Source organism: Pelobates fuscus, chromosome 6 (genome assembly GCF_036172605.1).
Source record: "Pelobates fuscus isolate aPelFus1 chromosome 6, aPelFus1.pri, whole genome shotgun sequence".
NCBI lineage: Eukaryota > Metazoa > Chordata > Amphibia > Anura > Pelobatidae > Pelobates > Pelobates fuscus.
The window spans coordinates 253105395-253249573 of record NC_086322.1 but is presented as its reverse complement, the minus strand read 5'-3'; the positions used below and the strand labels follow the sequence as shown (position 1 = coordinate 253249573).

General features: G+C 41.7%; 1 protein-coding gene across 3 annotated transcripts; it reads right to left on the bottom strand.

Annotated features, from left to right (window-relative positions):
- Positions 1–63793: 63793 nt before the first annotated feature.
- On the bottom strand, positions 63794–128632 carry STAT3 (signal transducer and activator of transcription 3). 3 transcript variants are annotated; one of them, XM_063458944.1, is made up of 24 exons: positions 128543–128632; positions 95212–95355; positions 94925–95069; positions 93042–93140; positions 92025–92120; positions 91844–91925; positions 91264–91358; positions 87788–87939; positions 86622–86780; positions 85699–85791; positions 84444–84503; positions 83851–83880; positions 82507–82600; positions 79256–79303; positions 78498–78581; positions 77368–77466; positions 76635–76770; positions 74834–74886; positions 69725–69819; positions 68720–68859; positions 68249–68464; positions 67382–67424; positions 66022–66128; positions 63794–65616 (listed from the first exon to the last, which is right to left on the bottom strand). In XM_063458944.1, exons 2-24 carry the CDS (start codon positions 95337–95339, stop codon positions 65561–65563), a joined length of 2310 nt encoding a protein of 769 aa, XP_063315014.1. In that variant the 5' UTR covers positions 95340–95355; positions 128543–128632; the 3' UTR covers positions 63794–65560. The 3 variants fall into 3 exon arrangements, with proteins under 3 accessions (XP_063315014.1, XP_063315016.1, XP_063315015.1); XM_063458946.1 differs by having other exon boundaries at positions 68252–68464; XM_063458945.1 differs by lacking the exon at positions 128543–128632 and adding an exon at positions 98690–98862.
- Between the last annotated feature and the right edge of the window lie 15547 nt (positions 128633–144179).

Below are 144179 nucleotides of genomic sequence, written 5' to 3'. Positions count from 1 at the left end.
TGGATGTTCATTACTTAATTCTTTATACTAGGTTTACTATAGTCAGCATGCTCTGGCATTTGTTGTGATTAGCAAAACGATCTAAATAAGTATTACTACATATTATCTTTTCTCTTCGGAGATTTTCATGATACATTTTTTTTAAATAAATCTATAATAAAAGTTACCTTTTATTTCTGGTTGTATGTTCTTGTGCTTAGTAATCTTTGAGTTATATCTAGTTTTGCAACCAGTAATTTTTGTTACCTAACTCCACTTCTCTAGAATCTTTTTTTTTGTGTGTGTGGCACCACAGACGGAACTCTGAATCATAAAACAAACAAAACTGTTTGTCCATTGTCCGTTTTGTGATTTGTTTATATAGCATTTAGAAGAACCACTGATCACCCAAGATTCAGACAAATTGCAATTCGATTGAAACCAAATACACAAGTCTAGTAAACCTTTGGCAGCATATTAAGTGTTAGAAAGAGAGATGGTAACAAGTCAGTCTCCTTAAAAAATGTCCGTGCCTGGGGCGGGGCCTGGCCGCCGGTCGGATCAGACACGCTGTGTCTGAGCTCCTGCCTCAGAGCTGGGAAAATCAGAGATAACCGCGGGCCATGAGCAAACACCAGCCTGAAAATGCGACCACAAAATCTCTCAGGCGATGGCGATTCAGGGGATACCCAATAGGACCCCCAAAGGCACCAAAGTCACCCGATTGAGGCCTGAGGCCTACAGCTTGAGCTGGGGTGGGGCGGCCGCTCACCCAGTTCTCTGACCGGCGGTCTGCCATCCCCCCCCCCTCTGGGCCGGGGGGGTCATCCCAGTCCCCACGGGCGACCACCACCGCACACCGCAACATCTCCACTCCGACCGAGTATTGCGGAACGGACGGAGTGCACCAAGATGGCTGACCAACGGCTACACGACATACCCACCGAGCAGCACACAAGTGAGTCTGGCTGTCACCTCGTGGTGGAGAACTGATGCGGCTCCCTCACTAAGCCCGGCGCCCACCTGGTGACATCCGTGCTAAAGGCGGGGGAGAGTGCGGAGATAGAGGAAGAGCGGGGGAAGGACGGGACCTCCCTGGGCAATCTTTATCAGGCAACGATGCTAGCACACATAACGGGCCCACCTGGGCTGAATACCGACGAGGGTGGAATCCCAGAGCACCGACCGCCTATGCTGGAAATCACCCACAGCAGCCCCCCACAGGGGAAGAACTCGGCCTCCCACGTGAGTTACCTGGTTCGCGGACATGAGGTGCAGGCCTTCACGCAAGCAGGGCCGGCCTTAGGCATTTAGACGCCCTGTGCGAAAAATCTTCACAGCGCCCCCCCCCCCCGTCATCCATGTATGCTGTAATGTTTGTGTTGTCTGTGTATGTGATAGTAGGTGTGATGACTGTGTGTGATATGTATGCTATGTGGGATATTTGTAATGGGTGTATTAACAGTGTGTGATATGCGTGTATTGGTTGTATGTGACACACACACACAGAGTCAGACGGCCATACACACACACACACAGACAGTCATACACACACACACACACACACAGACACACAAAGGCAGACAGTCTCACACACATACACACACAGACACACACAGGCAGACAGTCAGTCATACACACAGACAGTAATACACACAGACACACACAGAGGCAGTCAGTCATACAGACAGTAATACACACAGACACACACAGAGGCAGACAGTAATACACACACACACACACACACAGTCATACACACAGACACACACAGAGGCAGACAGTCATACACACACACACACGCAGACAGTCATACACACAGAGGCAGACATAGGCGTGCGCAGCCTATTGCATTAGGGTGTGCACCCTAAAGCACAAACACACGCCGCGTGTATATGTATGTGTGTATATATATATATATATATATATATATATATATTTACACACACACACTGCTGTGTGTGTGTGTGTGTGTAAGGGCGCTGTGTGTGTGTGTGCTGTATGTGTGTGGGTGCTGTATGTGTGTGGGTGCTGTATGTGTGTAGGTGCTGTATGTGTGTGTGTGCGCTGTGTGAGGGTGCTGTATGTGTGTAGGTGCTGTGTGTGTGGGTGCTGTATGTGTGTGTTTGCACTGTGTGAGGGTGCTGTATGTGTGTGGGTGCTGTATGTGTGTTGGTGCTGTATGTGTGTGTGGGTGCTGTATGTGTGTGTGGGTGCTGTATGTGTGTGTGGGTGCTGTATGTGTGTGTGGGTGCTGTATGTGTATAGGTGCTGTGTGTGTGGGTGCTGTGTGTGTGTGCTGTATGTGTGTGTGCTGTGTGTGTGGGTGCTGTATGTGTGAAGGTGCTGTATGTGTGAAGGTGCTGTATGTGTGTGTGTGCTGTGTGAGGGTGCTGTATGTTTGAAGGTGCTGTATGTGTGTGTGTGCTGTGTGAGGGTGCTGTATGTGTGAAGGTGCTGTATGTGTGTAGGTGCTGTGTGCTGTATGTGTGTGGGTGATTGTGGGGGGTGGAGGTGGGGGTACATGACTCAATATCCCCCCTCCCTTCTTACCTTATGTAGGGAGGGGGGATTCTTGTTCCTGCCGCCATCCCTGGTGGTCCAGTGGAGAGTGAACTCTACCCTGCGGGGCTAGAGTTCACTCTCGCGAGATTTGAGCGTTGCTGCGGCAACGCTTAAATCTCGCGAGAGGAACCCGGCGGAGCTGCTGGCAAGAGCTCCGCCGGTCCTCTCCTGCCTCCCTCCCTGCCTGTGGGTCGGTGGGGAGGGAGGCTGAGAGCAGAGCCGGCACTCGGATAGCGCCGGCTCTGCATGAGCCGACAGCGGAGATCCTGAGATCTCCCCTGCTGGTCTCAATACATAGGCATGCTGCGGGGTTAGGTTGTGCCCAGGCACACCCGGCACACCCCGTGCGCACGCCTATGCAGGCAGACAGTCATACACACAGACACACAGAGGCAGACAGTCATACACACACACACACACAGACAGTAATACACACACAGAGGCAGACAGTCATACACACACACACAGACAGTAATACACACACAGAGGCAGACAGTCATACACACACACACACAGACAGTAATACACACACAGAGGCAGACAGTCATACACACAGACACACACACACAGGCAGACAGTCATACACACAGACACACACAGGCAGACAGTCATACACACAGACACACAGAGGCAGACAGTCATACACACACACACAGACAGTAATACACACACAGAGGCAGACAGTCATACACACACACAGACAGTAATACACACAGGAAGAGAGTCACACTCACCTGACAATCACAGTTACCTGTGGAGTTCATTGTGGAGGCAGTGCAGCTCCTGGTGACTGTTGGGTGGGGAAGCAGGGACTCCTTCCTGCTTCCCCTGCATTAGTTTTCCGGCGCTTTTAGCTCCGCCCCCGCCGCACGGTAAGCCCCGCCCCCGCTGCAAATGTTAAAAAAAAAAAAAATTTTTTTTTTAAATCCCGGCCGGCTGTGCGGCCGCACGGCGCCCCCTGCTCCATGGCGCCCTGTGCGGTCGCACAGCTCGCACACCCCTAAGGCCGGCCCTGCACGCAAGCCCGGGGCTATAGGGGAGACTTGACAAGACCCTGCCCCGCATCCCCGTACATTCACACACACCTGAACCCGAGATGAGGCACAGGCTGGGCCGGGACTTTATACCCCCAAAAAAGCACAGCAAGATGGCGGGTCAGCCCACACGCTGGACTCATTTGCACTGTACGGCCAAGCTGTCTTCCCGCTCCGGTGTGGGTAGCCACATGGAGAGCCCCGCTCATTTAAGTGCTATGTTAAGCGCCCGGCGAGTTTTAGCAGCTGATTCACTCGCATCACAGCTAGCCTGCAGTCTAACTTTGCCACACACACTCCACACAAAGCCAGTTAGACAAGCCGAAAGCTTTGCATGTTATTTTCTCTAAGTGTGCCGCAGCTATTGATCCTGTAGTCAAATGTCTATGCATGTTGCCCACCCATCTAAGCGTGAAACCTAAGCCTGAATCACTCACCCTTACTCTAACGCATGTGGTAACCTACTCATAGCTTCACTGGCTCTTGCCACTGCAAAATAATCACATGCCTAGAAAGTTAAGCGATATCACTCTATGTTATGTTACCAAATACCTAAACAAAGTAAAGCTATACCGTTTCTATCGTTATATATAAAAAATGTGCTTGATCTTCCTTGTACCCCTATGTTCAACTGTTCGTATTGTGCTAGAGGACTGCCTTTGGGGTACCTCACAAGCAACTGTCATTTCCCTACGCACTACAAAAATAAAGAATTAAAAATAATAAAAAATAAAAAAATGTCCATGCCTTAATACTTTTTTTTTTAATTCTTTTTTTTTTGCAGTGCATATGAGGGTAACATACAGGCACATGGTACCCCAAAGGCAATCCACATGCATATTTCAAAACAAAGAGTACATAGCATAGAGAGCATTAGGGTATGGTAGTACGGTGCACTATTTTTATATATATATATATATGAACACGTTTAGATCACGCTATTTAGGCATTGTATAGATTGAGATTCTATTAACATCAAGATAAAATACAGGAATATAGCTTTGCAATAGAGTTATCAGTTGCTGCCAACGTTAGGTTAAACAACACAATTTGTGTTTTCTTTTAAAAAAGACATGAAAACAACAGCGTGTGTATCATTAGCATTTTACGTTAGGCATGCTAGTCTAGTAGTGAGTATGTCAGATTTAGTTACGCTTAGGTGTGTGGTAAGCTGATGGTCTCAAGATTGCGTATATGTGCCATTTTCAAGTAAACTAGATATGTCAGACGCTTGTGAGTCATAATATGCAAGATGTACAGTTGTAATCAGCCTGATCTAGCAGCCATACACAATTCCTGCCGACCCTAGATAGTGACGAAAATTAAACTTAGTCTAGCTAAAAACAGATTGTACATATATGCATTGGGACTTAGCCTTGCAGGAGATTATAGTTACAGGATAAATGAGGGTATTACCACCCAGAGGAAGTCCGCTGGCTGCAGGTTATGTGCGCCTATTAGCGGGCTTAGCGTTGTGCCCAGAGTCCTGTGGTCATCCAATGCTTGTCGCCAGCAGGTCACACTGTGGCCAGTTGTCAGAGTCTTGCGGTGGGGGTTCGGTGCGGTGGATCTCTGGGCGTGATGGGAGTTGTTGAGGTGGGTCTTTAAGCCGGGGTATGGCTGCTCTCCAGCTCTTTGTTTCGGCTGCATTTTTAGTTTCACCGTTCTGTGCCGGTAAAAGGGCAGTTCGATTCTCGGCCGTCTTCCCGGGCTGTCGCAGGGTTGTTGGTCTTTGCTGTGGGTCGGACGGTGGGCGGCGGTGTGTGTAGCTTGAGGCAGGCTTCCGTTTAGGCCTCCGCTGCTGCTCGCCTGTCTCGTGGCTTGTGCAGGTTTGAGATTGCCTGTTGGGCTGCGATGAGGTAGAGCCACCAGCTCCTCTGATCCCATGAGCCCGTGCTTGTCAGTCTCGCTGAGTATTTTGAGCTCCGCTGAAAGGTAGGCCCCTCTGAGGACTCCGGCGCACGCGGCAGCCGCCATCTTAGGTGAAGCAGTCGGGCCCTCGAGTGTGGTTGCGGCACCTTTGAGCTCCAGTGGTCAGGTCTCCGGGTGGGGACCGAGATCACCCCCCCCCCGGTCCATGGGGGGGGGGGGGGGGAAACAGGGCCAGGTCCGCCCAGGTGCATGCTCCAGGCTAGGTGCTGTATTGCAGGATAGTGGGGCGGCGGCTGTCCGCCCCACTCACCGCCGGAGAAGGCCCCAGATGGGACCACAAAGTTTTCTCCTCCAGGGGACTGCAGCTTGATAAGCCAGCCTCTGCCTGGTTTCAGCCGGCCTTCTGCTTTGGGCAGTGTTGCTATCGGTCAGTTTTTCTGGCGAAAGATATAGCTTTTTAATCGTTTTTTTGAGTTGTGTAGCAGGAGCTTCTTTTGCCTGCGACCGTCCAGCCAGGCGGTCCGGCCCCGCCCCGCCTTAATACTTTTTAATGCTTGATAACTATTTTACTATATTTACTAAACAGAGTCAGGATGTCTACTTTTGAAAATGATAGGTGTCTGCAAGGTAACCTGAACTGTCATCCTGCTGTAACGCCCCAAAATGACATGTAGTCCAAGCAACCGAATGGGTAATAACTCCAAGTTTGAAAAACTGAAATGGGCAAGTCTCTAATCTGGAAGAGTAACCTCCCAAAAAACTGACAATCTCATAAATGGCAGTATTACTGTACTCAGGAAATTTAGCCAAGCACAGTTTTTTTTTATTGCTGGTGCACACATTGGGTTTAAAAAATACAATGTAAAAATACAATGCTAAATGTACGTATTTGTTTAAAAAAAAAAAAAAAAAAAAGATAGAAAGTGCTAAATGAAAAGTATCAAAATACCCCTATATACAAACGCCGTAGCATGTCTACTTTATAAATATATATATTTTTGTGTGGTAATTGTGTTTTTTGTGACCACTATTGGCAAGCATGTGAAGGGGAATGGTGTTGTATGACTTGTGAGATTTATTATTTTGTTTCTTCAAGGTGTTATTGCTATGTAAAATTCTGGAAGCTATTGTTTATTGCCAGTGACAAATGGAATGTTATTTGAACTGACTTCATAGGTCTTCTTGAATTAGCTCAATAAAATGGTTTATAGTAAAATGAAAAAAAAACAGTATTACATTCCTTGTAATTTGTGACCTGTAACTACCAAAAATCAATACAATAAAAGTTCTTCTTGTTAATATTATATAAAATTAGTCTGCAAAGAGGGAAAATATGGTTGACCAAGCATGATAAAATGGCTTAGGTCTTTAAAGGGGCACTGTCACTGTCTAGAGACTTTGCAAAGACCCCTGACGATAGATTTGCAAAGACCAATGACAGTGACAATGCCACTAGTGGTCTGGTGGGGCGCTGAAAGGTGAGATTTACCTCATGAACACCACCATCTTATTCTCGCCGGTCCTCTTCTACTCCTGGTGCTTTAGTACCTGCAAAAGTAATGCATTGAGGTCCATGGAGGATCCTGCAAGACTGCTCCATAGGCACAGCTAATATCTCTGTAGCCATCACTGGTGGTAGCTTTGCCCAGTATCTAGAAAAGTTAGGCCGTCAGACATATTTAGCCAGGCGTATTAAGCCAGATGCTGAATGGATTGGAAACAGTTTGGTTTGCAATCGTTTGTGGAAATAGTTGGTTATTAGTGAAATTGTCTAAACAAATAATTGATACTTGAAAAATGAAAAAGTTGTGCAAAAGCATCAAATGTGGATTATTTTCTGATTTAAAATACTGGGTATACATGTGGTATACATGTGGTTTATGCTTCTTTATTACATGCAATATTGCAACATGGTACCCTCTCATATTATGGTGAAGAATATTGATATGTTGAGTTATGGCATTTGTTGGTGATAAATTCTTTGAGCCAGTAAGTAAATTGCTCATTATCCAGATTTCATTGTCTACTATGGAAATTATATTCTGACATATTTGAAGCAATTTTCTTTGTCACATGTTGTATGATCATCGATTATAAAATATATTTCAAGTAATATAGTTATTGTATGTTATATTTTAACAAGAACTTATATATAATAGTGTATATCTCTTTAAATACAAATTGTGGTCATGGTCCTTTAATAATTAATATTGCCATAATAATATTTGAATATAAATAAAAAAGTATAAATTTTTCATAAATTGCACAAAATAATATTTGTAATATTTTGTCCCACAATTATTCCTACAAGGCATAGGAAATATACTGAGACTAAGTACTCCCTACTTTATCTCAGTATATCTTTTGACTTTCAGCAAAATTCCAACACGGTCAGCGTGAATACGTGATAAAGATTTTCTCTTTATGAAATACTCATTTTGCAGGGGGCTTTAAGTGCCAAACAAGATAGAAATAATTCTTAAGGTTTGACACTCACCTGGCTCTGTTCATTCTGGTCTGCACAGATATGCCAAGACAGAAATCTGTCTATCGGGAACACAGTTTAGTGGACGGAGCCCAAGATGCAGATAGATGCTGAAGGCAAAAAAACAAGTTTGCAGTACCAAAGGATTAGACGAAGAGAATAGTCAGGGAAGCCAAAGGTCAGGATAGGCGGCACAGGTACGGAAGCGATGATACAGGCAAGGGTCAAGATCAGGAACAGGCTCAGGATCACTATGCAACAGGAGAGTCTCTGAGGTCTTTACACAATCGGGAAATTGAAATAATGTTCAGACTGAATACTATGACCCCTTATGGCTTTTACCCCAATGATTTAGAAATTTGCCATGTTATACTCTATTTATTTAGTTATCTAATAATCTATTTTTTTTAGTGTATTTTTGTTATATAGGTACAATTAACTAAATAATATTGGATTTAAATATATATTTCTTGAACCTGCCATTGTTTATAAACTAGTTAATGAACTATTTATTATTTACTGTATGTACAGATAACATGAAATAAACAATAGCATTAAATGAACAATATTAGATAGAATTTTCCCGTTACAGGTAGACGAGCTGTGCTGGAAGACATATAGATGCTGTTGGTTTGATTTGCTAGTAGGCAGTTCTTGCATATGCAACACTTACATGAAATGGGCCATCGGCTGATCAATTTCCTCTATGTGAATCTTACAGCTCAAGATCTGATGCCTAATCCTAAGGGGACCATGGCCCTGTCATAAGCCGTACAGAAAATAAGTCTGAACAAAATAAAAAAATGCCGGATAGATAATGTGATGGAGCTCCTGTACTCCGACTGAGTACCACCGCCAGCTCAGCTTCCTTGCCACTACCAGGGGACTCTGGAGCGCTTCAGACCCAGTCGCCAAACACTGAGATCTCTTCAACCAGACCAGGCTACCATGGTTATAGCTCTGGAGACCTCTTTTCGTGTGAAGCAGTGTTTATAGTTCCACCACCCACACATTAGGTGAGATTGAATGTATGGGGTACAATGATCTTTATTGCACACAACACAGCTATTTACCCCATAGGCAGTATTATTGAATCACCACTAATTTCCTTACTATTAAGAATATTTATAACTAATCAAGCCAGACAATATCAGAATAATTAAATCATTAATTAATCTCTCTGCTGCAGGCTCTGCGAAATTAAATATGACTTTCCAGAGCATTCCTCGTACCCACATTACCAGCCATGGGAATCTTGATGGTGTGTGTACATATGTATTTTTTTCGGACTATTATTTCAATCAGCAAATTGTGCTTTGGAACTCCACAGTGCACGGATGGTGGTGTTATCTACACAATTATCCTCCACCATGAATGACGAATAATGCACAGTTAACCTTATTGCAGTTTTGGAGGTGTAATCTTCCACAGAACTGGGACATACATATCCAGGTCTGTCCAAGAAAAGTGTGAATTATACTTCTAGAGGGGGATGTGCCATATTAAATTCTGGTCGTTCCCGAGTTGAATTAATAGTAACAACTGAAATAGCTCTACCCAGAACTGTAACTCCTCTTCTCTTCCTTCTGACCCCTCTTCCTCATGTCCCTCAGTTTGAGTCTCTTTCTCCTGAATCCCCCATTATTATGTCTCTATCCTTCACACCCTTAATTGTGTCTCCTTCCCTGACTCATCCCTAGTTGGGTCTCTTCTCCCTCACCCCGCTACTTGTATCTCTTCCATCTAACTGCATACGCATGACCTTTTTCTCCTGTCTCCCCCTATTTCTTTTCCTCGTGATGTACCGTACTTGAGTCTTGTTCCATCAATATTAGTTTATGTTAGAGCCACCTAACTAATATTAATCTTCATTGCTTTTCTTTTACCATTTCTTTTGTAGTACGGTTGAGTAGATCATGCTGGATAGGGATTTGCATGGGCAAAAAATTTGGTTTGGTTCAGTTCAGGAAATTCGGGTAAGTAAAAAAATGTGTCTGCTTCGGCAATTCGGACCAATGGCATTCGGTTCGGCACTTCGGAACTCCGAATGGCATGAAATTTGTATAATGTACATTCGGAACGAAACTAATTGCACATGTCTACTTTATATATCCTATATAATAATTGGCTAAGGATGTTTGTCTGATGCAGTCATGCGCAGTAGAGACTGGGCGAGACTGCATGGGACAAACATCCTTTAGGGTCCGCTGGCAGCCGCGATGTGACGCATACAGGATATGATGTCATTGCACAAAAGGAATTAGCTTATTTATCAAGATTCCTGTCATCATTCACGTCATTTTCCCTCCCTCTCTCTTGTTTTGCCACTTTTCAGAAATCCGAATCACTTTAGCACTTCCAAACTACCGAACTTCGGGCACTTCGGACATTCGTAAGCATCCGAATGGCATGAAATTTGTACGAATGTACATTCTGAACGAAACAAATTGCACATGTCTAATGCTGGACACCTGGTAGAGCACTCTCTCTCTTCCAGTATCTTTATCTTTGGTTCCAGATTGTGGTAGAATGTCAGAATTGTGCATATTGCACATTTACTCCATTTGAATTGAACTTTATGGGTGGTTTTAATTAGATTTTTTTTTTAATATTAAAGCTTAGATTAAATACTTTAAATTAACGTTAAGCTAAATGATTATTCTCTATGCTCATTGTATGTCCCAGTTAGAATATTCATAATCTTTGTCCCAGCCCTTAATAGAACATTCTACTCAAGGCATTGCCCTTTAATGTTGCAGATTGTATGTAACAAGGTCATAGGTCTCTATCTGCAGGACAGTTGTGATTCTCAAGACAAGTATAGTCACTGCAACCTAGCTAAAACCAGGTTTCAAAATCCTCCATTCCAAAACCAGTTGGGAAAAACAAACATAGCAAAAAATGTTACGGCCGCTGATCTTTAGTGGTTATGGTGCTTACACTAGTCTATACCCATTTAATGGCATTTATTAATAACATTTCGAAATATAGAAGTCTTCGACTGTTTCACATCAAAAGTTCAGAATCTGAATCCTGTGATGAAACAGTTCCTCAAAATTTTTACATAATATAAAGTGTTTCATAACTAAATCGATTTTATACCATATAGCCCAGTAAATAAGACTGAGTTTGTAAAGAAAATTTGCTTCTGAAATGTATTTCTATTTTTTTTGCTGTTCTTTCAACATTGTCACGAAACTTACATACAGCAGCAAAAAAATGCAAGTGTTCGCTTCCCCTGGTAAATATAACAGATATCCTGTGGAAAGAGATAACAGATGAGTTTAACCCCTGAACTGCCATAATGATAAAATAACCTAGCCTTGTATACCGATGGCTTTCATACGTCTCTTATACTCAGAAAGTTAAAATAGAAAAGATTTCTAAATACGATATATAACATCAAACAGGCAAAAACGGGCAGATTATCTAACAGATAGAGAGAAACGCACACACGTTCACAAAATTAAAGGCTTTTCTCAAGCACTGTAGTCACTTTGTCACTTTGCTTCCCAGGTTGAGATGCAAGGAGCACTATATTTCTGTTTTCCTTATTTATATAAAAGGAAGTCTCCAAGCACCATAACCACTAAAGCATGCCAGAAGTAACCAGGGGTCTACAATGTAAGCAGTCAATTGGTTTGCAAACCATTTGACAATATATCTGGGGACACAGGGCTCTGGTTACCTCATCCATTAAGAGCCTGATGGCCCCAGGATAATTGATGCCTGATGGCCACAGGTAAGTTGGGGGTAGGGCGCCTTGACACTCCTGGCACCATAACCTCTAAAGCATGCTGTAGTAGTCATGGTGCTTGGAGTGTTCCCTTAATTAGCACTGCAACACATATTTTTAAAGGGTAAATGTAAGCACCATAATCATCATTATGCTGCCCCACCCCCTTCCCCCATCCCTATCTTCCACTGTTATATTTATTAGAGCTGGAGCAAGTTGCCAAAATGCTTTCTCACTCTGTGATGTCATTGGGAACATATGGCCAGGGCCAGACTGATAAAACCAGCCCTGGAAATAACTCCATACAACCTTCCTTTCCTCCTCAGCATGTCTGGCATACTTAACTTGGTAGGAGGAAGGAGGGTATTACTAGGTGGTCAGTTGGCTGTTTTTAGTTTAAAAAAAACAAAACAATAGTTGTGATCAGAAATTTTTTATTTTTTTATTTTTATTTTTTTGGAGCCAGAGAGGCTGGTGAGCATGGCTGCAGGTCGTATGAGTCCGATTTAGGGCAGCTAGTTTATAACATCAGAATGGATGGAGAAAATTATTTCATCAGAGAGTCTGTCTATTCCGATTTAAGAAGTTAGATGGCTTCTATCCATAGGGAAATTTCTTCCTTGGAAATTTGTGTTTCTCAACTGGAAAGAATTGATATGGAACAAGGGGAAGAAACTCAGGAGTTGAGACTCTCAGAGATAAAAATACTGAATTAGAAGAATGTTCGTATAAGATGGATCTTGGAGAAGACTTTGCCAAATGCTCTTTCTTCACATGTTGCTAATCTTGTCCATGCGATTTTGCCGACTGCCTCTCAGATTGATTTATCTTTTGAACAGTGTCACAGAGTCCTTAAACCAGCGTATGTGTCTTTGACTGCTCCCAGGGATGTTTTGGTGAAGTTCAATTATTCACACATTAAACATCAGTTCCTGGCTCAAGTCAGAGGAGACCTGATCTACCAATAGAATTTAAGGATTTACAATTTTTCCAAGATTTGTCATCTACTACTTTGCTTTAAAGATATAAATTAGCTTCGGTTACGGTGGAATTACGTTCTAAAAATGTGAGATATCGTTGGAGGTTTTCCTGCTAAGTATCTTCTTCGACATGAGGGGAAATACATTGTGCTAAATAATCTGGTGGAAGGACAAGACTTTATCAAGACGTGGACTGTTACAGAATACACATATTTAATGTATGTGGAAAAGCGGAGGAAGACTACTTGATTTTGTTATGTTTCTGTGTTTTGGGTGAACTCGCCTATTCTTATGTTGACTGCTCGTTAACCAGCTTTTATGGACTTCTCCTGGTTTGCCGTTTTTGGTTTTCTAGCTAGTTTTATTTGATAGCAGCAGGTTTTCTAGTATTATGATTGTTTTGGTAAAGCTTTTTTTCTAATCACAGATTTTTTTCCTTTTTTTATATAAGCATTTTATGCCTAGCTGTGACTGTAATGTAACATTTGTATTCATATCATTATTATAAAATGCAAAAAAATATTTTCTTTTTCTTTCATTTTATTACTATCACTGTGTGACAGATTACTCTGTCTTGAATTACTTGTATTTTATGCTCATTCATCTGTTTGTTCGTGCATTTCCCTGTCCGTACAGTCCCCATGTTATTTTCCCGTTTTACCAAACTATTTGCCAAATGGCCAGCCACCCAGCGGGGAAGTCTTGGATATGTGAACGCCCAGGGGTGTTCGTTGACGATTTCGTGGAACTAAAAACGGCTACTATTTTCATACGAACACTGCTGAAAGCCGCCGACCTCCCTTCATCTGTTCTCTCTTCATACGAATGTCGTCCGTTTGGTACATTTTCCTACGAACGGAGCCACCCCAGATGGTTATCCCATGGAGCCCATTCGTATAACGAAAAGACTATGTGAAAGACTTTGGCTCCATGGCGATTGAACTGTATGTATGTGATCTGAGCACCATTCGGTAATAATGTACGCTCAGATCTAGGCTATCTGGGGATACGTGACTATTTGGGGATAAATGTGCCTATTTCATTAAGTAGTTTTTTTTTGTAAATATCTTTTTATTTGTATATTGGGATTGCATGTAGTTTCATGAAACATAAATAGCAGTGTGGACACGCAGGTCCCGGTTTCAGGGTATCATTTGCATGTATATATATTCCGGGGTATTATGGGCCCCTTCCGAGATGTCAAGATTCAACATTGTTGGACTCGCAGGTCCAGTCAATAAAAACAAAAAAGAGAAAGAAAAAAAAAAATGCAACATATATATACTGGGGGTACACATTACCCCTGTCAACTATACTTATCTCTGCATTAGTGGACTCGCAGGTCCCTTTAGCTTGCATGGGTACAGGGTTGAGCGTGTCTCCGGCTTCCCCTTGCGTGTGCCGTGAATATGGTATTGGCCGACTCGGGGATTTCAGGGGTGTGCAGCCGGGGTCTCCCGGTTCATGGGTGGGAGCCCCTCTCTTCGTGATATGAGGGAGAGGGGGTCGAGGGGGGTTCTGTTTGTCGGGATCGGCTGATGACTAAAGGTATCTCGGGATGTCGTCCCTGTCTCACATCTTCAGTCAGTTCCCCTTCCCCATTATCTCTCTGCTATGTGGGATCAGTGTATCTCTTTGGTGTATCCGTCTCCCCCTAAACCGATTTGGTACGTAACACTTTTCCCCCTTTGGTAGTCGACCACTGCCTGGAGAGCCTGGTTTCTTATGCTTGTCCCTGTCTGATCCTGCAATCTAGCATATTTCTTTAATTTAGTTAGTGCACGCGTCTTCGTCTCCCGGTTCCCGGGAGGGGGAGGGGGGGGAGAGGAGGGGAGCTGGGGGTCAGGTGTGTTGGAGGAGGGGGGGGGGGGTCGTGTCTCCGGGTGTGTGTCAAAAGTGTCATCCGTGTCTATGACTGTTAGCATATCAAGTCTTGGAAGTCTGGTTTACCGGTCGTTAGGATCCAATGGGTCCAGATCGTCTGGTATGTCTGTGATTTCCCCTCTGCCTGTAGGGTGAGCTCCTCAAGCGTTCTGAGTTCCTCCATACGTTGGAACCAGGTTGCCATCGGGGGAGCGTGTTGTTTTTTCCAGAATACTGGAATCAGGCTTTTAGCCACATTGAGGATCCTGATCGTGAGGGATTTCTTGTATACGGATGCTTTGGTTTTGGTGTGGTGTAGGAGAAGTGCTGCAGGGTCCTTCGGTGGCGGGGTGTCTGTAAATCTCTGAATGATTTTATGTATGTGTTCCCAATAGGGTTGGATAATTGGACATTCCCACCAGATGTGGATGTAGGTTCCTGTGTGACTTGTGCACCTCCAGCATGTATCGTCTGTTGTGGGGTCGTATGTGTGTGTTTGGAGCGGGGTGCGGTACCAGAGGCTCAATGTTTTGTAGGCTGTCTCCTGTGTCCCACTCGACGGAGAGCAGTGGAGTGTGAGTGTGCACATCTTGTCCCATTGGGCTGTTGTGAATGTGGTGTTAAGTGCTGCTTCCCATTTTCCCATGAAACTTGGGGGTGGCCTTCTCCTCAGTTGCATAAGCATACCATAGAGAACGGAGATGCCTTTCGCTAGGGGATCGGGGTCCATGCAGATACTTTCGAAGTCCGTCAATGGTCTGGCGGCGTTATGTGTATGGAATAGTGTGTGCGTGAACATGTGTAGTTGGCGATACCTAAACTGTAACATAAATGAGTTGTGTGCGTTCCCTGTCATTGCTTCAAGGGTTTTAAGTTGTCCATTGGTGGTCGCGTGGTGGAGTCTCGGTGTCTCCTGTGTCAAGAGTCTAGTTAGCGTCTTCGGTTCCATCCCCGGGGGGAAGTTCTCATTGTGGGTCAATGGAAGTAGTGGGGATGGTGTGGTGGTGAGTGTTAGTGGTATGGCTATTCTGTGCCACACTTGCATTGTGGCTTTGATTAGGGGGTGTGGAGCCGCCAGTCGTCTGCCCTGTGGGTGGTCTAGCCAGGGTAGGATCGAGATGGGTTTGCCTATCTGTGCCGATTCTATGTCTTTCCAGGGTTTGGGCACACCTGTTTTGGTCCATTCCACTACTCGTTGAATGTGCGAGGCATAAAAGTATCTTTTAAAGTCAGGGAAGGCTAGCCCCCCCTTCTCTTTCGGTAGCGTAAGTGTGTCATGTTTTATCCTTGCCTTTAGTTTGTGCCAGGCGAATCTAAGGGCCATGGACCTGAGGGAATTAAAAAAGGCCTCCGGGATGGCGCATGGGACTGCCTGGAACAGGTACAGCACCCGTGGCAGGACGTTCATCTTGAGTACCCCTATTCTCCCGAACCACGAGAGCCGCACCCGCTCCCAATCCCGAAAGTCCTTTCGGAAGATGTCTAGTAGCGGTTGAAAATTGGCTGTGTAGAGCTGGGCGAGGTCTCTTGTGATGTTCGTCCCTAAGTATCGCAGGGAGGTGCCTGACCACTGGAACGGGAGTTCCCGCTTCAGGGTTGAGGCTGTGCGTGATGGTATTGAAATATTGAGTATGGTAGATTTAGAGTAATTTATCTTGAAATTCGACAGTACCCCGTACGTGTCGAATTCCTGTAGTATTGCTGGCATTGTGGTTTCTGGTTCGGTGACAAAGAATAGTAAGTCATCAGCGTATGCTGCTACTGAGTGTCGCTTCCTCCCTATTACTAGACCTGGTATTAGAGGGTTGTTGCGGATTGAGGTCAAGAATGGTTCCAGGGCTAGTATAAACAGGAGGGGTGATAGGGGGCAGCCCTGTCTAGTCCCGTTCATTATCGGGAAGGGGTCGGTGAAGGCTCCGTTGACGCATACTCGCGCCGTTGGTGTGGAGTAGATGGCTCTAATCCAGGACATCATGGATGGGCCCATCCCCAGCCGCTCTAGCACTTGGAACATAAAGTCCCATGATATTCTGTCAAAGGCCTTCTCTGCATCTGTTGAGAGCAGAAGAAGGCCCGTGTCACTGATTGTAGCGGCGTGGATCAGGGCAAGTGTCCTGGTCGTATTGTCCCTCGCTTCCCTATGTGGGGTGAAACCCACTTGATCATCGTGGATCAGGTCCGGGAGGTAGGCCTGTAGTCTCTGCGATAGCACCTTGGTGAAAAGTTTAATATCGCAGTTGAGCAGAGATATAGGCCGGTAGCTGGCACATGATTCAGGGTCTTTCCCCTCCTTAGGGATTAAGCTAATGTTCGCCGTCAGGGACTGCGGCGGGATGTGGATCCCGTCGCGAATCGCGTTGAGGGCTACCAGAAGGCGTGGAAGAAGGAGTTCAGGGAATGATTTATAGTACCTAATCGGGAGTCCGTCCGGACCTGGGCTCTTGCCTTGTTTGGTTTGTTTAAGGGCCCCTGTTAGTTCTTGGAGTGTGATAGGTTCGTCTAGTTCCGTGCTCGCCTCTTGTGTCAGACTGGTGCCTATACGTGATTGTAGGTAGTGTGTTATGCGGGCTTTCTTCTCTGTTAGTTCCCTCTCTGTCAGGTGTGATTCTAGTGAGTATAAGTCTGCGTAATAGGTCCGTATGGTGTCGGCCATGTCTCGTGGCATGTTCTGGAGGTGACCCTGTTTGTCCCTGATTTTGGGGATGTATGCTGTCGATCTCTTCTTGGCAATCATGCGGGCAAGGAGGGCTCCGCATTTGTTGGCGTTAGTATGGAAGAACGCCTTGGAGTGAGTGTATGCTCTATGGTAATTGGTGTTGAGGAGGGAGGAAAGTTCCCTGCGTAGGGCTGTCAGTTGCGCCCCGTCTGATGGAAGGTGGGATTGCTTGTGGGTGTCCTCTAACTTGCGAATGTCATTCAGTAGGGTGGTGAGTCTGGCGGTTTTTGCTCGTTTGAGGGCAGCACCTTTAGCTATAAAATGTCCCCTCATCACGCATTTGTGGGCTTCCCACAGGCAGAAGGGAGTGGTGTCAGGGGTGTCGTTCTCTGTGAAGTATTGTGTCAGTCGTGTTTTAGCTTCTGTCTGGGCCACTGGGTCGTTTAGGAGGTAGTCGTTTAGTCTCCAATTATTGCATGTGGGTCTGAATAGCGGGGATGTCAGTGTCAGTTGGATTGGGGCATGGTCCGACCAGGTGGCCGTGCCTATTGCGGATCGTCGGATTTCTGTCAGATAGTAGTGTGGTATTAAAAAGTAATCTATTCTCGAGTACGTACCATTAGGGGTCGAGTAGAAACTGTAGTCACGGTCGCCTGGATGGGTCGCTCTCCAGCAGTCTACTAGTCGGTGGACGTGTAGGGTTTTGTCAATGTCCTTCAGTATGTGGCGGGGTATTGAGGAGGTGCCTGTTGATGTGTCGAGGTGTGGATTCAGGGCTACGTTTAAGTCCCCCCCTATAACCAGACAACCCGTGGCGAAGTTCGTTATAGTTCTGGTCACGGAGCCTAGAAAACGGTGTTGGCGTCTGTTGGGGGCGTAGAGGCATGCGAACGTGTAGGGTCGGTCTGCTACCATTCCCTTGACACAGACGTAGCGCCCCTGTGTGTCACTGAGGACGTCGGTGGGGTCGAAGTGTAGGGATTTGTGTATCAGAATCGCCGTGCCTTTAGTTTTCCCTTCCGGGTTGTTACTGAGGAAACATTGTGTGTATCTATGGTCTGTGAGTTTGGGGGCTTGACCCTCCTTAAAATGTGTCTCCTGGATTAGGACAACCTGTGCCCTTTGGCTGTGGAAGTGTCGGAGCGCTGTGGAGCGCTTTTCGGGCACATTTAGGCCCTTTGCGTTTATGGAAAGGAGGTTAATCTCTGCTCTCTTGTGGGTGGTATATGAGTGCGAGGTCATGTTGCCTCCGGATTGTCTGTACGTGGGAGGGGGTGGGTCGGTGTGGTTGGGGATGAGGGGGGGGTGGGTGCCGGGAAGGGTACGCTACCAGTTGCCCCTCTCCCTCTCGGGTCCCCGGGACGAGAGCTGCGCGCTCACAAAGACAACAAAATAAAAACCGTGAACAATTAACTGTTTAACTAACTATACAACCTACGAAGGTAAAGGTGTGGGCTAGGTGGGAGCCGACTCGGCCGAACCAGTCGGTCCAGTCGGGTCCCCCTGCCGTGAACTGTACACCCCTGTCCGATGGGAGCGTGGCCTATCTCTTCCCTTTCCCCACTGGTCGGTCTCTGTCTGGGGGACGGAGGTCTAGGTGGTATCTAAGTGTGTCCTTCCAGGGGACTATGTGTGGGAAACCTCTGTCCGTCCTATGTCCTCCTTCCTCGCCCCTCTAGGAGATTGTCTTGCCAGCCTCAGCGGTCATTATCATGTGGGAGACCCCTCCCTCGGGAATCCCGTTACTACTAGGGTGGCCGGCCTAGGCTGCGTGGCCATGGCGGTCTCGGATAGTCTGTGTACTTCGGATGTCCCCCACCGCATGTCCCCACCCCGGCCCAGGGGTCTGGAAACTGTGTCGTTTTGGTCTAGGGGTTCGGGTGGGGGACCCCCAGGTATACCGTGGCACGGGCCCGGGCAGCGGGGGCCCTGGGGAGGGGGGGGGGGGGGGGTAAAAGCAGGGACAGGGGAATGGGGCCCAATAGCTCAGGTAAAGGAGGTGGCCTCTCTGGTTTGCGAATTCAGGGGGGGGGGGGGGGGGGGGGCAACCATCACTCCCTTCCATGTCCACCCCCCAAATCCCCCTCCCCAAACAACCAAGGTGTCCCATTGATCAGTCCAGGCCCCGGTAGTCCCGTTTCAAGAAGAGTCCCTGGTGCATAGCAAGTCCCCCGCCCCCCCACCCCCCCCCCACCCCAGTAATGCAGCAAAAAACTCAAAAAACAGTGACCCTATGTATTGTCTGTGTGTTTGTGTGGCCAAGGGCCTAGTTGGATGCGGTTATAGTTACGTGTTCCGCCGGCCCCTCTTCGTCTTCGTGGTCTCTTGACGCGGCTAGTGGATTGCTCCGGCCGGTCTCGCAGTTTCCGTCCGGGTCCTCTGTCGGCGCTGTGATTGTGGCTGTCCCCGTGGTGGTGGCGGAGGGCCGTTATAGTAGTCGAGTGGGTCCGGCCAGTTCATTTGAAGCGGGGGCAGATGGAGTTCGTCTGTGAGATCTTTCAGATCTTGTGCAGTACGGATCTGTCGAGGGCCGCCGGTAGTGCTGGCAATAAGGCCTGTCGGGAATGTCCATCTGTACCTGACGTTCTGGTTGGCCAGAGCTCTGGTCAGCGGTTTCAGAGCTCTGCGATATCCCAAGGTGGCGGGGCAGAGGTCTGGAAACAATTGAAGCAGTTGTCCGTTGTGTGTGACTTCCTTTCGGTTGCGGGCCTCGTGTAGGATCTCTTCTTTCAGGGCGTAGACCTCCAGGCAGCAGATCACATCTCTTGGCGGGGCCTCTGGTGGGCCTCTGGGTCTAAGCGCCCTATGTGCCCTAACAAATGTTATGGGGGTCCCTTCAGGGCGGTCCAGGAGGCCATTAAATATAGTCGTGAGTAGGCCCGTTAGCTGCGCGGGGGTCTCTTCCCCTTCCTGTAGACCCCTTATCCGTATATTATTTCTGCGGCCCCTATTGTCTAGGTCCTCTATATGTCGTGCCATGGCCTGCATTTGGGTCAATTGTATAGCTTGGGTCTTTGTCTGGGAGGTTTGTGCTTCTGCCAGTTTATCATGGTCTGCCTCTATTTGGGCCATGCGGTCCGCCATACCTTGTATGTCTTCTCTCATTAGTTGAAGGTCTGCCCTGATGGATGCCTGAAGGGCCGTGTTGGCGGTCGCCAGGTCCGCCCGGGTGGGTAATTCTTTCAGGAGGCTTAGCCAGTCCGGTGGCGGGGCTGCCATGCGGTCTCCTCTCTCAGGGGACTGCGAGGTGGGAGTAGAGGCTTCAGACTGTGAGTAGGCCTCCGGATCCGCCCGGGAGGTCGGGTCCGGTGTCGCGGTCAGGAACTGCCGCATGGAGGCATGCATCTGAGCTTGGCGGGTCCCCGAGGGTCTGGGGGTACTCCCTGGTTTAGAGTGTTTTCCCATAACTGGGTGAGGCGGCAGATAGTAAGCAGTTTTCGGGCTTGGTCGGAGGAGCTCGAGGTTTATGCGGCCATTCCGTTCCGCTGCCAGGCCACGCCCCAGTAGTTTTTATATGATATATTTTTATGTGTTTTTATTACCATGTACAAAATGGAGTTTTGCCTCTATCCTCGGAGATAATTGAGTTACTTCCCAATTATCTCCAGGATAGAGAGGAGGGTCCTATACAGCTAAAGGGGAGTGATTATGCCTGTAACACTGTGATTGGCTACTGTATCATCTTTGTCACAGTTTTCCACCAGGTCCCCTAGGGGAGTGTACACCTGTTGGAAGACCTGCATAAATACCAGGCAGGTAGCCCACGTTAAACCAGATTCCTGCTTGACCCTCAATACAGAGCCTCGTCTCGTACTTGGGGGGATTATTCATATGGTTTTCCTGTTCGACTGTTTGGAGTATGGATTTCGTATGATAGCTTGTTCGGCTGATTAGAGTGTTCGGTAGCTGCCTTTGCATTCGGGAAGGGAATATCTCAAACGGCTTTTACCCCTGCTATACCAGGGTGCCGTTACACACTGTGCTTGCAATTTTTTGAATTTGTGTTGAATTCCCAACAATCCCCACTTTAGTTAATTACTCAGGCTCATGCAATGCCAGACTAAAAAAATAGTGGATATACTCACAGCTAGAATATAAGACACACCGAACACTCACAACCAGTCAGTAAATTATATAGAATTGATTCTTTATCAGATTAAATCGGAGGATAAAAAAATTATTAGTAATTTATCGAAACTTAAGGCAACTTTGAGACCTGAGAAAGGATAAAAAATACACAGAGAAATCTCACAATTGAGTGAGCTTGACCTATGGATTATCAGGGGAGAAGGGGTAAAGAAAAGTAAGGAATTAAAGCATTTAAGTCTGACCACATAATGTCTCTCAAAGAGGGATTACAAATTCAGGAGAACATCATCCAAAAGACCACAGTAAGAAGGTGAGGAAAGAGGGCTGGAGTCCAACCGAAAAAACAAATAATATTATGGAATTAAACACCATAAAACTTTCTTGATACTGTCATGGCTCATTATGGTGCTGACGCATACATATTGGCTCAGTCCGTCATTTGTGATGTGAACCGCTCTATTTGATGCCTAATATATGTGCAATGATCCCTGTGTCATTTTTTTTTACACTGGGGAAGTCCATGGCATCACAGCAACATTAACCACACACGTTTTTGTATAATGTTTGAGGCAGACATATCAGAATGGTCTTGGAGTTATTTTAAGGCACACTAACCATACCTCTTTCCTCTGTGTGTTTTGACTTGTGGTGGATATTATCTGGTTCTGACTTAGCTGTGTTTCTAACAGCCCTGACTTCTGGAGACCCTGATTTGGCCATTTGCATCTTGGTGTAGCAGACTGAGGATTCCCACCAGTGGAAGGTCTTCCGGTTCTTAAAATTAACTTAACATAAATGAGAGACTGTAACTATTAAATAGAAGTAAAAATAAGTTTTTATCATATAACAAAAATAATTCATTGTAATGATAGGAGTTTAGAAGGAAAGATTTGTGTAATTTGAAAAATGAGTATTATTGAAAGGCTTTGATTACCATTCGTCCACTTTTCTGTACTCCTTGAACTTTGACGGTTTCTGACTACTCTTGTCTGTAACTGCAGACTGTAGTCTATATCTTCATATATTAATCCATAAGAACTGGTAATACTTCTTTGTCAGGCAGGGCCAGATTTTCCATTAGGCAGAATAGGCACCTGTCTACAGGCGCATGTCTAATGGGGACGCTTACTCTACTATCTCCTGCCCTCTCGGACCACTGCCGGGAGAACAGATAAAGGTTCATCCCATGCAGCTGTAGTGAAGGTAGCGTTAGTTTCCAGAAGCTCCAAGCACATCTCTCCGATACTGTGTGATGTCACATGCACAGTGTGAGCCACCTGGGAGTTATACTTAGAACTCCTGCTGTCTAACTCCAGTTGGATTGCATGGCCCGGGAACCCAGGGAGAAGACAGAACAAAGAGCAAGGAGAGAAAGGTACTGAAGATAGGTAAATGGGGACAGATAAAATGGGAGAAGACAGAAAATGGACTGAGCAAAGGGGAGGGCAATGTGTGACAGGGGATAGAAGGGGCTCAAAAACATGGCTAATGAAAGGGAGGGGGAATGGAAACATGATTAATGAAAGGGAGGGGGGAATGGAAACATGGTTAATGAAAGGGAGGGAGGAATGGAAACGTGGTTAATGAAAGGGAGGGGTGAATGGAAACATGGTTAATGAAAGGGAGGGGGAAATGGAAACATGATTAATGAAAGGGAGGGGGGAATGGAAACATGGTTAATGAAAGGGAGGGGGGAATGGAAACATGGTTAATGGAAGGGTGGGGGGAATGGAAACATGGTTAATGAAAGGGAGGGGGGAATGGAAACATGGTTAATGAAAGGGAGGGGGGAATGGAAACATGATTAATGAAAGGGAGGGGTAAAGGGAAACATGGTTAATGAAAGGGAGGGGGAATGGAAACATGGTTAATGAAAGGGTGGGGGGAATGGAAACATGGTTAATGAAAGGGTGGGGGGAATGGAAACATGGTTAATGAAAGGGAGGGGGAATGGAAACATGGTTAATGAAAGGGGGGGGATGGAAACATGATTAATGAAAGGGAGGGGGGTATGGAAACATGATTAATGAAAGGGAGGGGGGAATGGAAACATGGTTAATGAAAGGGAGGGGGAATGGAAACATGGTTAATGAAAGGGTGGGGGGAATGGAAACATGGTTAATGAAAGGGAGGTGGGAATGGAAACATGGTTAATGAAAGGGAGGGGGAATGGAAAAATGGTTAATGAAAGTGTGGGGGGAATGGAAACATGGTTAATGAAAGGGTGAGGGAGATGGGGGCTGCAAACACGATGAACAATAAGGGGGCTGGACACATGGCAAATAGAAATGGAGAGGGGATGAAAACGTGGCTAATGAAAGGGAGACAGGGCATGGGGGCTACAAACATGGCTAATGGAAAGGTAGAGTAATGTTGGGGGCTGAAAATATGGCTAATGAAGAGGGGGCATGGGGACTACAAACATGGCTAACTAGGCACGGAAATGGCGGTGTAGATTGCAAATGGGATTGCTGCAAAATACATTTGCAGAAAAATTGTGATTGGATGACTCAAGACAAGGTGCTACAGCGACTAAATGTAAACAAAGCTCCAGTGCCTGAAAGTATTCAGTTAAGTTAACCCCTTGAGGACGCTAGACGGTTCAAGACCGTCATCGGCATTTTTCCCTTGCCGACCGACGACGGTCCTGAACCGTCCTAAATTTAAAATGTACTTACCCGATCGCCGTCGTTCCCCCAGCGGCGATCAGCGGTGCTCCCGTTGTGGGGAGACTGCCTGCAGCCCAGACAGTCTCCCCATGGCGGATTAGGACCCCTGGGGCCATGTGATCGCCCAACAGGGCGACCACATGGTCACAATAGGTGTCCATGTGTCTGCCTGCAGGGGGACCGTCTGTGCTGACAGGCAGTCTCCCTGCATGTGTAAAATCCTAAAAATAAAATAAAGTTAATGTTAATAAAAAAAAATATTATTATATATGTGTATATATATATGATATATAGACATATATTATACCTATATAATATATGTCTATATATCATATATATAATGTCATGCTAAGTGTATTTTTATATTAATATGTACATATATTAATATAAAAATACACTTATAATTAAATTACACACGTATATATATAATATATATAATAACTATATATATATATATATTATTATAAAATACAAATAATAAGTAATTTAAATTAAATGAAACGTAAAAATAATAATAAATTTTTTTTAAAAAATTATATATCTATACGAAATGTTATTCTAACTGTATTTTGATATTAATATATATATATATTTATATCAAAATACACTTAGAATGAAATTGTATATATATATCTATGTATATATAAATAAATAAAAAGAATACGAACTATTCATATGTCCATATACAAAATTACATAAATAATTATATAAATATACACGTAGACTTCAAATATATAAATATGCATATATATTTAAATTCTACGTGCGTATTTATGTAATATTTTTACATACCGTATATACTCGAGTATAAGCCGAGTTTTTCAGCCCATTTTTTGGGCTGAAAAACCCCAACTCGGCTTATACTCGAGTCATAGTCTGTATTATGGCAATTTGCATTGCCATAATACAGACTGGGGGGAGAGGGGGGCTGGCAGAGCTGTACTTACCTTTCCTGCAGCTCCTGTCAGCTCTCTCCTCCTCCGCGTCGTCCGTTCAGCACCTGGGTCAGCTCCCAGTGTAAGTCTCGCGAGAGCCGCGGCTCTCGCGAGACTTACACTGGGAGCTGACAGAGGGAGCTGCACAGACCGCGCGGAGGAGGAGAGAGCTGACAGGAGCTGCAGGAAAGGTAAGTACAGCTCTGCCAGCCCCCCTCTCCCCTCACTGAACTGCCACTGGACCACCAGGGAAGGAGCCCCCCTCCCTGCTATGTATCAAGCAGGGAGGGGGGACGAAAAAAAAAATATAATAAAAAAATAAGAAATAATAATAAAAAATTTATAATAACAAAAAAAAGAGGTATAAGGACAACTATGGGAGGGAGGGGGGTATAAGGACCACTATGGGAGGGAGGGGGGGGATAAGGACCACTATGGGAGGGGGGGATAAGGACCACTATGGGAGGGGGGGGGATAAGGACCACTATGGGAGGGAGGGGGGGGGATAAGGACCACTATGGGAGGGAGGGGGGGGGATAAGGACCACTATGGGAGGGAGGGGGGGGGGATAAGGACCACTATGGGAGGGGGGGGGGGATAAGGACCACTATGGGAGGGGGGGGGATAAGGACCACTATGGGAGGGAGGGGGGGGATAAGGACCACTATGGGAGGGAGGGGGTGGGATAAGGACCACTATGGGAGGGAGGGGGGTATAAGGACCACTATTGGAGGGAGGGGGGGATAAGGACCACTATGGGAGGGAGGGGGGTATAAGGACCACTATGGGAGGGAGGGGGGGATAAGGACCACTATGGGAGGGAGGGGGGGTATAAGGACCACTATGGGAGGGAGAGGGGGGGATAAGGACCACTATGGGAGGGAGGGGGGGTATAAAGACCACTATGGGAGGGAGGGGGGGGGTATATGGACCACTATGGGAGGGATGGGGGGGGATATGGACCACTATGGGAGGGATGGGGGGGGATAAGGACCACTATGAGAGGGAGGGGGTGGGATAAGGACCACTAGGGGAGGGGAGGGTAAGGACCACTAGGGGAGGGGTGAGTCAGGACCACTGGGGGGGGGGGTGAAGGAACACGGGGGTGGGGAGGTAAGGACCACTGAGGGAGGAGGAGGGGAAGTCAGGACATATGGGGGGGAGGGGGCGGCAAAATGTTTTTTGCCTACGGCGGCAAATATCCTTGCACCGGCCCTGCACACACTGCATTCACACACTGCATTCATACACACACACACTGCATTCATGCACACACACACTGCATTCATGCACACACACTGCACTCATACACACACTGCACTCATACACACACGCTGCACTCATACACACACACATACGCACACACTGCATTCATTATACACACACTGTAAATAAATATTCAATTAATATATTTTTTTTAGGATCTAATTTTATTTAGAAATTTACCAGTAGCTGCTGCATTTCCCACCCTAGTCTTATACTCGAGTCAATAAGTTTTCCCAGTTTTTTGGGATAAAATTAGGGGCCTCGGCTTATATTCGGGTCGGCTTATACTCGAGTATATACGGTAATTAAGTTATTTTATTGATTGCAATTTAAGGGACCTGCCTGCCAACCCAGGCCGAAAGTCCAGAGAATTTAATTTGCTAGCACTGTATTTTACCCTGTAACGTTCTACGACACCCTAAAACCTGTACATGGGGGGATACTGTTTTACTCGGGAGACTTTGCTGAACACAAATATTAGTGATTCAAAACAGTAAAACATATCACAGCGATGATATTGTCAGTGAAAGTGACTTTTTTTTGCATTTTTCACACACAAACAGCACGTTTACTGATGATATAATTGTTGTGATACATTTTCCAGTTTTGAAACACTAATATTTGTGTTCAGCAAAGTCTCCTGAGTATAACAGTACCCCCCATGTACAGGTTTTATAGCGTTTTTGAAAGTTACAGGGTCAAATATATGGGTCAAATATTTTTACATTGAAAATGGCCAGGTTGGTTACGTTGCCTTTGAGAGCTTATGGTAGCCCAGGAATGAGAATTACCCCCATGATGGCATACCATTTGCGAAAGAAGACAACCCAAGGTATTGCAAATGGGGTATGTCCAGTCTTTTTTAGTAGCCACTTAGTCACAAACACTGGCCAAAATTAGCGTTCAATTTAGTTTTTTACTTTTTTCACACACAAACAAATATGAGCGCTAACTTTGGCCAGTGTTTGCGACTAAGTGGCTACTAAAAAAGTCTGGACATACCCCATATTGAATACCCTGGGTTGTCTACTTTAAAAAAAATATGTACATGTGGGGTGTTATTCAGCGATTTATGACAGATAATAGTGTTACAATGTCACTATTGATACATTTTAAAAATGTATGTTTTGAAACCGCAATATCCTACTTGTACTTATAGCCCTATAACATGCAAAAAAAATAGCAAAAAGCATGTAAACACTGGGTATTTTAAAACTCAGGACAAAATTTTGAATCTATTTAGCAGTTCTTTTCATTCGCTTTTGTAGATGAGTAAAAGATTTTTCACATAAAAGTCAAAAAACATGTATTTTTTTCAATTTTTCATCATATTTTTTCATTTTTTTTAAATTAAATTACATGAGATTATATAAATAATGGTATGTAAAGAAAGCCCCTTTTGTCCTGAAAAAAACAATATATAATTTGTATGGGAACAGTAAATGAGAGAGCGGAAAATTACAGCTAAACACAAACACCACAAAAGTGTAAAAAGATGCCTGGTCGCAAATGTACAACATCGCAAAAACAGTCCGGTCCTTAAGGGGTTAACCTCTAATTTTAATATTTCAAGATTATTTTCTTTTAGGAATGTACTGAAGAATTGGAGAAAGGGACATGTGGCTCCCATTTTCAAAAAGGGTTCAAAATCTTTGCCTGGAGATTATAGACCTGTGAGCTTAACTTCTGGCTGGGAAATTATTTCAAAGGTTATGAAGGGATAATATTAAGAGATTCATTGGGAAGAACATTGTGATTAGCAATAATGAGTATGGTTTTATGAAGCACAGGTCATGTCAAACTAACCTTATTGCATTTTACAAAGAAGTACGTAGGGGTATAGATCAGGGTGTTGCAGTGGATGTGATCTACTTGGATTTTGTCAAGGTGTTTGATACGGTTCCTCACAATAGGTTAGTCTTCAAACTAAAAGAAATTGGTCTAGATGCAAATTATTGTTGTTGGGTAGGACATTGGCTTAAAGATAGAGTACATAGAGTTGTCAAAGGTAACATTTTAAGCTGGACAAAAGTGGTAAGTGGTGTTCCTCAATGTTCTATTTAACATATTTATAAATGACCTTGAAATAGACATTGAAAGTCATGTTTCAGTGTTTACAGATGACACAAAGTTCTGTAAAGTAATACAATATGAGCAGGACATTGCTTTGCTGCAGAGAAGTTGAGATAGTTTGGGGGACTGGCCACTCAAATGGCAGATTAAATTTGATGTAGAAAAATGCAAAGCTATGAACTTAGGGGTAAATAATGCACAAGAAACTTATACCCTAAATGGTAGTGAATTAGGAAAAACAAGAAGTATTTGGGAATTATTATAGACAACAAACTAGGCAACAATGTGCAATGTCAACCGGCAGATGTTAAGGCCAGTGAGGTATGGCCATGTATAAATATGGACATTAATTTTGGGGATGAGAATATCATTTTGCCTCTTTATAAATCACTGGTAGGACCACACCCTGAATATGCTGTGCAATCTTTGGCACCTGTTCAAAAGAAGGACATTATGGCACTAGAAAAAGTGCAGAGGTAGGCTACAAAATTAATAAAATGACTGGAGCATTTTAGTTATGAAGAAAGGTTAACAAATTGAATCTCTTAAATTTGGAAAAACAGCGGCAGAAAGGAAATATGATATCATTAAAGAAATATATTCTGGGCCAAAAAAACCATTATCTGGAAATCTATACATGAACAGGATTATATATAGGACATTAGATCACACATTTAGACTGGAGGAAAGGAGATTTACTTGGAGGCAAAGGAAGGTTTTTTACAGTAAGAACAATAAGGATGTGGAATTATCTGCCTAAATAGGTTTTATCAAAGTCTACAAAGATGTTTAAACAACAACTGCATTAATACTAGCAAAAACATAATATACAGGGATATCATTTTTAATTAGTGGGATAATAGCTTATTGATCCAAGGATATATCTGACTGCCATTCAGGGGTCAAGAATGATTTCTTTCCTAGTTTGTTGCAAAATTGGAAGTGCTTCAGACTGTTTTTTTTTTTTTTGCCTTCTTTTCAATCAACAGCAAAAACAGATTTGAGAAATGAGTGTTGAGAAACACGATGGATACATGTCTCATTTGAGCCTGTCACGTTTACATAGATTGAGATGGAGCTCAACTGCAGATTTCCTTGGATTTAGTTGAAGATTTAGATTTATAGAGAATAATGTAGGAACTGGCAATACAATATAGGAAATACGGTACTGTATCTTTAATTATTCGGTTGAAGGAGAAAATAGGTACTGTATCTTTAAATACTTCAATATTGGCAAGCAGCTTCCTTATTGCAATCAAGTATAGTTGCTTTTGCAAGAAATAAGGCAATTGAATGAAGCTATAATGAAGTTTAAACCAACAGTGAATTGAATGAGGATTTAAGCTAGCAGGATACGTTATCAGCTGGAGCCTGGAAGTTTAGAGAGCAGGTTACAGCAGATTTGATTTGAGGACTTGAGAGCAGACCTAAGGATAAGTGCTCAGGAGTCTTTGAGAGAAAAAGTTCGTATAACAGATGAAACGATTAACTTAGCTTCCTGAGGCTGAAGTTTGGTTCCAGAGTTCCCCTCCAGGAAGGTTCTTTGGGGGACAGGACGAGAGGAGTCAGATACAAGCCGTGGTCGAGGAGAGGAGAAGGCGGTTAGACGAGTTTCAGTCCGATTCGGTACACAGGTAAGTTGCAGAGAGAGATTTTCAGCCGGTTAAGTTCCACGGTACGCCGTTCATTAATCCAGCGTCTTGTGTCTGGCGCGGTCGCATTATGTAGCGTGATGAGACCGCGTCAGAGAGGAGGTGTGGCTAAGCTGCGTCAACCTGGAAGAGACAGGAATTACTGGTAACGGGCATGACAGAGCCTATGTAACTATGAAAGGGAGAGGGTGGAAGATAGCTGGAAGCTTGGCTAATGGCAAGGGAGAAGGCAGTTGGAAATGGTTGATTGTGGTCTCAAGAATGAAGACGACTGGAGAAGGATCTCGGCTATGTCTAAATGTGGTGGGAAGGAATCTGCAGATATGATTGAATGGAGGGACAAGTTTAGGGGACAGACACATTCTACACACATACACATAAACATGCACTCAGACATTTGCACACACTGCTACATATGCGCACACACTACACACTCAATATATACACAAATATACAAGATATTTTATCATATTTAAACAGCAATTTTTTTATTTTTTTTTGGAAGGGGAATAGGGGGACTTGAGAATTCTTTGGCTGGAGACGCTTGTGATGTTAATCCGACACTGTTGTCAAGGTATGGTTGGGAAAGGGTGCTGACACTGTCTGTCAGCAACCACCATTAAGTAAGAAACCAAATGCAAAGAAAAAAACCCGATGTACAACAAGGTAAAACAGAAACATAATTCTATTAACTGCAAGAACCTAAATGAAAGTGAATGTGTTGTAAAAAATAAATAAATAACTTGCCTTAAATCACTCCCATGTACATTGAATATATCATAAATCACAAAGATACATGAACTATTCAATGTAAAATATAGAGATTTATTCACCTCTACCCCCGTTCCAGCTCAGTTATCGTTGAGCTTTGTTGGTGTTACTTTTCGTATAACACCTACCTCCGGGACATGCCCTGCTCCTCCTCCGGTTTTCAGTGATTTTCCGTGCTTGGGTACATCTCCTCATGCAGGGCCTCCTCTATGACGTTATTCCTATACTCCCGAGCCAGTGCCAGCAGCTCAAGCTAGGTAGTTTCCATAGCATCCACAGCATATGCACGGTGGTTGCTATGCTTGGGTGAGCAGAAGGACATCCTGTGGGAGGTGTTTTCTGCTCTCCCTTGTCGGTCAATGTCTCAGTGACTAACACCTGGGAGAAAAAGCTATTTCTAAATAGGTGTTTCTCCCAATATATACATTTGCTAACAAAATTAAGGGGGTTTACATAGTGTAAGTATTGGTGTATAGTGTAGGATACTCTATAGTTCTGTGGTTTGTGTGTTGGGGTGTTTAGCCTTAATAGTAAGAAACTCAATACGATGTAAGGGCCATATTATGCCTCTGAATCAATTTATAAGTTTTGTAGTTGCATGTATTTTCATACTGAAATAAAAAAGAAAATGTACTAGTTTTGTAGAAGTACAGAAAATAATTAGGAATTTGACCTTACAAATTAAATAAGCATTTAAAAAAAAAAAAAAAAAAGAGTGTAAGTTCTAGTTAGAATTTCCATTGTTACACTTGACAATGGAGACCAGGCAGCTATTCAAATACCTAATTATCTCCTTAAAGAGAAAATTCATATTCATTTTTCTGAAGATAGTATAAGACATAAGAAAATCCACATTGTTTTAATGCCTCTTCCCAACTCCCAATTACCCTAGTCATGATAAGAAAGAATATATAACAATGGACAATGAATTAGTTATATCGTTCTGATCTAACATTTCTGAAGAAGAACCTTGGGCAATAATAATCAGATTGTTTTAGAAAGAAGATAAAAGTAGCTATAGTCACTTACTCAGTGATCATGATACCGTGATACGTTTGATGAGAACTGGACTGGTAGATATATAAAATAATTTATAAGAAATGTTGTCCATTCAGCGAAAAACTGGTTCGACATTTAATAATGATGAGTTAATTTTTATGTTCTAAACCACCAGTAGTACTTGTGTTGTAAAAAGGACAGACATAACTCGTAGTTTTAGGTAAGAATTGTCTTTCAAATTTATTTCAAAACCTTTACATGTATTTGGTTGTTTTTTTTATACAACCAATGATTCAAGTTACAGTCATACATAGAGACATTACTCATTTGATACAATTAACATTGGACTCTAGGCTCTAGGGTATTCATTGGTTAGCCTGGATGTGAGCACTTTATGTAGTAGCGTCTCATATCAAGTTGACATGGAAACACGTCTTGGAGAACTATAACCCTCTTACTGTCGAACATCTGTGTTTTCTTTTGCAATGTATAGCGTTTGTTTAACACAACTAGTTAACTCAATTTTAGCAAGGAGAGAGATTGTTGTTTACTCCCTTCTACCTCGATTTAAATATAGGTTGATAGGAATACTGAAAAATATGATCACCCTCTGAAGATATTCTGTTTTTTATTTATTTTTTTACAAAAAATATATTCTTTGGTAAGATACAGACTTGCGCATATTTAGGGCTGTGCGCAAAAAATCACAAACCAAAACTGAAGGAAATATGGGTATTTTGATCCACAAAATAGTCAATATCTGAAGTGGATCCTGAATATAATTAAAAGCCAATACATGTTTGTCAAAGGCAATTGTAAGGCAATTCTAAGACTGAAGGACTTGAGGACCAAATTGTAGCAGTCATACATGGATCTGGAAAAAACAAAAAACAACTATTCATAAAACATTTAAACCCAATCATTTGAGGAACGCCCTTGAGCATTAAAGCACTGATTTAATATTTTCGGATAAGAATGATTTAATATTTTTGGATCACTTTTTAAATTAATTTTTATTTTGAAAAATATATATTTTTAAATGTATATGATATATTTGACATTTAAAAAGTTTTTTTTTGGGGGGGGGGGGGGGGGGCTTGAGTTCCATGCTGGCAGGTTTCACATAGCTTTAGCTCCTGCCTGTTCTTGCTTAAACTATGTTTAAAATGAAGCTTTTCAAGACGAAAATTTCTCCAAGCGTGGCTCAAACCCACAGAAAGCAGACTTACACCCTGCACACACCGCTTCTGGTCCTGTTCTACGTGAGCTGCTGCGGAATTAACCATTACCTGGATCTGACGCCTACTGGGGTAGGTGCAGGAGAAGCGGCCAGTCTCCTGGTTCTGAGAGCCCTCCTCACAGCGGACGATCCACAGCCCCGATGCACCCCCTCCCCCTTTGGACCGGTGGGGAATATCTCATCCCCCATTGGGAGAGCTAATGTCCCTGCAATCCTCCAATAGCTACTTGCTACACTAATGATCGTGCAGTGTGTACAAGATGGCCACTGCGCTGAAGCCTTTACAGATCCAGGCGGGACAAACATGGTAGGAAAGATTTGAAACTAGGTTTGAGGAGCTTTGCCAGGAGTTCTGGCAACGCATAAACAGCCGATCCACCACCTCTGCCTTGCCTGTTGCACTTCCAACCCAAGCCGACAACCCGATGCACGGCCTTCATCTGGGCGGGACACCCATGTGGAAGTACCTCCACCCCACCGTTCACCTACCCAAAAGGTTCTTCGTGCACAGAAGCTCCTGCGGGTCCGCGATCCTGCCACCCTGAGTAGGGGGATCCATGGACAAAGGGCAAAGGCCCCCGCTAAAGCCTGGGTTAGGGGAGAAGCAGAGTTGTGGTATTGCGTATTGTGCTTATATAAAGCACAACTAAAAGGCATGGCGCGGAGATGGAGAGAAGAAATCCACCTGCGCAGAGACTGGCTTAACACTGTGGCCTACCTGAGGTGTCGGGTGACTCCCGGCTGGCGAAGCATCACTGTGATCACAGCTCATGTCTTATAAGCAGAGATTTATGCTCCTTTTTGTTTTTCACATTATGTCCTATAGTTTCTACCCAGTGGTATCACAGCTTGTTGTTCTTTTTATTTGACCTAGTGTCTTTACCTTTTATAATGCATGGCCTTACCCAGAAGCTACAATTATTATAGCCTAACATTGATAATCATACTTACCTAGATGCTGCTAGTCTGAAATGTGATGTCTGAACAAATGGCCTGAACATCTCACTACTTACTCATAAATCCATGTTAACAGATATGTCTATCATAAGCTAGCTAAAAGTTGAAGCATGCTATTATTACTTTTGTTTGACTACCACACATGCCAGTTTAACACAAACTTGTATTACTAACCATACTTACTCATCTTCTGGCATGAATACTACTATCCTTTTTACTTATAAAAAATTGTGCAGTTTAATCCTATGTCATGACACTGTTTGCTTTGATATGCCTGTCACTGCTATTATCAATGTAACACAGGAACTGCACTCAATCTTCCGACCTTTGAACCAGGGTGCAACCTGATCCGGGTTCAGCACCAAATCCCAAATGTAATCCTTCAAAAGAAAGGATAAGGGCACTCCAAAGGTTCAATTTCAGGCAATTTATTGTCATTAGAATGTGCAAAGCAACGTTTCAACCAGTGTGGTCTTTATCAAGCAACGTTTCAACCAGTGTGGCCTTTATCAAGCTTGATAAAGACCACACTGGTCGAAACGTTGCTTTGCACATTCTGGTGACCATAAATTGCCTGAAATTGAACCTTTGGAGTGCACTTTTTTTAAAATTGCATTTTTTTTTAAGTTTATACAAAAATATTAAATTAAATTTATCCTTTATCACATGCAGCAGCCAACTATCTATTTATCCTTTATTACATGCAGCAGTAACTATCTCTTGGAATGTCACAAACAGTGAATAACGTAAAAGCGAAATACAAGATCCAAGATCATATTTCAAAAGCTGCTTTACTTTATAACTTTTTCTTATGTGGCAAAGTTTCCTTCTTTACCCCAGAAATTAGTCTTGCTATATTTCTTGCAAAATTAGACTCCGCGCACGTGTGACTCAATGTCCCTGTGGTATCTCTGTCCGGTGCATTTAGAGGATCCCTTCCAAATTGACCTTGCACACATAAGAATTCTTTGCCAAAAATATAAGAAGAAAATATGTATTTTTTAATTGTTTCAAAAACTCCATTATAAAATAAATTTAAAATATAGCAGGTAGTAAACTATATGTCCACTATTACTAGCCCATGGGGGGGGACCACAGGCCTTAACAAATGCCGGTCTTGACTGGATGCATTTTATGTCTGTTCGACACTTTGTCAACAGCCCACTGAGGGCTGTAGAAAAAAATTCAACCATACGCAAAATGTGCATAGCAGAGATTAAGCCCCGGGTCCTCAGAGATTTATTTTTTAAAGCTGTCTGCTCTATATCAGGTTCAGCAACTTTTTTTAATGCATTAGGGCCAGATGCCATGTCTGTAAATTGACCAAGGGCCCCCTTCATTTATGAGGCTAAAAATGAAAATACTAGTAGATGGCTCCCATTTTTGAATATATAGAATTGTGTGAGCTTTTAAGTTGCTGTTTAGTGAGTGAGTGTGCTGGATCTTGTATGTTGTATTAAACTGCCCCAGCGGCACCCTTATAATATATGCATGTTTAGGAGAGTGCGGCTATCTTGATTTCATATATACACACACAATGATTCATGTACACAATCACTCTCAGTAAATGTCCACACACATATTCAGTAATCTATAAACACACACACTGACCTATGCAGACATACACTCACACATACATTTAGTGGCTCATGCAGATACACTCAGTGACACGTACACACACACTGACCCATACACACACACACACAAACACTAACCCACATAAATAACTTCTCTCACACACTCAGCAAACCTTACAAATACACACTCATACTCAAATACACACAAACACATACACTCAGAGACCCACACACACACTGACCCACATAAACAACTTCTCTCACACACTCAGCAATCTTACAAATACACACTCATACTCAAATACACACAAACACATACACTCAGAGACCCACACACATACTGACCCATGCAGACACTCACTCACATACAGTGATCCCCCCACACATGCAATGACCCATGCAGATACTCACACACACTAAACAGTCCTATTAACATGCCTTGCGAGCACTCAATGTCTTGCCTTCATGGGCAGCATCATGTCTGAACTGAACCCATCCCCTTCTCTTTCTGTAGTTATGCACAGAGTGTCAGCCTTCAGCATGTATTATGTATAGCAAGGACTTGAAACCATTGTTCCTTGCAACTCTTCACCGCTGGCGGCCCTCTGAAGCTACATTGCTTTTTGAACTTTCCTTCTGGAGTGCTCTAAGCTTGGTGCCGTCCCTGCTCAAACTGCATGTCCATGATTTTATGAGGATTTGAGGCATAGTGAGGACACACCCCATGGGACCCAGCACTTACAATTGCGTCATGTGACCGGCTACTTTACTATATTAAAACTTTTTTTTTTTTTAATTCTTTATTTTATTTGTGCTTAGGGTAACAGTGAGAATGCAGAGCCACAACAGCTGCTGCAAGCATGAACATAGCATTTTGTTTTGCGGCTTATTGAACAGCACATTTTATAGTATGTGAAATTAATATATTCTGAAACAGCAAATTATAGTAGGTAATAAACATATTATATTTAACAATAAACTTAAACAGATTCTTAATATACATAGATTTAATCGTATTAATACATTCATTTATTGAAAAAAAATTATCAACACTTTGTACCATTTGATGACGGAATTTTGGCACCAAATTTAGAATTGTAATTTCCTATATATAACCTTATGTGCCAGGTTCGATGTTTGTTACCACTTGATGAAGCCATGTGTTGGCAAAACACGTTGTGGTTTATTTTAAATTTTACTGTACTATTGGCTACTTTTATCTTTGTGCCATACACCCTTAGTTCCACTTTTATTACCTCTATTTTATCTACCTGACCTCCTGTCTACAGCTTCAAGGGAAACCTCACTAAAGAATCCCAGGTGGGAATTATACCACCTACGCCTTATATATTGAGCAGTTTGTCCTGCTCAATTAAATGTGAGTGTAAGACCTTTTATATATTTTAAATTGATTTTATACAGAGAACACTATTGCATCCTGTTCTTCTCTTTTTGGGTTACCATATTGCTGAGATATCTGCTGGACATATTCTCACTACTATACTACCAGTGGGGGATCAACACCACTGAATGCAAACTAACCAGAGCTTGTATTAGCTCTATAAAATGTGAGTAAGATCATAAAGATCTGTATGTCACGCATTACTCGTTTGTGACGTACTACACCATTGTGGTTTCTTTTCTGTTCTTCTCTCTATATGGATTCAGATTTGAAGTCGTCTTTGACTCTAACCCCAATTGAAAATAATTTCCAAAAGGTCTCGACTGTTGTTCCATTTGCACCTCAAAGTTTGGACTTTATCTTTTTTTTTTTTTTTTTTTTTAGTTCTATTATTTTAGCCTTGGACATTATTATTTTTTTTTTGACTTTTTTTTTTTTTTTACTGCTTTGTATTATCACTTAATATCATTGTTTTATATATTAATAATTTTAGGTGCAACCTATTCCTGATTTTGTTTATTTATGGGGGCAGGCCATAGGTTGTCAATCCCTGATCTATATTGTTCTTACATTATAACAAAAGAATTCTGGGCTCTGCTCTAGGGAAATTTTTCTGAACATAAATTTTCATTTTATATTCCAGATAGGGCCTTTATTTGTTGTTGATTCATTGTGTGAATCATTTTATAACCTTTCAAATTTAATTATGTGATGTATATTTTTCAAACATGACAGAACATTACAACTGTTGGCTTATACTGCACATTGTCACCTGTCTTTATTTATGCGTAAATACTTTCAAAGTATGTGTTGTAAATGTATCCCACATAACAAAATGTATAACTTTATATTTCTCTACATTGAATCTTGTGCACATCCCTGCCCATTCTGATATTTATCTAAACCTCTCTGTAGAGACATAATACTAACCTCAGACTGTATTACCTAACATTTATATCATCTTCAAACATTGATTTATGAGTTTCAGTGTTAAATCAAGATTGTTGATAAAAAGATTAAAGAGAGCCCAGGATAGAACCCTAAATTATTGCAGGTACTACTTTTGTCCAATCCATAGTGTTCAATTTGTAGAGTATGTTTGTTTTTTTGTGGCACTGCGTAACATCTACTGAATGATATATGTCTCCGGACTTCATCATAGAATGCAATTAAGTTAGTTTGACATGATATATTCTTTGTAAAACCAGATTGATTCTCACTAATCACGTTGTTCACAATCGGTTCTCAAATATTATCCCTTAATAACATTTCAAATAATTTTCGAACCACAGATGTTAAGCTCACAGGTCTGTAATCTACGCCTGAGATTTTGATCCTTTTTAAAATATCTGCTTTATCCAAATCCTTTGGTACAAATAACAATAATTGCCATCTGGCTAGTGTTTTATTTAATGTCTGTAGTACTTTATACAGTGTCATCCAATCACATTGCTATAAGGCTTTTGTAACAGTGATTTCCATATCCACAGACATTGCTTCTTTTTTTGCTCTTTATCGATGATAAAAAAAAAGTCAACTTTTGCCTTTCCCTGACCCCCAATAACTAATGTGGCTATTTCAGATTTCAAATAACATTTTTTCTCTGTTTCTATTCATGTTCATTTTTTTTTTTTGTTTTTTTTGTGTTGTATACTTAAAAATAATGAGTTGATTTGCTCTTCATGCTTGCTCAGTTTTACATTTAATTTAGCCCAACTAACTCTATTTTGGCAAGTTCTGTTGGCATGGCAAAATGTCCAGGGTAGTAACAATTCTCCTTTAAGAAACTCTCCAATTTAATAATAATAATAATAATAATAATAATAATAATAATAAAAACACACACACTCACACACTTAAAAATATTATATATAATAGTAGTCAGGTACAAAAGCTGAAGATAACAAGGTTTCAAAGAATTAAAGTCAGTTATGGTGGTCCAAAACCGTCATATGGGCTAGTATGAAAAATGAGGTTCACCTAAGGGAACAAATAGCCTAAAATTAATGATTCATTAAAGAGAGAAGTGGAAGGGATCAACAACACCATGCTACATCACATGCCCCCTGGAAAAGGGAGTATGTAGGGGAAAACTACTCCCATAACTTTGGGCTACACATATACATATACACACATACACAATTTAAGAGGGATGCAATCACCTGAACATGCATATATTACAAGGGTGCTCCTGGGGTTAATTAATACAACATACAAAATCCAATGTACTCACTCACCAAACACCAGCTTCAAAGCTCACAGAATTTAACACCTGGCAAAAATAGTGGGGAGTTGGAATAGAACTATATCTCATGTTTCTGTGCCCCAAAGGAGAATTCTCAAAATCAAATTTAAGAGATATGCAGATGATGCATAACAGTAATTTTTCTATTTGCACTACGGGGAGTTTTATCGTGCTTAGTTTCCTCCCAAACTTTGTCACCTTGTTACCGATTAAACTAACAGAAGCCAAACACAGAGAAATGGATGCAGGTCTTCAGGCAGTAAGAAGTCTTTATTAACATACCGATCGGGCCTCAGATGAACTCCTGTTCCAAAAATATCTGAGAGACCAACACATGGTGTACATTCCTTATATAGCACTATAACTCCTCCCATTAATAGCTACACCCACATATACCTTTAACCAATCAATGAGCAGAATATAGACTTGTACATCTGGTCAAACCACATGGCCCATCCAAGACAAAGGAAATAAGTGCAATTTCAGTTCCTGCATTCCTACACATGCTCAGTGCATTGATGACAGTATCCTAGCTACGTGTAGCTAACTAACTGACACAACATACACATATGCCACGTGGACTAAATTTACATTCACTGAAATGCCACCACAACCTAGCTATACGCTCTCAGAGAGACCAACTTCAAGATCAGAACTGGAGTCAGTTCTGGTAGGTCAGTTACACTCCATATTTACACCGAAACACTTGCATTTATTAAACATTCCACTAGGTGTCATCCACATACAGAGAATGCTTTTACAGTTCCACTACCAAGGAAGATCTAGGCTGCAGATGATTCTTTATTTGTAATACATATGTTGATAATGCATTAACGAATATTTAAGTGAACAATCCAACCACCATGACTACTACCGTGTGCTGTCGTGGATAAGATGGTAGTAGTGTTCTAGCATCCACTCGTTGTAAGTAGTCAAACCGTGTTTTTTACTTCTTATCTGGAATCTGCCAGGCGCCGCCCCCTGCTACCACTTCTTCCGACCAGGGCCACCATCAGGGGGTGACAACCATAACGGTCAGCGCTGTGGCCGGTATAGCGCGACCGGGCCCCTTTGAAAGAAAAAATAAAAAAAAATAAGCAGCTGCAAGTGCTCACTACGCGCGGGAGGAACGCGCGCCTGTGAAGAGGGAGCCACCCCGACTCCCATCATCCCCAGCCACCCTCCTGCAAAGAAAAGGTGAGAGACAGGAGGGTGGCTGAAAAATGAGCTGTGTTTGTGCATGTATGTATGTCTGTCTGTATGCATGCATGTATGTCTATGTATGTCTGGATGCATGCATGTCTGTCTGTATGTCTGTGTGTCTGTCTGTATGCATGTATGTGTATGTCTGTCTGTGTATGTATGTATGTATGTCTGTGTGTCTGTATGCATGTATGTGTATGTCTGTCTGTGTATGTCTGTCTGTGTCTGTATGTCTGTCTGTCTATGCATGCATGTCTGTCTGTCTGTTTGTGTATGTCTGTATGCATGTATGTCTAGGTCTGTCTGTCTGTCTGTATGCATGCATGTCTGTCCGTATGTCTGTGTATGTATGTCTGTATGTCTGTCTGGATGCATGCATGTCTGTGTGTATGTCTATGTCTGTCTGACTGCATGCATGTAGGTCTACGTATGTATGTCTGTCTATGTATGTTTGTGTATGTCTGTATGCATGTATGTCTATGTATGTAGATATGTATGTCTGTATGTCATTATATATGTATATATGTATGTCTGTATGTCATTATATATGTAAAAGCGAACAAAAAAGAGGAAAGGAAGCTTATTGTAAGCACTCAATGGTCAGGGGATAACCCTCAAGGGACTACCAAGGTAGTAAGGAACAAAACAGAAAGAAATGAGTGCCCTAAATCATTAATACATAACTTTTAATAGTATGTTAAAAGGTGGTAAGCCCACCAACGTAAATAAATGCTAATCAAAACTTGTTATAGTTCTGGTAGGAGACTTTGTCCAGAATGATAGAGTGTCCTAAATGTAGTGGTCTCAACAGAAACATTTATAACAACAATTTCAGCGTGAGGGGGGGTAAAGAAACCCAGGCCTGTAGACAGGGCCGGACTGGCCCACCGGGATACCGGGAAATTTCCCGGTGGGCCGCGGCAGCTGGGGGCTGCGCTGGGAATGTATGTGCCACCGGGTGGCTGGTCCGGTGGCACACACTCTGAGGGGGCCGGCCGGCGGCCGCATTCCACACTGGAGCCGCCGGACCGGGTGGCAGCCTCGCCGGTCCGGCGGCACTCCTGTCACTAATGCTGGGGGCTGAAGGAGGAGGGAGGAGCATGTCTCTGTACCATGCTCCCTCGCGGTTCCCACAATTCCCAGCACAGGAACCGCGAGGGAGCATGGTACAGAGACATGCTCCTCCCTCCTCCTTCAGCCCCCAGCATTAGAAATGCCGCCGGACCGGCAAGGCTGCAGCATGAAACGTGGCTGCCCCCCCTGACTCCTCTCAGGTGCAGGGCCGGCGCTTTCATCAGGCCACCAGCTCCCTGGGGGCACCACAGAGGAGAGCCTGCTGCTGAACAAGCCGGCAGGAAGATAAAAAGATTTCCCTGACCGGGCGAGGTGTCGGCCGCCCCCTCACTTTCCCTTAATAGAGCAAGACCTGGCAGCACTAGAAGTCTCCCTACCAGGTCTTGCTGTCTGTTTGCTGGAAGGAGTGCTCGGTCCTGAATAAGAGGAGGGGATAGGGAGTAACAACACGTCCCCTCCTCCTTCTACTCACATGCTGTGGGCTCCCTCCCAGCACTTGGTAAACACTGCAAGGAGGAGCTGTCTGCAGGAGGAAAGATTACTGCAGAGGCATGCTGCTCAGGGGCTGGAGGAGAGAGAGAGTGACCACACACCAGAAAGAGGTAAGTTAGAGCAGAAATAACGGGGGATTGAGGAGAACAGCTAAGGGGTGATAAGAGAAGGAAGTGGAGTGATAGTGACAAAGTAAGAGATGACATACTCACAGGAAAGAGAGAGCCCTGGACTGTGGCTCTGCCTAAAGCTGAACATTTCATTTAGGCATAGCCACAGTCTAGGGCTCTCTCTTTCCTGATTCTAATCCCCATTATTGCCCCTAACCCCCCCCCCCCCTACAAATTTGTAACCCCACTACAGCAACCACGACAGCACCTAACCACGATTACAGCTCAAAACACCCCACCCCACTATTGCCTCTGATCAACCAATACTGCCCCTGACACTTACACTACAGGTCTTGACCCACCCCTACTGCTCCTTATATCCATTACAGCCCCTAACCCCCATGTACTGCCTGAGATCCCAATCAACAGCAAACCCCCAATACAATTAGAGATAACCCTGATTCTCCCTTCCCATCTTATGCTAAATGGAAATTCCTCTACTTTTTACATGTTTTTCCTACACCTCACACATATCACTCACAGTGGCCCAAACTTTTCACTCATGGCTACTCACACAGCTACACATAAAGATACCACTCACATCTACCCACATGCAGCCACGCACATCACGCACAACTATAAACAGAGCCAGCCTTATACATCACGCACAGAAATCCACAACATACACCTAACACATAGCTACTACACTTACAGCCACCCTACACAAGACGCACACCCACACCACACATCCACTCAACATTTTAATAAATATTCACATTACATAATATTAAAAGAATAACATAGGGGAATAATTTCCTGGTACACATCCTACTGAAATACACTGCACATCCCTATGTGCAGCATGTAGTGGCCTTACTGTAATCTGGGCAAATAAGCAGAGATGGGTGAGTCATATGGTTGTTACGTCACAACATAGGGGGGGCGGCAAATTGTTTGTTTGCCTAGGGCGGCAAAAATCCTTCCACCAGCCCTGCTCAGGTGGGTGGGGGGGAGAAAGGTAGAGGGTTCAGGGAAGAAAGAGACAAGAGACAGAGGGGGGAGAATAGAGAGACAGAGGGGGGAGAATAGAGAGACAGAGGGGGGAGAATAGAGAGACAGAGGGGGAGGGAGAGTGCCATAGGGAAAGGAGGGAGAAAGAGACAGAGGGGGGAGAATAGAGAGACAGAGGGGGAGGGAGAGTGCCATAGGGAAAGGAGGGAGAAAGAGACAGAGGGGGGAGAATAGAGAGACAGAGGGGGAGGGAGAGTGTCATAGGGAAAGGAGGGAGAAAGAGACAGGGCGGAGAATAGAGAGACAGAGGGGAGGGAGAGTGCCATAGGGAAAGGAGGGAGAAAGAGACAGAGGGGGAGGGAGAGTGCCACAGGGAAAGGAGGGAGAAAGAGACAGAGGGGGGAGAATAGAGAGACAGAGGGGGGAATAGAGAAACAGAGGGGGAGGGAGAGTGCCATAGGGAAAGGAGGGAGAAAGAGACAGAGGGGGAGAATAGAGAGACAGAGGGGGAGAATAGAGAGACAGAGGGGGAGAATAGAGAGACACAGGGGGAGAATAGAGAGACAGAGGGGGGAGAATAGAGAGACAGAGGGGGGAGAATAGAGAGACAGAGGGGGGAGAATAGAGAGACAGAGGGGGGAGAATAGAGAGACAGAGGGGGGAGAATAGAGAGACAGAGGGGGAGAATAGAGAGACAGAGGGGGAGAATAGAGAGACAGAGGGGGAGAATAGAGAGACAGAGGGGGAGAATAGAGAGACAGAGGGGGAGAATAGAGAGACAGAGGGGGGAGAATAGAGAGACAGAGGGGGCGGGAGAGTGCCACCGCGAAAGGAGGGAGAAAGAGACAGAGGGGGGAGAATAGAGAGACAGAGGGGGAGGAAGAGTGTCATAGGGAAAGGAGGGAGAAAGAGACAGAGGGGGAGAATAGAGAGACAGAGGGGGAGAATAGAGAGACAGAGGGGGAGGGAGAGTGCCACAGGGAAAGGAGGGAGAAAGAGACAGAGGGGGAGGGAGAGTGCCATAGGGAAAGGAGGGAGAAAGAGACAGAGGGGGAGAATAGAGAGACAGAGGGGGAGGGAGAGTGCCACAGGGAAAGGAGGGAGAAAGAGACAGAGGGGGAGGGAGAGTGCCATAGGGAAACGAGGGAGAAAGAGACAGAGGGGGAGGGAGAGTGCCACAAGGAAAGGAGGGAGAAAGAGACAGAGGGGGGAGAATAGAGAAACAGAGGGGGAGGGGAGAGTGCCATAGGGAAAGGAGGGAGAAAGAGACAGAGGGGGGAGAATAGAGAGAAAGAGGGGGAGGGAGAGTGCCACAGGGAAAGGAGGGAGAAAGAGACAGAGGGGGGAGCACACTATGCTGGCGCGATGCATTATGGGGCTGGTAAATATTTTTTTCCAGGGCTGCTTTTAATTCCCAGTCCGGCCCTGCCTGTAGACCCCCACCACGTCAGAAATACAAACTGCTTTTAAATAAGGTAAAAAGAGAGGACCTGTGCCGAGGTAAATAATGTCTATGGAGTATGCGGGAGTTGTACCGATAATTAGATATGAGTGAGCTCCCCCATATCTGCAGGCATACCCATATGTAAGAAAAATCACGATGTATAGATCACAAGGACCATAGTTGGTAATGAAATGGTGCACAGAGTCAATAACCCTCAATCAATGCATAAATACAATAACACCTGAGTCTGTACAAAAAATCTATGGAACCTAAGTCTTATAGAGAGGTCCTGTTCTAAAGTTTTCAGTGTCCTCTCATAAATCGCTATGTGCAAAAAAAGCAGTGATTTTGCACGTAAGATGTGAAAACCGGACGTCTCATGAATATGAGGTGTCGGGTGTTTCACTTCACCATATAGTTAACGCCTATATAGGTAATGAGCAATCCACATACTTCATGGGTGTAAGTACATGGGCACTACCGGGGGTGGGGGATCTCATGAATAAAGATCACTAAAATACCCACAATATAATTTAGCCCTACTACGTAGTGTAACATAGATACTGATAAAGTATACATCCATATGTCTCATAGAAATCCTATATAGCCTTAAACATATATGAATAGGTACCGCAATCACATATGTACCCCAGATCCATACTGCTATAATAAGCCAGTGAAGGGCTTCATACTTAGCAGGGAGGAACACACTGAAAAATATGTATAAAGATGGAAATGCGAGGCGGCCAGCATATAGTATAAGAGAACGGTGTACACTGCTGGAACATAGCAGTGAGACCGAAGCCGCTCGTCCTGGTTCCTCCTAGTGAAAGTTGAAGTCCACTCGAGATCCACTATGCTACTGATGCCATGATGGGAGAGATGTGGTAATGTAGCTGGATCAGCGAGAAACCCCTGACGCGCGCGTTTCGCCCGCAGCTCATATATATGTATGTCTGTATGTCATTATATATGTATGTCAGTATGAATGTATGTCTGCATATCATTATGAACGTAGGTCTGTGTGTATGTGTATGCCATTATGAATGTATGTCTCTGTATGCATGTATGTCTGTATATATGCATGTATGTCAGTTTGTATGTATGTATGTCTGTATGCCATTATGAATGTATGTCTGTGTATGAATGTATGTATGTCAGTGTCTGTATGTATGAATGTGTGTGTGTGTATGTATGAATGTGTGTGTGTGTATGTATGTATGTATGTCGGTGCCTGTATGTATGTATGTGTTTTATGTCCTCATGCATGTGTGTCTGTATGTATGTTAGTATGTGTCTGTCTGTCACTATGTATGCCTGTGTGTATGTCTCAGTATATGTGTGTCAGTATGTATGCCTGTATGCGTGTATGTCTGTTTCAGTATGTATGTCTGTTAGTATGTATCTGTGTCCGTGTCTGTGTGTGGACCCAGTGGGCGGTATTTGGAGGCGGGCCCCAGTTTGATTGCAACTTTAAAATAATAATCGAAGTAAAACGAATATAAAAAAAACAAAAACTTACCGCTTCTTTTCTCTTTGTCTTCATCTGTATATTTGTGGCTTATTCAAAAAAAGAGTTTACCTACAAAATTATTATTTTTTTCATTAATTAAAAATATGCCCAATCTTGAACATTGTGAAGTTGTTGTTTTTTATTTTATTTTATTTTTTTCACATAAACATTGGACCTTGGAGTGTTATTTGAAGAAATAAAATGGTTTGAAAGACCTTTGTTTCATAATTTATCAGTGATAAATGGCTCCAGGAAACTCTTCCATATCCACAGATTTTCTTCAAAAAAATATTGAAAGAAACACAAACAATACAAGTATTGTGTTACTTTAGATCATTTTGTCATCCTTATTGAGTAAAGCTTTAGGTTTAGCATTCAAATTTCCTAGTTCATGACTTAGCTTGCATGAATATCACCAAGCTTAGTGACCTGACAAGCAGTTTCCTTCAGTTTTTTTGAACTTTTGGAGAGTACCTCATAACCAATTCGGAAAGTTTTTAGTAATTTTATTGCCATTTTAAATAGCATTTGATGGTCAAATATGAGTCTTAAAAGATCGCAATGAAATACATTTTCAAGTACAACTCTTTAAAAACCACTTTCAAAAGAAATGTGTACGCCATCTGAAACAGTCCAAGTGAAAAACAAAAAATAATTAAAAAAAGGCCAAAGATAGCTTCAAAAACTCATTGTTAGGCTGTAGGAATGAAAAAAGAAAAACAATTTTACAAGCTATTTAATGCCCAAGGAATGCATGAACTTGTATAGTGAGAACTGAATAAGATTTCACTGGGGATAAATAACTCAAAACATAACTCAGACTATTGGACAAATCTGTACCAGAGTCTTATAGTTTGGCATCTGGCTGATGTGGTACATTTTTGCGGTAAAGTACTTATATCTGGGGTTTTAAAGTATTAGACACTAAAACCTTACCCAGACCCTCTTGAAGAAACTAATATATTTTAAGAATACATACATATTTCCATCTTTAATGTTCATCTGAATTTTCTTTCCCACTATAATACATTTGATTTGTAACCAACTGGAGTGTGAACTACCTTAGCAAAAGTGGGCTACAAAATTAGTAAGGGGAATGGAAGGCTTTAGTTATGAACAAATGGTAGACAAACTGCATTTGTTTGTTTGTATTTAGTTTTCTTTAGGAAAAAAAATGCAATTCAGAAGGGGAGATGATAACGCTATACAAATAACTTCAGGATTACAACAGACAGATATTTGGTAGCCTTTTTATTTGCTTCAATTCTGCAAAAATTACAATTGCAGGGTTAAGGGGCCTGGGACACTGCACCCAGACCACTTTAATGAGCTGAAGTGGTCTGGGTGCCTAGAGCGTCCCTTTAAATGAAGTGTTAAAAGGTTAAAGTTTATGGACTTGAGTCTTTTTCATCTTGGATTACTATATGACTATGTAACCATGTCCAAAAAAAAAAAAAAAACATTATCATTTTTAAGCGGATCTATCACTTTTGGGGTCTTTGTCTATTTTTTTGAAAAACCTCAGAAAGTGACATCTCCGGTGATGGTCTGGTGGCTATGGGGTGCTGAGAAAGAAAGATTACTGCCATCTCTGCTCTGCTCATCCTTCATGAGAGTACATTACTGACCTCTATGGACTATCCTGTGAGGCAGCAGAATCATCCATGGATCAATGTTTAAATCTGATAGCCATCAATTGTGAAGGATAAACATTTTTCCACACATGGCTTCTCCATTTTGGCTTTATTTTAGTTAAATAAATCATGACACAGTAATATGTCATGAGTTGTTGTTCACCTCAGGATGTATTTACCTATTTTTTTCTTTTTTTTTTAAATTCTTTATTTTTGATGTGCAGGTGGTTACAGGGTATCGACATCCGCCACAACAGCGTGTTTCCAGATTTACAATAGTTAGGCAGTGGCATGAAAAGTCGCACATTTTTATATTTGTGTATCAGGCTTGGTTGAACGCTATACTATGCATATTTTTATGTCATGAGTGTAAGTCGATTAAACATCTTTGTATAAACTTATTGCTTTCAGGTAGAGTGGGTCAGTGGCTTAAGTCGGTCACCCCAAGCCCTCAGTAGCAGGAGCCCTTGCGCGTGTATAAGATTGAGTGGTCAAGCAGTCTGCTGCGGCGTGTGTCTGTGCAGAGCCTGGTGTAGGCGTTTGGTGTCTGTGCCCTCTGGACTGTGTGTGTTTGCGTGGACATGTTTGTTGCGTGAGGGTATGATAGTGGTTGTCGGTGGTATGAGGAGTGCTAAAGAACATGATAGAGAAAGTAACAATGATAATAATAACCATGAAAATGAAAGTAATAACAGCCCCCAAACGTTCAGTATCACCAGCATAATTAGGTACACCCGAACACTGTAGTTAATAAAGGATAGCAAGCGTCTTTGAGTGTCTCTGATCTAGCCCAAGACAGTTGGTGTCAGTATATATGTCCTCTCGGCCGCGGCTGGGCCTGGAATAGTCCTGATTAATGGGCCGGTGTGTTGCCTTATCATGAGTGTGTTCCGTTAGTTTGGGTCATAGATGATATGCAATTCTCTTAGGTCTACTTAGCGTTGTTGTTAGCCAGTGCGGGTTCTGTGTGTCTGCTCGTCTTCCCCTTGTGCAGTGGCTCGCTCCGTGCCTCCCGTGGGAACTTCACTGACCTGTTGCACGTCCATAGTCTCGGGGTGTAGTTTCTGAGGTACCGTTGGGTGGGTGGTGCTGTTTGGTGTGTTGGAGTGGGACGCAGCGTTGTGCCTCGGGCTCCGTCCTCTTGGCTCTTTCATTAGGTAAGTAGTTTGGTGCATGGCGCCGGAAGCGACGTTTGTGGTGCCGCCATTTGTTTTGCCTCTCCTCTCCTCTTTTCCCTTCGGCCTTTGATGGTAGTTGTTTATTTGGGTGGGTGGTGCTGTTTGGTGTGTTGGAGTGGGACGCAGCGTTGTGCCTCGGGCTCCGTCCTCTTGGCTCTTTCATTAGATAAGTAGTTTGGTGCATGGCGCCGGAAGCGACGTTTGTGGTGCCGCCATTTGTTTTGCATCTCCTCTCCTCTTTTCCCTTCGGCCTTTGATGGTAGTTGTTTATTTGGGGCCCTGCAGTTCTTACTGGCAGTCTGTTCTCTCGCGTGTCAGGGCAGCACGGGTCAGTGGTTCCGTTCTGGGCTCTGTGGGTCAGCTCTTCCACGTGTGGCTTCCGCCATCTTGGATTCGGGCCTACGCCACGGCCTAGTGTGATATGGCCTCCGGGTATGGCTGTGGGGTGAGGACCAGGATCACCCCCCCCAGCCCAGAGGGGGGGGCCGGGACCGGATCCGCACAGATGCAGTGTGGTTGTCGGGCTACGTTTGGCAGGATAGCAGAGCGGCGGCCGTCCACTCCACTCACCGCCAGGAAGGTCCCACTGGTCATAGCAGAGATCTCCCCTCCGGGGGACTAAAACTTCAAGAGCAAGCCTCTCCCCAGTGCCGTTGGCCCCTTCCCGTTGGCCCCTTCCCATCGAGGGTCGCAGTTTTGGGTGATGTAAGTACTCAAGATCATGGTTTTACTGGCTTAATACGTTTATTTTGCGGGAGCTGATTTCCCCTGCGACCGCTCCGCTCGGCGGCCCGGCCCTGCCCCCGTTTTTACCTAATTTTAAGACCTGCTAAAGAACAGATGATTGTTATTGTGTCTTGATATGTAATACTATACAATTCAAAGAAGGTGTACTTTATTTTTCCCATGACTGTAGATGTTTTGCATTTCTATAATCTAGGATGTTCATTAGGGCATAGTCAGTATGCAACATATTATTGTTAAATTTACTCTATCTGCTTATATTGAAGGTTTATTTTAAATGTCAATAAGCAGAATTATTCATACCATAACTAGCGTGCCTACATGGCCTGCAGGGGGAACAAGGTAACAATGTTTGTACTTACAGGATTATTGACTAAACTGAGAATTCACAGTGAAAACTAAATTAATTTCAAATTTAGACCAGAGTAGCCGAACGATAGCATAGCTGACAGAGTATTTTCCCAGTTTATCTATTTATACATTTTAAACTCACTTTGAATTTTCACTTTAGTGAAACATCCTGTTAGTTTGGTAATACTTTATACTTTGTGATGTATTGCTTCATTTGCATATTCCATAATAACAATAACATGTCTATATGTGCTTTATTACCATAGTTCTACCATAAATAGTTTGCCTATATATCATGCAGGGTGAGCAAGATAATAATATTCACTTATTTTGGTAATAATCTGCAATGTATTGCTTTAATAGCAACATTGTATATATTGTACACTTCCCTGGGTGCTCATCAGTACTAGAGTGACAACGGCAATTAGTTTAGTAACGGAGATATGTAGATAGCTTTGATAATTAGCTATATATTCAGAGGATATACATTATTTACATTTTTGTTGTATATGTTTTGTGTTCAGGGATATTATTTGTGTGAGTCATTTTACAAGGTCTGCTGTCTCACTGATTTATTTAGTAAAAACAGCTTTTATGATAATGTGTATAATTTTATAAAATTCATATACTAAAATAATGTAATATGATAGTGTTTACAATGAATGCCTCTTGAAACAGTGATTAATAAACTAAACCCCTATTCCATTTGGAACACATAGTCACTCAATTGTTTCTATATGGCCTACATATGAAAAACGTTCAATCTTTAATCTGATTGGGAACGCGGTTTTGTTATTTACATCTGAAATATGCATTCACTTGTAAAGAGTTACTTTAACCCCTTAAGGACCAAACTTCTGGAATAAAAGGGAATCATGACATGTCACACATGTCATGTGTCCTTAAGGGGTTAAAGGGACTCTCCAGTGCCAGGAAAACAGATCCCAATCCCCGGTTGCTGAAGGGGCGAAAACCCCTTCAGTCACTTACCTGAGACCCCCGCCGATGTCCCTCGGCTGTGGTTTCGGGTCGCTGCCGCTCCTCCTACTCATTACGTCGGCTGGTGGGCGAGACTGATCCCACCCGCCGGGCGCAGAGACCTAATGCGCATGCGCGGCATCGCATTAGAGCTCTCCATAGGAAAGCATTGAAAATGCTTTTCAATGCTTTCCTATGAGGAATTGAGCGACGCTGGAGGTTCTCACACAGCGTGAGGACGTCCAGCGACGCTCTAGCACAGGTTTTCTGTGCTATGGACCAGGAAGTGCCCTCTAGTGGCTGTCTAGAAGACAGTCACTAGAGGTGGAGTTAACCCTGCAAGGTAATTATTGCAGTGTATAAAAAAACTGCAATAATTACACTTGCAGGGTTAAGGGGAGTGGGAGTTGGCACCCAGACCACTCCAATGGGTAGAAGTGGTCTGGGTGCCTGGAGTGTCCCTTTAATCTCATTGATAGTTACTGCACATATTGGGTTTTAATACGTGTTTCAGATTTACGTAATAGGCAAATACATTATGTTGCTCTCAGGGCTGGATTTTCCATTAGTCAGAATAGGCACCGGCCTGTTTCTGTATTTATAATGTGCCTTTCTGGTAGGCAGGTGCGGAGGTTAGTCCTAGGAGCCTTGACCAGTGTCCTCTGTAGTCTAAGTCAGCCTCCTATGCTTGATATCAGAGCTGTAGGAACAGTTATCTAGGGTGTAACACTTAGTGGAAGGGATTGTCACGCCAAGAGTGCATAATTCATCGTTGCACTATAAAATATTGCCATTTAATGTAATTTATGTAGTGCATATATGAATTGGCCACTTGGTAGAGGTTAGATGACAGAAGGGTTAAGTAACTTGTATAGGAATGTGAAAGGGGTCACATGGTTTACAACATGGATTGATCCTTTGATTAATCAAAGGCTCTGCAAGGTGTGAAATTCTACACTTCAAAAGCCTGTATGTCTAGTTCCAATGTAAACTAACTGACTTCAACCATATGGCCTGTAATTCATAATTGATTAGTTAATTTCTTTGATATGTTAATGATCATTAGCCTTCAAGAAAACCCTTGTGTTCCAGCATCATATCCAAAAGAAACATTAAAACTTACCCACAGAATAATAACTAAGCCTCGTTTTTATTATATGTAGAATGGGACAAGCACAATCTTCTAATCAAGCCTAAACATGATTTGCGTAACTTAAGCCATTTGGGAAGGGATTGTGATGACTGCTATATTAGGTCACAAGTAGAAAGTGTGACATATCTATGGAATGGAAAAATGGTAACAAATTCATAGATGTAATTATTATTTCTGTGGCAAGTACATAAGAGGAAATAGAACCAAATATTTCCAGTTGGATTGATGTTGATCTGGAACACAAGGGATTGTCACTTATTGTCTCTATAGGTACGCTTTATCTCCACCTCTGGGCCAGGCTTGGTAATCCACAGGGTATATATATCTAATGATACTGAAATGTGTCTGTACTTGCTTGGGGCCAAAATCTAATTTGGAGTCAGTCACCATCTTCCTGCCAGAGACCCCCTGGGCAGACGTTTTACTTTTAAAAGCTGAGTAAGTGATTAGGGGTTCTGTTATTTTGTCCCTTTTGTTTTTTAAATTCTTTATTTTTGTTGTGCGAGCAATACATCATACTTGAGTAGCCACGACAGCCATATCAAGCTTCATTGTAACAGTTGAAAACAATATCATGGCATAAGAGGTACTGCACATTTTTAAAATGAGAATATGTAAGAAAAGAAAGAAAAAACTCAGCGTAACAACAGCTTATTATCTTAGGTTAATGCCGTAGGCCAGTGCTAGTGGGCCTAGTGAGCGTCCCTTGTGTGTCTTAAGGTGCGGCTTTTGCTTGGCCTGCTTTCTTTAGTTGGGACTGGTGTATCTATGCTGTTAAGGTGTGGGAAACAGCCTAGGTATGCCAACTGGTGTGGTCTGGTGTCATGCCTGTAGTGGGGGCGAGTGTATGGCCCAGAGTTGTGTAGGCTTGCAAGATAAAAGAAAAACAATAAAAAGAAGAGGAACAGAACAAAATCTGGTGTATAAACAAGAACGTCAGTTAAGGTAGAGGATTTCGGGGAAGTATCTTTATGGCTTGGGAGCCAGCTCCGTGTAGTGAGGCTGAGATATGTTGGGAGCTGTTTGGAGCTGGGGGGGGAGGGGGGGGTTAGGTGGTATATTGGAGCCAATTGCCCGGGTTATTCCCGGTGTCTATAGTGGGTGCCTATTAGCCCTTTGAATATGTAGTCGGAACATATAAAACATGTGAGATAGGTGGGGGAGGTAAATAATAACATATAAAACATAGGTATATAGCCAGCAGCCGGTAGTTCAGGTCTTTTTCCCGGAGGCACCCTCGCTGGCCGGGACAAACAGGATGACATTGGCCGGGTCCCAAGCCGTTGTTTTCGGAGGGGTTGCAAGTCCAAGTTTGGCCACCACAGTGTCCATCTCTGCTATGTCTTTGACTCGCTGTTCAGTGCCCTGGTGCGGTATTATAAGTACAGGTGCTGGTCCCCGGCGGTATGTCAGCCCGCTGGCCAGTAGTAGTGTTGTCAGCGGTCTGAGGGTTTGCCGCCATCGCAGGGTTGTGCGTGACAGGTCTGAGTAGAATGCTATGTCCATGCCCTCAAAGCTGAGTGGAGTCTTCCCCTTTATGGCACTCATAAGCGCTGCTTTATCCTGCCCGTTTTGGAGTTTGATCAAGAGATCGCCTGTTGTGGCGCCTGTGAGCTGTGGTGGTTTGGGTAGGCGGGACATGCCATCCAACTGTATCCCCTTCGCTTGTCTGTGGGGCAGTAAAGTGGAGAATAGCCTGCGGAGGAGATGGGGCATTTCAGCTGGGGACACAGTGTCGGAAATACCTCGGATTTTGATATGTTTCCACCTGCGTTTATCTTCTATGTCAGCTATTTGGTGGGACATTGCAGTGTGGGCCATGGTGAGGTCTCTCACCTGTGTCTGGAGGTCAAGCACCTCTGCTGTGTGCGTTTGCTTGAGCTGTTCTACCGTGGTGAGGCGGGCTGTGAACTCTCTGGCATCTCCCCTTACTTGGGATATCTCCGCCGACAGCGACTGGCGTAAGTCCGAGAGGAGAGCGGTGAGTATTGCTGTAGTGATCGGGTGATCCACCGGCGGCTGTGCTGGCTGTGCCGGTCCCCGAAATCCCAGAGTCTCTGAGTAGTGCAGCATGGTATCTTCTGAACTATCAGAGTAGTCCTCGAAGTCGGCCGCCATCTTGGGTCCCGCCGCGCCATGCGGCCTCCGCAAGAGATCGCCTATATCGGCAGATTGCCTGGGCCGATCTGGTCGCAGCTTTTTCGTTTTCTTCCCCATTAGTGTTGGGGTGTCGTCTGGCTTTCTTTCAGTGCCAGTGGCAGCGTTTTCGGGCTGAATTTGGGGCTTTCGGGTTCCTGCTTGTCGGAGCGCTGTGAGTGTGCGACCGTTCAGGTTAAGCGTTGGCTCCGCCCCCCCTTTTGTTTTTCAATCTGTTGTTGGTGTAAATAATTTATCATTTATTTTTGTATGCACTGTGACTATTTTTTGCTCATAATAAATATTCCTTTATTAAGTTCTGCCTTCGTCTAGATAAGAATCACGTTACCTGAAGAGACTAATTAGTGTTGTGCAATTGTATAGATATTGTGCTAAGTTGTATTTGGTAGGTTTTTATTACCAAGGCACCCCATTTATAAATTGTCTTGGTGATGGCAGCATTACAATAGTAATATTATAAATAAGTGTGGGTGGTGTTAACAGGGATTTTTATAATTATTTCGGTCTAGTGCAGACAAATAGTGAACTTAACACTTTCACCACCACAACTACGTCAAACACACTCTTGGAGTAGCAGGGATCATTTCCCATTGGCCCACTAGAAGCCTCTCACAGGAAATACCTTGCCGTAGGGGCAGAGACACCAAGTGATAGTCCCACATGTAAGCACTCATAGACAAAACCTGAAAAAAAACTTTACTTTAATCCTAGGTCTAGTTACTTCCACTTAAAAAACACATGTACCCCAATACCAAACTTAACCCAACTCTAACCATAAACTGAATAATCTAGACATCCTTTATACCACTATATAACTCCTCCCAAGGATTTGCCATTATCACCTCATAAACCTAACACACACAGACATATAAACATGCACACACACACACACACAATTAATTATTTCCATAATTTTAGCCACCCTCCTATTTCCATACCTTTTGGGTGCATGAGGGTTGCTTACCTGGTGTGCATTGGGTCCTGCTAGTGATAGTCTGGGAGTGTTGAAAGTCTACTCCTCCCTCTCCACTCTTCATTCTCCTAGCCCTCCACTGCAGCTCTCTCTGGTAACTGCAGGGAAGTGATGTGAACTCACTTCCTCCCAGCGTCATCAGACGGGGCTGGTGATGCTGTTAATGCGCCGTGGCTTCCGGACAAGGCCCTGATCAGAGATGTCCATCGAATGGCCCTAAGTGTGAGGAACACAACCGATGGGCCCCAAACAGCACCTCCATGTTAGGGTAGCCACCTGGCTGGTATTTGAAAATACCAATACTAGCAATTAGGGGTGCAGCACAGAGCAGGTTTAGTCAGCAGCTTGAAGCCTGCAGATCAGGTAAGAGAGGGATGGGGGTGTAGCGGACCACGGGTAACCAGGCTGGCTACCTCCACTAATTCCTTGCTTCAGTCACTCTGGAACCATTAAAGCATACCGACATCTACTCCCCCAGTAACCAGACGAAACGTAGTTCTGGGAGTCTACTGATTTTATTTTGGCCACACACGGCTTTTCCTCCCAGGATCCTCTACAGAAAAATATGCAATATTCTAAAACACCAAAAAAATAAATTTTAATAACTTCGGAACCCCACGAAAGTAATATCACCGAATAGCTTGGATCTGAGTGCACATTTTGCCAAAATATCACTCAGATCCCTTCATTGGTTTCTTTCCCTTAGATCTACTACATGAGCAGAGTGGGTGAAAAGGCAAAAAAAAAAAAAAGAACAAGTGCCGATACGCAAGGTAGAGGCATGAGAGCCTTCTCCCACTACGTCTCTCATCTGGGGGAGGTGTCATGGCAAGGGTACATCATTCACTGTTGCACAATAGAATATTGCCATTTAATGTAATTTGTGTCGTGCATATATGAACTGGCTGCCTGGTAGAGGTGGTACTGTCAGATTCAAAAGGGGTTACTTTGATTGTATGGGAGGTCAGAGCTTACAACCTAAATTCCTATTTGAAGCTGGGACCCCAACAGAGCTACTCTGTAAGGTGTGAGAAGTCACACATAAATGGCCTGGAAGTCTGGTTTCAATATAAACTAACTCTCTCATTTGCCATATGTCTTTATTCCCTCTTAGATAAGGAGTCCTTTGATATGAATGGTCATTAGCTTTCAAAAAAAATCCTTGTGTTCCAATATCATATCCAAAAGAGACACCAATAACTACCCACAGATTATTAATCAAACCTCATCTTTATTATATTTAGAAGAGGATAAGCACAATCCTCCAATCAAGCCCAAACATGATTTGCGAACAAGGGGACCCCGCAAAGTTGGTTCGGTAATGAGGGGGGTCCGGACAGCCGAACAAAGGGAAAAAAAGTGTAGTTAGGTCCTCTATCCCGCTACATATATAATAACTCCCGAACGGTTAAAAGGAAAAACACACAAACAGGGGCAAAGTATACAAAATTGGCAGTAGGTTCCGCCACAGGGGGCGAGACAAATGGTAGGACAGACTGCAAGAAGATACACTGGGAGACATGGTGAGACACAGATGGGGTTAACAGCTGGAGAGAGACACAGTTCATGAGGGATAACAGGTGAAGAGAGACACAGATCATGGGAGTTAACAGGAGGAGAGAGACACAAATGAGGAATTGGACAGTATGAGAGACACAAAAGGGGGTGGACAGAATGAGAGAAACAGATGGGGGCTTAGACACAGACAGGTGGAAAGAATCAGATTGGAGTTTGGACAATATGAGAGACACAGGTGAAGATTATTCATGCCTGCACTGTACAATTAATGATTTCATTAGTCACTTTACCTGATTTTCTTTTTTAGAGGGGAGTAGGGGACACCTTAGTATTCTGTGCCTACAGACATTTGACATGTAAACCCCTGGTTCCTTTAATATAATTTGGCATGCCATGTCTTTAATCACCTCTATTTGAATAACCAAGTTAATTGTAACTCCTGAACATGTTACAAAAGACTCAAAGGTTTTTTGAGCAATATGTTGTGAGTAATATTGCAAAGATATGTTTTACTTTTTCCTTAGTATTTTGTATTGAGGTGCATTTAACTGACGTAGGTTATGTGTGAATACATGGGGTTTGTGCATTCTAATTTTCTGTGTTGCCTTTAAATTCTGCCACCAGGCAGCACAGCTATGTTAGTCCAATTACCTCTTATTTGTCTTGTTTAATCACCACCTTGATCTTACTCTCACACTGGAGCCTTTGGTGTTGGTGTTACTGTTGACAAAGTGTCTGGTGTAGACCTAAAATGTGTTCAGTTTCAGGCATGTGGTATGTTTTTCTCCTTCCCCCCTTCGTTATGCACATTTTGACTAATTTTACGATTCACTTACCGATTTTGTTATATGTTTTTTAACTGATGTAACATGGAACAAAGAGAAGATTTCATTTGCAATACATGTGGACACCGAATATCTATGGGAAAGACGTAAGCTTAAATTAAGCTTATTTCTATCTCCCCTGACACCAATACTTTGAAACAGACTGTTCGCGCCTGGACCAACAGCTCGCAATTTCCCAAACTACAAAGAACAGAAAATCTCCAGACTTGTGCACCTTTTCCGCAACTCCTAACTGATTACATACACTGACCCCCAAGATAGGGGAATGACTGTGTACCGTGGATTTCTTCCGCTTCCTTTAGCTACAAGACTTGGCTAACTTAACTGCGGTAAAACAGGCAGGTACATCACCTCCACGATCCTATACATTTCCCTGACTTGTCACAACTGCATCTAACATATATAACCGTCTGGGAACTTGACTTGGGTCCTCCTGATGAATTGCCTGACTGGGGTGAAATTTGGGAGGTGACCAGCACCAAAGAGCAGGCCTACAAGACACTCTTTCGCTGGTACTTCACACCCCATGGGTTGCACAAAATGGACCATAAATTGTCCGTGGATTGATGGAAGCTGTGTAGAGAGACCGGCTCTTACCTCCATTGCTGGTGGTCCTGCCCGAAACTGGAAAGTTATTGGCATAAGATCCAATTGCTCATTGAAACCATACTTGGAAAGCCATTCCCCTTGGATTCGTGGGTAATGCTCTTATCAATACAACTGATTCTGCACAAAAACAAACTGGCACAAATAGCTCTGGCCACAAGCAGAGCACTAGGGGAGCTATGGGCAGACCACCGAATTCCCACCCATACCACTAAAGTGCGAAATCACAGAGACTAGAGGGTTTTCTACAAAATCTGGAACCCCTGAATTGACACAGTGGCATGTATCTTAACACTTGTTCCATCTCTGCTACTGGCTCTTAGTAACTTCAACAACAATGTGCACAAAAAAAAAAGTGAAAAGGGACCTAAACTCCAAAATATATTGTGAAGTACACGTGAAAGAATGTGAATAAAAATATAACCTACTATAAGTCAAAATAAACCTATAGAGTAAAAAAAAAAAGCTATACATAGTGTAATATAGTAAAAACTAAAAATGTATATATGGGGAGGGGGTAGGTAGGCAACTCACAAACTGAATATAGGCATCAGGCTCATCACTCCTAATGGAATGTAGAACAAATTGTCACTTGCAGAGAAATCTTCAGTATATGGAGAAAAAATAGTAGAACAGTCAAAATAGTGCAATGAAGTTTAAAAAAAAGGATACACTCAGCAGAATGAAATAAATAGATAGTTATTAAACGTGCTGACATCACAGACTTGGTTCCAGGCTGAAAAGGAGGTACAGGATGCATCAAATGTGGCACGTGATGCACAGAAGGCAATGGCCTTGCACTCCACCTTATAAGCTCATTGATGATCTGGACAATAGAAGCAGACACTCTAACATAAGGGTATGCTGGTTCAGCAGGCAGAAACCCAGAGAACAGCCCAGATCTCCTACAGGAGCTATTCAATTTCCTAGGTTGTGGCTCTCCACAACATATATAGGCTGATGTGGGAACACTGTGCTCTCAGATAACAGCCTTCCCAGGGCTTTCCTCCTAGAGACATTGTATGTTATCTTTTGTTTCTAAAGAAGAGAATTCTAGGTATAGTCAAGAGATAACCACACATACACTTTTGCAGTATGGAACTTCAGCTTTGACAGAATTTTAAATTACCCTATACCCTACAAGCCAGGAAGGGCCTGGAGCCTGTCACAAATGCACTACCATTTTGATAGGGATTTCCCTCTCCAATTAGCTGAAAGTAAAAGTAGCCAACCTTGAGTAATTAAAACATCAGTGGATTTTCCACAATTCAGTGATGGACTGGTAAGCACTGGATTTTCTCCACTGACCCCAGATCATTCAAATGCCACAATCTTTGCCTCAGTGCACTTGCTCACTAAAGGAATGCACAATCACCACCCATACTCATATTTTTGATGTGAGCATTCTACATGGGTCCACTCTTTCCTTCAGCCTCTTCCCCCATTTCAGAGTCATTCCTTGCTCCTCCATTTTGTTGGCTCCTACCTCTCTTCCTCCCTCTATCTTTTCTAATCGCATGTGGGCACAGTCAATGCAAGGACACTGTTCTCTCACACCAGTTCATATGTTTGAGCAACACAAACTTCCTTTATGTGTATGAGCAATAACAGTTGCAGCTGAGGTTTCCTGTTATAGTATGTTGAGGAGCACAGGTCCTGCTACAGTTGAAATGTGTGTGGCATTTACCACTCAGTTTGTTTTGTTTATGCACCTCACATCATACTCTAGCACAATAGACATTTATATAGCCCTGATTGTGAAACTATTCATTTGTGGGCACTCTCCATATAAGGAAATTATTCACTCACAATTTTTCATGAGAGAGAGAGATAGAGAGAGTGTGTGTATATATATATATATATATATATATAAGCAATATAACACTAGCAGTGAATGTTTATCAAATCCGTTACCAGGTATTTGAACCAATTTAAGGGCAGAACATTTAGTCTATTCTCTATTACTGTAACTACACGGCAGAGCTTGATAAATTAGTTTGGAATCTAAGACCAGCTAAAATAAGTTAGGAGCCTTTTTTTTTATTTTTTACTAATAAAGTTTTTACATTTTGAATGAGAAAAATGCAATTCTTAAAAGGACACTATAGTCACCAGAACCACTACAGATTAATGTAGTGGTTCTGAGGTCTTGTTCCGAGGTCTATAGCCTTTCCCCATAGCCATTTTAATGTAAGCACTACCTTTCAGGGAAAAAAGGCAGTTTTTACATTGCTGCCCAACAACAACTTTAGGGACAGTCACTCAGACGGCTACTAGAGAGTCCTGGGTCAGTGCTGCAGTGTGGAGTTACATTCACCATTTCAGTCCCATTAACAAAACTTTTCTTAATATGTCCAGGTAGTTGGACTGAAACGTTGGGTATTTGCAAATACATACCTCCTTAAAATAAATTTGCTCTTTTGTTTACTATGAAGCCCTACAAGTGTGAGGATGTCCAGTGTCAGTTGGGCAACTATTTTTATATTGTACTTTTCTAAATAAACCTACGTTTCTATGAAAACTGAAGTTTTAGTTTTTTTGTGGCCCACGTAAAGTTAAAACTTGTTTATTTTCCCCGTGTTGTACTTTGAGTTTGACGTACTTGATCTACACTAACTCATCAGTGGGACAAACTAAGATCCCTGCAGGTCATCAAAGACAGGCCTTTGCACACACTTGTCCAAGTTACAGACTTTCCAGCCTTTTGAGAAAGAAAAAAAAAAAAAAGCCTTGACAGGCCATGACCTCAACTAATCGATGGGATGTTGGCAACACCACTCCCTTCCTCGCAACTACCGTCGCTTCTAGTGCAGATAATGGTCCCAATTATTGAAAGTGTGGACATGCCCACAGTTTTTTGCTCACTTAACCATGACTAATGTTTTCCTGCCTTTATATATTTTCTGGAGATTTGATAAATATCCAAATTAATTTAATAGATGCACCGAATACGGGACACTGAGTCAAGTGTATATACACACTTTCTTTTTCATTAATATGTTGAAAAAGCACCATGTACTTTAAATATGTCACTCAACCTGGAGTAGCCTGGTTTCCGTCCCTTTTTTAATATTTAGACACTAACCTCGGGTTAAGGCATATATAGTTGCCCCCAGTACTAATAGACTAATGGCATTGATTCACCTCAGCATCTGAATTCCCCATGCAACACTTATCTTAGGTTATTGTACACGAAGACAACCCTGCCAAGGCGGGACTAGATTCTACTCCAGAAAGCTATAGGCTGATAGAAACCTAGAATGTGATGGCAGATGGGAACCAATTGGGCCCATCTAGTCTGCCCAATTTTCTAAATACTTTCATTAGTCCCTGGCCTTATCTTATAGCTAGGAAAGCCTTATGCTTAAACTCTTTCACTGTGTTAACCTCTACCACCTTAGCTGGAAAGCTATTCCATGCATCCACTACCATCTTAGTAAAGTAATACTTCTTGATATTTTTAAACCTTTGTCCCTCTAATTTAAGACTATGTCCTCTTGTTGTGGTAGTTTTTCTTCTTTTAAATATAGTCTCCTCCTTTACATTGTTAATTCCCTTTATGTATTTAAATGTTTCTATCATATAACCCCTGTCTTGTCTTTCCTCCAAGCTATACATGTTAAGATCCTTTAACCTTTCCTGGTAAGTTTTATCCTGCAATCCATGAACCAGTTTAGTAGCCCTTCTCTGAACTCTCTCTAAAGTATCAATATCCTTCTGGAGATACGGTCTCCAGTACTGCGTACAATACTCCAAGTGAGGTCTCACCAGTGTTCTGTACAATGGCATGAGCACTTCCCTCTTTCTACTGCTAATACCTCTCCCTATACAACCAAGCATTCTGCTAGCATTTCCTGCTGCTCTATTACATTGTCTGCCTACGTTTAAGTAATCTGAAATTATTACCCCGCTAAATCCCTTTTCCTCACATTTTATTTTTTGTGTACTGCTGAGGTCATAATGTACAGTACAGAAAGGATCAATTCTAGAGTCCCATTTGCATTGAAGGCATGAGTAGAAAACATGAGTCATGCATGATAACATTTACATAGCTATTGGTATTTAATTTTTAGTTCCAAAGTCTTAGTACCATTATATCCCCTCCTTAAACATCCACGTCCGATATGGTGCTTTACAGTGTTTAAACATTAATCTCTACATAGCACAATGCATCCACTCACACCCCATCTATGGGTCATGCCTTGCAACCTTTTGCCCCTCTTGTGAGCGCTTGTCCCTTCCAGTTCCCCCTTTCCTTGGGGCATTACGAATAGCATATGGCATATCAGGTGTGACATAATAGCGAAACAACGGTAAGGCCAGGTATTATTTACAAAGTATTGAGTCCCACAGTATATCACCGTGTTCAATACTGTTCATTAGATTCAAGTTGTGGTATGGGAAAATACAGCTAGGACGTGTCTCCCAATCTAATCCGTCCCAGTTATCCTAACAGTGGGCTCTTGGGAGCCTGCCCCCACAAATGCATCGGTGTGTGTGTGTGTGTGTATACATAGCGTTTGCGAGAAGGTGCTCTATTAGCCAGTTATGTCACGTTTGCTCACAGAGGTTAGCTGCCACCAGAAAGTAGTAGGTACAAGAAATCTATCAGTGTGTATGAAGGTAAAGAATGTGAGTTAGAAGAAGGGAAGGAAAGGGTTGTGCATTCTTCTGCCCCAAAGAGAAGTTGGTGTGATGTGGTAGCAGAAGGTGTACAGGGCTGGTGGACAAGGGTCAGGGTATAAGCGGTATGGTCTCGCCCCACAGGCCTTTCTTCAGATGTTGTGGTTAGGACTCTCAAATGTTCTATACTCTGCCCATGGGTTTTTATGTCCAATATGCATTACCTTGCAGTTATCCACATTAAATGTCAGTTGCCACAGCTCTGACAATTTTTATAGTTTACCTAAATCATTTGCCATTTGGCTTATTCCTGATCTGGGAAGGATCCTGTTGCTGACATGTTCACAGCCATCCCTCTGTCTCTATTGAGCGTAGATTTTGTTGTGTTTGTTGCTTCTTACTTGTTAAATTTTGTGTTCTGTTTATGAATACCTGATTCTTACTACTTGTGCGGTTCATTGTTATCCAATGACCTTCTTGGTAAAATGCTGTTCTCCTGTTAATATTCCAACTCTGCTCTCTCTGTCCGATAAGTCTGAGCCTATCTATATATAGCTGAGCTGAGCTGGCACACTTACCTGCCTAATGCAATATTGTTTACCTCCGTCTCAGACAGCAACTAAATGTCAGCCACAGTTTATTTTAACCTAGTCCCTGCCTCTGAGACCACACATTCGACATTTTTTTTTTTTTTTTTTTAAACAGAGACGTTGTTTACCTGTATACACAAATATTTTAGTTTCTGTTCTTGTGATGTAATGGTCAGCTGTATGGTTCTGCTCTGTAGTATGTCTCTCATTTATATTTCAATTAAAAAAAAACAAAAAAAAAACCAGAAACATGAGGACAAGTAAATATAACATTACAAACCCGGAGAAAAGCAGATCCGATTTTAAGATGAATACATACAGTTCAGTTACTGACTGCACAACACGAAATTAACTGTTGTAAGCCAAGTACCTTGCTTTAGAAGGAGAGAACACCTGGGCAGCAAATGGTAAACATCACGTCATGGCTGCTGACTATGCCTTTTGGTACCACACGGCCTGCTCTACTTGCAGTGTATTTCTGTCCTATCCCCCACCCTGCCATCTGTGACTTCATATCGAACAACACACTATAGAGAAGTAGATGACGCCTGCTGATAGATGAGGAACAATGATTTTGATTTATTTTTCCTTAAAAATATTTTTGCTATGACACTTAATGCCTAGGTGCCTAGAGTGTGCCCTTAAGGTGTTTGTCGCTTTAACGCACAAATATTACCTGGTATATAATTTACACACAAACAAAAAACAAACAAGTTTAAAGAAAGAAAACAAACATTCATTTAGTATTTTCTTACATTGTACATTTATATATATATATATATAAAAAAAAAAAAAGACAAATTTAATCTGATGCAAACCAGATTTTTTTCTCTCTTCTTACTTTCGTATAACATTTCAGAAAACAGACAAGCACATTACATGCACAAAAATGTTAATATGGCATTAAAAACATTGCTCATAAACAATAGCAATGACTTCAGAAATTATAAATAGTTATAGAATGGGATTAATATACAGATACTGTGTCGTTAAGATAAGATGATGTACAGGGTTATTTACTAAACTAGGAATAATGAAGAATTGACAACGGAACGATTAAACTGACAAATTGGAAACAATTTTTTTTTTTTTTAATTTGTCTATTTTTTCCAGATCTGTTACATTATCCTAAAATTTGACAATTCTCCACAATTCCCAGGTTTAGCGAATAAGCTTTGTTTGTTACAGTAAAAAGGTTTGATAAAGTTGCCGTTGCATATGACGTTCTATTTCTAAAAAAAGAAACATTTTTTTCCCATTACTGAATGCTTTCATTCTGAAAGAAGAAAAGTTTTTTTTTTTTTTTAAATGATCACAATTTCATTTACGTTTTTCAATTACATTTTTTCTCAATTTAAAGAAACACTCCACTCAACTGAAGCACGTCAACTTGTTGAAGTGCTGTAGGAGTTGCCAAGTGGGGTTTATTTTTACAAGAGAAATCTTCACTTTTATAAGTTTTTTTTAGATTGCACCCTCTCAGGTTCCAGCTGTGAGACAACCGGGAGGGTGCTCATCCTCACTCCCCTTGAGCACCTGCTCATAGCACCCAAACTCTCAATGCTGACTTGTGAAGCACTGGATTGGACAATAGTTCTCTATTTTAAGAGGGTGGCACCGTGAAATTTAGCTAATGTTAAATACCGTTCTTTAATTTAAAATGCTGGACTGTTTTAAATCATCCCTTGAAAAACTCTTGGCACCTATTCATTTTTTCTCAGCACCAAGATTACGCATTAAAGAGCTGTCTCGGGTCTGCTTCACTTTGCATTTGACCCACAAAATCAGGTCTATACATAACAAATGGATAGTGGGCCACATTATGTAACAAACCCAGCGTGCTGACAATTCAAAGAGTCGGCTCCAAAAACCCAGCCCATGTTGATATTTGAATATTGGGAGTTAAGAGAAAACCCATAAGCACTGGGGCCGGTTCTAAAATACATGTGGCTTGCATCTACATTTAAATAAAATTTGTCATGCCTAGCATTATACAGCTTTAAAAGATTGCGGAGATCATAATCGTGTCATTTATAAGAGCAGATACCAGGAAATTGGTTTGAGCACACCAATATTGATTTAAAAAAAAAAAAAGTAATGTGTTAATATTTGCCGTTTGCAGTGCACTGCAGTTAACTGGACAACTATTTGATGGCAACAATTAACCGCAGTGATATAAAACACGATTGTATAAATGTTGAATGTAAATTTGTTTAAATTGAGGAAAGGCTCCATTTTACGTCTCTTGATTTTCTGTGGGTGGATGAGTTAAAACATGTATATATAAAAAGGCAAAAAAAAAAACCCTAAAACCAAGCAGGTCACATCGGAGAAGATGCACATTCAGACGTCAGTTCCATATCGAATGTTAATGTTTCTGTGAATTGAAAGAACAGTAATTAGCTTAAGTATGACACACTTCATGTACATGTATGTATTAAAGATGTGGAATATGATCTTACAATGTGACAGTGTCTTAGTATTCCTAGACACAGCTTACACTTCACATGCATCACCATACAATCTCCATCAATAATGCAAAAACCAAGGGCCAACTATGTCCCTCATAAGTTCCCATCTCCCGTTGCTTTCAGGTGCTTTACCATAAAGCGTCTTACAGTGGAGCCTTCCATGAGTTTCATTGCGGCTTTCTCAACTTCGTATCTTCTTGAAAACGTCTCCACCTCTTGCTAAATGTGCTCTCTCTTATCTAAACAGGCACATACTGGTACATAACTTCTCTCTCAATACACTATTTTGACAGAGTAAATTGTGCACCTACCAAACTGGTTTGCAGCTCCTGCTTCAGCCCCTTCACCTGGAAATTGCATCAAAGAGTCCAAGGTCCGAGGAGACATTGGTAGATCTAATGTACTGCTGCATGTTGTCCTGTTAATACAAATTAAACAGTCACGACTCTCTGCCGTTTCTCCAAAGTCCATGGCCACTTCTGCTGTTCGTAATGGTCATGATGAAATGAATCAGCTTGAAACAATGCAAATAAAAAAAAATATTGCACTTTTTTGTTGGGGGCTAGTTACACCCCCAGCACATGTGTCTTTCGCAGCCCTGAACTCTAGTCCAGGTTGCCTAGTTTTAATCTGTGCAAAATGTAGATCTGTCACCAGCGAGTACTGTGCAATGGCGGCAGACATAGTGAGCTTTTTACCAATGCAGGCAGCGAAGGGAGCACGCTTGCAAGGGGAAGGTTAGGTTTTACAAAGTGAACTGGACATTTAAATGCTTCTCCATAATAATCATTTGATTGGACCATGAAGGGTAAATGTGCAATGCTTTGTGACGATGGACGGGGCATGAACATGCTCAGGCTTCACCCGGTTCTGGATTTAAGGTAGGTTTTTATTTTATTAACATGTTTGGGCTTCAGGGAAATAAATACATTTTTTTTAAAAAGAGAGGGGGAGAGGTAACGTACATAGAAGTCAGTTTAAAAAAAAACAAAAAACTATATCTAGTATCCCATTAAATATAGTTCTTACAAGGTTATTCACTAAAGCCTGAATGTATCAATATCTGGATTTTACAACACAGTGAGCGAATTAGAAAATGTAGACAGGATTTCAACCTCTCCACAAATGAAAAAAAATAAATGAAAAAAAAAAATCTGGAATGATGATTGAAACCAAATGGGTTAGACCAAATTTGCAGGTAGATAGTCTCCAACTAATGCAATGGAAGAAACCGCAATAATAATTTTTTCCCCCTACAAGTTATCTTAATAGTGCTAATAATAGATTAACACCATAGAGGAGGGAATTATACTCAATTATTTCCTCTCTAGCTTTGTGAAGTTGCCTAAACAGATTTGTTGAGTGTTAATCTGGTTAATACCCTGTGTTTGATAATCATGTAAATCGTATCATTTTATATGGTATTTGATTGTGAAAATAGTTAATTGGACAATGGATGGTACCCAACGGGATTTGATCAATCAATTGAAATAAAATGAATTCTAGAATACAATTGCAAACTTGTATTGATTTTGGTTATTCTAAGCACATTTAGCGGATTAATACATTTGGTCCTTCCTGAATGATCTTGTTAGAAACGTTGCGCAGTCAGCAGCATATAGCTGTATGGTGAATATAAAGAACTATAAAAAGGAGTGAAGCAATACTTACGGAGTGACACAAATAAACTTTGTCTTGAGATAAGGTACGGTGCCTGAAAAAAAAAAAGCAAAACGTTGCAGATGTAATTTACAGTAGTAACTTTCCATAGTCTCAAAATAGATCACTAAAATTCTAAACGTTATATAGCTTTTTGCCCCTCTCCCCCATGTCATCTACAAGTAACATGATCACAACAAATACATAAATAAAAACCACAACCACTCTAATATAGCTGTATCTTCCAATGAAATTACATCAACCTTTTTTCGAGCTTAGCATCATTACCAATGAACTATTTAATACATAACATTTGGCAACCAGGATCACCTGCCCCAGCAAAACCTTCTGTAAGTGAACGGTGTTGGATCTTGGAAAGTATTGACACAAACACCACTCAAAATCACCAGGTACGTTTTTTTTTGTTTTTTTTCAGCTAGAGCAAATATAAGCATATACACATCAAAATGCCTACAGGGTTCTTCACGTAAGTGTTTGTTGTTGAGGTTTGAAAGGGATTTTGAAATTGTAGGGCTAGAAGTTGAAGACCTACTTGTAAAGAGGAAGTTGATCTGGAAAGCAAGGAAGAGCACAAGTGGGTCATTTTTATTACTTTTTGATTATGTTAACCCAGAGTGCCAAATCTTTTGAAATGATCACCGCTTTATTTTGTCTTTGTCTAATCTCAAACACACACACACAGACACACAAAAACAAACAAACATATCTCTGAATCTTATAAAAGCTTGTACTAAATACAGATGTATTTTAAAATTCGTGAGTTTACGAGGTGTTGTCCTTGAATGCTATAGCTGGTCATTGGATAATTGGGTATTGTCCTCTTTGCATTAATAGATGTCAACCCGTAAAATCTACTACTACCTGGGTCAGTGGGCTCTGGATGCTCCTGGCTCTCTGGTCGGCAATACTTTCCAAAAGCTTCTTCTTTGGGAATGTCAGGATACAGGTAAACCAACGGGGACACAAGGATGTTTGTTGCATCCATAATTTTGTAACCCATAATAATCTCGGCAAAGGACATGCTGTTTAGTTGCTGTTTTGTATATGGTTCCACAGACTGGATCTGTGTTTTACCTATAGGAGAAGAAGTAGTAAATATTATTCCCACAGATATAATTTAAAACAAATAAATGTACCCACAACCAAGTTATGATGGTCTAGTACAGGGGCACCCAAGGTAGATCCCCTCATGTTGTTTTGCATGCCTTTGGAATGCCTTTAGCATAACAAAGCATCATGGAAGCTGTGGTTTTAGAACATTTGGAGATCTACCTTTAAAGCACCCCTGGTCTAGTCTATTTAGAAGAACCTAGGAATGATCGTACGTACCACTGATGTCTTTCTCCACCCAGGTAAATGTGATCCCACCCTCCTTGCTGCTCTCACTGAACCTCAGCAGGAATGTCCCAGGGGGCTTTGTACTGAGAATTGCCCGTTCTCGTTCTTTGCTTATGAAGCCCAAGATATACCTGCAAAGAGCAAAAATAACAAATTACTTTAAAATAATAATATAGAACATATCTAAAATAAAAAATAGACACATACATATTTTACCGGAGTTGCTATTCTTTTGCAGAATCTGACAGAACCGGAAAAAAAAAAAAAGAGCAACAGCACAGTTCTAAGACCCAAAACCATTACAACAAAGGAACTCGGAACACAGAGCAAACCTTTTGTACACCGCGATTGCTTCAAAGCTTGCAATCTAATAATTTAATGGCAGTAAGGTTGAATTATTAGCATTCAATAAAACTTGCCTGAACTGCTTTACTTGCTAGTATGACCACGAATGTAAAGTAGTTTTTTTTTGTTTTGTTTTTTTTATCAATATGTAGAGAAGCATCAGATAATTCAGTGATTGCATAAATGTGATGGAGATTGCGGCACGGTAATTCTCAATGGTGGGGCCACATAGATAAATAATGCAATGTTGTTTAGAAAATGTAATAACCTGAGCAATATAGTATCTTTGTTTTGCATTGAAGAACAAAACATTATTACACCATTATGAAAGAATGTATGGATGCGAGATGGGTGATCTATTGATATGTGATGCCATATTTTGTGCTTGCAAGACTCTATACCAGATGGGTTATGTATTGCTGCCATGTGGAGTTTGTGTTTAATGAAAATATGTGGCCCTATGTTAGTATATTAGTATATTAGTATAAACACCTTGTTTTTATAAATACAGAAGCAGGTTTGTTAGAGCATGGCTTTATCATCATATAAGTTGCCAATACGTGTAATAACATTTTGAGGTTGTTTGTGTGGTTTTTTTTTCCCCCCAACTATTTAAGTCTTACTTAAACTGATAACAAGAGTAACACTTACCCTTCATTCCAAAGTGCAAGAATATATTTTTTCACGAGGTCTATGATATTGTCCAACCAAACCCAGAAGGAGAACCCTTTGCCAGCCATATTTTCCTGTTACAAGGTACATTCAACAATGAACAAATAATTATTTTTCAGCAGAACATTTCACATGGACAATATTCCTTTAAAGGAGAGTGATGACCATTAATAGAGAGACACATTCTGGGTGGATTGTGATACATGCATTTCAGTTTTGGATTACACATCATGATTAAGGACTATAAAGGATAATCAACCAATATATTAGTTTGAAATAAACAAAAAAACATACAACAGCATACAATCTTAAAAACAGAAATTTTTACTCACGGTAAATTCTTTTTTTTATATGGTGGCAGTACGTATGGGTTGTGCTTCCCAATTAGGACAAGCATCTGCAAGATAAGCGATTAAGAAAAGTCCCTCCCCTTTTCCCTATAAAGTGCTTCCCCTGGCAAACCCACCTCAGTCGTAGCAAGAATACACACCTAAGCCACACACTGCAAGCAAAATTGTAATTTAGAAGCAGGGAGATTTGAACGGCCACCATATTAAGAAGAAAAAAAATAAAGACTTTACGGTGAGTAAAAATGTCAGTTTTTTTCTAACATATGGTAGCAGTACGTATGGGATATAGCAAGATTCCCAATCGGGTGGACCTTATGCTTAAACATTTTGAAGTACCTACGCCCCAACGCAATTTTAGAGGCAGAGAGTACATCTAGCCTGAAAATGCCTGATGTTTTTTAAGGTGCTAAAAGCTGACCAAGAAGCAGCCATTCTGATTTCTTCAGGCGAAGCAAGAGCTTTTCTCTGCCCATGAAGTGTCCATTGCCTTTGTGGAATGCGCTGTGAAAGACGCTGGCAAATCAAAACTACTGAAGCATAGGCCATTATGATTGACAAAATAACGAGAAATAGAATTACGAGAGGCTTCGTTCCCCTTAAATCTTTCCTAGAAGTTGACAACAGGTGATCTGATCTTCTGAATTTGGCTGATATTGATAGGTACATCTGAAATGCCTTCTTTTTTTTACTCTAGAATATGCCATCTAGTTGCAGTAGGGAGGTGGCATAATTATAGAAGGATGAGCTGATTAACGGCTCTTAAAGATAACTCTGGAAGAATGTAAGTTTTAGGATGAAACACAACTTTCACCCTGAAAAAGCTATATCCTGAAGCGCGCTTACTCTCTTGGCAGAGGTAATGGCCATTAAGAATGCTGGTTAAACTATAGCATATTAAAAGGAACCACCTGCAAAGTAAAAGGGGACCTGAAAGACTGAAGAAAGATCCCAGGAGGGAAACAGAACTTCCTGGATGGCCTAAGAAGCCTATTGCTTTAAAGAAACTTCTACCCAGTATATACGAAGACCAAACCCTTCTCAGAAAGAACTCAGAAAAGGAATACAATTTGGTCTTAACGTGGAAACGCCCAACCTGTAGAAACCTCCTGCAGGAAGTGTAAATTTGAACCAACTGGACAAATTAACTAGAAGACAATGACAACAATGTAGAAACTCTACCCAAATCCTCATGTAAAAGTTAGAGGCATAACGACTAGAAGATTATACGCTACAAGTGGACTCTGACTCATGAAGACTCAGGAGATGAAGAATCCACCATGCAGTTGCCCTACTGTCAATAAGAACCTATTCAACACTTCCAGCAGGATATCCTGTCTTCCAAAAAAGTGTTTGAGATCGGAAGATCCTCAAACTTGAAAGTTATCTCCACAAAGGCCGAAAGCTGTCTCGTGTGTGTGGCCAGTACGGAAAATTGGCAGAACCACTGCTCAGTCCGTTCACCTCTTTTAAAGAAATCTTGGGAACAGTCTATAAGAGAAAAAAATTTAAGCCCGGAAAAATACCCTTAGATACATAGACCAACTATTCAACGTAAACCATCTATCCTGTATAGAGAGGCAAACCTGAGATTCTTCAGGTCCTCCCTCTTTGCCATAAGGTCTATCCGGGCACTCCAAATCTCTCCATAGACCGTGAACATGATCAGATCTATAGACCATTACTCTTGATCCCAATTTCTTGTGCTGAGGTTGTAGGTGATGAAATTGTGATGAGTGGAATGCCTGTGTTTGTGTGAGGGAAACAGTGTCGTGGTCTGACCGCATTGTTATAGGTCCCTCAATTAATCAAGATCTGAATCGGTGAAGGGAATGAAGAACTGCCTTAAGAGCGCTAAATTTAGTGAACTATTTTTTTTAGGACCAAGATCCAGCCTGTGTTGGATGCATTCAGTGGTGAAAATTACTCCCTCTATAGGCAAAAAGGACAGACTTGTCGGAAAAAAACTTGACGTTGTCCATCAGTTTAGCCGATCTTCCGCTTTTTTGAAGAGCGTCTAGGAGACAGAAATCCAAGATTTCCACACTTTGACCCAGGAGAGAATTTTCCACTGTAGCGGCCAAATAGAGATTTTGCCCAGTTGACCACAGAAATTGAAGATGTCAGACATCCCAGCAATCTCATTTCCTGTTCTTATGGAGCAATTTTCGCTTTATTAGTAATCGGACCTTTCCAACGTTTTAAGGTTAACACGAACCTCAAAAAAAAAAAAAATTATGTTTCCTGGAGAAGATAATACATTATAGTCTCCATATGCAACAGTGTTGCTGTAGTGCTCTGCTAGCTACCTGAACATACTTAAAGGGCAACTGTCCCGATTAGCAATAAGTAGCCAAACTCCCAAGTAGGGAATGCCTCATTCTCTAAAATATGCTGTTATGGGAGTGTTTTGAAGAGCAATGAAAGCTCTTCAATCCACTTATGGAGTATTTTCAGAAAACCTTGAAGGGCCCCAATAGGGATATTTGGGAATATATCTCTGTGATCTATATACACCATGAAATTCCTTTCTGCAAAATCAGAGTTACAGAAGCAGAAGTTTTGATTCTGAACCAATTAATTAAAATTCATAACCGGTTTAAAGGAATGACCAGAGTTTGATAACCAGGAGATTCCTGAGGAACCCAACGAACTTCGTGGTTCACAGAACCACATCTCAAACTTCTTTAATCCAACAGGAACACTGTTTCTGTGAAAAGGACGCTGATCTGTCGCCCAAGCTTAAGCCACCAAGATATAAAGAAAACAGCAGATCAACCCATGATCTTGGCCGTCATTGTCAAATTTTATTAGTCAAATCCATATAAAGTATCAAATAAAACAGGAAACTGACGAGCTGCTTATGAGGAAACTTAAATAACCTCCATTAACGATTGTAAACAAAGTTATAAGTTTTGGACACCGCTGCACCTGCCAGCAAAGACCCATACCGAAACCCAGCAGTCTGGAAAGATTGTCTGCAAGTGGTCTCAGCCTTTTTGACGACAGTTTTTAAAGCAGCTACGTCTACAGAATTTTATGGATTCCCAGTGGTGTACCTGGGGGTGAACATTTACCCATTTGATGGTAAACATTAAATGCCGGGCAAGAAAGGCTCGTTACACAGAGTGTTCCCATTTCTGCATATAAGACAGACATGAGATTTGAGGAACAGATAACCCTCATTAAAGTTTAGCAGATTTGTCCTGCCCCATGGCCGATTCATTCCTAATAAACCTTCTCAGTACATCAGGTGGGAACCAACTCCACACATGTCTTAAGAGGTAGATTAACATTCGCCAGACATTAAAAGTAATCGAAGGACGCTTCTCTTCCGTCTCTGCGGAACATCTCAGGCAGAGCAGTTGATACACTATTTGACTCTCTATAAGAATTCAAATATAGGAATGATTGCTTAATTTTTTTTCAAGGAATGATTGCTTAATTTTACCCAAGAAATTGCAGCACCATGGTCATATTTCTAAACCCCAGAACCATATTAAGGGGAGTAGCACAGATACAATAAGAGAAAGCCTTGTATAGCAAAGGCATTCCACGGTGTACAACAGCCCATTTTGCACATACAGTCCACGTTCTGCAAAACCATTCCATCCACAACTTGAAATTTTAATCAGAACAGATTTTCAAAGCAAAGATCAGCTAATCTTACCTTAAAAACCTCTAAGCCGTGGGGGAGGGGGAGGGTTGGTGACATGGGGAACCCTTCTGACAAGCTTCCTGTTGCCAGAGGGAACAGAACAACGTTCTGCACTCGACTGTTTTGCGGAAGTTCCGGCTCGCGCATGCGCACCCAGAACTTTGGTGGAACGCATCACCACCCGGGCATACGTTCCACCACTGTGCACCATAACCAGAAATGTCCGGTGTAGTGGCTATGGTGCCAGGGGTTCAGTGGCACCATCCCATCTAGGCGATCAACCCAATTTAACATGACTTGACAAATTACCTGGGTCTCACTGCATACTTGTACCATATCAAGTCTTGTCCTGCAGCAGGTTGCCTTTTTAGAGCAAGCATGGTCAATGCAGAACCACGTCCACTGGTGTAAGCGGTCAGCTGAGCGCTCTCAGCCAATGAGCACGGTGTTGCTTTGCTCTACAGGGAATTTGGCTTCTCCTACTGGAGAAGACTGGATGTGGCTAATGCCCAGAGGCACACAGATAAAAGTTGTCAAGCGGTGCTCAAATGGTTTAACATCTTACCATGGTACATAGGGATATAGTGATTATGTGCTTGCAGTGCTTATTATTTCTGGAAATTAAACATTTAGAAAACTGTCAAACTGGAGCTAAAAATATTAAGCCTGTAGAGCCCATTACAAAATTACACCAAGAAAAAGGTAATGTGAGTAAATGCCTTTTAAATGCATTGGCTGTGATTTGTTCTGTTCAGTGATGGTCAAAACATTAAAGGTATTTCTATTATCTAGAGAACTTAAAACCAACATACTATGCATTATTTATGGCCTTGGCTGAATCGAATATTGTGGGATGAGAAGAAATGGCAAACAAGATCTATAAATAAATTAAAATACAAGAAAAAGCCTATTGTGGACTCCAATTCCATGTAGAGGTCAGTATAACACTTCTACAAGAACCTCAGTACGAACTGCAGACTGCAACAAAATGCTATAGCAAGGAGGTCGTTTACAAAGCCACTTTCTGGGGATGTCAATTCACTACATCAAACCTATACATTTTCAAAATAATAGTTAAATTACCTTGCAGAACTTGGCCCATGTTATTTGACAGCCCGAATAGTTAACTCCAGGACCTGAAGAAAATGGAAAGAGTAAGGGGGGAGCGAAATCATCAATAATACATACCTAAAAATTATTTGGTGAGCAAAGCACAGTTGTATTTAAATAATTTAACAACTGACATTTTGACTATTTTTCACTGTTCATTAACGTGTACCACTAAATATTTATTTAAAAATAAAAAATAATAAAAAGATGAATCCTAATAAAAGTAATAAAGGAAATATATCAAACAATACATATAACCTGGGAAAATTTTAATTAGTATAGACTGTGGCTTATTCTTTTTATTAGTCCAAGTGGGTCCTTATGGAAAAAGACTAACTAGGATGAATAATATCAGTAGTGGCCAGTAGTTTATATATACACTAGTACAATGGAATGGAAAATTAAATTCAGCTTCTCTGGTCAGGCTCAGAGCAGAATTAACCATACGTTGACCTTATGTGGTTGACTCGGGATTATAAAACGGCATTAGAACCATAAGTATAAAGAGGGGGCACCAAACTAGTAACTTGCGGGATTGAAACCTTCTATGGATTAAGCTCATTCAATTTTCAGCTCTAGGTCCATGTAGCCCTAAATTCAGTACTATAGCCCAACAAGCCTTAGTAGTTACTGACAAGTAGATTTTAACTCTAGCAATTATGTATGTAGAGTTTAATAGCTTAGAATTAAAACAGATTTACACAAATGTCCCATATACTTTAATGCTCCCCTAATCAGTGTGGTAACAACCAACTATCAAACCACATTTTAGGATAACTAATTGTTATGATGTCAAGCACAAGTCACCTTAAGGAGTTCAACTTATAAGGGACTTCTTTAAAGCCCTCTCCTACTAGTATGTTTGTTATCAATCTCAAGTCTTTATGCGATTACATATGGACAGATTGGTTCCAGGGTAGAAATATCCACATATATGGGATTGATAGCAATATCTAATTATATCTATTTTATGTCTCACCATGTATTGGGCGATTAATGGTTACTCTCTAATACCAGTCAAAACATTTTCAGAATATGTACGTCTTTATTGTTGTATAATTTCATTTACGTGTATATTTACATGGAGATGTAGGTCACATTTGGATTTTGGGCTCTGGAAAAGCGCATTAATAAAGCGTTGTCTTTTCTCACCCCACAGATAAAAAAAAAATAGACATGTAATTGGAGAGGTAATTCAGTTTAGCAGTCCCATCATGAAGGGGTAGTGTAAAATGTGAATTGGGGGCCATAATCCAATGGCGCCTATGTTGTGGGCTCCCTAGGTGAAAGGATCTTCCAGCTATGTGTTTTAGCTAGAGCATTATCCAAACTCAAATTGAAATGAGTGATGCAGAGTCCATGAGTAAATGTATAAAAATACAATTGGTAAAACACTACATAAAGACAGGCAAAGGGCAGGGCAAATAATCACAGTAAGTACTTGCAAACAATGCTAGAGACTCTGGTTAATTCTAAGACTGCAACCAGCAGCAAGTCATTTCCTGATTTATATCAAATTTTATTCAGTTACTGTTTCAAAGTAGTTGTGCAATATACTTAAAAAGGAACTGTCACAAGATTATATCATAAATCACAAGATTATATCATAACTCAACAGCCACCTTTTTGTGTTTGTTTCTATTAAACAAACTGTATGTGAAATCTTTTAAATAAATGTCTACAAATCTCAAGTGTTCACGTTAAGTTACTGATTTAGTCCTAAACATACTTCTGTATGTCACGCAAAGTCAAAAATATAATTTTATTTACACACCCAAAAGTTTCTCTGCCAACGTGGTTAGCTGTTCAATGCTAAGGCCTCGTTTGGTGGTTGATGAGAACTGCCAGCTTAAGACCTCTGCCACCTGGTCCCACGTCCCAATGGGTGGTTTTGTAAAAAAGTTGACATTCTGAGCAGAAAAATAAATAAATAAATAAATAGGAAAAAAGATACTTAGATATCACAATGGAAGTGCAATCTAACAAGACGTTAACTAGTTCCTCCATCTACTCAATCCACTTTATGTAAATGAGAGAAAAATCTGTTTTATTGAATAGTAATCCAGGAATTCCACTTCACATTCGAAAAAGGATGGAGTACTCCTGATTTCTGCAAAAGTCAATATATGGAGTAAGTAATTATGGACACAATTATTCTCCTCAATAACGAAGAGGTCAAACTTGATTGGGCTTTCTCTGACTTATTCTAGGGCTTAGGTGGGCGTACATTCTACCAAATTTGTTGTTGCCCTATATTGTTCATACCGTTCCTTATTTCCCTAACTAACCTGACAGTTATGAAAAGAGTGTCACACAAACAAATGGTCTTAAATACATAGAAAATAACATTAAAATGTACTTTTTGGTTTCATGAAACTGTCAGAAACCTATATGGTTGTCTACAGACAATTCAGGTCAGTGAAAGCACTGTATTATCGATCATCATAAATAACATCCTTATTTCATTAAATCGGAATGTGCTAAATAGAGCATTAAATGTATCTCACCTTTGGGTTGTTTGTCAGCATATTGTACCAAAGAATGGACGCCCAGGCATTTGGCATCTGGCAGATATTGGATATCACGACAACTGGCAGTGAATGGGTCTGTATGCAAGCAAAAACAAAAAACAGCTTGAACATCTATCATACCCCCCCATACGAAGAAGAAGAAGAAGAAAAAAAAAAAAGTGAATACATAAAAGGAACACTTCAAGCACCATAACTACTACTGCATGCTGTAGTGGTTATTGTTATGGCTCCAGTAGTGTCCTTGTGTCTCCACCATTGTAAGAAGTCAAACCATTTTAGAATGGCTTGACTCCTTACCGTTTGTCTGCTGGCGCCACCCCATATTCGCACTATTGCTAGAGAGCCAAAAGTTCTTATTCAGGAATTTCTGTTAGCTCTCCTGAGCCAAGCCCTGCAATGCTTGGAAAACTGCGTCTCTCTAGAAATGATAGAGGAAGGGAATGGTACAGGGGTGGTGCCAGGGCTCTCATGGCATCACAACCATTGCAGTAAGCTGTTGTGGTTATGGTTCTTAAAGAGATACAATCACAAAATGGGTTTATTGTACAACACAAGTTTCACACATCCTTTAACCCCTTGAGGATCAAACTTCTGGAATAAAAGGGAATCATGACATGTCACACATATCACGTGTCCTTAAGGGGTTAATCCAAAAGCACACTAACTTTAATTCAGAGAAAAAGACCATGTTGAAAGAAAACCTAACTGTTTAGACTCCCTAAAATGTTAAATTATTCCAAGAAGCCTTGTTTTGATAAAGTGTTACCATCTTTACCTACATACTATTAACTAATCCTATGTTGCTGTAAATTTGAATATAAACACAGTAACTGTGTGTGATGGAGATTAACAACTTTTAATGTACAATTTCACCCAGAGAACAAAAAAAAAAAAAAACCAAAAAGGAAAAAAAGAAAACATAATTTACAATAAATACAAAACAGAGGTCAGCCCCTGCTAGGAAATCAGACAGACTGTGGTGGAGAGGAAACGCTATGTACATTTGCAGGAAGCATCCATTAGATGCTGATACTCTGCTTACCGATGCAGAAGAAGGACTTTTGCAGAATTCTTAATACAAAACCTTAATACAAAAATGCAATTACCTCCAGGTCAATTTTCAAGCCCTGATGATAAACCTCCGTCTCAAAGGTTATTAGATGAAGCTCTTCTGTGACAATAAGTGATGCCTGGAAAAAAATAAATGATATATCTATATGGGTTGGCGGAACCACAAAACTGTGAAAATATTTAAAAGGATACTTTAAACAATATAACCTATGCTCCTGGCTGACCACAGAGTTAAATATTTGCTCCACTCTTCTACCAAGGGACTGGCTTAATACTTGCAACTATTTCTTAGTTTGGGCTTGCTTAAAAGCAGTTCCAACATATGTACTTCAAAATTGAATAGGTTTGCTTGACTTTTGAAAACTAGCTAGATTTTTACACTCTACTCTGGAGTATCCCTTTCAAAGGGGTACTATAGGCACCTAATTAACTTTAATGAAGCAGTTTTGGTGTATCAGAAGCGTATCATGCAACTGCAGTCTCATTGATCTATTTTCTTCAATTTAGGTTAAATAACTTTGTTTATACAGCCCTAGCCATTTTTTTCCCACGTAGTGTGTGAGAGTGAGAGTCAGAGGAGGTGTGGCTAGGCTTACTTATATAAGCATGAACTGCAGTAAGGCATTCTAGGTAAGGATGGGAACTGAAAATAATGCATTATGATTCCATGTTTTGCATTGGTTACAGAGATTTACAGAGTAACATGCCTCTACCCAGAACCAAAAGTTACTATCTAAGCTTTGCATTATGCCTGCGGTTAAATGATTCTGAAGGTTAACCATCGAAAACCTACATCACAGTTCGCTCTTCCGCCATTGCCGCATCGCTGCTCTCTCAATGTCTGCAAAACAAAAAGCATAGAGCAATTGTAAAAATAAAGAATTAAACTAAACATGAAAAGCAAAAAATACAGTGTTTTTCAGATTTCCATTCTTCAGTAGATCCAGTGATGACTGGTAAGAGCAGAACTAGTACATTGCTGATTAGGGATACAAAATAAACATCACACAAAAAGAAATTTAAAAAGACATTCACACCACAGAATATAATTACACACTCAATCATGTTATAATGAATTTTCTAGATCAGCCGAAATCAGCAGTTAAGACAGCCGTGTTAAAATGAAAAATAAATAAAGTTTATGCAACAAAAAACATGTTCATATAACTACTCATTCTCCCCAACATGAATCAGATCAATTTGTACAAGACCTAGAGCAAATAGTAAGTATTTAACTACCGTATATACTCGAGTATAAGCCGAGTTTTTCAGCCCATTTTTTGGGCTGAAAAACCCCAACTCGGCTTATACTCGAGTCATAGTCTGTATTATGGCAATTTGCATTGCCATAATACAGACTGGGGGGAGAGGGGGGCTGGCAGAGCTGTACTTACCTTTCCTGCAGCTCCTGTCAGCTCTCTCCTCCTCCGCGCCGTCCGTTCAGCACCTCGGTCAGCTCCCAGTGTAAGTCTCGCGAGAGCCGCGGCTCTCGCGAGATTTACACTGTGAGCTGACAGAAGAGCAGAACGGACGGCGCAGAGGAGGAGAGAGCTGACAGGAGCTGCAGAACAGGTAAGTTACAGCTCTGCCAGCCCCCCTCCCCCCCCACTGAACTGCCACTGGACCACCAGGGAAGGAGAGCCCCCCTCCCTGCCATATATCAAGCAGGGAGGGGGGACGAAAAAAAAAGAAATAAAATAAAAAAAAAAAAGGGGTATAAGGACCACTATGGGAGGGGGGGGGGGGGGGGTATAAGGACCACTATGGGAGGGAGGGGGTGGGTTAAGGACCACTATGGGAGGGAGGGGGTGGGTTAAGGACCACTATGGGAGGGAGGGGGTGGGTTAAGGACCACTATGGGAGGGAGGGGGGTATAAGGACCGCTATGGGAGGGAGGGGGGGTATAAGGACCACTATGGGAGGGGGGGTATAAGGACCACTATGGGAGGGAGGGGGGGTATAAGGACCACTATGGGAGGGAGGGGGGGGTATAAGGACCACTATGGGAGGGAGGGGGGTATAAGGACCACTATGGGAGGGAGGGGGGTATAAGGACCACTATGGGAGGGAGGGGGGTATAAGGACCACTATGGGAGGGAGGGGGGATAAGGACCACTATGGGAGGGAGGGGGGATAAGGACCACAATGGGAGGGAGGGGGGGGGTATAAGGACCACTATTGGAGGGAGGGGGGTATAAGGACCACTATGGGAGGGAGGGGGGGTATAAGGACCACTATGGGAGGGGGTGGGATAAGGACCACTATGGGAGGGAGGGGGGTATAAGGACCACTATGGGAGGGGGGGTATAAGGACCACTATGGGAGGGAGGGGGGTATAAGGACCACTATGGGAGGGAGGGGGGGGGTATAAGGACCACTATGGGAGGGAGGGGGGTATAAGGACCACTATGGGAGGGAGGGGGGTATAAGGACCACTATGGGAGGGAGGGGGGATAAGGACCACAATGGGAGGGAGGGGGGGGTATAAGGACCACTATTGGAGGGAGGGGGGTATAAGGACCACTATGGGAGGGAGGGGGGGTATAAGGACCACTATGGGAGGGGGTGGGATAAGGACCACTATGGGAGGGAGGGGGGTATAAGGACCATTATGGGAGGGAGGGGGGGGGGGGTATATGGACCACTATGGGAGGGATGGGGGGGATAAGGAACACTATGGGAGGGAGGGGGTGGGATAAGGACCACTATGAGAGGGAGGGGGTGGGATAAGGACCACTATGGGAGGGGAGGGGGAAGTAAGGACCACTATGGGAGGGGAGGGGGAAGTAAGGACCACAAGGGGAGGGGAGGGTAAGGACCACTGGGGGAGGGGTGAGTCAGGACCACTGGGGGGGGGAGTGAAGGAACACGGGGGTGGGGAGGTAAGGACCACTGAGGGAGGAGGAGGGGAAGTCAGGACATATGGGGGGGGAGGGGGCGGCAACATTTTTTTTGCCTATGGCGGCAAATATCCTTGCACCGGCCCTGCACACACTGCATTCACACACTGCATTCATGCACACACACACTGCATTCATACACACACGCTGCACTCATACACACACACATACGCACACACTGCATTCATTATACACACACTGTAAATAAATATTCAATTAATATATTTTTTTTAGGATCTAATTTTATTTAGAAATTTACCAGTAGCTGCTGCATTTCCCACCCTAGTCTTATACTCGAGTCAATAAGTTTTCCCAGTTTTTTGGGATAAAATTAGGGGCCTCGGCTTATATTCGGGTCGGCTTATACTCTAGTATATACGGTAATGTTATGTCAAGCCAAAGCTGGCTGGGAACACTATCCCCCCTTCTATATCCCCCCTTCAGCACATACTCCCTCCATGGTTTCCCTACTCTCATTGGCACAAGCAACCGTGGTACATCTGTACTGCTCTATAAAATAAAATGGGATTGGACCATGACCTGGAAGATAATGCAGGGTTAACAACAGAGAAGGAAAGCAAACTAACCCTCTCTTAAGCGTCTCTTAACCCTTTATGGTAATAAAATAAAATAAAAAAACATAAGCGAAGGAAAAAACAAAAACATTGAAAAAAAGAAAATTACATACATACATACATACATACATACATACATACATACATACATACATACATACATACATACATACATACATACATACATACATACACACATACATACATACACACATACACACATACACACATACACACACACACACACACACAAAACCAGGGGGCTGCACTCACCTGAACATGCATAAATGGGGTGCTGCTGGGGGCCAATTTATACAATGCACAAGGTCCAGCGCAGTCACTTATCCACTAAACAGCTACTTTAATATTTACAGATCAGATATTATTAAATCTGACAGCTTTGAAGTTGATGTTTAGTGGGTAAGTGAGTGTGCTGGATCTTGTGTATGTATATATAAATATAGGAGGTATATATATCTCCTATATTTATGAATGACAGTGCTACTCAAAGTGCATAAAGTACTGGATGTAGATATAGCGGACTCATACTAAAACTCATTTTTCCTTACCAAATGCTTGAATTCTGCCGACAAGCTCCCGTTATTTGACTCCTCCATGTTCATCACTTTGGTGTTTGTCCCAAGTATATTGAACTTCCGTGATCTGTAGAAAGACCGGGAAAGCAATTGGAGAGGAAAAACACAAATTATACTTCCTGCAATGTATAACTAAGGCACAGATTAAAACAGCTATGAAAACGAAATACTCGTGAATTTAGATACTCTACCATATAAAATAGGTTGAGAGACATACCAGGAAATGGAAACAAAAATATGCAATGTAATACCAACATTATAGTGTACATACAACTTATCTGGAAGACCATGGAATGCATCCATCTTTGCTTTTTCTTTCCAAATATGATCATTACTAAGCGACTAGAATAACAAGAATTTTGGACAGCGATCGGGATGGGGCGAGAAAACCCATTGGAATGCAGGGAAAGAGCCACCACAAGTACATGGGATGTGGGAAACATCCCTCCCTTCACCCAGAGAAGGGGACAGGACTCAGTGACCTAAAAGACCAAGTTCTAGTTCCCTATTTCTTCTCAGTCTCTCCTCCCAATATCCCCACTCTAAGTAACTTCTACTTCCTACCTGTTTTAAGTTCCAGAAAGGGAACCAGTTTACTTCCCCTCCCCCTATTACCCCCCATGGTTAGGGGATTTATCTGACCTACACATCTCAGGATTTACTCAAGCGTCTTGTTTAATCAGACATATATATGCCAGCACGTCTAATTATTAATGTGACGTCCTAATGAGTCTTTCACATGACTGTAAATAACTGTACTATGGCTGATGTGTGCGGCACTGCTTAACTTCTTATTGTATTCGTATTGCAAACGTGTAATTGAGCATCACCTGCAAAAATAAAGAATTTAAAATAAAAAAAGAATTATGGAACCTTTGGCTTTCTGCATTAGCTCTGAACTTTACTGACAAACTATTTCCAAGCAATACCTCATTGCAATTAAATATATACAATAATAGCAATAATAAAATAGAATCCAGTCCTTTATATTATAATTATATTCTTGCTCGTCATTCTTAAAATCTTCTTTCATTCGGCGTGATTTACTTTGAGAAATAGGGGTTACTACCTGTGATATTGTATTTTAATTTGAATCTGTAGAAAAATAAACCAAATACAAACTTTGAAAGGACAGCTTGCACAGACAGGTTTACTTTTAATAAAATGAGGCTATTTCAAGATGCATGTTTATGGAGACATAACTGGCAAACCGGAGGCATTTTAAACAATACACGAACAAAACATTACGTTTTTTTCTCTCAATAGACAGCCAAGAATGTCAATTAGGTTTCTGAAATGTCTAATAAATCCACTTACCCTCGCAAAGCTGCAACATCACCCGAATCCCTACAAAATAGAAACATGACAGTTTACGTGATGCGGTTTGTCAACTGGGCACGTATTAACGATAAACAACAATAATACAAAAGACAAGTAAATTAAACTCATTAAACCTTCAGGAAAAAAAACTAAAACTTGAATTCTAAGAGAAAAGGTTGCAACATAATAAATGCATCACAAGCCTTTTCTCAATCTACCAGGAATACTTTGTGATGCTCCGTTATAAATCACCATTTTTGTGTTTAAAAACAAAACAAAAAAAATTAAATAAAAAAATGTCTTAGTTTACATGTTTGATCTAATCTTGCTTATCAAATGGATCCAGTAGATATGCGAACTACACTACTGGAATGATAAGCTATAGTCCTACAATAAAAAGGTTTTATAACTACACCGGACGTTAACAAGGTGCTCTCGTATAAGGACATTTGAAGGCTTGAAACTGATTTATGCTTCCAAAGAAGATCAGCTACATCCATATATTTAAAAAAAATAAAAAGTAAAAATAAATAAATAAATAAATAGATAATAGATAAGAAATGCCCACAGAAAATTAATGGTTAACTTACTTATCAATGCAAACTTTGATTTTCAGCTGGTAGTTGAGCTCAGGGAATTTCACAAGAAGCCTGTGGATAATAACAAAGTCCAAGATGTTATAGGATATTAAGGGATATTTTAAAAATGTACTGAATATAGCTAGCACTTTCAACTTAAGACATTAATAATTTTGTTTTAGTGTCTGGTCAATTTTTTTTGTAAATTGTGCTTCATATTTAAAGTGGCATTTTAGCAGTAATGTTTTCTATAAGGAGTGCTTGTCAGATAATCTCTTATCGCCTTCACTCAAAAAAGGCTATGCAAGTCTTATCTGCCTGTTTTGTAATAAACATTTTTATCAGCAACTGCCCCAGATATATTGAGTATACAAGTTTGCCAAATAAGTTTACCCAACACTTAAAAATCACTGGCATCTGCAGGATAAATGTTATAAGAGTTAGTGCAGGTTATTGTACTTAAACATGTGAGTCAGGATCCATACATTATTATTATTGCCATTTATATAGCGCCAACAGTTTCCATAGCGCTTTACAATATTTATACATGAATCAAAACTGAGAGGGTCATTCAGTAAAGTCCGAATTGTCCAATACTAAACGGGCAGACCTACCTGTTCATGCTATTTAACAATGCCAGCTAGACTGAACACTGATGAATGGCTGAAATGGTGGATGATGGCTGTCACCCCCTTTGTATAATTATTAGAGCCCGCGTGAGGATGTACCCAGTATTTTATTATTTTTATAATAAATAGTCCCCACCTGCTGGGCATATAGGGTTGGACAGTGATCTGTTTAATTCAAAGTTCTCCACCTGATGCCCACGGATTGGGGGGGTGACTATTTTCTGCTCAGAAATTTACAAAACAACAGCTGCCTAGTCACTAGTTTAACCCCCATAGGGCTTCTTTATATATTTTTAACTTTTTGTGTGGAGGCTTGCTGGCCAGCAGTGGCCAGCCACTGCATGATTAACCCACAGCCTCAAGGTTTTGTTTTAAGCTAAAGTTCCCAGAAGGCAAATAGTCCTACATGCATTGTTTGCAGGCAAAAGGCAAGTGAACACACATCCTGCCAGATGCATTCAGTGCTGAATTTTGTTTAAATTGCCAAAAATATATCTAAATTACTATTAGATATAATGCACACATTTCATAATGCATCATTTCAAATTAACTTTAAAACCCACTAAGAAAACCAAAGCCAATTTCATATCTCTGCATACCCTTGCTGTTTAGGTTTAGGTTCCAGCATATTAACAAACCTGACTTTTGTTGTAAACTGTACTCCAGTCTTGATCACAAGTGGTCGATCAGGATGCATAGGCATACATGGCTGTCTCTCCACTACAAAGGCGCTATGCAAGGAAAGAAAAACAACCAAAAAACAACCCAAGTTAAAATGGCAAATTCCACAGTAATGTGCTAAAAACTAAATAAAAACACAAATTAAATCTAAAAAACAAACAACAAAAAACATCAAGATAGATAAAAATAAATGGACAAAGTGTTTTGAAGCCATTTACAAAGATGTACTCTCTGAAGAAACATTTGAGTGTTTTTTAAATACAGAACAAAAATACATGAGCCTGGTTTAAAGGAACAGAGAAGCCATTGGGCTGATCAAAAAGGATTGTATGGATCATTGACAAACCTGATACTTGTCTCATTAAAATAAAAATACCCTCGATAGGAGGCAAGCCACATAAGGCCCAGGAATGGGCGTGAGTTATAACTTCTGATTTGTATTGTTCAAAAGGTTTATTGTTTTCTCACGAACTGTAACTTAGTTGGCTTCTGCGTAAGCCCAACAGTTAATGTTTACTTGCTTTGCCTGTCGAGTACAAATAAAGAATAAAAAAAAAACAACAACAAAAAAAAACTACATGAGCCTAAACTGATACGATCCCCTTCAATGAGGATCTGTCACCTAAGTGACTTCCAGCAATTTGAGGATGAAAACAAAAAAATATTTCAAATTAAGCATTTACAGCCCAAAAATTAGTATCTGGCCACTTTTCGTCTAAAAAAAGTTTAGATACTAAAATGACTGAAGTTTAACAGAGCAAAACATTTTTTTGATTTACAAACCTCCAGTCTGAGCAACACTGAACCTGATCTAATGTGTAGCATGAGTGTGCTATTGAGCTTTTACTGCTGTGTGTCAGCAGAAGACAGCAATACTTGCCTCTTCATAAGGTTCCTAAACAGCTCCACAATTCTTTCTTCCAGCATGGGTCTGTGTTGAATGATGGGGTCTCCTTTATAGGACACCTTCTGCTGTAATTCTTCAAGCTTCTTTATCTGCTGTCGTGTCTGCAGCTGGGACTCTGCTAGCGAGGTTATCCTGTAGGTTGGACATAAGCAAATACTTATTCTTTAGCCTCCAGTAAGGCACTTAATACACAAATCAATCGGAATTCTACGGTCATTCTAAGCCTCTTGGGAAAAGGGAATGGAAAATGCAATACAAACCTGCATTCTGCTGCTTTAGGTACAATAGGCACCCAGACAACTTCATCACTATAAAGTGGTCTGGGTGCCATGCCCCCCCGATTTAACCATGCAAGTGAAAGAATGGTCATTCTGCAGAATGGCATTGTTCTAATTGCAGAGTTTAATTGCCTCTAGTGGCTGTCACTCAGACAAGCACTAATGACACTTGACACCATCTGGCTGATGCAGCGCCACGTTTTGCCACCCATGCACTCTAGCCTCCCAATGCTTTACTATGGGATCTCGATCTCAAACAAGGAGTCGCTGTGAGAGAAAAGGCAAGTAAAATATCCTTTTTAAACTTGGCAGGTGGGAGCCAGTCACCTAAACGGCAAACAAGACACCATAGTGTTAGGAATACAAGTGTGTATTGCTAATGCTATAGTGTTATTTTAATATTATTTAAGAACACTGAAGATGAAACCGTAAGCACCTTTTGAAACCAGACGTTTTTTGCGTTTGAGGCAATATTTCTTATTTTTAAAAGGAATCAAATTATGAATACGGCAAACAAGTATTCAACTGCAAAACTGGATCAGTGATCTTATATTCGTACATAAAACATTGATATTGTTGTGATTTAGATTTTTTTGAATACAGTAAAAAATAAACTGCACTCATTATATAGCAATCTATTATCACTAGAGATTGCACCCAGGCAGTGCAATATAATAGATATATAAAGCAGTACACGCTTGCTACAATGAAATAGAACACATTAAAATAGCAAACCAGACTTAATTATGGGCCAATGATCCAGATGTTCAACACCTACAATTTCATGGTTTTATTTATTTTGAATAATTTATTCAAATGAGGGATGAAGAATTTATCCAAAATGAGTACTTAAAGTCTTACCAATTTTCCAGCCGATCCAGGCAAATGTTCGGGGGACCACCAATGCATGCGATTTGTTGACGTCGTTTCCAATCTGCAAGTTCCTCATCTGTCAGGGTCTTTTGGACATACTCCATGGCCGACAGCAGACCAGCTAGGTCACTAATTATAGTCTACAAGAATAAAATAAAATTAGACAATAGATCAAGTGGTATTCTACACGGTTAGAATGTTACATACCACCTTGCAAGAAAGCATTATCCCTTCTTTAGCATATAAAAACTATCCTCTCAATGCAGCAGTAGAAGAACTACGCACTTGGAACTCATATTACATTTCCTGGCTGGGCAGAGTGAACGCTGTCAAGATGACATTGCTCCCTAAACTCCTCTTTCAAACGGTACCAGTGACAGCCCCGAATCCTTCTTCACGGCCATACAGGCAGAAGTCCGCAAATTCATTTGGCGGGGTAAACCCCCCCGCATAGCTAACTCCCAACTGACACTCCCCAAACTTCGAGGTGGACTGGCCCTGGCGGACTTTAGAAAATACTACCTAGCGGCCCACTTCAGAGTCATCAGCTGGACGACGAAGACGAGAGACATGGGTGCAGCTAGAAGCAGATAGCACCAAATGCGATCTTTGCACTCTGCCCTGGATCACGAAGTGAGTGAGCAAACAAATTCAACCCTCAAACCAGTTTGTGAATGCCACACTCCAACTCTGGCATCAGAATGGGGCCAAAAATACTACATCACAACCGACCCAAGCCCCATGAATGGCAACCCGCATTTCCCAGTGGGCGACCACGGCCCACTCCCACATTTGTCGAACAGAGACAAGATCCTCTGCATAGCAGACGTGATAACCCCACCAAGAATAATCCGCCCTCTCCCCAGAACAACAGCACACATTCCTACACACAATGGCAAGGGAACAGATATCACACTACGTCTGCTCAATATCACAAAAACCCAGTATATACTCCAGGACTGCACAGAATTAGAATCCCTCTGCCTGCAAGAAACGCCTCCATTAAAGGCTATCTCCCAGATCTACACTTCACTGGTGACAAACCGCTACCTCCTGGCATCAGTGTTCATCAGACAATGGGAAGAGGACCTCAAGGAAACAATCACGGATGCCGACTGGGACAAAATCATCACCCCCCCCCCCCCCCCCCCCCCCCCCCCCAAAAAAAAAAAAACACGGGATCGGCACGGCTACAAGAGAACGCATACGTAATCCTCACAAGATGGTACCTCACCCCAGTTACCCTACACACCCGAGACCATAATATACTGGACACCTGTTGGCGCTGCACAGAAGAGAGACACCTAGCTCCACATTTGGTGGGACTGTGCCCTCATTAGGCCATTCTGGGAGACAATCAGCTGAGTGAAAGCGGAGGTAATTGATGAAGCCCTGCCACAAACGCCAGCCTCACACCTCCCCCACCATACTACGATGCAGACACCGGCCTATAAAAGATCAGTGACCCCGAGACTCCTCAACGCCGCAAAAGCAACCATCCCCATATACTGGAGACAACCATGTAACCCTCGTCCTCCCTCCCCCCCCATCAAGCGATGGGTGGAGGAGGTGGAAGAGACACGAAAACATGAAGATCTGAAGGCAGCAACTGGGGGCTGGTGAGGCCTGTCGGGTGGAGGCATTGGCTGGGGACTACACCCAAACAGAACCCCCGTCCCCACCCCATTTTTTTTCCCCTCTCTCTCTCACACCCCCCCTTCTTCTTTTTCTTCTACCTCACCCACCCCTAATACTCGAAACCCACTCCCCCTGCAAGCAACCGTAGACCACAAAATGCCACAGGACAACTCCTGAAAGAAAGATCAGACTGACCAATGCCATATACCTAACTCCATGCACAGGCCCCACACACTGACAAAAGACAGAGGATGGTCCACAGGCGACATCAAGTAAACACTGAGAAACAACAACCGCCCACACCACCTAAATTCAATCTCAAGTCAGAAAAACCACAACAACTGACAGTTACACCACTCAACACCCTTAGGAAGCAAGCGAGTTGTAATTGAACCTTGAAATAAGTACTAAACATATGAACACTTCCCTGTGTGGGAAACCCATTAAATAAGCTGATCTCCACAATATCAGAGATCACACATAATAAGCCTCTGCAAAGGCACAAGACAAAATGCTACGGATATACTGATATACCGTTTCTGTATTCTAGGTTACTTGTCAACCATATATTGCAACCCCTGCGTGGGCACACTGATCCTCATGCTGATCTCAATAAAAACGTATTCAATACAAAAACTCTCCGCAAGAGAGAAAAATAAATAAATAAGAATTAAAACACCCAAGAGGAGAACGTTTTGTTTCAGAACTAGCAATTTTCCAAGCACTATACAAAAATAAATAAATATTACGATTATATTTTTTTCTGATCAAGTCATGGCAGGATTGATCTATAAGTTAGAGTACAAAGGACAGGAAACAGAGCTATGAAATTAGTTTAAACAGTGTCGCCCACCCCCAGTTAGCCGTTTTGATTTTTTCCTGTCCTTCATAGCAGTTAGGAAGGAGCCTGCTTCAACGGCCCCTAAACACCCAGCAAACAGCAATGATTCTATACAAAGGTTAGTTCCTGGCTGTGCCCCTTTTAGTGACCGGGGCCTGACCTAAACTTTCTCCCTGAGGAGATTATAGTGGTTCATCTGGTGTATTAGGAAGTCTCTAGTTTGTACAGATTAGGCTGTCCGTTTGTAAAATTATTATTTGCCGGCGGAATTTCGTTTGGTATACTTACTCTGTAGTTTAGATTGCTGGCTACTAAAACTATGGAGGGCTCTGGAATTTCTGTAGTCCCCAATACTACCATTGAGGCTTTCTTCTAACAAATGGGTCACATTAAAGAGATTATTGGAGAGCATCTGGGTAAGATGTACATGTCCAGTATTGGAGCTAGATAAAAAAGAGTGGGGACTAATGGCGGTAAACTTTATTGGTAGTCACACTGTATAAATTAATTTATATGCTACCAATAAATCAAACAATAAAATATTTTCCCCCCTCCCCCCCTCTACATTTTAGACATTTACATAGTACAATATATTAAATGATAAAATATTATTTTCCAATATGCACATTACACGTGTTTTTGTTTTTTTTTATCAGTATCTATAAGTGAAGACACCAATCCCTGCATTTTAAAGACATTGATGCTACAACAGAGAGCAGGTAATCGCATTTTCTGTCTTCTGCAATGAAAAAGTTAAAAGGACCAGAGAGGAAACGTCTTGATTTTAGAGTATACGAGAATTAGTGGCCAAAAGCACGACAACAGCTGTGATTGCTCAGGAAATGACACTTGAGACATTAATGGGTGCTTTAATATTTTAACAGGCTGCAAATTACGACCCTAGAGACAGACCATAGAGGGTACTCTAACCTCAACAATTAGAAAAAAACAAAAAAACATTCCCATTTAAGCCAAATAACCTTACCCTTCTAAGCTGATCCAGTGCGGTCAACATCTGTTCTAGCTGTTGCATTTTCTGTCTTGTGACAGACTGGTTGTTACCATTAAGGTCTGATAGATCTGTAAAAAAGAAAGAAAAATATATAAATAAAAAAACAAAACACAAGACACAAATGCAAAACAAAAAATAGTTGTCAAAGTACATAAACCATGTTTTTAATTTCAAGTAAAGACCAAATAAATCAATGGTAACATTGTGCGTATGGGTATAGAGCAGTGGTTCCCAAACCAGTCCATGACTTAGGGAATTTTTTTTTTCTTTCTAAAAACAACACACCTTACACACAACTGTATAAGCCCTAATTTCTGGACTGGAAGGGTGGGTGTGAAGACTGGTTTGGGAAACACTGGCACTGAGAGTGACCGATATTAATGATACATTATTTCAGTGTCAGGTGACCATGTGATAGGAGAGAAAAAGATGGATAGTTGTAGTTTGGTGCAAAGAGGAAGGATATGATGTTAGAGCGTTTTCTGCATGAAACGCTGCCTGTACAAAACAGCACAATACATTTAGACCGTTATACGCTTGTAGAATCACCCACCGCTTTGGCTTTTTAAAGTCTTATAGTTGAAGTCAAAGTCATCCTGCAGGTTTTCTACGACTTTCATCTTCTGCTCCAGGTCCTGTAAAATGGACAAGTTTTTTTATTTGTAAAAATTCCATTTCAAAAGAAAACAAAGAGCAAAAAGGGATTGCGCGTGAAATCGGCAAATCATTCGTACCTGGACTTTCTTTCGGACATCCTGCAGGTGCTGCTCCAGCATTTGTTGTTTTTCCGTGACCACTGCTGCTGTGGGATGAGAAGATGGTCCACCTTGCTACATGGAAATACAATTATCACAGGCTTGTGACAGATTCTTTATGTCTAGTCATTAAAACTCCAATGTATCTTATTAGCCACTGCATTACTTTTAATTAATGACCAGTCATAGAAACGTAGAAGGTGACAGACCCATCTGGTCTGTCCAAATTATAATAACAGTGTATAATTTTTTTTTTTTTTTTAAAGGTACAGTTAGAGAATCTCTGGTTTTGAACAATGTCCACGAACGTCACTTTCGGATGTTAATATTACACAATTGAATGGTATTCATTTTATCTACCTTGGAAGGATGAAAGATAGAAACAATGTTGGCAGGAATTGAACCTGTGACCCTAAAGGTTCGAACAGATTATATGATGATGATTAGCCATTGTAACTAATGTGAACACCAACTAGTTTTGCAGTTATGAAATGTGTTGGCGTTAAAATAGATGCTCCCGACTGTCTAACGCATTTATTGCCCTCATTTGCATAAAAAAAAGTGTCAGAGATGTCCCATCCAACACAAGTCCTCAATCTGTTTTCCCAGTGGGAGTTCTAGGTCTGTCCTGAAAACGCAATGAAAGCTACGGGACAGCCTGTATACATTACGTAGGACTTGCATTTATGTGCAAATTTAAGAAACATGAAAGAGAGGGAGTTTCTTTTCAAGCAACACAGATTGTTAAAGAGGTTGCAGTGTCTGATGTGCACAGGTAATGTCAAAATATAAATAAATAAATAAATAAAAATCTCAACACATTTATAATACATACATAAAAAGTAGAAAAGCTACAGGTGGTGTATTCCTTTACAACTGTGCCATTTTCAATGAAAAACAAGCCGCTTCCTTGATAAGCAAAAACAAATAATATATAAAAATCGGGGAGCGAGTAGATTTATTTATTTTTCCTGAAGAACAGCTAGCATACTTTACCTGGGCAGCAGTAGCAGCATTTTGGAGAAGCCGGCCCTCTTCCCACAGACACCTTGCCACAATCCTTGCTATCTCCATAGGTTTCTCCAGGTACCTACTCTGCAAGTTGAAAACATCAAAGGCTCATTTAGAAAACAAAAGGAGGTAGAGAGGTTATATTCCATTTCTCAATTTAAGAATAAAAACGTGAACTCTAGATTGTAAGCAAGTTTGAGCAGGGTCCTCATCAACCTATTGTTCCTGTAACGTTTTGTATTTGTCTAATTTAGTTAAAACTTCCACCTTTTAGAATATTGTAAAGCACTGCGGAATAAGTTGGCGCTATATAAATGTCAGTAATAATAATAAATAACTGAAGTAGGACAGAGTCTGAAGTCACCAAACCCTAATCAGAACAGCAAAGACCCTTTTGTTCACGGCAAATCCGCAGGTTCTTCAAGAAGCGATTAACATTTGTCAGCAAATGCATGAGCTCTCAATGGGAGCACTTTGCATTTAACATACAGCCGCAAATCAACAGGTGTTTGCATGAATCCTGAACTACATATCCTGTAAAGAAATTAAAAATAAAATGAATTGGCAATCTAATATAAAGTGGTTTCTACTTGCTAGTCTTCTAGCTTAGTTTCACAAATCAGGAACACTCCATTGAATAAAAAATAAATAAAAAAAAAAAAATAAAAAGCGTGTGTCTGAAGTGCTTTGTGTGTCCAGAGTGTTCCTTTAAGCTATGCGTGCAGCTTCAGCAAAATCTATTTCATGCTACATTGCAAATTGTTGCAGTTATCATAATAAGGATGGGGGACAGGGAGAGCCTTTCGACATAACTAAAGCAAGTAACATTGGTTGGTTTAGTGCACCGTTTAATAAATTACTATTACACAACTTGGAAGAAAGGCTATATCCAGCTTACATGAGTCAGCAGACAGCATCATGGCTCAAATCCAACACTTTCTTTCACAAAATATTACTCAATACAAGCAAGCAACTAATTGAGAGGCTTGTGGGCTTAAACATGTTCTGCATAAAGATTTTTCCTGCAAACTCTAAACGTACAGCACATCTTCCTCCCTTCAGGTATCACCAAGACTGAGCAAAACAGTACTAAGCCGTTTATCATCCAATTAGGGCAAAGAATCACTAGCAACATCTAGGAGTTCTGTAAATGTAACAGAACTCACAGGAGGTTTAGTATGTAAAGATTCCAGGTCAATTTACATTAACCACATAAGAACAGCCTAAATCCCTTCTGGTACCAGGTAACCCCATATATTTTTCAATACCTGGAATGCCCTCTGTCAGTTGGTGCTACATGTAGTGTCCCCAGGCTGGCAGGAGAGCTATAAGCAGTGATCAAAGTGAACGTTGGATTCATTTTGAGGACCAGCTGCTCACAGAGAATAAAGTCACCAGAAAGAAGTCCCATGAAGTCCTAAGATCTGACCAACACACATCACACTATTCCCTACTCTCCCTTAGCTACATTAACACAGGGTTGGCAGCTCTGAATATCGTAGCACAAAGCCTGGTTCACAAAATTACAGTGAACGGGGTCGTGGATATGTCCGATGTATCGTGACTGCATCCGATGTGATGAGTAGAACTATAAGTTGGGTCTGAACTACTTATCCCGTCAACACCTACTGGACACTAATCATACTTCAACACGTAATGGACTAAAAAACTAGCACAGACACACAATGCATATAGAAGGACCCAAGGTTTATTTAAGCAGCGACTGCCAAATTCACTTTCATTTTAAAGATTGCATGTCATACCAATGATTGTTCAACCTGAATTATGGTAACCAAGACAATATATCCCTGGTAAGATGTACGTGAAGATTATGTGGTTGATTACCTTTCATATAACCCCTTCTTTACCTGCAAAAACTGCTTTATCCTCCTCAGATTATGTTGATATAAAACATTTGATTCCTGTAGAAACCTGCTGTATTGTTGGTCTATTTCACCCAGAAGATTGTGAAAAACCAGTGTGGCATGGGATTCTTTACTTGCAGCAAAACCCCTTTAAGAGAAGAACATAATTTTATACGTGGATACATGACATAAGACTGACCCAGCATCCCATGAAATTTGCCCACGGTACTAGAGAGACACTAGTAAACATGGTGTACACAAATATTCAGCATTAGAAAAGGGGAACTTACCAGTCTTGGCTCTCTATCCAAGGTGCCAGAAATTGACGCAGCTCCATAGGAAAGCTGTCGCTGTAAAGTTGGTGCAACTGTTCCAAATATCTGGTATCCAGCTGCTGTAACTGGTTCCATTGTGTCATTTTGTGCCACGAAGGGCTAAAAACAAAACATTAAAAAAATAAATAAAAAGTTTAAATATGGCGACTACTGCTCATAATAACACACACACACACACACACCCCCAAGAAGTAACAGCAACAGAGGAATAGGGTGACTGAAAAAAAATAATATATAGTTATATACACACACATAATTTTATGCTCTCCAGCCCCACTATGGAAAATCCCATTACATAACGTACATACAGCTAATGTAAACTAAAAAACTAGACTAAGAAAGACTAAGAAGCCTGTTGCATTTAAAACTTCAAAAGGCAATGAGAAAATTAGAAATTCAGTTTTGCTTTATTGAAGTTTTAACACTATAAACTCTTCAAAAATGAGTACAAGTATTCATTTTAATTTGGTATTTCATATTGCAAATAGTGATGTCCCGAACTGTTCGCCGGCGAATAGTTCCCGGCGAACATTGCTTGTTCGCGTTCGCCACGGACGGCGAACAAATGCGCTGTTCGGTCCGCCCCCTATTCGTCATCATTGAGTAAACTTTGACCCTGGCCTGTACCTCCCAGTCAGCAGACACATTCCAGCCATTCAGCAGCAGACCCTCCCTCCCAGACCCTCCCACCTCCTGGACAGCATCCATTTTACATTCATTGTGAAGCTGCATTCTTAGTGAGAGTAGGGACAGTGTAGCTGCTGCTGATTTGATAGGGAAATTGATAGCTAGGCTAGTGTATTCAGTGTCCACTACAGTCCTGAAGGACTCATCTGATCTCTGCTGTAAGGACAGCACCCCCAAAAGGCCCTTTTTAGGCCTAGAACATCAGTCTGCTTTTTTTTTTGTGTAATGTAATTGCAGTTGCCTGCCTGCCAGCCAGCCTGTGTGTCAGGCTCACAGCATATACTGTGCCCACTTGCCCAATGCCACCACTCACTCACTGGTGTCACAATAGCTTGCATTTAAACAAAAAAAAACAACCTTTTTTTAATGTAGTATAATAGCAGTCATTTTCCTTCACTGGTGTGCGTTTCAGGGCCTGCCCCGTGCCACTCACTCACTGGTGTCCCAATAGCTTGCATTTTAAAAAAAACAAACTTTTTTGACTGTAATAGATTGAATAGCAGTTAGTTGTCTGCCAGCGTGTGTGTCAGGCTCGCAGCGTATACTGTGCCCACTTGCCCAGTGCCACCACTCATATCTGGTGTCACAATAGCTTGCATTTAACAAAATAAAAAAACCTTTTTGGACTGTAATATAATAGCAGTCAGTTTCCTTCATGAGTGTGCGTTTCAGGGCCTGCCAGGGCACAGTGTCACACCAGTGCAACTCATATCTGGTGTAACAGTAGTGTACATTTAAAAAAAAAAAAAAAATACAATTTTGACTGTAATAGATTGAATAGCAGTTAGTTGTCTGCCAGCGTGTGTCAGGCTCACAGCGTATACTGTGCCCACTTGCCCAGTGCCACCACTCATATCTGGTGGCACATTAGATTGCACGCGCAGTGCCCCAAATTTGAAGTAGGAGGACCGACCAAGCATGTTTTTCCATCTCCCGCTTCCTAAAATCGATGCCTTATATACACGTCCCCTGATAGGGGATGTAACAGGGATTAAACTGATAGGGCAACGCAGAGAGAGGAGTCTGAAGAAGAGGAGTCAGAGGAGGAAGGTGGCTTTGAGGAGGTGGAAGACCAAAACACAGCAGGCGTCCTAGGGGGCTTGTTGTCACCTTTCGGGGACCCTTGGTGTTGTACGTGGCTGGGTGGAGGAAGAGACCTTCAATGACATCAGTGAGGACAAGGAACGGGACATGGCTAGCTTGGTTTCCAACCTTGTGCAAATGGGGAGTTTGCGGTTGTGCAAATGGACTGTTTGCGGTTATTTGCGGTGCGTTAAACGGGGAGTTTGGTCTGTCACTTTGAAGCGGTCGTAACCCTTACACTACCTGATCGATACAACATCATACCTGATGTTTTAAGGCAGGTTATTCCAAACAATTTAGGAATGTTAGGTGATTTATGTCCTTTATGGGAGTTTTGCCATGGATCCCCCTCCGGCATGCCACAGTCCAGGTGTTAGTCCCCTTGAAACAACTTTTCCATCACTATTGTGGCCAGAAGGAGTCCCTGTGGGTTTAAAATTCGCCTGCCCATTGAAGTCTATGGCGGTTCGCAAACATTTGCGGAAGTTCGCGTTTGCGAATCGAAAATTTTATGTTCGCGACATCACTAATTGCAAATAAAATGGGCCAGACTGAAAAAAAAAAATAGACATTCGAAATACACAAAAAAAAAAAAAAAAGGAAAAAGAAAAAGCAGAATATCTATAATAAATCATAATTTCTACAGGAAACAACTACAATCCAACCTACAGATGTTTTGTAGACATATCAATGTAAATATGCAAATAAGCTTTATTATGCTCGCATATGGTTACAAAAACATGACATGGCTTTCCTGTAACCAGTTTAGGCTAAAGTATTTTTGTTATCCACCCTCACTTGCCACTGCCTGCTACTCCCCTAATTGTATCTTGCTTCATGACATGGTTTATGAGGTCTCAACACACAAGGCTGTCTAGCAGTCTGCACACTGCAGTGCACCGCTTTTAGCAACAGCAATAAATCAATGGGAATTACAATCCTATTAAACTGTACAAAGATGTCTCAGCATGGGGGGAGAAACGGAATGTATGCTTTTACAAGGAAGGCAATGCCTGAAGAAACCCAAGTATGTACCCTGCAGCCACACTAGTGATATGTAATGGATGGATCTGTAATGTCAAAACAGATTTTAAAACCACATGGCAACAAGGTATGTTTCAACTTTTGTTAAATGCATTTAAGCAGGCATGTCCAAAAGGAAGACCTCTAAGCTTTAAATTTTTTTTTTTTTTGAAAAGCACATCAACACCTATGATGCTTTGCCAGCCCTTAAGCCAGAGGAGTCTACCTTTTGGCCACCACTGTATACTTTACAGTCAACACAAACAAAATACTATTCTGCATTAAACACCCAGGAAGGGTCTTATCATTGCAAGAGTACTTGACAGTGGGCGTTACAATTCTTGGTATTATCTGGGCATTTTACTGAAAGCAAATGTGATTAATTTAATTGATTTCTGGAAATTAAGGAGTGGCTCGTGTAGATCATTAAAGATCGAATAATCATTAAAATATTTGTTAACAGAAAAGAACATGCTACTCCGAAAAGAAAACAACTTCAGTATTTTAAAATTACCACAAAAAAATAAAATTTAAAAAAAATCTAGAGGCAGAAAAGTAATCTTAAATCACAATAGCTGACAATCTAAAGAACTCATGGAGAGAAAATGTAGCATAGCAGCAGTTAGATCATATAACCTACCTGCTCTACGACAGCCCCTCCAGTGTCCAAACGTTTTGATTACAAAAGATTAACAGACAACAGGGACCTACTGATACAGATCAGAACTTGCTACTGTGAAAACATGTAGGTTTGCTTGTGTCTATACAGAACAGAAAACAGGCAGGGAAGTGTGTTCCTGATTCCAGATTTAACCAAGTACAAGGACTTCCAGTAATGCAGGCAAGAGGAGGTGGAGCCTTACAGTAATCCATGCTCAGAACATAGAATGACAATATTGACTCTAGAGCTCAAGTGGAAAATGAACAGTCTGTACAGCTCACTTGAACACTGCAAATGAACAGTAACCCGACAGGCTATAGAGAGTCCTTTCAGCTATTGTGTCTGGAGCTGTACTATGATAAACTGTTACAGTTATGTCTTTCAAAGGGCAGGTTTTAAAAAGTGTTTCTATTCTCCTGCTTGGATATATTTTTCCACCCCCATTAAAGGAGCACTCCAAGTGCCCATGTTGTGTGAAATGTTTGGGTTAGGTTAAAGTTATCCTGATTTCTTTTCCACTATTGGATAAACTCAGCAGTGCTACAGAAAATTAAAGGGAAACCCCAAGTACCATAACAACTGAAAGTTGTAACACGGGAACCTGTATCAACTTTCAGTGGTTATGGGGGGAAACACAAAAATAAAAAAGACTTTGAAAAAAAAAAAAAAACACAAAAAAAACAAACAAACAGCGGTTTTAGAGGAGAATGGTCGCCCCTGAGTCACATCCGACAGACGGAGCTCTGGCGCGGCGACCTACTCCCAAACGGAGGATCAAGCGGCCCCAAACACAAGCCTACAGACCGCGTAAGCGGAGGAACTACTGCCACCCGAGATCACGGTACTTCCACCTTACAGTGCCAAGCCGGCGGACCCTCCACATCAATCACGGGACCCCTACACGACCCAGGCTGGTAAGGGTGAGAGGGCATGGAATAACCTTAGACCCACTGGGTGTGGCAGTAGAAGGCAGTGGGAAGGGGTGTTGTTGACAGTCCCAGTGGGTCTTAGGTTATTCCATGCCCTCTCACCCTTACCAGCCCCCTCCTGTAGGAATCGGCTAAAGCACCCGGCAGCCAGACGGCAGGAACTCCACGGACTTATCGGTCTCCCGAGACAATACCCTGCCAGCTCTACACGCTGGGTCGAACTATGACTCCAACTCTCATGACTCTTAACAAGTGGCCAACACACAGAGTATTGGTTGCCCCCTAGCCACCACAGGGTTGCCCCCTACAGAGTTGAATATAATACTCTATGTCTTCACCTACCTAGAGCTCAGTAACTAATGGCAATCCATGTACCACCTTATCTAACCTACCTGCTTAGTCCTGTCTGCTACCTATGTTATATTGCTTTTTGTCTCATCATACTAGCCTGCATACAAACTCCTGACAGCCAGGTCTACCGTGCTGTCCATGGCAAGCGCACAGGTTGTAGCTCTCTTCACAGCTTCATAGTTCCCACATAACAAGCGCTGACTTTTACTCGCCTTACCAATGTATGACTAGCCACATGTACCGGATATGCTTGCAGGACCGATATTCTATGTTATTTACTTATAAGCTACTTAACACATGTTTAAATGCCTCGTGTTATTATAAAATGTGCGATGCTACCCGATATGCCACAATACCACTAATAATTGTAACTAAACTTGTGGACGCTGTTGTGGCTAGACAAGCCTGTATTGTTGATTCAAGCACAATAAAAATAAAGAATTAAAAATAAAAAATAAAAAACACAAACCTTTAAACAAATATACAACCCAAAATAAAGCAAGTGAGGTAAGAACAAAATAAAAAAAATAAAAAACTTTAACCCCTTAAGGACCAAACTTCTGGAATAAAAGGGAATCATGACATGTCACACGTCATGTGTCCTTAAGGGGTTAAAAAGTATGTGATAAACATTTACAAACTTCGTCAGATTCCATTAGCATGTAAGCTCATTGAGCAGGACCCTCAACCCCCTCTGTTCCTGTACGTCCAGTTGTCTGATCTCAATTATGTGTCTGTTAGTCCACCCATTGTACAGCGCTACGGAATTTGTTGGCGCTATATAAATAATAATAATAATAATAATAATAATAATAATAATAATAATAATAATAATAATTATTGGGCACGCCTCTCAGCCAAGGGAGTCTCTTTAGCCATCCCACTTCCTCTCACCCAACCATGTCAGTTTCAGACCAATCCACTAATGACAAAAACATTACTTGTGAAGCTGCTGGGGACAGAAACCGGACACCAGAGTCTGTTCTGCATAAATCATATTGATCAGACTCCCTCTCTCTTCCACCTGTACAGAGGTTTCAAGGTGAACAGATTCCTAGGGATAGGACACCAAATGGTTTGATCAATGTCCCCCCCTGGAATGGCTGTGGAAAACATAACACACACAAAAAAAAAATAAAAAAATGAAATGTCTCAAAGTGATGCATGTCCCTTTAAAAAGGCATTTCTGTGCAGACGAATCCCCTGTCATTTTCTTCTCATGTTATCCCAAGCTGAATAAGGGGAGGGTGTGGTGATGGGGGCTTTGGAATTCTCAACACACCTAGGAATCAGTATTTTAAATTAAAGAGGCTAACAGAGAAGTAAAATATCTGTGAAATGTAATAAACCCATTACTCTACAGAGTTATGGATTTCAACATGTATTCTTAAAGGGATACTATAGGCACCCAGACCACTTCAGCTCAAAGTGGTCTGGGTGCAGTGTGACAGGTCCCTTAACCTCACAAAATGTAATTACTGCAGTTTTTAAATCAACCGCAATAATTACCTTTGAGGGTTAACTCCACCTCTAGTGGCTGTCAACCATACAGCCAATAGAGGGACTTTTTTTGGTTAGGTGACTTTTGGTCACCTGACGCTGTTCATGAGGATTTCTAGCATCACCAAAAACCCCATAGTAAAGAATTATACAATGCTTTCCTATGGGGGAAGACCTAATGCAAGTGCGCCACTCATGCGCTTTAGGTCCCCCCCGCCAACATCAAAGGGGGAGACAGAGCCTGAACCAGCGCCAAGGGACATCAGTGGGGAGACACTGTAGAGGGCTATAGTGCCTGGAAAACAACTTTGTTTTCCCTGACACTTTGCTTTCACTCAATTCACTAATTCAAACCCATATCTGTAAACATTGCAGTTAGTTATCGGCCCCCAGGTTCTCCTCGTCTCTTCCTTGACCATTTTTGCTGTCTGACTTCCTTACTTCCTCTCAAGCAATATCCCATCCATAATCTAGGGGATTTCAACATTCCCATTAACCCACCCTTGTCCTCAGTAGCCTCAAAACTTATCCTTTGGACTATCGCAATGGGCTAATTCTCCCACACGTAGCTGGCAATACTCTAGATCTTATTTTTTTCAAATGCATGCTCAGTCTCCAATCTCTGTAATATGCAATTTCCTCTATCAGACCACCACCTCCTATCATTTGTTCTCAAGTGCCCCCTCACCCAATACCCTCAACATAACCCCCCCACAACTCAGGAGGAATCTGAATTATCTTGAACCTCCAGCAACTCTCAGCTGATCTCCATTCCAAACTCTCATCCATCCCTGCCTTCTCCTGTCCCATCTTCTCATATAATGCTACCCTGAACGCTGCTGGAGGAAGTCTTGCACCTTGTCAGACTTTCTACAATATAAATTTGCTCATACAGTGCAGCACTCACCCTTGCTAAACAGGCCTACTTTTCTTCTCATTAGTTCATGCTCCGGCAATGCTAGGCATCTCTAACACTTAACTCTTCTTCACCCTGCTGTGACCACCCCGCAAACTAACCTTACAGCCAATAGCTTTGCATGTTACTTTACTGACAAGATTAAACAGTTAAGGAACGAAGCCTCCCCCGTTGTCCATCAACCTCACTTGGACCATACCATCCCTACCCTCCAAGACTTCCCTCCAGCTACTGAACAGGAGGTGGCTGCGCTTCTCCTCTCGTCCCACCACCTGTCTGCTTGATCCAGTACCTTCCTACATCAGAGCCCTCACCCCTTGTCTTGTATCATCCTTAACACACATCCTATACTGCATTGTCCCTGCTCCCCTTAAGCATGCTTAAAAAGCCATTCCTTCAACGACTACCATGGCAACCTAACAGGGAAACTGACGTGGGCCGCAGTCTTACGAATTCCACCCAGTAACGATAGGCGACAACATAGCTAGACGTAGCGCCCTATGCTACATGCGAACCTATGGCAAACCGCTTACACGGAACAGGGGACAACACATCATACACCTGGGAAACTACCTCCCCACTCTCTCCAACTGCCGACAAAAACTCACGGATATGCCGACAAGTAGAACTAGGCAATTCACACCTCCCTGAATTTCCCAGGGTGTCTAAACTCTACTATAGCTACTAAATAATGATGTTATTGTCTGATACCTCAACAAACATTCACGCGCATTGTTTCATTATGTCTATACCGACAATTGTGTTATAAGTCTCTAAGCATAAGCAATGTTACCTTATTTAAATGAAAAGTAACTAAATAAAGAACGGCAAAAAAAAAAAAAAACACCCATAGAAATGTGAATGCACAAAAGCACGTCACCAAAATGCCGACATGACAACCGGCCACCTGGTCTGTAATTCAGTAGGTCTTTACGTGAGACTAGCTATACTTCGGCACCTCCCAACATCGCAATGTATAATTACCCATCTGCAGAAGTTGATAACTTTGTTCGAACTAGCACTCTTGATTACTAACAATATTTTCTAATGGCTTGACTGTGAATATTTGTTTACTGACGTATGTGAAGTACTATCGCAATATCCTCTCTTATTGTTGTTCTGCTCTCTAACATATATGTAAAACGGAAAATGAAAAACAAAGATGGTCAAAAAAAAAAAAAGCCATCCCTTGACCTGTCCTTCCACTTCCAAGTATCGTCTCATATCCCTACTTCCTTTTTCCTCAAAGCTTCTGGAAAGACTTGTCTTTACTCGTATGACTTGCTTCCTAAATTCCAACTCCCTCCTCGATCCACTTCAATCTGGCTTTCGCCCCCTCCACTCTACTGAGAGTACTCTTAAAGTTACAAATTACCTAATCACAGCCAAATCCAAAGGACACTACTCTATACTAATTCTTCTTGACCTCTCTGCTTCCTTGACACTGTTGATCAAGGCCTCCTTCTCCTAACTCTTAAATCTCTTAGTCTCTGTGATACAGTCCTCTCGTGGTTCTCCCATCTCTCCCTCCGCTCCTTTAGTGTCTTTTTCCAACAGCACCTCTTCTCCTCGTCCTCTCTCAGTCGGAGTCCCACAAGGTTCAGTTCTTGGTCACCTTTTGTTCTCTCTCTATACTGCCTCTCTTGGCAAATTCATTAATTAATTTGGATTCCACTACCACCTGTACGCTGACGACACCCAGGTATACTCTCTCCTCCCCTAAACTCTTCCCCTGCTGTCCTACAACATGTCACCATTTGCCTTTCTTCTATCTCTATAGCAAAATTGGTCACAGGAACGACACTCACTCCCAGCGGCCACAGGTGCTCCGGAACAGGACCAGCAATCCCAACACGTCAAGGCAGCAAGAAAAATTCCCAGGCACTCAAAATGTGAAAGCCGCAGGCAGATTTATTGCAACAAAATAGACAGCAACGTTTCGACCTATAAAAAGAGGGCTTTTTCAAGCTTGAAAAATACCTTGTTCGGTCGAAACGTTGCTGTCTATTTTGTTGCAATAAATCTGCCTGCGGCTTTCACATTTTGAGTGCCTGGGAATCTTTCTTGCATCTCTGACTAGATGTCCTCCCGCTTTCTGAAACTCAATCTCTCTAAAACAGAGTTTCTTATTTTTCTTCCTCATAAAACTGATCCTCCTCCTTCACACTCCCTGGAAGTTGACGGTACCTGCCTCACTCCATCCTTTCAAGCTCGTGTTCTTGGTGTCACTTTTAATCCTGGCCTCACGTCCAGTCTGTTGCTAAAACCTGTTGATTCCAACTTAAAAACATTGCCCGCATACGCACCTTTCTTATGCAAGATGTTGCCAAGGAGCTTGTTCGCGCTCTAGTGATCTCTCGCATCGATTACTGTAATTCTCTCCTAATTGGTTTGCCCAGAAGCCGTACTGCCCCCTACAATCTGTGATGAATGCTGCTGCCAGGCTGATCTTTCTCTCCTGTCGCTCCTCACACGTCACCCCTCTGTCAATCCTTACACTGGGTTCCTGTACCCTACAGGTGTCAATTTAAAATACTAACCCCTTACCTATAAAGCTCTAACCAACTCTAGCCCATCTTACATTTCACCGTTTCATAGGTATGCCCCTTCTCCTGTCTGCTGCTCGCACCCTTACTGCAAATTCACGCCTGAAGACTTCTCCCGAGTGGCTCCTTTCCTTTGGACCAGACTGCCTTTTTATAACCACCTCCTCTAGACTGTAAGCTCGTTTGAGCACGGTCCTCAACTACCTATTGTTCCTGTTACATTTTGTTATTGTCTCATTTGGTAAATTCCCCTTTTATTGTAAAGCGCTGCAGAATAAGCTGGCGCTATATAAATACTACTACTACTGAGAAGAATTGAATTTAAAGGACCACTATAGGCAGGTCAATCTAGGGTTAACCCTGCAGCTGTAAACATAGCAGTTTTATAGAAACTGCAATGTTTACATATGGGTTAATCCAGACTCTAGTGGCGCTTTTCACTGTGATTTTCACAGTGAGAAGACGCCAGCGTCCATAGGAAAGCATTGAGAAATGCTTTCCTATGGACTGACTGAATGCGCGTGCGGCTCTTCCCACGCATGCGCATTCAGTCGATGATGTCGGATGGAGGAGGAGAGAGTCCCCAGCGCCGAGGGAGCCCAGCGCTGGAGAAAGGTAAGAATTCAACCCCTTCCTCCCACTTCAGCCCGGCGGGAGGGGGGGGGGGGACCTATTGACACTATAGTGCCAGGAAAACGAGTTTGTTTTCCTGGCACTATAGTGGTCCTTTAATCACGGTGGGAAAAGCTTCATTGACGACATCGTAAGAGTCAGAGAAATAAGCAGCTCCAAGAGAAAAAAATAAAAATTCACATAATTAAAATAACTACATTTTAATCACAAAAAATCAGGGACACTATAGCATTATAAGTTATAAGGTTTGTTTGTATTTCTTTCTGCCTCAAATGGGTTTGCAATCTATTGCAGACTCCGTGCACAATAGGACACTTCGTCTGAGTCTTTTGTTCAATGCATTGCCAGAAGAGACAACTGCTGTCACGTAAAGCTGTTCTCATAACACGTTCTTCGCTTACATTGAATACACAATGGCAAAAAGGATGTCGTGTTTATTTCTCTAATGCCATTTTCCCCCTCTGAATTTGTTCTCTAAACATCAAGTTCCTTTTAGTTTGCACACAACTGAGGCTATATGAAGGGGCAGCCAGCTCTTGATCTTCCTCTTTTATAGGTGGTGACACAAGCTTAAAAAAAAAAAAAAATTACAAAATTTAAAAAAAAATCATGTGAAGGCCCCCCCCCCCCCCAGTTTATCCTCGACTCCCCCTCCCCCCCACCAGAAACTAGAGTACTAGGCACAGATCTTGAAAGCCAGCAAACTTCCCACGTGAAAACAATGGAGGCTAGTGTGCATACACAGCAATACACCTCTATGAGACTGACTGGCAATTTTGGAGAAAACACCTCTAGTGGCTGTTAGAGTTACAACCACTAGAGGCATTTAAACCCAATGTTTACACTGCCGTTACTGCAGAACAATGTTTTCTTTTGCAGGGTTAAGCAGACAGGGAGATGGCACCCAGAACACTTCACTAAAATGAATCGTGTCCCATCTTGGGATGTCAGTATTGCCCGCTGTACTGTGTTAGCTGATGTCATGTGGTCCTAGAGTGCTTAAACTGAACACTCCAAGCAGATTCATCACTACTACATTGCACTGTTTTACGAAAGATCCACTGGGCACTATCAACCAATGAACTAGCCTACTAAAGGAGGCTTTCAAAGCGAAGTAGGTAGGAAGCGGTGCTCGGCAGACCCAGCTATGAAATCAAACTATTCTAAAAACGTATTGATTCATGCCCTGATAATGGTATCCAGTATCAGACAGATCATCATCCCTTTCTGAGTACGTGTTTTAGGGTAGCTGTGCATTTTGTATTCTGTTCCAGCTTTAGTAATATTTACACACTAGGATCTGACCTAGTTTTGGACCTTAAAACTATATATTATATTCTGAACTTCACCCTCCCCTTTAAATTAAGACTAAAAGCACCAAAACCATATTAGATTAAAGGGATCCTATAGTGTCAGGAAAATAAACCAGTTTTCAGCGCTGAAGGGGTTAAATCCGCCCCTGCCAACGTCAGCTCCCGAGTGGAGCCGAATGCACAGCCAGAGGCGCCCGCATTCAAACCTGCCCATAGGAAAGTGCTTTCCTATGGTGATCTTTTTTGACGCTGGACTCTGTGAGGACATCCAGCGCCAAATAAGTGCGATTTACTCCGTGTAAATCGTGGAAGCGGCCTCTAGTGGCTGGATTAACACAGAGGTGTAAACATAGCAGTTTCTCTTAAACTAAAAGGGCTAAAACTAGGGGATGCCCCTGCATTCTCACTGTTCAATTCTCCGCAAATGCTGTTGCATGTGTCCTATACATTTCCTGCAAAGAGAACTAATGTTTAAAGTTACACTATAGTCACCAAAACAACTTTAGCTCAATGAAGTAGTTTAAATTTATAGATCCTGCCTCTGAAGTCTCACTGCTCTATTCTCTGCCATTTAGGAGTTAAATAACTTTTGGTTCAGTTTATGCAGCCCCAGCCACACCTCACCTAGCTGTGACTGACACAGCGTGCATGAAAACAAAATGGTTTCATTTTCCAATCAGATGTAAACTAACACCTTAAGTCTGGAGGCACATTCTAATCAAAACAAAACCTTTCATTTGTGCTATATGTCTGTTCAACCGTAATTCACCTTTCATACTAAGTACACCCATACTTATTATAGATAATTTTGTCAAGGAGAAACAGGGGATTTCACATCAAATATTTAGATATAAAACAATTTTATAGGAATACAAACTGAAGAGGTGTGAGAAATTAAGAAAAAAACAATTTTCTCTTTTGTTCTGCGTGGCATTTTAACTGTAAATGTCTTAATACTGTTAGCTTTTAATGCAATAAAATACACATATGTGTTCAGCGATCTCTCACAAGTAAAACAATACCCCCATGTACAGGTTTTATGAGGTTTTGGAAAGTTACAGAGTCAAACATAAAGCTTTCCCAGCTTGGTTATGTTGCCTTTAGACCGTATGGCTGCCCATGAATGTATATTACCCCCATCATGGCATGCCATTTGAAATGGTGGACAACTTAAGGTATTAAAAATTGGGTATATCTGGTCTTTCTTATTAGCCACTTGTCACAAACACTGGCCAAAATTAGCATTCATATTTGTTTATTTGCAACAACAACAAAAAAACTGCACTTACACGGAGGATATCGTCGTCTGGATAAGTTTTACTATTTTGAAACACTCACATTTGTGTTCAGTGAAGTCTGACAAGTAAAACAAACATACCTCATATATATATATATATATACACACATATATACACACACACACACACACACACACACACACACTTTTTCCCTATTTTCACGCACTAGGGAGAAATGCTTGACAGCCCAGGCATCTCCATTGCCTGCTGCCATGTGATCACTCTGCCTGTGGGGGCCTCAGAAGCAAGGAGGTGCTCCAGGGGGACTGCCTGGGCTGTCCCCCCGACCGGATTGAGGATGGAAGTACGTAGCTCCATGATGGGGAGGTTTGGTGTTTATATAGTGTCCCTTTAAGTATAGCGGGAGATATAGATAAAGTACATGTGCAATGGTTACACAGCAGAGAACAAAAAATAAAAAGAGGAAAAAAGCACTGCATTACATACATCTTACCATATGGTATGGCATAATACATTAAGGTATCAACACAGCTTCTGCTAAGGCACAAAAACAGGCATCTAATACAAAGTTACACTAAGTCCATATATTCACAAGTAACATAGCATTCACTAAGCAGAATCTTAGTGCTGCAGTGGTTACGGTGCAGTGCTTGCCCTGGTGCAACCCCACCCCTATTATGAGCAGTAAAGCCATTTTAATATAGTGTGCCTTTTTACCTGGCTTTACCTTACACTATTACCCTGCCTCCACTACTTCTGTGAGAGAGCAGGAAACTCTCCAAACCAGGTGGTGCTCAGCTTAGCTCAGGTAAGTATTCGAAGATCCTAAGCAGGAGCCTCCAGGTCTTTGTCGGAAGTAGTGAAGGCCGTGGGCAATGCCCAGTGAACCCCTGGTAAGATTTCAATCCATTCTAAAACGTTTTTATTATTCACAATGGAGGGCAGCAGGGGACTCCTGGCATCATAACCATGTATGTGTTCTGTAGAGGTTATGGAGGTTGGAACATTCTTTAAATAGGCATATAATGCAAATAAATAAAATTATAGAATGCATATGTTATGCTCTCTCCTATACAACAGTAAAGGCAGAATCTGTCCAGGGAGGAGCATTCAGCACCCCTAAAAATAATAGTCCTCTATTAAGGAATTTGGTGAAGTACCCTAATCTAGCTGGTTAAATACAATGTGTTGTCCGGTGTAGCCGATCCCCTATACTCCGGCTGAGTATATCCGTTATAAGTCTCCTAAATCCCAAGTGATGCAGTGATTATAGTTCCCCGTTCCCCAAACATCAGCCTAGACTTGATGAAGGGTAAAACAAATCTGTTTAATCCAGGCTCAATAGCCTACTTTTATACAATACAGGGACACAGTAAACACACCCATAAACACACCTACAAAAGGTCTCCAAAATGCCATGTCACCATGACCAATAAAAAAAAAAAAAAAAAAAATTATGAAAACACACCAAAATATTATATTTCCCACATAGGAACCTCCATATATCAGAAAAGCGCTCAGATCCCACAAACACAGCCAAAACGCCACCGTGGGGAAGTTCTGACCTACCACACACAGTTCCAGGACGTTTTGTCCATTTGCCGGTCAACTTCAGGAGTTCCCTGCGAACGAAATACTGAATGCACTCTGGCTTCTTGGTAGCGTTTATTCGTATGAACCATACAAACAAACCTACCGAATGGCATTCTCCTGACATGTGTGGGGGAGGAGCAGGCGTTCGTCCAAGTTCTGCGATGTTCGGGAGTTTCAGTGTCCGATTTTAGTTGCACGCGATCGACGCCCAAACACCGCTGCCTGCATTCTCGCGAACAAGATGGCTGGCACACAGTTGCTGCGCGTTCGTGCATACGAACGGTGGCTACCCAGCCGCACAATTAGAACCCACACTGGTTGAAGTGTCAGGAGAGGTTAACAAGGGCCAATAAGCTCAGAGGTGGTCCGCAGTTCGTGGGTTGGTCCGAACAGTCCAAGGGAATCCCACGAACCAAGTCTTTTAATAGCCTTTTAGCATGGCCCATAGTAAGTGGGCAGGAGGCTAGCCTCCACGAGCCAGTGGGAACATCCAGGCAAAGGGGCGTTTGTCACATGCGTAAAATCTGAAAACTTGATTGTTACCATTTAGTCTAATACCCAAGCATGTAGGAGCAAGTTACATTTTTCATTAATCATCTGATTGCCAAAAGGACTGCCTTAAGAGCAAATGGTTAAAAAGCAGGGCACAAACTCAATGAGTCATCCTCTCACATACACAATAAACCAGCCACACACTCGCCAGCATAAATAGTAATACACAGACAAACAAACCTCATCCATACACACGACATGGCGAAGAAATTCGTAGAATGCTGCTACACAATTCTTCCTTACACAAGACAATTCTACAGGGTTGGGAAATTCAGTGAAATTCTAAAGTGAGCAGGAACTATGATAAACATTTTGCTAATCCTTTGTCAGTGTGACACTACATATTTAACTTAGACGGGGAACTGCATAACAAGACAGAACACCGCTTTGTCAGCAAAACAAATAGCTCTGAAGCACAAGGAAAGCTAGAAAATAGTTGCATGCATAAAACCAAAAGGGATACTCCAGGGTGCATTTTAATTGTGTTTTCTGTTTGTCTTTTTTTTTTTTTTTAAACAGTGTTTTTCACACTTTTTCTCAGAACCTGCCAGCTGACCAGGAACACACGGTAAGCAAAGATAATTATTTTCCCTGTTGAGGAAACCAGAAATAACATAGCAGTGAAAGTGCTCCCATTTAAAAACACACAACTGTCTTGCCAAACTCATCCACCTCATTTTGTTTACTCGTGTTTTCCTCTCTCAGAATCTGTTCTTTTCTGATCTAGTTTTTATTTCAAACATAAGACAAGGTAGGGACTACTAATTGACGCTGGACGCCATCATGCTCTTCACAAGGACATCCAGTGTCGGATGATGTTAGAGAAGTAGGAGGGCCGACCCAGCGCCGAGGAAACTGTAGTGCTAAAAATACAAATTTGTATTCCTAGCACTATTGTATCCTTTAAAGTATAACAAGCTAAATCTAGCCATAATAAATAAGATGGTATGTATCAAGTTGCATTATCAGCAGCATGTTGGCTATAGGAAAGCAATATAAGGATGGTTGGTATAGCTAGGGGCCAAGTGTCCTAGAATTAGAGTATTAGACATCTGACATTAAAGCAATATGGAAACGAGAACACTTATCTAGTGTGTCGAAGCCGAATAATAAAGGCTTGAGAAAAGTTATTGTGTATGCTTCAACCAATGCCACGTATAAGAGTCGGTGGGGAATTGACTCTTTCAGCCTGAAGTTGCCAATCGGCGCTTTCACCACCTCCCTGTTGCATATGGGGACGGAGGATCAGTACAGCACTGCACCAGCTTCTCCACTCCCCAAGACCGGACCAGCGCACCAAACCCTCCAGCTCCAATAGTAAGGTTAATGTCCTGCACGACTCCGGCTCTGCAATCAGTCCCACATGATTGCAAATGTCTGATGGGCAGTGTCCATCTTGGCTCTTGGCCCAGAGGGAGCGCAGAGTGCCAGGACGCTGCAGGGGACCTCCGCAGTGAAAGACGGGGTGAATAGTTGCTTTTTCATACAAGACTCGATCCGGTTCAAAAAGGTTGTGTACAGTGCATCAAAGGCTGCATGGAACAGGGATTCCCATCGTGACATGGAGTGCTTGGTCAGTGTGGCGGAAATCTTGAATATGCCAAAAGTTCTTTCCTTATCAGAGTGAATATTAGTAGCCTTACCTACAGGGTGTAGAGGTGGAGACCAGGATAACCCCCACTAGTCCAAGGGGGGTTAGGGAGGGAATACAGGGTGCAGCCACAAATCAGCCAGCAGTGTCCCGCTGTAGTGGTCTGCCAAAATTCCCAGCTAGTCCCACACTAGTCCGCAAATCACGTGCGTCGGAACACTGCCATGGTAAACGTCAGGGAGCTTTACATGGGACGGCTTGATTCAGCAACCGGGATACCACACTTGCTGGGGTTTATGTTGGTGATTTGCCGAGCTATTGTCCGATATGGTAGTCATGCCCCGTCTCCAATAGGTATCAGTTTTAATATTCAAACCAATATTTATCATCCCATACATAAGATTTTCAAGCTAGAGCGAATGTGTGGCAAATCGCCACACCATGCCAATCAAATGCTCACTAGGGGCAGTATTTTATTGAGAACAGAGTTTTACTCATTTCTCACAGGGGAATCAACCACTATGTGTGTTTAACCCCTACAATGGAAACAATACATTCCACTTTCCATGATGCTTATGGTCTACAGATAAAAATGAAAAAATAAAATAAAATTAATAGGAGAGTCATATACACTAACATTTTTTGTATTTTACATCATAACTATCATTGCTGACATGGTTGGACAGAATTTATATTGCTAAGAGGTCACTATAAGCACCAAAACAACTTTAGCGTAGAGTTATAGATCGCTCTGCTCAATTCTCTGCCATTTAGGAGTTAAATCACTTTGTTTATGCAGCCCTAGTCACACTGAATTTCCTGTAAAAAAGAGAGCGAATGTTTAAACTTCCTTAATTGCGCAGTCTGTTTAATATAGAATTTCTTGTCTCCTGCTGTTAATTTGCAGCTGGGGCCTGCAGAAACATCCGGTGTGTCAGAGCAAGAGTTAAACTTCTGATGTAAACAAATTGTGCCAACACATTGGATTGAAAATTAAATATTTTTCCCCATGTAACCTGTAAGAATCACAGCCAGAAACAAACAAGTGATTTAACTCCTAAATGACAATTAATTGAGCAGTGCGACTGCAGGGGCATGATCTATACACTAAAACGGCTTCATTAAGCTAAAGTTGGTGCTTCGAGTATACATTTAATGCAAAACTGTTTGCTTCTTCTAACTGAGTGGGGGAAATCTTAGGGCTCCAGTAAGAATCCAGCGTTTGTCCATCTGCCATTAAGCAGCCTAAATGGAAAAAATAAAATTAAGAAAAAAAAAATAATATTTTACACCAAAGCAAACAAAGGGGACTATGCCCATAGACTTGATAGTGAGTGCCCATTTAACCCCTTAAGACCGCAGGACGTACTATGCCGTCCTTATTTTGGTGGCTCTAAACGCCGCAGGACGGCATAGTACGTCCTGGGCGGTCTTCAGCCCCACGTGGCCGGCGGAACATGGCAGCTGCAGATCGCGGTCGGGGGGCATGCCTGGCCCCCCAGGCAGCCCCCCTGTGCCTGGGGACCGCGGTCTGCAGCTTCCGATCGCAGTGACAGGCTGTCACTGCGATCGGTATTTACCATGTGTCAGCCGATTTGAAATCGGCTGACACATGGAGCCGGCCGCATTCTTCTGCAGCAGATCGCAGTCGGGGGTCATGCCTGGCCCCCCAGGCAGCCCCCCTGGGGTCAGTGACCGCGATCTGAACTGTCAGGCTGCAGTCTGATCACACTGACAGGCTGCCATAGCCTGTCAGTGCGATCAGTGTTACTATGTGTCAGCCCATTGGCTGACACATGTAACTGCAGCCATTAGCCCCCTACAGATCGCGGTGGGGGCATGCCTGTACCTCCCAGGCATCCCCCTGTGGCCAATTACCGCGATCTGTAGGAGGTGATCACAGTGACAGCCAGTCACTGTGATCACTGTTAGTATGTGTCAGCCAATGATCTCAGATCACTGGCTGACACATTGTCTCTGCCCCTCTCCTCACCTCACTTCGATCTGAGAGAGAGAGGCAGAGAGATTGTGGTTTTTGCAGCTCCTGTGGAAAAAGAAAGTTTAAATTTTTTTTCAAAGTTTGAAAATTTATATTTTATTTAACCCTTTCAGTGCTGATCACAGCATATTACTGTGATCAACCTGATTAGGGTATTTATTTATTATTATTTTTTTGGATCAAAAAAAAAATTTCTAATTTTTTTTGATCCTTTGTGTCAGTCGCAGCAACCCAAATCTCCATTACCCTTTCCCCGCTGCCGTGATCACTATACTGTACAGTATATCTGCTGTTCAGTACTGTATCAGTGATCACTGTGATCAGAGGGCTCTCTGATCAGACTGACCTTTTTTAGGGTTATTTTTACATATCAAAAAATAACCCTTTCAGTTTTAAAAACTTTTTTGGGTCAAAAAAATTATTTCTAATTTTTTTTGACCCTTTGTGTCAGTCGCAGCAACCCAAATCTCCCTTAACCCTTTCCCCGCTGCCGTGATCACTATACTGTACAGTTTATCTGCTGTACAGTACTGTATCAGTGATCACTGTGATCAGAGGGCTCTCTGATCAGACTGACTTTTTTTTAAGGGTTATTTTTATAGATCTGAAAATAACCCTTTCAGTGTACTGATTGCAGCTGCCTATACTGTGATCAGTACATTTATATTATGTTTTGAGGGCGGGTAGTAGGTGTTAGGCAGGTAGATAATTAATTACCCACTTTAGTATATAAATTAATTAATTTTTCCCCCTAGAATGGCACGTCGCTACTCAGCCGAGGAGGCGTATGCCATTCTGGCAGGCAGTGATAGTGACACTCTGCAAGACAGTGACACTATCACTGCCTCTGACATTGAGCCTCTGAGTGAGACCTCAAGTGATGGTGCCCCACCACCACTCACAAGAGGACGCTCAGCAAGCCCAATGCCAGGCGGAGACTGGGTGCCTCCAAATATGATGGCCCCAGAAATACCGCCGTTCACTGTTACACCTGGCATCACTGTAACAGTGGACGACTGCGAGCCAATTCGTTTTTTTGAGCTCTTTATGTCAGACGATATATTTGAGCTCATGGCTCAGCAAACGAATTTGTTTGCTATGCAGTATCTCTCTGCACATCCGGGGTCCCATCATGGTCGCAGGAATATGTGGAGACCCACGGATGTCGCAGAGATGAAGCGGTTTTGGGCTTTAACCCTAATGATGGGTATTGTAAAAAAGCCCAGTATCAGGTCCTACTGGAGCAAGCAACGTATCCTGGCTACACCTCTTTTCCCTGAGGTTATGTTGAGGGATCGCTACCTGCAACTGCTGCGATTCCTTCATTTTAATGATAACTCGCTGTGTCCCCCTAGAAACGACCCACTGTTTGACAGGCTATATAAAATTCGGCCCTTTATTCAACTCCTGTCAGACAAATTTTCTGAAAATTATGTCCCCGATAAAGATATTTCAATTGACGAGTCTCTTATGAAATTTAAAGGTCGACTGCTATTTAAGCAATATATTCCATCGAAGCGGTCCCGATATGGCGTTAAATTTTATAAATTATGTGAATCCTGTACTGGTTACACATGGGCGTTTCGCATTTACCAGGGGAAGGATAGCCATCTTGACCCACCAGGATGCCCTGATTCTGTGGGTACAAGTGGCAAGATTGTTTGGGATCTAATCCTTCCCTTGTTGAATAAGGGATATAGGCTATGGGTTGACAATTATTATACCAGTATAGAATTATTTAAAAATTTATATTGTTTTGAAACCCTAGCCTGTGGCACAGTGAGGAAGAATCGCAGGGGTTTCCCCCAAGCCCTGGCAAGTGGCAGAAGCAGTAGAGGTTCCTCTTCAGCTCTCCGCCAGGATGAGTTGCTTGCTCTTCGCTTCAGAGATAGGAAAGATGTATACATGCTGTCTACGATGCATGACGAAAGTACAGTGCCAGTGTCTGTGAGAGGTAGCACTGAGCATCTGGAAAAGCCGAAGTGCATTGTAGACTACAGCAAGTTTATGGGGGGAGTAGACTTGGCTGACCAATGCATACAGCCCTATCTGGTGAACCGAAAAACTAGGACCTGGTACAAGAAAATTGCAATCTACGTGAGCCAGATTGCAATTTTCAATGCCTATGTCCTCTATACAAAAGAGGTCATAGGTAGGCCCTGCCCTTTCCTCGAATTCACGTTAAGCATTTTGTCCCGTATGTTATTTACCCAGCCCCCCAATCCCACTTTGGAATCAGGAGATCTCCAAAGACTTTGTGGCAAACACTTCCCTTCCCGAATCCCATCCACCCCTAGTAAAAAAGCTCCCCAAAAAAAGTGCCGTGTTTGCTACAAGAAAGGAGTCCGAAAGGACTCCAGTTTTTATTGTCCAACCTGCCCATCTCTACCCGCCCTCTGCATAACAGACTGTTTCAAAGTCTACCATACAGAGCTGAATTTCTGAATCACTCTGTCTGGGACTTTGGCAGTTTGTTTGCTTGATTTACCTGGATTTCTGACCTCGGCTTGTCCTGACTACGCTTTGTTAGCTGCCTGTACCGACCCATTGGCTTGTTTTACCGACTACTCTGAATTCTGGATTCCCCTGACCTTGGCCTGTCCCTGTTTACGCTAGCCATTCTAAAGTGGCTACACCAAACAACTCAAAATACTACATTTGTAGTACTTGAAATGTGACTTCCCAATAAAAAACTGATCACAGGGTTAATGCTGTGATTAGCACTGAAAGGGTTACAAAAAATAGTTGGTTTTTTTTTCGTTTTTTTTACTTCTCAAAATTTTCACACAGTGACTCTCTATGTGATATCAAAGATCTATCTGCCTCTCTCTGCCTTCAGATCAAAGTGTATGTGGGGTACTGTTCTATTCATGTGATATAATAAAAACCTGGAAACATGGTACATGTAGGTACTGTTATATTCAAAAGACAGTGTTAAATCAAAATACTAAGTCTCTAGTGCACTAACTAATATCAGGATTATGACATTTCCAGTGAAAATGCCATTTATCTGATTAAAAAGACAAAAATCAAAGTAGAAATCACTACATGGGCCCAGCATTTCTGTTAAAATGGCTAGACCTAACATCTCAAATTATGCCATTTGTTATACTCTGGGGTGCCTACTTTTGAAAATGGTTTGCCATAACGGTGGGAATGTTATTACCCAGGCTGCCATACTCTCTGAAAAGCTACATAGGCCCAGAAAATAATATTGGCAAACTTACAAGCTGAAAGGGCATCTAATATATTTCGCCCTGTGACTTATCAGTAAAATCTGAAATAATAGTACGTGGGGGTACCGTTATATTCAGAAGACAGTGTTAAATCAAAATACCAAGTCTCTAGTGCACTAACTAATATCTGTATTATGACATTTCCAGTGAAAATGGTATTTATCTGATTAAAAAGACAAAAATCAAAGTAGAAATCGCTACATGGGCCCAGCATTTCTGTTAAATGGCAATAAACAAACACACATTGTTTACTAAGTGAAGGAAATGTTAAAAATGCAATCCATTGCCAAGATGATTATAGGAACCGCACTCAATCCCAGAAGCCACCGGTGTTCCGGAACAGGACCAGTAATCCCAACACGTTAAGGCAACAAAGAAATTCCCAGGTACTCAGTGTTAAAGCCACAGGCAGATTTAATACAAAATAAATAAAATAATTTTTTTTTAAAAAAGCAGCAACGTTTTGATCTTCTAAGAGGTCTTTTTTGAAAAAGACCTCTTAAAAGGTCGAAACTTTCCGCCTTTTTTAGTTTCATTAAATCTGCCTGCGGGGGGGGGGGGGGGGGAGGAGGAGGAGAGAATTTAAAGACAATCTATCTACTAAAAAGAACACAAATTACTCAATATAATGTATGCAAGCCTATCTGGTGAGAAACAGATACTCACTACTACAGTTTGATCACTAGTGATGTCACTAAGGAAACCTAAGAGGTTTTTCAACATAAGGTTGGATGTGAGAACAGCTCAGCTTGAGTATAGGTCACATAACCTCTTGGTAGTTTTCTAACCCCAACATATATTCTTTATCAGAAACGAAGCAGCATTGTATTGAGCTAATGACCTTTACATTTCTGGAGGTCATAATGACATAACTGCGGTGTTAAATTCCTACTGGGTTTAATAACGCCGGAAACAAAATCTCCACTTTTGAAGAAATCAGAGCACTTACATGGAATCAAGATAAACAAAGTGATAAACAAAGCACAACAACAAACCCCAAAGTTCTCTGGGAATTTCCATTAAATGTTCACGGGAGCATGCCTACTACAAGAGACGAGTGTGCATCGAAAGAAACAGGCAAAAAAAAAAGGATCTGGGCTAACCCTAAATACTTGGCAGCAGTAACAACCACACAGGTCGAAGAATGTCTCTTCCCAGCCAAGACTGGGCAGATGTATCCAGAAGTGAGAATCTCGAAAGACAATTTGAAATCGTATAAAATAAATACTAACAGATGTCCACAGCATGAAGCATTGAGATTGTGATTTTCAAATAGGACACCACTCCACAAAAGGCACTTTATTGGAACGGAAAATGAGGACGCTCACAATTATCCCCAATCAGCACATTTAGAGAGAATGACAAGCTATCCACTGCATGGCACAATAAATAGTTTATGAAAATATTTTTAATTAATAAAAAAATAATAATTAATCCCCATAAATATCCTCACATTATGAACAATGTTAGGTGCTAAACTGTGTCTGCCTAGCTTTAGATGAAATTAATTAACATTTAAATATTCTAAACAGTCAGCAGCAAAATAAAGTTTGTTAGGGATATAACCATTTTACTCCAAAAATTAAATATTGTATTTAACAGCTTTAACAAACAACTGCATAACATCATAATCAACAAAGCGTTCATAATGCTTCAGATCTATACGTGCAGCGTTCCACTATAAAAAACATTGTACATATAGAGATATAGTCTTTTGCTGCCATAAGTGGGACTTCAACTTAAAAGGGACACTATAGTCACCAGTGCAACTACATGTATTCCTGACCCTATAGTGTCAACACGACCATCTAGCCCCCCTAAATATAGTAAAAATCTTACTGTATTCAAGCCAGAAGCTGTAAATCTGCATGCTGTTAGAGTCAGGAAAAACAAGCAGTCTGCCGACATGTGATAGCCTGATCCAATCACAGTGCTTCCCCATAGGATTTGCCAAGACTGACGAGGAGGCAGATCAGGGGCAGAGCCAGCATGATTCAAACACAGCCCTGGCCAATCAGCATCTCCTCATAGAGATGAATTGAATCAATGAATCTCTATGAGGAAAGTTCAGTGTCTGCATGCAGAGGGAGGAGACACTGAATCACAGGATGCTGTGCACAGTGCTGCCCTGTGCTCTGCTGACAGCAGATCTGAGTGGATGGAGGCATATTATGCCTCCATCAACTCAGAAGTCCCTCTGGTTCACTCTGATTGACTGCAACTGGAGGTGTTCCTAGCTTTCAATGTAAACACTGTATTTTCTCAGAAAATACAGTGTTTACATGAGAAAGGCTGGAGGGAGCTATAGATCTCACCTGAATAATCTCATTAAGCTTAAGTTGTTCAGGTGACTGTAGTGTCCCTTTAAGCAGAGTTACTAGGGCAGTGACCCACCAGGGCACCCTCAGGGCACTATTGAGCCAGGAAAACAAGTATGTTTTCCTGGCACTATAGTGGTCCTTTAACCCCTTAAGGACACATGACATGTCTGACACGTCATAATTCCCTTTTATTCCAGAAGTTTGGTCCTTAAGGGGTTAAACACTTTGCTGAGTCTAAGTAGAGAAGCAAAAAAAAAAAAAAAAAAACCTAAAATCAAATTTTTCAGCAACAACCCAAAAATCGGATTAAACTCTATTTGAAGTACTTCCCCATCATTGGCTGCCTGGAAGACCTTATTGTTTCCTAATGAAGCTCAGTAGGGCGGCAAATAGGCAGGGCAATATACACCCCCCTCTCCTCGTGAAGTGCCTGCTGACTATCTGCCTCTCTGTATGCACCAACACTGCATTAGACAAGCCCCGGTTCTTAGCAGTATTAGGTCAGAGCTTGACAAATTTGTGTAAAAAGGCAGAGTTTACATTTCTGCTTAGTAATATCTCTAGTGACAGTCACTCAGACGGCCACTAGAGAGTCCTGGGTCACTGCTGCACCACATGCAGCAGCCAGGTTCAGTGTCTGCAAGCTCTGCATGGAGGAGCTGAATGTTCCGAATAGAGATTTAATGCATTTCTATGAGGAGATGCGGATTGGCACATTTGCTGTGCACGCACAAAATCCTCCCAGTGCTTTCCTGAGGGAAAGCATTGGCTTAGCTGAGATCATAAAGATTGATAATCTCAGCCATGGAGGTGGTACCAGACATGGCGAAACTGGCACGGCGTGAAAAAATGGTTGTAAAAAACACCTTCCTCGTGCGATTGGAGGGGGCATATACCTAAATGCACACACTCACGCAGACACAACAGGCTCACACACACACGGACAGGTACACACACATTTTTGTTTTAATTAAAACCCACTCAGCCTCCCTACCTTTGGGAGAGCTAAGTGGATCTTTCCCTAGGATCCAATTGGGCTGCTCTCTTCCTGTGTTCAAATGAGCAGTACTCTGTCTGTAGCTCCTCTCTGCTCCCTCGCGCTTTGTAATAATGCCGGGGCCGGAATGATGTCATATTCCGGCTCCTGGCATCATTACACAAAGCGAGGGATCAGAGAGCAGCTGCAGGCAGAGTGCTGCTCCCTCGCACGCCGACCACAGTGCTCCTGCGTCCACCCGCCTCCATGCTCCACAGGGCGGCCGCCCACCTTCAATATTTCCGGTGACGGCCGCTGTCAAAGATCCTGCGGCAGCCACACTAGAGAGCTGGCAAATTCCAGGCGCCAGGGCGAAATTTCTAGTCGGCGTGGCAACCTGGGGTCTGGGTTTTGTCAAGCCCTGTATTAGGTAATGCACAGTCTAAACAAATGTAAAGACAAAACAGCAGTAACAAGTTTGCCACTCAGCAAAAGGCAACCAAGACAAATCAGAGTGTGCCTCTGAAACTCCCCAAAAATTTGAACTCCATACAAAGAATAAGAATGTCAGAATTTGAAGGCTGATGTCTACTTAGAAATTCATGAAAATAAATAAAGAGTTCACAAATAAACATGCATATAACGCATATGCTAGATACAAAAGCAAACTAGTCAACAAAAAAAAAAACAAAAAAAAAAAAAAAAAAAACACCATGGCATCACATTGACAAAAGGAGAGAAAAAGCTGTTTTAAAAGAGCCATTACATTACAAAATGAAAATCTTCTGTTGCTATGGTATTTTTGATTGTAAATACAAATCCTCAGAAAGATTCAGGTATCCAGGATACAGATGCTTTCCATATGAACTCCAATGTAGTAGAATGCTTCAGATAATACAAGTCCCTTACGTTGTATACCTGGGCTTCCAGGTCTGTAGCTCCTCTCTGCTTTATACAGGCTTGTATCCCAAACATTATAGCGTCCCTTAAACTTTTACTTGCGACGGATGGCCAGCAGTATATCACAGACACCAAAAGAGATAAAATAAAGACCTTTACTTTATATAGAATGCTCATGTCACAAACGTGGGCTACTGGTCCAGCCAAGACAATGGGGAGAGTATGGAAGTGAAAGGGTTAATCACACCAGACCCCCTGGTTACCTGTTGCTAGTCCCAGCAAACACTAAATTAATCCATGCAATTCCTTCTACACTATCCCCCTAGTACACACTTTACTGCCACCACCAAGACTTTATACCCAGCGTTTTAGGTTACCTCACACACAGGAGAATTATAGTATCACAACCTTACTTTACTGATCAGACATATGTGATTAACCCTTTTGGTAACGTGTTTACCTGAGCTCATAGAGAACAAAGACACAAGCTGATTAAGTAAACATTTAATCTGACAAAGGATTTACAGTGCTGGGTATAAAAATACAGAAATAAATGACATACGGAAACACACAAAGTACAGTCCATAAAATAAAATAGGAGAAAACACAAGGTCCTTACATATATTTACCGCTTACATATAATTCTGGTGGTAGATTCCGATGTTAAAGTTCTCCAAGTAGTTTTTAAAAAGAAAAAATTCTCTCTGGATAGTCCAACATCCTCAATATATCCCTTAAAACTAGTTGTATCTCAGTGAACATACCCCTGGGTGGATCAGAGGGGTTTGACCTGGCAGTTTATTGCCCACTCCATATTTTCTTCAATTATGTTGTCCTTTGAAGAACCCAAAGTCAGAGCATACGCATCAATACCTTTTACGATGCCCTATGTTCAGCTTTGGTGATGGTTATTTTAGTAGTTTTATGGCTTGGGCCTGGTGTAAGGTCAAAGCCTACAATAAAGGTTATCCAAATTTCCAAAAAATAAAACCAACTCATTACATATATCAAATGCCAACTCATGCTTTGGCATGACAGCTCAGCCTGTCACTGCCATCCATTTGCTGCTAGAGCTAAGGCTTACATATTAGCCAGAGCAGCAAAGGAGCGGCAATAGCTGCATTGTTAATCTATTAGAAAACACTAGAGGGTAAGTAAGCATCACTGGTCTCCAGGCACTATAAGCACTTCATGGAATTGAAGTGGTTATGGTACACAGAACACCCACTTAAATTGTGCTCAAATTTTTAAAATAACATGGAATTGGACCGATTAGATTTTTAAACTGGTGCAAAAATAGAGTAACAGCTTAAATAAGTAACTAACTGTGCAAGTTGTTGTTAAAGGGACAACTTCAGCCCATTTAAGTGGTCTGGGTGCTAACTCCCATCACCCTTAACCCGGCAAGTGTAATTGTTGCAGTTTTTATAAACTGCAATAATTACCTTGCAGGGTTAAGTCCTCCTCTAGTGGCTGTCTACCCGCCACTAAAGGGACTGCTGGCTTCTTAGACGACTTTTGGTGGACATCCAGTGTCGCCAGAACAGGTTTGTTTTCCTGGCACTAGATAATCCCTTTAAGATAAACATTATGCATATGACTTGGGAAAAGAAAATATACATTACTCAAGTAAGCCAAAAAAGAGGAAAGTGAGTAAATCCTTTAGATTTCCCTTTTGTACTATTAAAAAATAAAAAAATAAAATAAAAAGGGGAACAAGGACACAAACTAGAAAGACCTTACTAGTACATAATTTGCTTGGCACCTAAATATGACCTTTAACCACTAGAGCTCACTAGAATAGATATGGAGCAAAAGTTCTTTGTCCTATTTGCTAGCATCAAAATATTGAAAAATAAAAAAATTGTTCATAATATAAATGGAGGGGGAGTGGGGGTGGAAGGTATACACAGGTTTCCACTTACCGTACTTGGCTGTCCCCGCTTCTTTAACTCCTATATCCAGGTGTTAATCTACACTTACTTTGCATTTGTAAGGCATATACAGTTGTGCTCAAAAGTTTGCATACCCTGGCAGAAAATCATAATGACAACTGAAATCACCCAAATGGCCCTGATCAAAAGTTTATATACCCTTGAATGTTTGGCCTTGTCACAGACATACAAGGTGACACACACGGATTAAAATGGCAATTAAAAGGTTTATTTCCCACACCTATGTTTTTTTTAAATTGCAATTAGTGCCTGTGTATAAATAGTAAATTAGTTTGTTAGCTCTCACGTGGATGCACTGAGCAGGCTAGATACTGAGCCAGGGGGAGCAGAAAAGAACCCTCAAAAAACCTGCATAACTAGGTAATGGAACTTTATAAAGATGGAAAGGATATAAAGATATCCAAATCACTAAAAAAATACCAGTCCGTGCTGTTCAATCACTTAAGAAGTGGAAAATTTGGGAATCTCTTGATACCAAGCCTAGGTCAGGTAGACCAAGAAAGATTGCAGCCACAACTGCCAGAAGAATTGTTCGTGATACAGAGAAAAACCCACAGGTAACCTCAGGAGAAATACAGGCTGCTCTGGAAAAAGACGGTGTGGTTGTTTCATGGAGCACAATACAACAATACTTTACTTGATCTGCATGGTCGAGTTGCCAGAAAGAAGCATTTACTGCGCCAATGCCGGTTACAATATCCCCCAAAACACCTTAAAGGGATACTATAGTCACACAGACCACTTCAGCTCAATGAAGTGGTCTGGGTGCCAGGTCCCTCGGGTTTTAACCCTTCAGATGCAAACATAGCAGTTTCAGAGAAACTGCTATGTTTACATTTGGGGTTAAGCCAGCCTCTAGTCCACGCTGCTTGGGAAACCGAAACCACTACAAAGTGCAGTTATGGTCAGGAAGTGAATTATTACAATTCATCTAGTAGAATCCAAACTATAGCAAGTTTAAAGGTACAATATATTCACCAAAACCATTTTAGCTTAATGAAGCAGTTTTTGTGTATAGATCATGTCTGTGAAGTTTCACTGCTCAATTCTCTGCCACTTAGGGAGTAGAACTACTTTTGTTTCGTTCCATGCAGCTCTGGCTGTGACTTACACAGCCTGCATGAATAAAAATGGTTTCACTTTCAACCAGATGTAAGATACTTAAAAAGGTTTTTATCTCCTGCTCTGTAAATTGAACTTTAATTTCATATAGGAAGCTTCTGAAGGGTCTAGCAATCTATCAACAGTGCAGGAGATAGGACATTTTAAATTAAACAGAATTTGCAATAAAAGGAAGTATAAACATTAGATGACTTTATAAGAAGTGTTTTGGAAGGCTTTGTATGTCAAATGCAAGGAGGTGAGGCTAGGGCTGCATAAACAGTGTGATTTAACTCCTAAATTGCAGAGAATTGAGCAGTGAGACTGAAGGGGTATGACCTATACACCAACACTGCTTCATTAAGCTGAAGTTGTTTTGGTGACTATAGTGTCCCTTTAAATATGACTGGCAACATTGAGGAAAAATTCTCCAAAACTCAGCTAATATAGGTTTAAACTTGAAATCTGGATTTCCTTTCCCTACAATTTGGAATAGAGAGAGTAAAACACAAAGTAAGTTTCAAAATGTTTTACACAATTACTGTACTGGGAAAAATCCCCCAGTGAGCTTTGATTTCAGTTCTTCAATTTTGAATTGAAATTTTAAACTACAAAGCAATGCCAATAATTTCTTATTTTATTACCTTTGGCAGGTCGATCAAGGGCTTTTGAATATCCATGCAGTATTGATAACGTTAAACAAAAGGTTTGAAAATACAAAGCAGCAACTTCAGAACATGTTGCAGAGGCAGCTTCAAATTGGAAAAATGAGCTGCTATTAAGGCACTTCTATACGTACTAAAACTAGATGACAGCCACTAATCCCTTATCCTGTCAACTCCTGCAATGCCAATATTAGTCTCTCCACAATGACCATGTTAACTACCCTTTACCCATTATGGGCAGCACATTCCATATATTTACCCTTTAAATGCAGTCAATGGCTAATCATAGTCCATTGTCTTATTTATTCCCATTTATTGCAGATATAAATCCTTTGAGTTCCAGTGCAGTACAACCCCCAATTTAATTCAATGTAACCCCTTATTTACGGTCCCCCAATGAACCTCATCCTTTGTCCTCCCTGTTCCGCTCAAGCTTGAACCTAGATTATTCAATTTTCAACCCTAAAACCCCCCTCCCCTCCATCATAGTGACCCTTCACATACAACCATTTACATCCTTATCTTTACCCCCACTTTGTCCTGGCACAACCCCATTTTAAATTTTGTATATAGTGTGTATTAATATTGGTTTTGTATTTTATTGTACCCTAATGTAACAATGCAATGATTTGTGGACCCAGGACATACTTGAAAAACGAGAGAAATATCAATGTATCTTTCCTGGTAAAATATTTTATAAATAAATAAGGAGTGAAACTGTTTTAGAACACTTAAAGGGACACTATAATCACCCAGACCACTTCAGCTCAATGAAGTGGTCTGGGTGCCCGGTCCCCCAGGTTTTAACCCTTCAGATGTAAACATAGCAGTTTCAGAGAACTGCTATGTTTACAATGCCTGGTTAATCCAGCCTCTACTGGCTGCCTTCCTGACAGTCGCTGCGACGTTGGATGCAAAAAAAATAAATAAAATCGCATTCAGCATGCACAACGTCCATAGGAAAGCATTGAGAAAGTGAGAGTCAGAAGCTCCTGCTTGGGAGTTTCCCAAAAAAAGGAACACCAGTCACCCAGGCCACTGCAACTCAATTTAGTGATCTGGGTGCTATGCTCCTGTACTGTTAACTCTGCAATGTAAAACCTTGCAGTTTTCGAGAAACTACAATGTTTACATTGCAGGGTTAAGTCCTCCTCTAGTGGTTGTCTGTCAGTGCAGCAGAAGCACCTCTAGTGGCCATCAAACTGAGTAAAACTTAATTCAATGCTTTGCTATGGGAAAGTATGAATGTGCACACGGCATGATGAGCATTGGATTGAACCATCACAAAGGAGATCATTATGCCCCTTCTGTATTGCATACAATACCATCCCAGGTAGAAACATACCCCTCCTCCCTCCCCTGTTCACGCTGACCTACAATAATTAAATATGTTAAAACATTTGGTAGGAAAACAAATCAATAACAGATGTTCTCAAGGTACCTCCACCCAGTCAGAACTCACTCCAATATGCCTACATTGTTCCATATAGTGTCCAAGACCCCCCCCCCCCCCCCCCCCAAGGTGTACATATATGCCCTTTCTTTGTTCCCACTGACCGAAAACATTTAAATATGCTAACATACCTGATAAGCACACATTGTAAACTCAGTGATGCCTTGAGTTTACATATATCACACTGTTCCCACGTACCTACAATAATTAAATATGCTAAAATACTTGATAGGAATGCAATGTAATAACAGAGGTTAGAGTTCTTCCACTCAATCAAATCTCTTTCCAATACGCTAGTGTCCTTCCATATAGTATTTGTGGCACCTGTGCCCACAGGCCTACACTAATTAAACATGCCAACTTACTTGACAGTGATGCATGATAAACCTTGTTTATAATCTACATGAATCCTCAATTTTAGTGAAATCAACAGTGAGTTAAGTCAATATATATTCTGCCTACATGCCTGTGATCTACTCTGCCATACACGAGTCCTTGACCGGTGTGTGTACACATTAACCTATCTTGCATTGCATTGTGTTCAATGTTTTAAATGCACGGAGGAGAGGTGGAGGGTGAGAATGGAAATGGGTGCATACTGGTTGTACAGAATGGGAAAGTTTTGGGCCTAAAACCTGCATGACAGAAAGGGTTAAAGGAGCACACCAAACACCATAACCATTAAAACACCATGTAGTTGTTTTGGTACCAGGCACCTAAATGAATACTCAAACCCTTTTAGAATGGTCACTACTCCAGTACTTTAGGAAAACGGTGGGAAGCTGCGCTAAACCCAGTAATGCAGTGCTTAGCTCATTGGCTGAGAGCAATCTGCGGACTCTCTAAGCTAATGGGCTAGCTTAGCACAGGAGAGCTAATGAAAGCTCCCACTTACAAGATTCCAGGTCTCAATCAAGTGGATGCAGTTAGATGTGCCCTGTGGACTCCTGGTTTATAAAAAAAAAAAAAAAAAAAAAAAAAGGGGAAATAAGATTATACTGTCCATTATATGTTTGATTACATAGAAGTTGGAGTAGCACAAGGGCACTACAGGCACCATAACCACAACAGCACCACAATCAAATGGCACATAATTACAGAAATTTTTTTTTTTCTTTTGGGGGGGGGGTTCATTTATTATGATGAAATGCAAGAAAAGTGTTGACAGTATAAAACAAAACTGAAGGGAAGGGTTAATTTAACTCCACAGGGTATCATTAGGAGTTAGAAAGTGTTTTAGCATAGCTGTGCCTTTAATAAGCATTGTGTTTGTTAACAGTAAAAAGCTACATTCAGCATAAAATATGCTAATATTACCACATTGGGCAGGTGCTGTTAAAAACCATGCTCAAAAAAACAAAAACAATACAAAAAGGAATTCCTGTTCAAATTCACTGGATAGTTCCCTAAAGTGGGAAATGTATGAAAGGCATTCAAAATGAAAATTAAATGTCAGGCCATAATAGACTAATGAAAAACATAAATTCTGTTTAAATTAGAATTTTAAGCCTTTTTTACCTTAAAAAAAAAAAAAGTTTTTCCAACTTTGCTATTTTGCTCTAAAACAAGGGGGGTTGGACAACCTTCCTCACTCCAGATGTTGTGGACAACATCTCCCAGAATGCTCTTAAAGCCATAATACATGGCAAAGAAAGCATCTAAGGAGATGTAGTCCAAAGGTTTTGCCTACCCCCCAGGTAAAAGCCAAGCAATTTCACCTTGCAATTCCAAGATTAGCATTTAGCCTTTATTAGAAAATAAAAAATTGTGGAAGTGGCCCTGAGTCAGGTGAAGTAATGTAGAAAGAAAGTCTAAAACAAATAAAAGTGGAGCAACTGGCTGCTATGTGCTATTGGTTTCCATGGTAATTGTGCCACTTTTAGAACTTTTTTCCAGAATTCTTTATACAGAACACCCACACACACTGCCATGTGTATAGAATAAACTTAATCCTATATAGAATGTTCGCATGTTGTTCTAATTCCGTCACGCAGTTCTTATGAGATATATAGAATGCGATCAATGTGCCCATAACCTCCTTACCGTATTCCGTGCCAACCGAACTGTTCCTGCCTCTGACGCAGCTAACACAACGTCTGGCACCGCAGCCGGAAACCGTCTGACCCACCTCGCTCTAAGCCCGCCCACATTTGCCAGTCTCAACTAAATGCCCTGCCCACAAATACCAAGCTTCGTTTGGAGCATGGAAACTCTCAACCAATCAGCAGAGGAGTTACAGAAATAGTTCATGCAACTGAGGCACTTCAACCAATCATATCGCTCGTAACAAGATTTTTTTTTTTTTTTTTTTTTTAATTCACGCCTTAAAACCAGTTGGCTCACAGAACGACAGGCCGCGCCTTTCCTCATTGGTTATTCATGAGGTAGCTCGTGTGACCCCGCCCACTTGTTGGTTTCTGGGACGCTCGCTTTTACGGTCCGGCTGTTCCGTGTAGCTAGTCACACGCCCTGCGTCAGCTATGCGACAGGGAAGGGAACGTTGAGACGCACGGGGAGGTGCGGCAGAGAAGGCGGAACAGCCTGCTGGGAATCAGGAGGATTCCTGGCAAGGTGACGTAAGACTCAGCTACGTCATTATGTAAAATACGATGACGTTTGCAGAGCTCTGCGATACAATCTGCCCCTTTAAACCAAGTAATATGCGCTAATTAAGCCAAACCATTAATTAAATAATAAAATCACCGCACTGCTCAGCAAAATTGAACCTTATGGCGGCCATCACCATGGCATTCCAGATGTTTGTGAACTACATTTCCCATTACTCCCTGCCATTCACTCTTATTAGCAGAGCATCATGGGAAATGTCTCTGTCCTATGGCTTGTTTTGTATCATTTCCTATTATTAAATGATTTTTAATAACATATTTCTCATAAAAAAATAAATATTAAAGGGACACTATAGTCACCTGAACAACTTTAGCTTAATAAAGCAGTTTTGGTGTATAGAACTGCCTCACTGCTCAATCCTCTGCCATTTAGGAGTTAAATCCCTTTGTTTATGAACCCTAGTCACACCTCCCTGCATGTGACTTGCACAGCCTTCCATAAACACTTCCTGTAAAGAGAGCCCTATTTATGCTTTCTTTATTGCAAGTTCTGTTTAATTAAGATTGTCTTATCCCCTGCTATGTTAATAGCTTGCTAGACCCTGCAAGAGATTGAGATACAATTATTTAAGGTAAATGACATCTGTTTGAAAGTGAAACCAGTTTTTTTTTCATGCAGGCTCTGTCAATCATAGCCAGGGGAGGTGTGGCTAGGGCTGCATAAACAGAAACAAAGTGATTTAACTCCTAAATGACAGTGAATTGAGCAGTGAAATTGCAGGGGAATGATCTATACACTAAAACTGCTTTATTTAGCTAAAGTAATTTAGGTGACTATAGTGTTCCTTTAATATTTTTGTACAAAAAAATTACAACAATTCAAACAATATTAAGGGGGAGGAGGGGTTTCTCTTCATCTTTAGATAATCCAAAAAGTAAAACATCTGTCAAAAACACTATTACCCCGACCCCGGTTGCAAGACATATTCTCAATTTCCATGATGGGAATCCTGACAATCTTAAATTCCAGGCAATTGAGAAATTGTTACCTAACCCTAGAAAGGGCGACTTTAACAAAATCTTGCTTAGAAAAGAGTCACAATGGATTTTCTCATTTAAGACCTTGGTTCCCTCAGGTTTGAACGAGGAATTTAACTATACTCCATTCATACACAAATAATATTGTCATCTATCTTCTTTCACTATCTAAGAAGTCTCATCACTATAGACTAGTGCTTTGATATATTTTCTTAAATTGAGAAGACCATACATAGGTCATATTACCTACTATATATGTATATCAGCTAATTTGTTATATTTTATTTTTATTTACAATGTGTACACTATTATAGCACTATATTAAATTATTCTATTACCTGAATATCTAAGGTTACCCTATTGGATTTATTGATTTTCCTGACATTGCCATTGGGTTATTTGTCACATTGCTATAAGAATGATATGTATCCTCTATATAGCTCTCTTTTTTGTGCCATTCCTCCCCTTTCGCTATTCGAGTCTATCTGATGTGTATCTGACTCTCATACATATGAACTCCCTGATGGGTAATGGATAGGATCCCCTAAATTAACATTACAATATAATGGATACATTTTCACCACTAAAGTTTGAGCCAATTCGGCCACCGTATCAATCAATCCCCTGTGCCTGACGTAACCAATCAGACTCAAGGGCGGGCTATTTAAACCCCAGCAGCCCGTTAACCAGTTCCCCCTGATGAACCTTGAAGCTAGGTGAAAAGTGCGTCGGGGCGCGAATATCGTGAATTTACCGATATAATTAGGTTCTACTCGTGTGTCCTCGGACACCCCCTTGCCCTTTTGAGTAGATTATACCACGGGTTGGGAATTTAGCTGGCGATCATCCGCCGGTGAGACACACTTAGACCTTCTATCTCGATCAGGACATTAACCTCTAATAGCTTTAGTTGACGAGAATATCTTGATTACTTAACCCTCCAGTTAGGGATTTATGGGCATCGGCATTATTCATCTATCTCTTTCTACCTGTCCTATATTCAGTGCCCACAAAGGCACCATTCCTACCTTTTTTCTATTAAGGGTCTCTACACCTTTCTGACGAATGAACAACAGGACTAGCTGTAGTTGCTAATTTTCCCACTCTTTTTGACAATAGTTTGAATCCAATTTTAGCATCAGTCGCAGCTCACCATCCATTTGATATTATGTGCCCATGTTTGCACAGAAAGATTTAAAACATCTCTTTTTTGACGATATTATTTATTATGGTATGGGATTAGCTGCAATTATTTCTCACCACTATTAGACTGATGCAGTATTATGGGATACTAATATACTATGCCGATGTGATCTAGATGTACTGATATATTGTCAATCGGATACATTTTATCGCTATTATTACAATAGCTTGAGCTTTCATTTTTGACTATACAGAAATATATTGTGATTTACCACATTGATACTTTGTATTATATTTCTTCCTCTGACACACTGTTATGAGTATTTCTAACGACGGTGAGCAGACTTGCCCTGTGGGATATTCCACATTGTATCTTATTATTTTTTGATACATATGTGTATCACGAAGAGTGTTAAACTCATCTATTGATTTATACTTTTCTTTTTAATTCTATATATTTTTTTTTTTTTTAAATTCTTTATTTTCTTAGTGCACGAAATAACATACATGCTTGTGATGCCACAACGGCATTGACAAGCATATTGCAAGATCACAGGTTGATACAGTGTCATGGCAAATTAAGAACTGCACATTTTTTATGTTTTCAATAAACAGGCTGAATCATAGGTCTGCGCTTAAGACCAGAGAATACAGGAGAAATGATAGAAGTACTAGTAGATATTAAACAAGCTTGATCAATTTTTTAAGGCACCGACATAGTGTCTAGCTCCAACTTATCCATGTCTAGTGTAGCTTGGGAAGTGTCCTAATCAAACAGGATTTAGTCATGGAGTATGGTCCTATATTAGATAGGTGTTCAGGCTCTATATGCTGTAACCTGCACACATTCAAAATGTACAGGCTATGTCAGTGTGCCTGAGATTGATGCTACTGGGTCACGAGTAATGCGAAGGCAGCCAAAAATAAGAAAAAAAACAAAAACAAAAAAAAAACACGTGTGACTAAAAAGAGCAAAAAACATGAGGACCTTTTTACATTTAGTAAGCTAAGCTAAGCTAAGCTAAGTAGCTGAGTTACAGGCTATCCAACTTGTCTGAGTCACTTGTAGCGAGTTGTCTTAATGGGTTATCCAGACAAAAGGATGATCGTGATTAAGTGAGTTGCATCCTAGGCTTTTAAGATTAAACATATACAGTGCATAGGTACATAGAGTCTCATGATCCCGAGGCTGCTCGTCTCGCTGGCCCCAGGCCCTGTCAGGAGCCCATGTGCGAGTCCCTCTGCTCTGGTCCGTCTTGCAGCTGGGAGCAGGAACTCGAGGTTTAGTGTGCTCCGCTCGTGATGAAGGCTTGGTCCGCACTAGGATCTTTCCCTTGCGGGCCTTCTGTCCTGGTAGGAGGTAGCGGGCACCGGATCTCTTAAGGCATAAGCGGGTCGTCTGTTTCTCCTGCCGCGCTGAGCTGGGAGCCGCGTGCACCGTCCAACGCTTGTCTGTCGGGAGGCAAGGAGGGTCCTGAGGCTTGTTAAGGTGCTTGCTCTCTCTCTTCTGCTCCTCTCTGTCTCTCAGCTTCTGCCAGAATTTGTTAAATAACTCATCTAGCCGCTCTTCAAGTGTCGCTTGTGGGCTTCGTGCTGCATTTTCAGGGTCCTCCGCCGCCATCTTGGTGTCAGCGGTAAGCTGAACACAGGCCCCAGGGGTGGATGGGTTACCGTGTACCTCAGTTGGCTTGAAGGGAAAGCCTTTGTGCTTATGCCGGGATGACCCTCACCGGCTGGGAGGGGAACGAGGGTCCCAGGTGTGTCAATGCTGTCCTGCAGTGCTGCTCACAGGGAGATCTGCCACCTCTCCCCCGTTTGCAACTGCTGGTAGGCCGCAATTCGTGAACGTTTTTTATAATGTTTTTCCGAGCATGGAACTTCACCCAAATGAGTCTCGGGGTATCACCGTAGCTCTATTGTTCCCAGATGTTGGTTCTGGTGTATTTTGTCTGCAATATGTCGCTTTTTAGTGGGTTTCTGATCAGAGTTCTCTCCATGTGCGACCAGCCTGATCGACGGTTAGGCCCCGCCCCCTTTAATTCTATATTGGATTGCCGCTATTGACTTATGTCTAGTTAGGCAACCCTTGCTGGGGCTTACCTTGGATAGGTGTCCCCTATCGATTAATAAAGTGTTTGTTATTTTATTTTTTCTTTAGTTACCCAATAAAGGCAGTGGGAACAGATTTCTTTCTTTCCCTTTTCCTATTTTGTCCAAAAATTAAAATGTTTACATCAGTTTCTATCATTTCAAATTATGTGCAAGGTTAGTCGCGAAAGTGCTATAAGAGGAGAGGACTGCACATTTTAATCCTAAAAGGAAGAAAAAAAAAGGAATCTAATTCCTTTTTTTTTATTTTATTTATTTAAAGTTGTGCTATTTGCCATAATATTTGAAATCCCATTCTTATTTGCTATAATTTCCAGTGTAGTAATTAACCCTGTATATTTTTATTTTTTTCCCCCGGAAAGGTGAATTGTGGTGATCTGAAAATTGTATGCCAACATAGCCATGTCAGAAAAAAAAATCTTACATTCACTATTCCCTCAGCTACACTGACTTATATTTGGAAAATTAGTTTCTTATTTTAGAAGCAGGGTTTTTCACAAAGCTCCAAATGTTCGTGAAATAAATTTTAACGCTACACCTAACTACATACCATCCAACTGTCCCTATTTTGGACTCAGATGCCTGTGATCTCTTTTCTAGGAGCTCCATATTGTTGTTGTGTCTCAGTGTATAACAGAGCTCTCAGTGTATAATAATAATACTCACATTCATGTGTGTTTAAACAATACTAGATGTGTTTAAAAACCAGTCTGTGTAAATAAGATACATTGTGCTTTATGTAAATTACATTTTAGTTGCATAAATTATTAGTAAGTCATCTAAAATGTCTCTGAACAGCCTCGCCCACTGCCACGCCCACACTTACACCCCTAAAACTTAAAGGACCACTATAGGCACCCAGACCACTTCAACTTAATGAAGTGGTCTGGGTGCCTGGTCCATCTAGGGTTAACCCTTTTTTCTATAAACATAGCAGTTTCAGAGAAACTGCTATGTTTATATTTGGGTTAATCCAGCCTCTAGTGGCTGTCTCATTGACAGCCGCTAGAGGGCTTCAGCATTCTCACTGTGAATATCACAGTGAGAAGATGCCAGCTTTCCTATGAGACTGGCTGAAAGCGCGCGCGGCTCTTGCCGCGCATGCAATTTCAGCCGAAGAGGAGGAGGAGAGCTCCCCGCCTGGCGCTGGAGAAAGAGGTAAGTTTAACCCCTTCCTCTCCATCCAGCCCGGCGGGAGGGGGACCTTGAGGGTGGGGGCACCCTCAGGGCACTATAGTGCCAGGAAAACGAGTATGTTTTCCTGGCACTATAGTGGTCCTTTAAGTGTCCCTCTTTGTCTATTTGAAATATTGGGAGGTATGTAACTATCCCTAAATAAACCTACCATATACACTGTGCACCCCACATCAGGGCCGGATTAAGAGCCCATTGGGCCTGGCGCTGACAATTACGATGCGCTTAATCACAGAATGTTATCAACAGAAAACGCTAAAACAGTCATGTATCTGGTGAAGGTGGTACTCACAGGATGCAGCTATAAGGTACTACGTGGCCTGTACAGAAACAAATCCTGCCTAAGCCCTACAGTAAAGGAAAATATTGTACAGTGAATACTGATGCCAATCATTGATTATGGGGATGTTGTATATGCATCTGCACCTCAAACTTACCTAAATAAGCCTAATACATTGTATAACTCGTTCTGCCGCTTTGTGCTACAATGTAATTACATTACCCACCATAGTGAGATGCGAAAAGAACTAAGCTGGCTGTCGCTGGAATCCAGACGCACCCTTCATCTTTCCAGCCTTTGTTTAAGAGCTTTTCTAGGAAGATCCCACCCTACCTGAGCAGAATGCTCTCCCCGGCTGTTCTCACCTCCTATAACCTCTGATACAGTACCAGCACTTTATTTAGTCTACCTCAACACAAAAAAAAAGCGGCTCGATCTTCATTTTCCTACAGAGCACCAGTTATGAAACGACCTCCCGCACACATTCAAATCTTCCCCAAGCCTAAAATCCTTTATCCCCTAACGCCGTTATGGCGTTCTATGCCGTCCCCATTTAAATAGGCTTTAAAGCCGTTGCGGCGGCATAGAACGCCGTAACGGCTTTCACCCCCAGGAGCTAGGCGGTACTCACCTCCGCCGCAATCCTCTTCTGGAGGGCTGCCTGACAGCCTAGACAGCCTTCCCAGGGCAAATGAGGACCCCGGGGGCCATGTGATCGCTCTCAAAGAGCGATCACACGGCCCGCTATAGCTGACTGTGGATCTGCCAGCATGGGAACTGTCTGGGCTGTCAGACAGCCCCTGCTGGTGGGAAGTATAAAAAAATATATATTATTACACATGTTAAAATTAAATAAAAGTATTTATATATAGATATATATATATATTATATATCTAATATATACACACATCTTATATATGTAACGTGATACGTAATGTATTTTAATGTTAATATAAGTACATATATTAATCTTAAAATACACTTGTGGCGGAACCAGCCTCGCCACTGGGCACTGGAGAAGACTGATTGCCAGCCTCCTGCCCTGTGACTATGGCCCCATGATAAAATGCTTGATTTTCCCCTGCAAAGACCCGAAAGCCGGGTCATTCTGTACTTTCCCTATGTGAGCAATGTTACCCCAGATAGCTATGCCATGGAGCCCATTCGTATAACGAAAGACTATGTGAAAGACTTTGGCTCCATGGCAATTGAACTGTATGTATGTGATCTGAGCACCATTCAGTCATAATGTGCGCTCAGATCTAAGCTATCTGGGGATATGTTGAATGTACCTGTTTTATGCAATAGCTGCACAGTTATATAATTTTATGTATTTTATTGTATTTTGCTACCATGTGGCTAATAGAGTTTTGCTTCTGTCCTTGGAGATAATTGGATTACTTCCCAATTATCTCCAGGATAGAAGACTCAGTGGAACTGGTTTTGGGCAGAAAAGCCATGCTGCATTAGGTCTTTCCCTTAACTTTTTAACCCCTAAACCGATTGCCTTGATTTTTGAGCATGTGTATATTTCAAGCATGCTGATTCTGAAAATGTATGTTTTATGTGAATGGCATATATATTTTGGAAGTTATTAATATTTTGTAAAAACTGTATTTCTCTGCCTGTGATAATTATATTACCCATTGTGTTCAGTAATCATATCACAGGCAGAGGGGAGGATTTTGTGTGGGAGTGTATTATACGGATTGATTGGTGGTATTTCAAAACCCTGTGGGCAGTACTATGTTTGTGGATTGTGAATAAAAGAGGCTGTATGTGCCAGTACAGTCAGTTCTGCTTGACCTCAAAACAAAGTGTCGTCTCGTTATTGGGGGAATTGGATTGTATGCTGATTGCCAGGAGTGTAAGCTGATTGTATGCTTTTCCTGTTCAGCTGTTTACAGCATTCATATGCTTGAGAGCATTCGTATGCTTCTCCGGTTCGGTGGTTGTGGTGTCTGCTGCAGTGCTGGAGTCCTCAGGAAGCGCTAGGAGCATCCTTCAACGGAGGTACCCAGTCGGGGTGCCCGTCGATCCGTTACAACACTTAGAATGACGTTACATATATATATATATATATATATATATATATATATATATATATAAGATATATATATATATTGTATATATAATACTGGAGCAATTTAAAGTCCAAGAGAAATGGGATTATTTAAAAGTTGTACTACTGAAGGCAACAGAAAATTGCATTAGGCTTGTCAGTAAAAGCAAAAAATTCAAGAAACCACTGTGGTACTCCGCAGATGTGGCCAAAATAGTAAAAAAACAAAAAGTTAGCATTTAGTAATTATAAAAAAAACAGAGTGAGGAAGACAGAATGATCTTTAAGATTAGGCAGAAAGAGGCTAAGCAAGTTATAAGAGCTCCCAAACCACACACAGAAGAGAAAATAGCACAGTCAGTAAAAAAAAGGGGACAAAACTTTTTTTAGATACATAAATGAGAAAAGAAAAGTAAAACAAGGATTAGTTAGATTAAAAACAAAAGAAGGAAGGTATGTAGAAGAGGCTGACTGCCTCAATGAATATTTTTGTTCGGTATTTACAGATGAAAATGAAGGAGAGGGACCTCAGTTAAGAAAAAGGATAAATGAGTAATTTATTACACGTGAGTTTACAGAGGAAGAGGTTCTATTTCAACGGTCAAAAGTAAAGACAAATAAGTCAATGGGACCTGATGGAATACACCCAAACCTATTAAAAGAGCTTAGTGGTGTACTAGCAAAACCATTAACAGATTTATTTAACCAATCATTGATAAAAAGAGTAGTCCCAGAAGATTGGAAGTTGGCGAATGTTGTGCCCAATCACAAGAAAGATAATAGGGAGGAGTCGAGCAACTATAGGCCAGTAAGCCTTACTTCAGTAGTGGGGAAAGTGATGGAAACCATGTTAAAGGATAGGATTGTTGAACATCTAAAAACACATGGGTTTACTTCAGGGAGATCATGCCAAACTAATCTTATTGATTTTTTTGATTGGGTAACTAAAATTAAAGATCAGGGTGGTGCAGTAGACATTGCTTGCCTAGATTTCAGTAAGGCTTTTGACACTGTTGCACATAGAAGGCTTATCAATAAACTGCAATCTTTAAGTTTGGATTCCAATATTGTTGAATGGGTGAGGCAGTGGCTGAGTGACAGGCAACAGAGGGTTGTAGTCAATGGAGTATATTTGAAGCTTGGGCTTGTCACCAGTGGGGTACCTCAGGGATCTGTACTTGGACCCATTCTCTTTAATATTTTTATTAGTGATATTACAGAAGGTCTTGATGGTAAGGTATGTCTTTTTGCCGATGATACTAAGATATGTAACAGGGTTGATGTTCCAGGAGGGATAAGCCAAATGGATAATGATTTAGGTAAACTAGAAAAATGGTCAGGGTTGTGGCAACTGACATTTAATGTGGATAAGTGCAAGATAATGCATCTTGGACATAAAAAAGTACAGAATATTAGATAGAGTCCTAACGTCAACATCTGAGGAAAGGGATTTAGGGGTGATTATTTCTGAGGACTTAAAGGTAGGCAGACAATGTAATAGAGCAGCAGGAAATGCTAGCAGAATGCTTGGTTGTATAGGGAGATGTATTAGCAGTAGAAAGAGGGAAGTGCTCATGCCATTGTACAGAGCACTGGTGAGACCTCACTTGGAGTATTGTACGCAGTACTGGAGACCATATCTTCAGAAGGATATTGATACCTTAGAGAGAGTTCAGAGAAGGGCTACTAAACTGGTTCATGGATTGCAGGATAAAACTTACCAAGAAAGGTTAAAGGATCTTAACATGTATAGCTTGGAGGAAAGACAAGACAGGGGGGATATGATAGAAACCTTTAAATATATAAAGGGAATCAACACAGTAAAGGAGGAGACTATATTTAAAAGAAGAAAAACTACCACAACAAGAGGACATAGTCTTAAATTAGAGGGACAAAGGTTTAAAAATAATATCAGGAAGGATTACTTTACTGAGAGGGTAGTGGATGCATGGAACAGCCTTCCAGCTGAAGTGGTAGAGGTTAACACAGTAAAGGAGTTTAAGCATGCATGGGATAGGCATAAGGCTATCCTAACTATAAGATAAGGCCAGAGACTAATGAGAGACAGAGACTAATGAAAGTATTTAGAAAATTGGGCAGACTAGATGGGCCGAATGGTTCTTATCTGCCGTCACATTCTATGTTTCTATATATATGTATAATTACAATAGTAAATAAATAAAATAATAAAATAAATAAATAAAATATTTTTTTTAAAAATTAATAAATTATATATACATATGTAATCTTGAAGATAATTGGTTCTGGTACACCTAATGTGTTACACAGGAGTGAGGGAGTAAGACTGGCACTAACCCGCTCAAAAAACTGGAAATAAATAGGAATCCACTAAAACCTATAAAAGAGATACTATGGAAAGACACTAAAACTGTGTGCAGATACCAGGAGCTGGCCTGGAATATGGCTAAAATGTATAGAGATATAAGTGAGGGGATATGTATACAGTGGTACTGTGCCTTTAAAAGAAAATGTGGGAACAAGATAAATGTATAGAATCAAATAGTTCAGATGGAAATTATAAATAATACATAAATAAATAAATAAATAATTAATAGATAAATAGCATAAAGCAATGTGTGCAGTGCAAGTGCCTCTATTGCTGCTATAGAACAGAATGGCTGGCACCTGTTCCAAATTATTTACTTTGTATCTTGCAAAGATGCAAAAATGAAATATTGTAATACTATAGCAATACAGTATATGGAACTGTAGGCTAAGGTGTTACACAATGTAACAACAATTAGTAGAAAGCAATGGTTCAGAAACTGGATATACGTAAAAAAACAGTTTTATTAGACAAAATGTAAAAAGATAAAAAATATATATACATATATATATAATTTAAAAATATGCATCAGGGAGAGTTCTTGCAGGTGTTACCAGTCATATAGAAGTCAGAAATATTCAGAGACCTTCGGATTATGTTCGGATGGATGTGATTGTAGACAATTGGATACACATCAGGACTTAGTTCCAGCATATACGTATCATCTGAAGTCAGTATTCCCTCAGGACCTGTTGGTTTGCCCACTCATCGGAGCCGTCTGCAACACACGTCCCTCCGGAGTGAGGCTTCTGCAGGGACGCACGCTGAAAGACCACGCTGTCCTCACCGGCAGTATCAACACAAGCGGCAACTGAGTAATTCAATCCACATCCGTCCGAACATAATCCGAAGGTCTTCTATCAACCTATTTTCCATCCGAACTATTTGATTCTGTACATTTATCTTGTTCCCACATTTTCTTTTAATGGCACAGTCCCACTGTATACATATCCTCTCATGCAGTTATATCTCTATACATTTTAGCCATATTCTAGGCCTGCTCCTGGTATCTGTACACATATGTAATCTTATTCTAACTGTATTTTGTTAATAATACATATATATTGGTAACAAAATACACTTAGAATGACATTCTATATATATCTATCTATATATAAAATACAAATAACGGCAAATATTTATATATAGATAAATACATATAATAACATAAATAACTACATAAGTATACACGTAGAATTGAAATACATATATATGTATATATTTAAAAATTCTATGTGTATGCTTAAGTAATATTTTAACATAATTATGTGATTTAATTAATTAAAATTTGATTGACATGCCTGACAACCAAGGCAGAAAGTGCAGAGAATTAAATTCGCACGTGCTATATTTAACCCTGTAACTTTCCAAGACACCATAAAACCTGTACATGGGGGGTACTGTTTTACTCGGGAGACTTCGCTGAACACAAATATTAGTGTTTCAAAATGATAAATTGTATTGCAACGATGATATATTTAGTAAAAGTGAAGTTTTTTGCATTTTTCACACACGAACTGCACTTTTACTGATGATATTATTGTTGTAATATGTTTTACTGTTTTGAAACACTTATGTTTGTGTTCAGTGATGTTTCCCAAGGATAACAGTACCCCCCCCCCCCCCCCCCCCCATGTACAGGTTTTATGGTGTTTTGGAAAGTTAGAGAGTTAAATACATGGCTTGCATTTCATTTTTTTCCCATTAAAATTTGCCAGATTGGTTACGTTGCATTTGAGATGGTAGCCCAGGAATGAGAATTACCCCCATGATGGCATACCATTTGAAAAAGAAGATAACCCAAGGTATTGCAAATGGGGTATGTTCAATCATTTTTAGTAGCCACTTAGTCACAAACACTGGCTTGTGGGGCAGTTACACCACGTTCGCCCATTTTGTTGAGGCCGCGTGGTAGTCGTTGGCGGTTGGTGCCGAGCTGCCCAGGAGTGTCTTGTGGGTGTTTGCTTGCCTAATGGGGACCGGGATAACCCCCACCGGTCCAAAGGGGGGGGTGAACGGGGCTGGGACGGCTCCAGCCGTGTTGTGGCTCTCTGCAGCCGGGGTGAGCAGCAAAGCAGCGGCCGTCTGCTCCACTCCCCCCCGAATAGGCCTCAGTCTCCAAGCCCCAGAGCATCTCACCGGGACCCGGAACCACCCGCTATCAGGTGTTCTAGCTGCACCGGGACACTCCAGGATCCTGTACCATGGATTTCCAGGGTGTTTCAGGCTGAGTTAAGTGGGTATTTGCCCAATTTTAACGAAATTCCTCAGGAGCCATAGTGACTTGCAGCCTGCCAGCATGGCCGCCCGGCCCCGCCCCCTTTTTTTAAATTTTATTCATAATAAATTAGGTTTCAAATATGAATAGTTCATGAGAAATTAAAGCCCAGTTTCTCCTGAACATAATGATATATAATAAGTGTGGGTGCACTTAATGTGACAGCGGTGAATTACGGTTGAACAGACATATAGCGCAAATACCAGTTTTTGTTTACATTTTGTTTTGATCAGAACGTGTACTATTGACTCCGTCCTGAAGGGGTTAAGAGATCCCTCTCTACATATCTCAAAACAGAATGCACCTGCCATGGTTGATTATATGTTTACCTGTCCTATGTTACATTTTGTATATATTGTGTGTTAATATTGTTTTTTTATTGTACCCTATTGCATCAATGCAATGTTTTGTGGACTCAGGACATACTTGAAAACGAGAAAAATCTCAATGTCCCCTTTCTGGTAAAATATTTTATAAATAAATAAGAAAACACATACCCTATGCTAATCTCTCGCTTCATGTCTCAAGTAAATCAATGCCCTGTAACAGCAGTTTCTGGTGAAGCAGGATGTCGGTAGGCATGGTGAAAGGGTGAGCAACTGATGCAAATCATGTAACCGGCACCACCAAAGAGGCAAATATGTCCAGAAAGGCGGCCGATCTGCCCAAAGAAGTGGAAGGTCAGCCTGGCATTAATGCATCGCAGGCTGCCTGCCTTTTATGCAGAGTGGCCAACTAAGGGGGTACTCTGCAGAAAACACCCTGAGCTTGGGTTAATTTTGTCTACTGATGCGCTCACTCTACACTTTCTGGGGACTGTCCCCAAGTTCCCAATTTTCACTCCTCTCCTAACCTTTTTACTAGCAGGCAGAAGCTCCTGGTATGTAGTCTAGGACAGAGAAAAGGTTTATGTAGCAGGGCTCGAGTCCTGCAGGAATGCGTGGGAATGCATGGCAACTTTTTCGAGCTCCCTTCCTTGAGCCAGCAGGGAGATCAAAAAAATCTCCCTGCTAGCTGTAACAAACTCCTTGGTGGTCCAGTGTGCTGCTTTCAGTTCCGGCGCACTGTGAGTGTCAGAGCACAGGCGCCGGGTTCCCGGAACCGCGAGGGAGTGCGGCAGCTCCAGCAGCACACTGGACCAAAATGAAATTAATTATTGCCTCCCCTGCCTGCCCAGAAGGTAAGCAGGAAGGGGGCAAAGCAAAGTATATCAAAAGTCCCCTAACCCTGTCTCTCTAACCTCCTAACCCTGTCTCACTAGCACCCCTAACCCTGTATTACTAGCCCCCCTAACCCTGTCCCTCTAACCCCCCCTAACCCTGTCTCACTAACACCCCTAACCCTGACGTAATAACTTTCCTAACCCTAGTACATTAACCTTGTATATATGCATACGAGCGTATATATATATATATATATATATATATATATATATTGTTAGGGGGTGACGGGGGGAATTGTGGGTGAGTTCCCACACTTTTTTCCCCAGGACTTGACCCCTGGTATGTAGCAAGTATAGAAGACAGGGGACATACCACTGTGTTAGCGAGACCAAAGCAGAGAGAGCATTTGCATAGTGTCAGCGAGACCACACCCACACATAATTTTTAAATTTCCATACTTAATTCCCTTTGCACAAAGCAAGGGCATATGCAGAGATGTTAAAAAAAAAAAAAGTTTTTATTTTTTTTAAAAATCAATAGGACTATTCCATGGGCCTGAGCCTGGAGCTTCACCTCCACCAGTCCCTATCTTAATCTGGCATTGCACCACATCATTATAGCTTTGGCTATAAATAGCACCATAATGGTGATTCAGTGATTACGGCATTGCTATAATTTTGTTTATATTTTAAAGTCACCAAGGTTAAAATTTACATAGTGAATCATGGTTAATCATCTTTCAATTTAATAATGAATCATTCCTATTAGGGAACACATTCCCCTATGTAGCGGAGCTTTAGGACTCCAAATAGTCTTTCCGCTGAAAAATTTCTCCATAATCTCTCCCAAGCAAAGCAGATAGTGATTATAGCTCTCAGCCAAGATTTGATGAAGGGTGAAAATAGTGAACACTGACACACATGCGGATTCACTGATACAAGCACTGACACACATAAACATACAGACACACACACTGACACATACAGACATACAAATATACAGACTCACAGATAGAAACACTGCTACACATGCAGATACACAGACACAAACACTGACACAGATGCAGAAACACAACCTGACACACATGCGGATGCACAGGTACAAATACTGACAGACATACAGCAAACAGATACATGTACTAACACATACAGATACACACACTGACACACATAAAGATGTACAGACACACAGATTGCACATATTGCCACACATGCAGATACACCAACACACAGGTACAGACATACAAATACAGTCACTGACACACATACAGATACAAACACTGACACACATACAGATACAGACACATGCAGTGACATACAACTACACACACTGACACACATACAGATACATAGGTATACAGATACACAGACATACAGATACACACACTGACACATATACAGATACACAGGCATAAAGATACACACACTGACATACATAAAGATACACATTGACACACATGCACACACTGACACATAGATATACAAACACTGACAAACATA

Coding starts and splice junctions, on each gene's coding strand:
- STAT3 (XM_063458944.1), bottom strand. CDS start 95,339: ATGACACAATGGAACCAGTTACAGCAGCTGGATACCAGATATTTGGAA. Junction 86,781..87,787: donor CTGGATCGGCTGGAAAATTG/GTAAGACTTTAA, acceptor TCCAACCTACAG/GATAACCTCGCTAGCAGAGT. Junction 85,792..86,621: donor TTTAGGAACCTTATGAAGAG/GCAAGTATTGCT, acceptor TTCCTTGCATAG/CGCCTTTGTAGTGGAGAGAC.